Genomic DNA, 143,056 nt, shown 5'->3' with positions numbered 1-143,056 from the left:
ATATGTATGATTTTGCTATTGTGTTTTTCCATTATATACATCACAATGAAGATATTGGTTTTTTTTGTACATTGGATTGTGCAGCATGAATGCTTGTGTTGTACAGGTTTGGTGCTCAGTCTGGTTGGCTCTATTTCAGGTGCATGAATGGCCTTGCTGCTGCTTATGTTTGGGTGTAGTCGGAGAGTGTCTGGTATGTGTGTGTCATTCAGGCTTACGCAGTTGCGGAATGAAGCAGATTTAATAGGCGGGACTACAGCACCTTCCCAACAAACATAAAAATGAGAGCAGTATGAAGAAAACAAAGCTGAAAGCCAGGTTAGTCTGTCATTAATTAGCCTCCTGCAGTCAAGTCTTTTAACTTTTATTACCCAACACAATAGGAAATAATGATAGTTTATAATTTATACAATCGTTTACAGTCAACTGCCCTAGATTTGATGCCTCATTCAGAACAGGTTTAAAATAAAAAATCTTCTGATGGCATATCCCACTCAGTTGTGATTGCGTTATTGTGTTGTAAGTGAAAGCCAGCAGTAATTTCACGTATATAGAGTGGAGAGAATAGTTTATACGGCTATTAATGCATCTAACAGGTGTGTGAGTGTATTGTGTTTGGATTGGGTTGCTTCCATGTCCCCACTTCCTCCAGCCTGTTTTCTCTTCCACCTGAGCCTGGAAATTTGTGAACAGAACCATGAATGGAAACAAAATTAGAGGTTTTAGTGGTGAAGCACAGAGTCAAGGTTATTTTAAAGATGCATGTGAGGAAGTGCTCCTTTTAATCCAGTCACGACTGAATGCAATGGCACCCCTTTAAGTCCATACATTTAAATATTTTTAGAAATAAATGCAAAGGGGACCACAATGGAAATAACAGATAATTTTAACATTTGCCAGGCTACTGAAAAAATGTAACTTGCATGAAAGTGAAATAATACAAAACACAAAATATATCCTGGACACAGTTTTCTTTCATCAGAAGCTTCTTCACTTCGTTTGCTGGCAGATTGCGCTAATTATGTGTGCAAGGTCTTGTGTTCACAGGAATCAGATTTGCAATGTCAGATTTCAACTCAAGATTTGTGGCTGAGATGTGGCTTTAAGCTAGGTCTCAACGCTGGGCAGTTGAAAGCAGTCCATTTTAATTACCATTCTGTTTTGCAGCTGCGTGTGAGCTTTGTTCTGCAAAAAGACCCAATACCTTTGTCCCAAACATGACACATTTCAGAAGTAATTTGTTTGCTTTGGCAATCTGCCGCCACTCATTGCCTTTTATACAAGGGGCAGCCGAACTGCCCTAAACAATAAAACCTCCTTCAAGTTTTATCATGTTCTATTCCTTAAGGTCAATTTCATATGCAAAGATGTTCCAATAAAAGTAAAGATGTACCATTTCAAAGCAGAGAACTAATGTTTCAGATAGGCATCCTGGATATGCGGTCAATGAGTCAGCTGAGTGGATATAAAAAAGTGTTTGTCAGCATCCAGTCAAATGGCTGGCATTCGTGGTCAGTGTGTGATGATTATATTATTGGTCTCAAGGAACCACAGTGGTCTTCCTTGTTCTGGGTTTTTCTAGTGTTTTTATTTTTCCAGTCATGGTTTTGGCTGATGCAAACCATGAGTGTTTGTAAATTTCGTGGGTACGTGTCATTACTCATGCACATTGATTCTTGTATTTATAATGGAGATGATGTTACTACCTTAAGCCACTGTCTTCACTTTCTGCCAAGGCCAATGCTGTATGTTTGTGCATGCATGTGATGACGTCCCCTTATTATGGCTCAAGTTGCCAGATCAGCAATGCCGTTTTCCAGTAAGTTCATAATCATAGTTGTGCGTCTAGTAACTAAAGCCTCACTGAGTGCTCTGATAACCAAAGTATGCAGGATGTCTGTTGGACAAACAGTGTCATGGTGTCTTGGTTTATAAATAGCCTCCACTGCTTTTGATCTGTAGTATGTACTGGATTTTTTTTTTCCATCATCCAGGGCCAAGATGCTTTCAGTACTCCTATCAATGATAATCCAATTTTAGCCAGTGATACTGGAACTCTAACTAATCAGTGGAAATCTGTGTTTAATGAAAGCCGAGGAGGACTTTAAATGATGGATTTAATCTCTCAGTGAATTTGTTGTGTGTGTCTGTAAAATGTCCATAAAATGATGATGATGAAATGAAATTTCCCTGATATCAAGATGATGTTTTCAATTGGGTTGTTACAGGCTACCAGTTGGAGATGATCACTTTACTGTTATATACCCTTATTCAAAGAGATTATCGTTTCTTATATTTGTAATTATTAAGCGTTTTTCTTTTTTAAAAAATGAACTAAATTATTAATTAGTTATGAAGATAGCTGCCAATTGATTTACCATCTTTCTGGGTGCTTGTTTCAGCTCTAAAGCTATGGCTTGGGAGGCTTTTATTCAAAGTAATATTCTTTTCAACCATTTCATTATTATGATGAAGTCATTAATTTTATTGTTTGTTTATTTTTTGGTTTTTACCTTCATCCTCCTCATGTGCTGTTCTTGCCTTGGCCATTCTCAGAGGGGGCTAGATGACGTCCTCACCATACACAGAGAGGTCCAGACTTGGAGGCACCTCATGACCTCTTTTTCTGTGACATCGTACTGAGAAATGGGAGCCTGCCTATCTGTGCTCTAGAGGGATGCAGTATCTGTAGTGTTCCCTTATTTGACACTGACCACATCACTGTCTCTGTCGGGCCCATGTGTTGAAATGTCCACAAGCAGGTTTTTCACATTCTCGCAGCAGCTTTCACAGCAGAAAGTAGCAATAAAATATTTGTTGTGTCTTTGATTTTTGAGCGTTGCCTCAGCCAGCACTTCTGTCTTCTGTCACTCTGTAGACAACACATAATATCATAATGTCCACCCCCCCATCCCATATTGCATCTTCTGAGATTTTTTGAAGCATCTCCCAGTTGTCAGCAGAAGAGATGTATGACATGTTAATAAGATTAGTGGAAGAGGTCTTTGCAGTGTACAATTTCTAAGAGCTGGCTGATCAGGGTAGCAGTGGGAAGGGAGGGTGGAGGAAAGCAAACTTTCTCTTATCTAATCTAGTCTGTCTGTTCCTACTCATTCAATAGGAGCTTTGTCAAAGAATATACTTTTGTTAATGCTGTAAATAAATGAAAAATGTGTTTTCATGTAGCATCATTGTTATTATTGTCATTATTAGTATTTATCATGAGTCAAGCAGCTAGTTATTGCAAATCTGTGAACTTCTAAAGAGGACATTTCTATAAAATGAGCACAACGAAAAAGACTTTTTGAACGATGTGCAAAAGTGTCCAGGGAATGGCTCAGTGTCATGAGTCATTATCAGCCCTCTGCAGAGTCACAATCCACTGCACCAGCTTCACTCAGCGGTTCCTCTTTTCCAGCAGTTTTTGACAGGGCCTCTATATAATCTGACAATATAATCCAGTCAGTGATTATTAAATTGGGGGGTCAAGGGACAGTGACTCAGACTGTGGGATGAGTGATTGGAGCTGCATCCACCAACAACCTGCTATTTAAATGCACTGTGTCACATATGGGGTGGTTGAGAATGCAAGTGGAGAGTGACAACAAACCTCTGCTGCCAGACGCCGCTGCCGTAGCCAGCAGGTCAGCTGCAGATTAAATCATCTCCCTCCTCTCCATAAACAGCCAGCCCTGTTTCTGTTTGTCTCTGCCACACGTGCTGCCGAACAGAACATTTCCCTTCATTGATTTAAACCTGCGGCTAATTTTAGGGGGACTTAGCAGTAGCTTAGTTTAAATGTTTGTGAAAATATCTGACAGCGAGAGCTCCAAAACTGGGGGCAGCCTTTTCCCAGGCGGGGGGTGTTGAAATGGCTTGGAGAACTGCCCCATATTGTTTGGGAAAGCCCTATTTCCCTTTCCGGCTGCATGTTTTCCAAAACACATAATAGGAATGTTTTTTTGTTTTTCCCCCTTTCTTATTCCTGAATCGGTGTTTCCATATTGTAATGGATTCATTTGCATGGATGCATTTTCAAGTATGAGATTATTTGCCACTAAATTTTTTAAAGTAATTATGTGAAACTAAATTAGTTCAACTCTTGACCTCTTAACTTTCTTATAAAATTGTCCCTGTGTGAAAGCAGCTATTCCAAATTGACAATGGCATTATAAAATACAAGAAGACACATGTTGAATTATTCATAAATAATGTTCTCCAGTATTTCAAGCCAACCGATAAATATGATGATTGAGAAGATAGAATACTGAAAATGGCATTTTCTATTAATCCTTCACTACTTTTTTTTTTTTACTTTTAAATGCCAGCTACAAGTTACTTTCCCTCTCTGACTGACTTAGGTCTCTCCTGCAATGTCTGATCTTGTCTCCTTTTTTCCTTCACCAGGGAGTGGCCTGTGAATGCCAAAGTGAATGGTAAGTTTCAAAGATCTGAGCATCCCTAAAGAAAACTAACCAAATTCTAACTTTATTTTGGCATGCTTTCATCAGTGATGCCCTGGAATGTAACAGCCAAATAGAACGGTACTAAGTAGGACCTTGTCACCAGTTTGTCAAGGTTGATCAACGTAACTAAGCCCATAGCCAAACACACCGAGGCAGCCAGCTGTCTGTGGCAGACTGCCCGATTGGATCGCACAGACCATCGTAAGCACACACTCAGCCACATGCCAGTTAAAACCACATCAGTAGGCAGTGCTGCTATTTAGTAAGACTGTTTGGGCTTTGGGTTAGGGTTAGGGGTTATATAATTTGACTTTCTCTCAGGGTTAGGGTAACCCTAACCCTCTAAATAACACCAGGACTGGCCCCTGAGTAACATAATGTTCATTCAATGCTCCATTTGGAGAACTTAATTGCTTGTTGCAAGAACTGATAATGTGACTTATGACTGAACTTGAGAGAGTAAACAGAATGTTGATTGTTTGTGGATAATTTGTGTGTGTATGTGTATGGAGAGCTAAAACAATGATGTTTCAGTTATGTGTTTCCCTTCCTCTCTGTGTAATATGCGCATGTTAATGGATAAAAAACAATTAACAAACTAATTCTCACCCACAGACGCATTTGGACCCCTTAAGTTAACTGGGTGTTCTTTTGTTGAAAAGAAGTATGCATGACTGCACCAGAATATTTGCTGATTCATATAATTTGACTTTCTCTCAGAGCAACAGAAGCAGAAATGTTGCAGTCTGTTGCAGAACTCCTTGGTGTGTCCATACTGTTATCAGTGGCTGCAGCCCGACAACCACCGCATACGGCTGCGGCCCAAGCAGCGTCCACCAGCAAGGGTGCAGAGCATCTTGCGCAGAAAGGCCCAGGGCAAACGACTCAGTCTGGTGCAAAAACATCTGCTGCATCGCTTCCGAAAGTCCTCCTCAGTACTGGTGAGAAGTCAACACCTCAACCCCACTGACCTGCTTATGTATTGCCCTGCACTGCAGCATGTTAGCAGAAAAAAATCACAGGGCTATATGCCTCTATTATTGTGTGTTGAACTGAGGGGTGGTTTTGATGAAATGATGGTGTGGTGGTTTTAATAGCTTTGCTTTAGTTGAAATTTTGAGGTCAATGCTGATATTGGTATTTAAAAAAATGGATATGCCACACTTATTGTGTGATTGGTGTTGACCTCTGCCCTATGAAGGGAACAGTGTTTTTGAAGTGATCAAAAGTGTATCGCATTATCATTTATTATGACTTGCACTTTTTCCTGCCTCTTAATGTGCGATTTGAAGCAGGTGTTGCTCTTGAGATTGAAGTCGTTTGTTTTCATTTCATAGAAAGTGTCTGGTTTCATTATGACACTCCACTCACCATTACTGCATTTACTGTTGTCCCATTAAGCCTAACTGTAAGAGAACTAATGTTATCAGACAGAGATTTGTCAATATTCTCCCACAGCCCCCTAAAGAGTTATAATGGTCCTTTTTGTCCGTCCTTTTAATGGATAGCACCAGTCAGGGCCAAGATGGAAAGCTTATCGACCGCCGATTTTTAGATGAGGAAACTTGTGGTGGAGCTTCTGGCATTTTCCCCGTGTATCAGAAAGCACTGATAGGACAGAACCATAGAAGGCCCTGTGGTGATATGACATTAGCTTAGTGAAGAGAGGCTCCTCTGCAAATGCTGCTGCCTCAATAAAATTTATTTGGGTGCTTTTAGTATGCAGGAATTGCAGGTATTCACTGCACAAAGTATTAGGAACCCACTCTCCGGTATGCATTTGTTGACTATGAGGGCACGAGGTGGGTCGAGAGAAGAATAAAAAGGTAGAATGAGAATAACAGGAGACTGAAACAGAAAATAATGTAAAAACTGAAATAAAATTATATTAAATCTTACATAGTCTTTATGTAAGTGTTTACTAATGTCACAAAAATGTGACAAGGTCATAGCTAAAGGAATTAATCTAGCTAGGTTAGTTTAGTTTTGCGTAGCGCATTTGTTCCTCTTGCAGTTAATTACAAAAGTACTAGTCTTAAAGAAAAATTGCAAACTTGACATGGAACCACCTCTCTTCACTCGCCAACAGCTGTCTAAAGTGGTGGAGAGCCACACCAAGATTTACTCTGAAGTGGTCGTTTGGAATGAAGATTAACATTGCTTTCTGTGAGATTCAGAAATATCCAAATTTCTTCTAGTGTAACATAAAGCTCTGGAAGAAGCTGACGGCAACATTGATGCTACTCATTCTCAAATATCATCAATCCAGGTATTCCAGTCCATAAACTCACATGTGGCTCTCCTATGTAACTCTTAGCTGATATGTCACACTTAGCCAAACATAAATATGTCATGCGTTGTACACAGAGGCGCCTCTCTCTCAGCGTGAGTATGCACCTCTGCTCTAACTCAGTTGTCAACAGTGTTTTGGTCATCAAGAGGAATGGTGATTCTTTCTTGATCACGTGACTTCCTTGTAAACTAATACGCCCTGAGCATGTCCTCCAAGGTATTTTTACCCTCTGTTTTCATGGCCACTTGCCTCTCATGAAGTGGAGGGGCAGCAAGTCAAGCCATGTATGTGGAGCTTCATACACCTGTGCTCTGCAGGAAGGTGATAGTGAGATGATACCCTTTAAATGCAGCGTAGTGGCGTGGAGAGATAAGAGAGCGAATGCAGACTTCCTCTTTGCCTCCCCGGCTCCATGCTGATGAACAGACCACATCAAACCTGCCAGGCAGAGGGATTCAGCACAGCGTCTGAATAAGGTGATTAGCATTCACTCGTCTCCCCCAGAAGGTGTGGAAAAAATAGTAGTAAAAAGTAGTTTAAATGTTTTTAATCTTTGTACCAGTAGGCATCTATAAGGAGATATTGCTCTTATGTCTTTTTCTTTTTTTTTTCTCCCCCAAAATAAATAAATAAATAAAAATAAAAAAGTTAAATGTTGTCCACAGATCGGGCACAATTGCCCAACAGGGTTATTTGTCACAGTGACCACAAGCCATTTGTTTGTTAGTGGTTTATTATTTTTTAATTTCATTTCTGTGTTCCATAGTTGAGTGTTATTGCTGTGTGCACAATATTTTTCTCTCCTACCTGTCATTCACGTGACACCTACAGGAAGAAGTGGATGGTTTATTGGAGAAATAAGCAAAACACACAGTGACAGTTGTAGATTTAATAGCGCAGTTGTGAGTTTGTGTGTGTATAAAGTGAAATAGATGTTTATTTAAAATGAGGTGTGAGTATTTGCAGAGATAGATATCCATGTTTGCTTGAGTTCTCCATGTCAAAACACTTACGGGATCATGCTGTGGATGATAGGTGTTGTGGAACACTGAGAAGGGCTTGTTTATTTTTTGAATCTGGAATATTTTGTAGGTTTTCAAAGCCAAATTGTATTGAAATTTAAAACAAACTAGTACTACTTACAATGCATTCACTGTGTGTGTGTGTGTGTGTGTGTGTATATATATATATATATATATATATATATATTTATTTTGTAGTTCAAACTTAAGGAAGCATAGCTAAGAAATGCTTAGCTAAGCATTTCTTAGCTAAGTATAATAATAAAAACACCAAGCAGACAGAAACTCATGACAAACAGACACATATTCACAGTTACATCAGCAGTGTACAGTATTTATATTCCCAGGTGTAAATCCCCTTCATTTCACACCATATAGCTCTCCCTTTAGGATGTGCTTCCTCAGAATAGATGCCATGCATGATATGCTTCCTTCAGCCCTGTGAAGTTGTGCTTCAGAGGTACTATAAATCTGATGTGTTTGTGCATGCACACTAGGTTATCTAACAGTAGTTATGAATATAAATTGGATTATAGCCCAACAAGAGACACGGAGACCCTAAATGGAGCGAGGATGGTGCAGTGTCCTCCTCCTCCATTCTTCCATTCTCCTCCTTGTACCTTGATTTATACCTCCCAGCAGACATGATTGTTGCTACAAAAGATACATAGTTGCATCCTGTCCTTGTTCATATAAACCTATGCTGTTTTTGGGTATGGATTTATGCACAGTATCCGATTGAACAGTTATGTCTTGGGACAATAGAAAGTGATTCTTCCCGGTAGGTCATCAGGAGAGCAAATTCCCAAGACAAATGTTTACCGAATGTTAGTGACAATGCTGTTCTCTGAAAATGATTGAAGGTGACCAAGACCTGAAAAAACAAAGTAACACAACAGCGGTTGGAAAATCCCTCTCTTTTCCCAGAAGGGCCATTTATGTCTGACATTAGTTCAGCCTCTCTTTTATGTCAGCACTTCTTCTCAACCTCACTGACCACTTCTCATCCTTTCAACCCGTATTCCTCTGTTCTTCCTCACGCTTTCCAATCCCTGTCATCCTTTCTACCACAACTCATGAGTGCTCACTTCCCACTCATTTTATCTTCATCTTTTTCCTCTTTTCTTTCGATTCTTGGCCATCTTTCCACCGCATCTCTCTTTCATATTTATCTGTAGTAATGCTGCTGAGGAATGTGTGTCTTGAGGAGATGACAGGAAAGAGGAGACGGCAATGTCTGGATGGTGGTTTGGTTGTGGGCTGTCAGGGAAGAGTCAAAACCCCATAAGGGGATGCATGATGAAGGGGAGAGGGAGAAAGGGAGGGATGTGTTGGTATTAAGAAAGGTCAGGAAGTAATGTTGGAGAGCAAAAATCATGGACAAGCGAGCAGCTTTGAGGTTTTTGGGCTTTTTTTTTTTTAAATGCAAACATAGGAGGCTCGATGGACAGCCACTCATGTGTCACGTGTAAGATTTAAGTATTTTATGAAAAATACACAGCGTAATCCACAGCTATTGAGAATGTGTGCATACGTTTGTTTTCTTCAGAAACAATTATCTTAGACTAGGATCATTTCAGCTTCCCACTGTCATCACATTTGTAGCAAAGCCCACAATCAGGATAAAACCCATGAAGAGAATCTCATGCCACACAATAACAGCATGCCACCTCTCTACTACCCTCTGTGTCTCGCTACATTTCCTTTTCTCAGTATGACTAAATGCCTGCTCCAGAACTTGGCCATCCCTACTGTTGGTTTAATTGTTTATTGGTGCAAGTGCTAGGTTTGGAAGGTGCTGCCATTTTGGATGCTCACTCATCAGCATTTACAGCATGTTATCCCTTCACTGATAAGCACCTGAGCATAGCAATGGCAAACATCACAGATCTTTTATAAAACTATTAGCTATTTTCATCACTCCAAGCAGCTGCAGCTGAAAAAGGCTGTCCAGATGTGTCCATGAATCAAAGACATTTTGGAAATTTAAATTCAGTCATATATGTACTTTTAGGCATGAATCTATTCTACTGCTGCACATTTTTTCTGTTTCAAATGAATGCAATTTTAAAATCTTAGTTAAGCTTTATTTTATACATATAAATGCCATTTAGCAGAGTTAATTTCTTCTTTTATTTACTTTAACATGTTTTTATTGGCATTTGTAACAAACTGACACCAATGTCATATTGAAATGAATATAGAATAGGGTAATAAATAACCGTATAATACCGGAATATACAAATAAACAAAAAAAAATTATATATTACAGACATCATGATCTAGTCTTGCAGACAATGTTCCAGTGTCCCTTGGGCCCTCATTAAAATAGGCCCTATGTTCATTGTTTAAACAGCTCATCGTCCAGAGCAGGTCCACAATTACACCAACACTAATTTCTAACCTTTGACCCAACAAATGTTATGTTATTGGACATACAGTAAATTTAACTTGAAAAAACTTGAATATCATAGACATCCAAAGTGTTTAACTACCAGATATTCCCAGAGTAGTTGGAACAATTAACCTAGATTGGAATAATTGTGCAAACATAAAACTTGGTTGTTATGCAGCTTGGATAGTGTAACAACGAAATGTGGACTCTGTCATGAATCTTACTGAACCTTACACATTATGGGCCTCACTCTGACCTCCATACTGTGTTCCCCTGCTAATTAGTCAAGGATGTATTTAAATCATGCTCCCAAACCACCAGTATTCCTGCTTTACCCCATAGGGACAATGTTGAAACAGTCCAACTGTAAAGGGCATCCTTGATGTGCTGGAGAATCTGAAGGCCATCGAGACTGAAGTTTTTAGAGATAGCGGATATAAATTATTAATAACCAAATATTTCATACCATTTAATTTCCAGATAAAAGTAGGCCTGTTTCAATCAGATTTAAATGTGTGAGAGTTAAGAAAGGACTTGTCATTCTTGTTGGACTTGGTCTTGTAACCAGAAAAATGACCAAATTGATGAATGAACTATGAGCTTTGGCTCATAGGCTCCACATGAACTATTTTAGAAACATTTTTAGAGAGTCATTAAATATCTCATGTTATTTTGCAAAAGGAGCAAAGCATCATGGATAACATTATTCTTCAATCTAATCTGGATAACTGGAGAAATCCTTCAGCCTGCTCCCATTTGCACTGAGGCAAACGTGGTGTGATGCAGGATAAAATGACCTTTATCTCCACCACAGACACAAAGAGACGGAATGAAATAGATAGGACATCTTTTTTTAATGGCACTGTGTAACAGGTCTGCATTCAGATCAGGTATCTCTGTATATTTACTGGGCAGCCTGCCCCCTGACAGTGTGACTAAGTGGTTGCCAGCACCATCACAGTGCAAGGCCGCAGTAAGAGGAAAGTTTACACTGCTTGCCTCATATTGATGCCCCAACTGCTCTTTTGCTTTCAGCGTTATTGTGTTGTATTGATGTGTTCTCAAATGACTGGCACACACAGTGCATGCAGATTTTCATGCTTTTGAAGGCACGCGCATGCAAAGACAATTTGAAAACTCGTCAACAGTCAGCACACAACACCAACCCACTTATTTACTCAGGCTTGTTTTCTATTCGAAGGCTCATATAGGCACCTAATTCTGTCTCTCACTTTGTTACTCTTCTCATCTTCCTCCTCTTGGGTGGTATCGTGATGCCAAAGTCAAACTGATCAACCCATGCTGACCTCTGGCAGTGAAAAGAGAAAGGCAGGAAGAGACGTATTTATGGCACTGGAGCTATTAATAGATGGTTGGGTCCATCTGCAGAATTGATTTAGCCTGTGTTTGCATGCCTGTGGATGTGTCCCATTTTGACTACTTCACAATCCAATTTGACTTTTAATTTGTAGAAACAGTTATTTATAAAGAAAGTCCATGATATAGGTATGCACTGTATTGCATTGTTTTGTCACACAAATATTTTTTTCTGAAAGAAAGTCTATATTTATATATTTTTATATATATATATTTTATATATATTTATAGGATTCAAATCATAACTTTCCCTTCTTGACTGAGTACATTCTAGCTAGACTATATAAAGCTATACAATCCTCCTATCAGATAGTTGTAAAAATGATTATTCACAACATTTTGGTAAATCAAACTACATACTTTTATTTATTTGCGCACCATCCTTTGAGGTGCATCCGTCCAAAAGTGATGGATGCACCTCAAAGCCCATCAGTTAAAGGATGACCGTTAGTATTAGTAGTATTCTGACTTCCTAACACCATAAAAGAGCTTGAAATAGTATTATTGAGGTATAAAATTATTGCATGCTTCCTATTTTTCTGATTGAATAGGAGTTGATATCCTATGCACATACATGATTGCCAGAGCTATATGTATATGATACATATGTTCAGGGTAAAGATTAATTGTATCTGTGACAGCGTTTTCTTGTTTTGTGTTGAGCACAAACATGTAAATGTTGTAAAACAGACACCAGACTCCACTTATTGTTTGAGCAGGAGTAGTGGGAAAGTTCAAGGCTAATCCAGTGAGTTTGTATTCACAGATTACAGGCAGTGCGAGATCGGTACTTGCTATATTTGTTTTCCATCTAATATGGTAATCTCTAGTCATGTTTTCTTTCTCTGACCATATGGTGAACTTAAATTTTGCAAACAGAAAGTCAAGTTTCTATAAAGAGCACTCAATATTCCCCCGGCTACGTATAAGTGTTTATTCTCTGCATAACCTAAAGCTCCAACTTGTCACAGTCGCCATATGTTCGACTGGCCCCTGTGTAGGCCTGTCTGCTGCTGGGATCAGAAGTCCAAAATGAGGAAATGAAATCTCTCTGTGGCACTGCCTCACGTGTGCCCCTCCAAGTGCATACACTACATGTCAAAGGATTAGCATAAATTAAACGGGTACACGTGATGGCTGGGATTTCATTTTAGGTTATCATGATCGCTCATGACAAGCAACCATACCATGCATGTTGTTTTGTCAACTCTTTCTTATTTTTTGACTTGGATGACTCTTTCTCATGCTGTTTATCCTCTCGTCCTCTATTTCTCCAATGTCTTTTCATGCGTGCGCGCACACACACCTTCAGCGTTCAAAGATTTCCTCTCTTAGAGTGGGTCCTATCAGTGCCTCAGTGCAGGCTGGCTGATGATAGTAGGACCAGGAGTGGTAAATAGAGGACGAGAGGATAAACAGCATGAGGTCATTCTCTCTGTAAACATCCATCTTCAGCCAGCTGTCTGTCTCTGTTTGATCCATTTCACCATGAACCTCAACCTCTTGTTTTGCTAAGGTGTTTTTTTCTCCTTGGCCATCGTTGTTGGTTATACGAGTCCAAATCTGTACAATCTAGGCACCTAAATGTCCACAGCCCCCATCACTAATAATATGTGTAACAACTTAGATGATAGATGATGAACTAAGGAACAAACAGTTTTTGTTTGAGTATTTGGCACCACCACCCTGTTTTGATTTGATTAGATGAACCTTTAATGATCTACCGGAGGAAATTGGCTAGTTGTAGTAGGAAATGACAGGAGGCAATGATGGAAAGGTTCTCAATAATAATAAACCAAGTGTAGTGTGAAAAATAAAAACACTGCTCATCACATTATAAAACATACTGAGACAAATGAATAGGCATAAACAGAAATGTGGTAAAAATTCTAATGGTTCTGTTTGCCGTATGTGCTTCACTGGTTCTGCAGCAATACATTCATAGGATGGATGTCTGTTTTCACTGTTCATGTTATACCAAAACCAGAAGACTAAACACATCACATTTGCCTTAGACATTTGAAGATCTGCTGTAGATTTTAAATTTTAACATTTATGCGTTTTAACTTAAGGTATTTGCTTGTTTTTATTAAAACTACAGCTGTGCAACTACGTAAAATGACTTGTGTAACTTGAATGTAGTGGTTCCATGTCCCACTTTCAGTTTTCTGCTGACTTTGCTGGAAAATTGTTTGCAAGAGGCAGGTTGAAGTAAAATAATGTGCATTTTTAACTATTATCTACATTGACTATTTTCTTAATCCGTGTCAAAAATCTTCCAATGCATATATATTCAAATTTTGTGTTCAGGAAACACTGTTCCATCATGTTTCATTTAATATAGCTTTGATTTATTAAAAAAATATGTTCCAGGCATTTCACCATGAAGTTGCAAGCAATACATTTTACAATTTCCTTATGTTGATGCACACAGAAGGACTCACCATCAGTTTCCAACCATAAATCTCCTTAATGCAAGTTTTCCCCTGGCTGTTTGTGACTTGCAAATATTATACATGATAAATAAAATATCAGTTTTAAAAGTGCAGTAGTGTTACTGATACTTTATTCCTCGAAGGGGAGTGATGGAACCTCCTGGAATCATTAAGAATTCAGTGTTTTGACAGAGATGCCAGAGAACATGTCAGTAGGATAAATATTTCCTCCTATACACACAAACCTACATCCCCCAGTGGAGTCCCAGCCGATTCATCATAGATCACCCTTGTTTCTCTGAAATACCTCTTTATAGTCAGAAAGCGGTGCTGGTATAGCAATCCTTTGCCATGTTTTTGCAATACTAATGCATTTTTCTTGGCATAAGACACGAAGAAACACCCGCAGACTGTGTGAGCCCCCAATAACAAGCTTGAACAGCTCTATAGTCTCCAGCCAACTTCTGCCAAAGTTTGCTAAACACAGTCTCTTCCAGCTTTTTGATTTGTTATTTCATTTTATACAGCAGTTGTTTTTATCATATGTTTGAGCTTTGCTGAGATTAGAGGAGTGCTAGTTATTTCAAGTTCAGAAGAGGTAATGAGCTTGATGAAAAGGTATTTACTTCTCTCATGGTTCACGTTATCTTGGATAGGTTGAAAATTAAGACAGAATAATTGTATTAGAGCCATTCATACTTTTAGTATATTATGAAATTACTGAAGATAATCAGCAACAAAACTACCACAAAAAAACTGTAGTTTGCTATGAGTACCATGCGCTTCCCCAAGTTCCTCAATAATTTCATTTTAATTTCATTTTTCATTTGTCATTTAAAGTTCAAAACAAGAAACAGAGACACAAAAGAGATAAACTCACAAAGGTGTTTGTTTGTATATGTAAAGATGAAGTTCTTTTTTTTTTTTTTTTGTCCATGTTTTTTATTTTAATGCAAGAATGAGTTGATGAGTCACTGTTGAAAAGTAGCAGCAGAGTGCTACTCACAGACTAGTTGACCCTTTTTCTCAGTGCATTGGTCAGCCTTCCTTTGAGCCACGCCCCTATGCAAAGATGGGAGGGTCTGTTGCTGGGCTTGGTCTGCATAAAGCTCAACAGACGGGCTCATGTGGAAAACACTTCACACACGTTACATAGAAAGTAAGAGGAACTCAGTCCTCTGGTGCATCGAAACCCAACTCTCAAACACTCGCCAACAGACACCTGTCAGAATCTGAAATGGCTACCTTCGTGTCGGTGAGTTTCCCATCTCATCAGCATTCAGGACTGTCAACAGCTTAGCTCATGCGTGCTGACCTCTGAAATCTGAAGTCTGTTTAGACCAGTTTTAATTTTGTGCAACCGTGCAACTGGCTTATATCGCTGATGAATGTTGAAGAGGATTTCTAAACGCTTACAATGCTGTACTGCATTATGTACAGGGATGGAAATGTAACTTTCTTTTTGTTCAAGCTCCTCTTCTTTACTGGACCCAAAAACAAAAAACTAGTTAGTGTCAGCTCATTGCAGGAAGGATGTGTTTGATTGTGCTGTGTAAATACTGGACGATAATCAAATAAGAGCATCTGAAAGACACTGAGCAGGTATCTGTTAGGGAATGATTATGAAGAATTTGTGTTTTGTTTCATTCTTGTGGAATTGACAGTAATCAATCAATAACAGTCTATGTAAAAGGCACTTTCAGTTGTTTGTCCCTATGTTAGTTAAGTTACAAGCCCTATACTGTTTAATTGGACATAAGACAGTGGTTGGTCGACATATTGGATGGCAGTTGCATTGATTCACGAGAATCTCCTGAATTGACACTTAACTCACCTCATAAGTTTCACTTGTGTCTCCATACTTTGCATTACATAGTGTCTCATAACTATTGTTTCCATGTGAAAATGTAATCTGTGTCAGGAAACTGGTTTCCGTTGATCATGTGTCGTATGGGGCAGTGAACTCAACTGGAATGTCAAAGTAATTGCATTTAAACAACATACCTCAGCCTGATGACTCTTCCATGCCATTCATACCCAGAATAGGCAAACCTGCATGGTAACAGCCCCTCCTCGCCCTCTCATGGGCTAAATTCAAAGTCTCCCAACCTGCATGAACTTATCCAGTTATTTTCATATGTGTGCAAGCATTCAAATGTAAGATAATATTGGGAAGGTTTGGCAGGGCCAGCAAGAGGAGTCTCACCATTGTTAACTATTCTTCAGAGGTGAGATGGCAGTACATATGCCTGACACCTGTGAGGCTCTTGGCTTGTCTGTGTCACCAGGACAAAGAGGCAGTAGTCATTACAGTTACCTTGCTTGCCACAACCACAGCTAGTCCTGCTTTCTGTTTTCCAAGAGTCAGACTGGTGCTGCAATAACTGTCTGGACAAATTTGTAGCAAGTGTGTCAGAGTAAATCAGACAGCAGTGACAATGACAATGAAAAATAATAGCTTGAATGACAAAATTTTCACTGTCCTAGATTTTACAAAAAAATCCTTTTAAGGACTTTATTGAGAGTCTGCAAATATTTTTGATAAGTACCTCCATTTGGGATCTCTTGTATGTCCTGGCTCAAAACCTATAATATACATCGCCACTATCAGAGGAATATAGATGCAGGCCATGCAGTATCAATATATATGTTCCTTTTCTCTCCTTTTTTCCAGATGGCCACCTGCCACACTTGCAATAAGACATCCAGGCGTAAAGGAATGAACAGGGACTTTATAGCTACCCTTGCTAAGACCCACAGCGCCCCAGGGAGTACCAGCAAACACAAGACTCCACAGTCAAGCAGCAGATCCAACACAACTGCCCCCAAGACTCCTGGCAAAGATAAAACACCTGTTCATACACCTAGGTAAGTTATTTCAGATCGTAGAAAGATTGCAGATATCAGTATCTCCTGGGCTAAAGCATTCCTTTACTGAATTTGGGAGGTGTCACAGACGTCCAAGAGGATGATGTATTATTTGAACGATTAAGTTTCTATTTACTCAGCATTAACAGCACTGCTGCTAGTACATGGTGGTATCCATTGCCAGATCAGATACTTGTTGACAGTACACTTTCAAAAATTCCTTCCAAGCACCAAAATCTTAAGTTACGGAATCTTAATATTTCTTCCTGACCCTGTTTATATCACAATTTCTCCTCCCTCACCAAATCTCTCTTTGTCTCCCTCCAGATCCTCCACTTCATCGAACACCTCGGGGTCAGGGTCATCTTCCTCCAAGCCCCCCTCTAAATCTAAGAACTGGGTTGTCCAGCGTCTCAGCAAGATTCTCATGCGAGAGGGTGGCCAGGGCAGCAAAAAAGGAGGCTTGAAAGATTTTCTTTCTTCACTTTGAGTAATTTTCATAGGCTCTTAAAAAAAGTGCTTAGACCATGTTGTAACCTACTCACACCAAAGGTTAAGGGGAAACTAAAGAGAGTAACTTTGGTTTCCAAGCCATGAGGGAAGGGTTACAATTTGCTAATGAACACAACTATTACTGGGCTGTGTGGAATTACGCACCTGGAATCCTGATGTGCAGAAACTAGGAGCACTGGGTGGCTTTATTTCAGCTATTAATCAGGGTTATTGCATTCTCTGCTGAGCCTGTCAGAGGAAAATGCTTCTTTTGTCTGATGTAGCACATGCTGCTTGTAATCTCCTACACTGGGGGATATTAGGTTGAGTAGAAGGCTTGAGGATTTAATCAGTATTTATCAGATGGCTGACGAAGCACAGAAAACCTGTCTCTGTTTTGTGGTAAGGTCCGTGGCATGATGAGCTGGTTTTCGTGCCAATATCTTTTGCCATTTGCGATGTTTTTATAAGTTACTGATATACATTTATATGATGAATATGAAAATATTTGGTATTAATTCTACTAGATGTTGAAGCTTTTGTATTCAAATTAGCTTTTTTTGCTCCTCTAGAGAGGGCAGATTTGTGATGGTTCTGGCAAAACATGACTTAACACTGGTGCATTTTTGTACTTACATACTAATTATTTTGAAACTGTGCAAATTACCAATGAATATATTATCATCATTAATTATCATCTAAAATGGGAATCAATTGTTGTTGTTTACATCGACCAGGCACATTTGTCTAAAACCTGTACACAAAGACTGGTAATACATATTGTCAAGGCTTTCTTTGAGTTTTTTTATTTTTTATTTTTGGTTATGTATTTGTGAATGGTTACTCTTTTCATCTTTTGTTAAGAACAGGAATTTAAATAAATCGATGATTTATTGCATTTTATACCGCCATAGTACCTACCTGTTGTCTATTGAATGTTCAATGTTCATGATGTGTTTAAATCCTGAAATACCTCACATTTGTATTCCATACCCTGATTCTTTGAAATAAAAACCTTGTCAGTTCCAGTTCCTGTTAACATTTTAGCGCTTTATTTTAGAACTTTGAGTCACATTTTCTTTGAATGAAAAATTATAATATTTGAATTAGATTTTATATGCATGTTTCTACAGTGATGGATGGAAAGATATTATTAATGCAGCTGCATTTACTGGGTAGGTTTTAAGGTTGTTTTTTCAGGAATCTCACCTACCAACATAAAATCCAAGAAAATGTCTCTTGCTTTAAGTTTTTTTTTTACATACATCAATCGTCAGGCTCTTTAGTGTGTATAGGGAATGAAATATAGTCTGACTGGATGTTCAAATAAAAACAAGACAAATGGACTTATCTTCAGATCCTGATGTGTCCTGCAGGCGGCGCTGGACTTTAACTAACCATCCCGGCTGACAGGAAGTACAAACACCTTCTCCGCTGTTGGCTAGTTAGCATGTGGCTAGCGCGCCAGCCGCTCTTCCTGCTAACGAGTAAATAATTTGGCCCTGAAAGCTGCATTATTTATCAGTGAATAGTTTTTCAGGGCAACGGTCAATCGATTGAAGTACAATGTCGGACAAAAAGCGAAGGAGAGAGAGTGAGGACAGACGAGACCACAAGAGACACAAGACATCAAAACACGATATGGAGAAACTCAAGACACAGTCGAGAAAACTCAACCAAGAAGTCCAAAAACTGAAACACTTTGAGACTTTGTGAGTAATAGCAGTGAGTGCTTCTCAGTTTGAAGCTGTGAACTTGTGCATGAATTATATATATTATAATGCGACTTATTCGGGCCTTTATTTTCTTTGTCAATCGAAGTGACTGATTTTCCTGCTAATGTTGCCTCTAAAACTTAGACTCTGTGTTTCTCTTTGCCTGGTCTTTTTTTTATTAGGCTGTCAGATACGTTTTAAAATATTCCCTCTGTAGCAGCATGGATATTTAATACTCATATATTTCTTCCAGCTATGAGAAACCTCCTCCAGGACTCATAAAGGTAACTGTGACACAGACACTTAAGAGAGAGCTGGTGAATGTAAACAAACATGTCCAGCAGTGTTGATGGTGACAGTTTCTGTTGCAGGAGAATGAGGAGAAACCAGAGGATTGTATTCCTGCAGAACCAGGAAACGAGGAAGCCCGAAGCTTCCTGGCCCACGCCCCCACCAAGGGGCTGTGGATGCCCCTGGGGAAGGAAGTGAAGGTGATGCAGTGTGAGTACAGTTACATCATTTCAGCAGTGGACGCCGTGGTTTTGCACTGAGAAGGCAAAACATGCTGCTCCTAAACAACCAGCCCTTAACTTGAGACGCTGAACCCAATTGTAGACAAGCAGAATTGATGTCTGAGTTGGCGCTCTTCTTTATAAAAATATTCAAATAGCATTTAGCAATGTTACCTGCTCTGAATTCGACTCGCGTTGTGTGTAAATTGTTTTTGGGCTGGATGATGCAACACACTCATTTTTTTAATGCACTTATGTAACTGTTGTGCACTGGAAATAAAACATTAGACCTATATAAATTGTTGCTGAAACAGTTAACAGTTTGACCTGACAGGCTTGCAGTTCTAACGCTCACATTTTTGTAATTGGCACTGAAAGTCTTAAATTTATATGTCCCAGTATCACACTCATCACTTATGAACTGCAGGTAGGAGTAAAATCCCTTGTGGGCAGCGGTCTGGATAGAGGATAAACATAATCGCAAAAGCTTGACAATTACCCAGTGCAAACACAGTTTTTCTGAGGAACAGTATGGACTATAGATTAATAATGCTATTGCAGCATTTACTTACTGTTCTTTTGGCCAGACAAAGACTCAAAGATTGTGTTCAGTATCAATTCTTTCCTTTGTCCAATTTCTTTTCATGCTGCGTGGATACCCAGAGGCAAACTGAGGCACTTCTCTGTGAATGATATGGGCATGAAAGAACTTTCCATGCTACTTTTACAGTATAAGCAGAATTTGTATGGTCCGTGTTACAAAGTTATGCAATATAGCTACACTGGTACATAAAGTATTATTAGGATTAATAATAAATTTTTATACTTCCTCTATTCAGTAAGGAAGACGTAACTATTCATTTGAGAGGTTCTGTCTTTAAAAATGAGTCATGAATTTGTAAACTCATCTTGACATGAATATGACCTTATATCATTTGTTTACTCAAAATAATATGTTTCTATGGAGTTCAGAACTGAACTGAACTAAATGAAGGCCCTTTTGAATATATTTCCTACTTTGGCACAATAATCTCAACTCCTAGTTCACTTGCTTTCATTTCTTATTGCTTTTCAGTTTTCAGTTTGTTTGTGTACATTTGTACAGTGTGTCCATATAACAACAAATGTTGAGAATATATCTTCTCTATATTCACTGCTGAATGGACTATGATTCACTTGAGAAATTGTAGGAAAGTTAAGAATGTGTTGTCATGTCCTTTTTAAATTTCTTTCATCTTAAATCTATGAATTGTGTAAGAAATAAACATTTGTTTGTTTGTATTTTTCTCAGGCTGGAGATGTAAACGCTACGGGCACAGGACAGGCGACAGGGAGTGTCCATTCTTCATCAAAGGCAACCAGAAACTGGAGCAGTTCAGAGTGGTGAGTTTTTTAGGTCCTGACAAAATTGCCCCACCCTTAGATATTTCGAGAAGTAATGACAAAATGGTCAAACAGTGTAGGCTGGGCTTGGCAGGTGTGACTGTGTCTGAGTCCTGGGTGGAGGTTAACAACATGGTGGGAGCACATTTAGTCTACACTGAGGAACATGTGGGCAGCAGACTTCCTCACACAGCCTTTTCCAGTGTGCCTGTAGTGGAACAATGCCTGCTGCAAGAGCACACAGTCTCTGCAATGATTACCATAAATGCAACTGTTTCATATTTTCCAAGCTTCTATTGTCACAGGGAGGTTTTAAAAAGTGCTGACCTGACATTAAAGCAATACAATCGCTGGCATGTGTTGGGATAATTGGCTGGATCAAATATGAATAGTAGCGGCTGTCATTTTAAATAGATTTCTCTTTCTTTATGGTAGGTAATGACAGACTGTTTTATTCTTTCAGGCTCATGAAGACCCAATGTATGACATAATACGGGAAAACAAAAGGAATGAAAAGGAAACCAGGTATATATATTTATTTTTTTCTTTGACTCATTGTATCTGCTGAAGCATTTACATCCATTTTAGGATTTTCTTTTTGTATGTATGTGTGTGCGTGTGGTTATAGATTTATATTGACACCAAGAGGCTGCACTTAGACAATTAGTTCATCATAGTTTTTGCAGTTTTTCCCTCAGAGGAGTGGGACAATCTCAGATGACCTAGAAATGTCCTCATTGCGGCTGGTTCTCTGTGCCAGTTTCAAGCAAATATTGTTTGACACCAGGATGTTTGGTCATGATGGCTCACTGCTAGGTGTTGGAGCATGGACATTCAGACTGGCCACGCACACACATTGTGAGCATTTTTGAATGCATTAAAATGAGGTTATTCAGTGGCCAGTTTTGAAGTCCTAGTCTTTAAAGTCTCATTTGTGTGACTATGCTACATAAATTGTGACATCCCAATTTGTTTGGATTGTAGAAATTGAACAGACCTACTGATGGCAATTCTGATTGCATGGACAACATCATGTTTCAAGTTGTGGTTAGCTGCTGTCTCCTATCACAAAGTTATTTATATATATATATATAATTTTTAATTTGATCCCTAATCAAGCTACATGGCTAGGTTCCCCTTTAATAATAATATATATATTTATATAGTGCTTTTCAGTACACTCCAAGGTGCATTTTAAAAATCTATCAGAGCTTGAGTGTGCATTTAATTGACAGCGTGACCTCATTATCCAGATCTGTCCCAGTGCAATACCTGCAGTTTTAACAGGTGCCTGGGCACTGCGGGCAATAATTAGAATTGTAATACAAGTCGACACTTGGTAAACTCAACAGTCTTAAAATGTGGATACCGGGACAACACGCTAATTTGCACAAGGACACCCAGGCATCCAAGTCTGCATTAGTTGTGTTTTTTCCCCTGCACTCTAATCCTTCCTTCCCATTTCTAGAATTCAGCAGCTGCAGCAGCTGCTCCAGGACACCACCTCCTCTTCTTCCTCCTCTGACACAGATAGCTCTTCTTCTTCCTCCTCCTCCTCCTCTGACCATCATCGCAGTAGAAAGCGGAAAAAGAAAAAGGACAAAAAGAAGAAAGACAAGAAGAAAAGAAAGAGGAAGCGAAAACACAAGTCCTCTAAAACCAGTGCGCACTCAGATTCAAATTGAGTGTCTGGATCATGCCAATGTGTGTACCCATACATTATGTGCTCCAAGGCAAGGAAGAAAGTGGGAAGGAGCAGCAATAAAGCTAGAACTTAACACAGCAGTGACGTGTGTTGTGCAGAGGACACTAATATGAGCTGCACTCTGGAGATCTCCATATGCCTTTTCTCTGCAGGCTGAAACTCTAAAACTGTATATCCACTGCACATGACTTTCCCCAGCCTTGTTATTCGCCCCAGGGTGACAACCCACATTTGCATCCTCACTTTTAGATCAACAGCACAGGGTCATATGGAGTAACTGCTTAAGTGTGTGTATGTGTGCCTTGGTGCATGCATGGGTCAAAAACGTTAGCTGCATTGGCTATGAATGGGTTATAAATTAAGCCTGTTTGTGCAAGAGGTAATGTTCTTTTATGCAGACTAATAAGCACGTCAGCAAATAGTGTCATTAAGAGCTTCTATTTTCCACCATAGTCTTGCCACCATCTCGCTGGTATTGAATACTTTGATTGTAGAGTGTGTTAAATGCAGAGAGGTGGAAAAAATTCTAAATTAAACATTGGTGTACAGTTAGAATTTGTTTTCCACACCAGCCAAAATAATTGCGTGATTGTGACTATACATAAATATTTGGAATGACTTGAGGTAGGAAAATGCTTATTTGCTCCTTTTGTTGATTTCTTTACCCAAAAAGCCACATAGAGGGGGAAAGAATGTATGTGAATGTGTTCCCATATTCTGAGAATAAAGATGGCTCTTTTTCTCTGTTTATCCAACTCAAGGCTGGAAAAACAATTTATGATTTTTTACTTTATTTATTGCATATGACAGTTTTTCATGTCCGTAACAACTTGATCCTGGGAAGGTAAGTCAGCAGAGCACAGGAAGAAGTCAGATCATTATAAAGCACATGGCATAGAACTGTGGAGACCTTCCTAAGTGAAGAGTAACATCTTTCTTTTGATCTTGTCCCATTCACGGTCTGTGGATGGTTCAGAAAGTATTTCCACATTCACAGTCAAACTTTCAGAGTGCAGGGTGGTCCTCCGTATTTGGGCTTAGCCACCAGTAACAATTCAATCAAATCTCAAAATATATACGTGTTACATAAAAGATTAGCAGAGACCATAGTTGCCACTGCACACAACACTTGCCCCATTGGTTGAATCTGAGGGAGCCTGGTATTTTGTTCCTTCATGACCAGCGCATTTCAAGGAGAATCCCTGTGGAAATGAACTAGAAACATTCCCTCTTCCTAATGGCCCTGATCGTGAGACAATTGCAGGAGGCCTACAGGGAACAAGCAGACTAGATATCCATTTAGATTTTTGTGTCTTGGGCTTATGCAGAAGTTCAAACACCGTAAGGAGTGAATGTGTGTGTAAGAAAAACAATTGCACCATAGAGCAATGGTAACATTATAGAGCGAGCATCATTTTTATGGATTCTGTACATCTTTTCTCTGCTGCTGCTTTGACCAAAAACCACAGCTAAATCAGCTACATAGAATCAGTCTGTTCTATCTTGACTTTTTCTTCTCTTTCTTTGTCTCCCTGAGAAGGACAATGAATCTCTTAGATGAGATAGAATCACAGGAACAGCTCAGGGGGAGGTTGTGCCACGTAGAGAGAATTTGCTCAGTGGAGAGTCTTTATTGAAGCACTCTGTCTTCTTGGACAAGAAACAGGTCGGACTGGTGCTGGGCCAGACTGATCGTGCTGGTCATATTTGAGGCTCAACATATTTTCAGAAAAAAAAAAAGGGAGCTAAATCGAGAATCAGAGCACTGAATGAAACTTACTGACTATATGTTGGCTACATGAGAAAGACACTGTAACAAGGCTTTGGCCTCTAGTTTGGGTATTTGATATCATGTTCACACCAGATGTGCGAGCGGCTGGAGGTTCATTCAGAGGTTATGAAACAGGATGCATCCAAGTTAGTTACAGAAGCATTTAACCTAACAACTGAAGTGCAAACATAAAAGAGATACTTTGCGCAGTGCAAAAAAATTGTAATTGCATTTTCTTTATTTCACAAAGAGGTGTATTGTGAGTCTGCAGTTTACTGAATGCTACATGCAATTATTTTAAAGCACATGAGCTGTCACTGCACTGTCTCTTTGCTGTCGCACATAAAAGGATTACATCCTCTGTGAGTGCTCTAATGATGTCTCAATCTCTCTGAAGCTGAAGTCACAGATCAAAACCATACCATGACTCAATTATTGCAACAAAAGAGGAAGAAATGTGTGTTTGTTTTATGATCCTTTAATAAAATGGATGCCAATTATAAATTAACGCCCAAAAAAGTTCTTTCTGTCGATGTTCAAGAAAATAATCATGTGATATTAGTGTTTGGCCCAAATCTGTACACTTCCAAAATGTCAGCTTGGAAAGTAACCACTTGTCCTGCATCACTAAATTGAGTGAAATATTTGTTTGCTTTTTCCTGCTTACCTTCAGAGGTCCACAGCAAATTAACTATTTACTTCAGAACACAAACTGTCATTTAATTAGGCAAAGCTCTGTCGTGGTTTTTTTTTTCACAGAGAGAGCGATTTCGGTTGGATGTGTCGCTCCAGATTATTTATCGGGACAGACAGGGCTGGTGTATTAATCCCCCTCCTGCTGCTCCTGCTGAGTGGAGACAAGGATGAGCTGCAGGACTGTCTGCTTTGCACTATCCTCTCCCTGTCCTCCACTCACTAGCACACAGTCTGGCTTTAATATCGGAGGCAAACTGTAAAGACTGATAAAATTAAAGGGAAGTGGCCTCATGAGGCCGAGCTACTATCATCTGTGATCTAGTTTTACAGTCTGTCTTCTATCAATGAAATCTAATGAAACTACTCCACAATTTTTTTTGTTGTTGTTGCTTTGGGCCATTGCTGAGTCGTATCAAAATGGTTCCCAAACCCATAAGGTGACATTAGAGGGTCATTATCACACCCTCAGAGGATACACTGTATGTAGTCTCTGTGTGTGTGTGTGTGTGTGTGTGTTGCAGAGAGTTCAATAACTATGAATTATTGAAATCTTTGTTGCTGTTTGCCCACCTCTCCTGCAAGATGGGAGGCAGCCAGCCTTTGTTTCACCCATTAAGGAGAGAAGAAACACACCGTTGTAAACTTCTATATTCACTTATCTACTTATGCTGCGACTATTTAGATAAATGCTACTTGGAGAGCTTGTATCAGATATTAAGACTCACTAGTACAATTTTTATACATATTACCATTAAAAAAAATAGCATCATATTTTTTTTAATAAAAATGAACCATGCGTTAGCTTTGATAACGTTTCTTTGCTCAGTTGTGAGAAAATAAATGTGAAATGTATCATATCCAAAGTGGACAGTCATCCTGTAGACTTGGCACAGCAGACCACTGTTTGTTTCTCACTTTCTCCTGAATGATGTGTGTTTTTGAAAGACTTCTGATAACTGAGGTAAATACAGACGGAGGAGCCAAACTATCCTCAAAGAACAGCCTTAACCAACCAGCCAGTTCAGGAGGACCAGAAGGACTCAGCCAAACTGGGTCAGAGCATTTAGGATTGTAAGTATTAGTCTACACTCGCATCTTACAGCATACACCAAAATAGCCTTTGTGTCAAATGCTTTTGTCATGCTTAAATGAAAGTATCGGGTTAAGTGGTTTTTAAAACTGTATCGGAGCCAGTCTAAATGCCGGAGAGGCCGCAGTAAGAAGCAGCCTCCTTACTTTTAAACTAAAAGCTGATAAAATGTCACAGTTCCCTCATTAACCAGTGTGAGACACACACACACACACACACGGTGCGGCATCACCAAGCCAGCCAGCAGACGGCAGAAGAAAAGAGGAAGTGGAAACATCAGCGCTATCTCTACGGCAGAGAGAGAGAGAGAGAGAGAGAGAGAGAGAGAGAGAGAGAGAGAGAGAGAGAGAGAGAGAGAGAGAGAGAGAGAGAGAGAGAGACACACACACGCTCTCTCACTCACACACAAACACACACAAACTCCGGCGGTCCTTCGGCGGTCCAGAGGAAGAAGTGTCCCCGCTCCTCCAGGTCAGTCTGCCGGCTCCTCTCTGCTCTTTCCCTGGGGGGGTTAGCGCCGTGTGTCGGGGGCTCTCTGTGCTTTGCCTGATCAGACCCAGTCCGCCTCCTGCCCATCTCCCAGCCCGATAGCTGTTTCCTCTGACACACTGGACCTCGGTGGATTGTGTCTGTAAATCCTCTCCCTCCGCCGCTCGGCTCTCTGACTGGCGTTTGTTTAAGCTGCAAGTTGTTGTGTTTGCTGCGGATTTGCCGTGAAGGAGCCGGAGCCCGCTGCTTTGCCGGCTTGTTTGTCCAGCGCGTTGTGTTGGCTCGATGGAGAAGGGAAAAATAAAAAGTGCCGTGTTTACAGATGCCCTCTTGAAGTGCAGCTAATTAAAGAGGCGCTTTAATGGTGTGCGGCTGGAAGTCAGTGTGGCCTGAGCTCAGGGGAGAGAAAGCAAAAAGCCCTGCTGCAGATTCAGACTGTAAATCTCCTCCAGCAGATGAAAAACAGAGATATGAAGAAGCCTCATGAGCTAGCCTTTCACCCAGTCCTTCCCATTTCATTTCCTATGATACACATGCACAGAGAGGGGTTTCTGAAAGTTTCCCTGCAGCCGATAATTCAGATACAGTCGATGTGTTTCACCCCAAAGCTGACTTTGAGCACAGGCTGCAGGTGTGTTTGGGTCCGGACTAGTTAACCAAAGTTAACTGCTGCCACGCTACACCTTCTATCTATTGTGCAACCTACTTTTGCCCTGAGGTATAAAAGATCTGGATTACATCAGACAACATTAGACATCCCTTTTGCTTCAGGGAGCCTTTTCCGTACACACCTTGTTCCTCCTTAGATGTTTGTGTCTATTTAAATAAAATCTACATATGCGTGTGGTTTCTCCTGTGCAAATGCTGCCCAGAAGTGTTTGTACCCCAGGGGATGCTTCTGCAGCTACCAAGTTGTATTTGCAAAGATTGCAGTGAGGAGAAGCTTGACTGCTTTGAAAATCTCGTTTTATATTTGTTATCCAAATATACGTTTTGGATGACAGAAATATATCCCCATGTTAGTGTTCAGCGGTAGAATAAGCATGCATAAACATGAATGTTGTTGCATCAGTAAGCTACCAGCTCTGACAGGACCAAATGACTCAACGCTTCAAGCTGTGGTTGAGAGGGTTTGAAAAGTTATTAGCAAATCAGTAAAAAGTAAAAAATGAATGAATACATAAATCAATAAAAGTTTCCCAAAAAAAAAAGAAAGAAATTTAAACTCTGCCAAACTTTCATTTCTTAAAAAAGAGAAACAATTCTAAGATTGCCTTGTTTTACATGAACTTACACGTGACGCCATGTGTTTTCTTTTCAGTGAAACATTCGAACATCTGTTTTGTGATGTAATTCCGTTCATTCAAATTATTCCCTGGACCTCTCAGCTTTGGCTGTAGAAGGATGTTGGATCAACAAGGTTGGGAATGGCTGTTGTAGATGACAAACTGAAACTAACCAGACCTGCCATCAGTCCCACAGTATTCTGTAAAGGCCCCCTCTCTGAGATCCTCTGCTCCATGCGTCCTCACTGACGGAACAGCAGCATCCCTCAGCTCTCCTCAGCGCATGACTCATGGAGCAGGTCAGGTGCTGGGCTGTTTTCTCACCCCCCCCCTCCACCTCTCCATCTCCCTTTGGGCAGTCTCTGTTAGAGCATTTACATGCCCTGTTGGCCACCAGAGTTGTCTCCATTGTGATCGAGCCACATGCATGCCAGTGTCATCGTGTCAGCTCCACAGCAAACACAGACAAACATAACCTAGATAAAGAAACACAGCGACGCATATGGGCAGATCTCTGACTAGGAATAAATGGCTCTATAGTTTTGGTTTCAAAAGGCTCTCTCTCATCAAAGAGGAACGATAGAAGTTATTGTTTGGTTTTCCTTTGCCTTAGTTCTCCATGATGATAAAGATGTAAAATCTGAGTATCTATCATAGAGACAGCCTTAAGCTGAGAGATTTTGTCATGCATTGTGAGGAATTAGCCTCTGCGTCTCCTGCAGAACATTTCACTGTGAGAATGTGGTTAATAGTGGGTTTAGAGATTGATGTGTGGTTTAAATTCAGGTCTGGCAAAGTTTAAGCAGTCAGGGAATGACAATTTTCATCCCATACTTTGGAACAAACCACCAATTTCTGTACACTCTCCCATTAAACTGGTATGTGAGGTTGAGTGTGCATGTTCGGTTTTGGCTAGTAACTGTCCAGTTAAGAAGTGAAATGTGCCAGAAGGTTAATTTTTCAGTTTTACAGCCACCTGAGGGAACGATAAGTCAAAAAGAATGCCAACACATGCGAAAACTAGTTTTATCAGCAACAGGAAAACTCAGTTTCTTGTTAGCTGTCTTGGCCATTTTGTATTTCTGCTTCCCTGAAGGGCCTTAAAAGTCACTGTGAGAGATTAAGTGTTGCAACACAAGAGTAAATGTGAAAAGTGAGAGGGTAAAATATGACAGCTTTATTTTGCACTATCACTCATGAGAAAAAAAAAACCAATAGAATTAAATTTGAGCACTTTGGTCTTTTGTTTTAAATACTGAAACATAATCTGGGAAATCAGATTAATGGAAAGATGCAGTTTGAAGTACTTTTTTTTTTTTTTGGTAGCGGGTTGGAGCCTGACCTCACTTATTGAGTAGAATTACACAGAAGCTCCTGGCGTGCATCAGTTTCACACTACCTACTGTTTGGCATCCTCTCACTGACCCCTGAAGTGCACTCTCACCGTTTCTGAGTTGCACACCTCTCTCTCTCTTCGGCTGTCACCCCCCCCCACCTTCTACAGCTTGGTATCGTCCTTTTATTAGCTTACTCTCTTACGGTTTCTTTTTCCTGTTCCCCCCCCCCCCCCCTTTTTTTTTTTTTTAACTGTTTTTCTCATTTCCCTTCCTCACTCTCACGCCCCCCTCCCCATCAATCTATTTTTCTTGCTTTCTATTTTTGGGCCCTAGGGATACGGAGGTATTTAAATTGTTTTCCGCTTGATGTATGCCAGGCCTGCTATCTGTCCATCTTAATGAACCCATTTCTCTCTATTTTCTCCTAAGAGCTCAAGATTGCGGCATTAAAATGACACCAAACTCGACGGGACTGAAAAGTTGTTTTTTTTTTTTCTGTTTTCTTTTATTTTTTTTCCCCTCTCCATTGACAATTGCCATTTAAAGCACTGGTATACTTTCTTGCACTACACAATGGTATGCCTGTCCGTCTGAAAATTGAGGTTAGATTATTTTGCTGTTCCAAATGAGACGAATGTTGCCTTGAATAATTGCTCCCTGCGGTATGAAATTAATTAAAACAGCAGGCAGGTAGTGAAGGTGCGATGGGAAGGTGCCAGACAGCCAGACAGCCAGACAGACATAGGTGGGTGAGAAGAGATCTCATAGGCACGGCTGTCATGTTCTGCTCTTTAGCTTCTTGATTGTTGCCTCAGGTTAAATTCAGAGCCAAGCAGCTCTTTGAATCATAAAAAGGCAAAAAAATACAAAAAAATTGAATGGGAAAATATTATTGATGACTGTGATTGCATGAGAGAAACTACTCATGAATTCGTTGCAACCGTTCAGCCTGTGCTTCTATATGTGTATCAGACATAGAGTCCATCTGTTCTTAGCCTCAGAAGTTTAAGTTTAAGTGGCAAGCGTTCGGCGGACGTGTACTTCAGTCCAAATCTGTATGTGGAGTGAATCAGCCCGAGATGACCCAGAAACTGATATGGTTCCCACTGTGTGTGTTTTTTTTTTTGTTTTTTTTTCCCTGCTCGCTGCACTCCAGCTGTGGAGCTGCTGCAAAACTCTGTTAATATTGACTGAGAGCTTTCACTTCTGCTCCGAGTCCGTGTTTGTGGTATTTAGCATCTCTGAGCTAAGAGCCTGTCGGTCTCTGAGCCTACTGACCCAGTATGATAAATGGATAGATAGTCTGCCCAGTTTATCCTCTCCAGCTGTGTGAGTGACTTGAGCTGACTTTACATTTAGAGATGGGCACTTTGTACAGACTGTCCATTTGTGACTGAATGTTAGGCTGTGTTACACTGTACGCAGCTGATGTAGTAGAATTGTGTGCATGTCTCCAGAGTGTTAACATCACAGAGAGTATGATTTGAGTTTGTTGCTGTGTCAGATTTTATTTGCGCCCAAAGCGTGCCTGCCTCATTTTCACAGTAGCTGCATACCTGTGCATCAATGACCCAGGTGCTAAACACAGGTTTTCTTCAGCTGCAACCTAATTATAGCTTTTCCCTTCTGCATGTGTGTCTATGTGTATGTGTGCATGCCTTTTTGTCTCTCAACCCCTTCAAATCATGTGTAATTGTATGGGCCATTAGTTGATTGCTGTTGCTGTTCATATACAGATAACTGCTGTCATGCTGCCTTGCCGGTCCATCACTCCATCCATGTGTTGGTATTTTTATCTTCATTCCTGCTCATGAAAACATGGCGAGCCACCAATGATCAGTAATCACATACATGGGTTATTGTTAATTCCTTCCATGACCTACATGGATTGAACAGAATTAGAGATGTGAGTGTGAGTTTCTTTAGACTCTATGATGTACACTTACTCAGATTCACCTACTACAGTTTTTATATGAGTCAATGAATGTGCCCTAGTTTTCTGCACTGGTATCCCCAAAGTGTGCACTTAACTTTTGGTATCTAGAGAAATGTTGAACTACTGGTTCACAAGTTTTTGTCTGATGTGGTAATGAGCTTCCTGTTTGATGTTAGATGCACACAAGGAGTCAACAGGGATTTTTATAAATCTTCATGTGTGTTTGGAAACGTGTGTTATTTTTCATTTTCACTCTGTCACACAGAAAGTTTATGAAGTCTTAGCGAGCTGAGGATAGTACTATTAGTCAGATTTACTATCAACCTCGGTTTAAAACGTCATTATTATTCAACCATAGGGGCCAACTGAGGGGGAATAAAAAGCCATATGATGATGTTCACAGAAAAAGAGGGGCATTAATGGTAAATTACTTTTGAACAGCCTGCACTGCAGACCCTTCAGCCAGAAAAAAGTAAAACACCCTATGATACACAGTTTGGTTTTATTTTTTTGTTTATTAGTTTGTGTTTTTGGATGGCAGGTATAAAAGTTTGTCCACATGCTGGCTGAATTGCCAATGAAGCAAACGCTGCTAGAGGAACAATGGCAGATGAACCCGGCAATCTTTAGCCACTCAAAAAGCAGGCGAACTTGTTATTGTGGGAGTATTTTGGATAAAAAAAGATGATGATGAGGGGATTGTTCAGGTTGATGGCAACCCAATCTGCAAAACCTGCTGGAAGAAAATTGCAATACATTCAGTTGGATCACCATCCAGAAGCATAGTCACAATTAGGTACTGATCGGTTTAGCTACCCTAGAACACTGCGCTGTTCATGACTAGTGTGTGTGCGTGCATTAAATAGACCGTTAAAAACATTAGATAATCGTACCATCAAAATCCATAGTAATTTGGATTTTTGTGATTTTTTTTTTCTTCATCTCACTATAATCGTACCATCTGAATCCATAATTGCCATATCCCTGTTCTCAGCAAATAACTAACTAATGTTATCAGATAATACAGACAGACAGGACGTGTTAACCCTTTTATGTTGTGGTTTAAAATACTCTTTGGTTCAGAAAATATTTTTAATATTTACAGAACATTTCTCTGTCTTTTTTTAATTTTGCTGCGGACATTCTTCAGGATATATGGTTGGAAACCAAATTCAGAATTGAGATGATTTATTGCTTTACTTACATTAAAGTAACAAAATAGGTGGTGTGTAGCTAAAGGTCATGTGTTTATACAAACAGTTCAGATTTGGTTTGCCTTCATACTGTAGCTGATACATGGAGCTCATCAAAGATGAACCCAGTTGTGTGAGGCTTTGTGAGCAGTTGTAGAGGGTGAATTACAGATTGCTTTAATGAAGTGGGGGGGGGGGTCACTGGGGGGGGTCACTGAGGGCTCCTTGGCTGACTTTTGGAGCCCTTTACTTGCCCTTTCAGTAAAAATGCTGCAGACATTGCTTGGAGGAATTTCCACAACACATACTGTCCTTATTTTAGGGACTGGAACACAAACCAAAAAACCAAAGATTATGATTATGATTATTTTATGAAAACATGGTCACAATGATTTGTGATTATCTTATAAATCATGACTGATAATATTCTGCTATGATTCTCACGAGATGATGCCTAACATGCCTCTCTGCTAATTAAACAGTAATGTGTTTTCACACACACATTTTGCCTGAGAACATAGACTGTGTTCATTTAGTATGTAAAGTATAGAAAAGGTCTCACTGATGCTGTTAGTAAAGTTGTGTTTATGTGTGTATAAATATCCATATGTGTTGAGTCACATAGAACAATGATTGTGTCAGTGCTGTCTCTTGAATAGAGGGGACAGGACGTACGGATGAATGGCAGTTCAGTGAGGTGGACTGGAAATAAAAAAAAAAAAAAAAAAAAAACAACAAAACTGTGGTGTTCTGCAGTATGTGTGGGGGAAGGAGGACAAAAGTGTTTCTAAGAAAACTACATGGGCTTGCTTTTACCCTTTCGTCGTTACTTCTTTGTCAACGCGCTTTCTCCCTCTTTGTTTCCCTTTTGCTGTCGGTATTATTTCTCTGTTTTTAAACACTCAATTTAAGCAATGATTGTGGCGTTCCAATTTTCTTGGATTCCTATATCGGTGAGAAAATGACTCCATTTATTCCTAACTATGACTTGAAGGGACACAGAAATACAGTAGCTGCTGACACTGGCAAAACGTGTCATAGAATGTGTCGAATCATTCAATATTTTTGATGGTATAGTTGCCTCTCAAGCTTCAAAACAAAAACACAAACTCCTTTTATAGAAAGTTTTTCCCTTTGGTACTTTATAAACTTATCTGCTAATGGCTATAAACATTTTGGTTCATTTAAAGTTATTTCTGTTTGGAGGACTTGAGAGAGAGAGAGAGGTGAAATAGCACATTGCCAAATGCATTGCATAATTAAGGTTTGGGTTTAGATGAAGGATTTGATCCCATTCTGTCATGATGTTGGTCCCTGTGATGTCAAAATGGCACAACAATGTTTTCCATGGGAATAGTCAAGGCTTCCTCTGGAGAGGAGATTGAGGAGGAAGTGAAGGGCCTGAGCTTCCTCATTCACTTGCATGTTCCATGTGGCTACCTATAACTCTCAGAATAAATCGAAACAGTGAAGGACATTCAAAAAACTAGACGCCAAAAATGTTGATGTCCACGTCATCCATTATTTTTTTTTCTCCCGTTCTCATCCTTCTGTCACTGTTGCTTCCTTCTCTCCATCCCCCACCTCCTTATTTTCACCACAGTGGTCCATCTAAACACCTCTGCCTATACATATCAGTGGGTTTCTCCTCCTTGCTGTTGACACATTGACTAGCATTTACGACGTCAGGGCATCTGGAAAAGATCAACCTGCTCAAAGCTCCAGTGGTCGTCACTCCTGCTGTTGCTTTCAGGCTCAGTAGCAGCCTGAGGTGAGTTTCTTTTGGCTTCAACCAGCCAGTAAAAACAAACTATAATCACCCTCACGCCCTGATGTTGCCTTTCACCACTACAACAAGTAAATATGATCTGTGGCCTGACAAAGTGCCACTGCATGAAGAAGACTTCTTTTAGGCCTAATGAAGCTTCTGGGATTGTTGATGCTGTCAAAGGACATCAGTTCAACAGGTGAAGTGTTGTGAGAAACTTTAGCAAAGAGCTGTTGGATGGCTCTTATTATCCTCCTCCTGTGTACATATGGAGTGGTGTTTAAACTCTCCCTCACCCTGAGTCAAGTCCTTGTCTATTCTATTCTATTCTATTCGAAGTCCTGAAAATAGAGGTATAATTTTCTTCCTGTTTATTTCCCAGACTGTTGGGCTTATTAGGCGTGTCAGACATGTATTAATGATGGATAGAGCAGAAACACATACAGTCACATTCATATCAAACCTTTATTTTCCACCCGATGAGGTGAACTTTAATAATGACAACAAATTATAATGTTAGCGGCTCATACCAAAACAATATTAATAAACTCTATTCTGATACTGCATAAATTGCTTTAGAAGACACCCATAGGACAGCCAGTCTGGGTGTCCCACTTTTTGTCTTGTGCTTATCTGTGCTTTTGCTTGTCATTCTGCCAGTTGTGTTGTTGAGTCTATAGATACAGGTTTTCTCTCTCATCTGAGAAGAAATGGCAAAGGAGCATTTTGTTATCTCAGAATCAGTTGAGCCATTGTGTGTGTGGGGCTTTGGATTCTCTTACTGTTTGTAGCCTAAGCAGATTCCCCCCATCTGCAAACCACCTGCCTTACCCCGTGTCACCCTGGCTGGTCTGTGCTGGACACACATCAATGTTTTCCATTTCCTGTGGACGTTACACGTTGTCAGCGTGCCTAGTCCTTGTCTTACTCTTAGCTATGTAAAAACTGAAGAATAACATGGTACAGCTCAGCTCAGTTGGGCTCAGCATGGCTCTCTATTGGGAGAGGAGAGGTATTGTAGTAGCAGACTAGCAGGGTTTAATGTTGCCTTCAGGGCTTGTTGCTATGTCTGTTCTTTTGTTGTCTGGAGGGGAAGCTTAACACTCTGTGTTTCTGTGTTTGTATTTTTGTGTGCGTGCGTGCGTGCACACACGCACCCAACTCGTCTGGCTGCATTTTCCAGCCAAGACAGCAGTATGGAAGGAAGGCACAGGAAATACCAGGGGCATTTCTACAATAACGGAAGAGATACTGAGTGCAGAACAGCATTTTAAAAGTTTTTTATGTACCAACCCAAAGTTTCAGGTGTGAGTTAATACCAAGATGAGCAACCGGTTATGGAGCATGCATTTTCTAAACTGAAGTTAGAAGGTAAGCCACTTCCTGCTGATATCTGCCGACAAACCAGTCTGTTTCCTGTTTCCAGCGTGAAGAAAAAGGTCAAGAAGTGTAGACAGAACCCCAAGACTTTACAGAAATGTGGTCAGTTGTTAATGTTTTCAGTGTCAATAATAGGGCACATTGACAAGGGAAACATGTCGAGTCTATTTCCATGTACTCTGTGAATAGAAATATAGAGGGGGGGCTGTTATGCACTGATTACATCATTTCAATGACATCTTACCCACAGCAATGAAATCCTGCCCCGAGGAATGCCCTCCACTTGTGTTTTTCTTTTCCCCTTTGTTCCCCTTCTTTTCCTTCGTCTCTGTGTGTTTCACATAAATGTGGGTTACATGCAATTAACCCATATAAGGCAAAAATCTTTTGAATCCTATTCCCCAGTCCATAAATAGCTCAACTTTAGCATCATTTCAACTCTTGTCACTGGCTGTGGACCACAAAATGAAGCCCCGCCCTCAGTTGTACTATAACTTGACAATAATGAGGCACCCACGAGCAAAGCCACAATGAATAGGTTTGCTGGGCTTGGGCTGGGCACACAGCTGGGATGAAAGTGCTTAAGAAACAGCAGTCACCACACAGCTAGGGTGGAGTCCGAGCTGGCCTCGGTGTGGGCTTGTGACTGACCAGACAGGCTGTGGATAAACACAGGGAGGGGAGGGCATGGCTGTATTATATAGTTTAAAAAAAGTCTTGGGGGTGGTGGGTTGATAAATAAATAAATAGGAAGGAGAAGGACAGTGGAAGGCTGAGGACAAATCTAAGGGGTTAGCAAATTAAAGGGTAATGGGCATGGGGCATCTGTCAGGAACATTGTGGTGAAAGGGTGTGGCATGCGTGAAATGGAGGATGGGCAAAGGGTCAGGGAGAGTAAAGGCAACAAAGAACAATAACAATAACAAGAGTCTGTGAGATGATACTCTGAGGCAAAAAATAGACACACATGGAAAATATTTAAAAATCAGCTCCAGTGTATTATTTGCAGTGAGCATGAGTTTATGCATTGTAGCTGTGTGCAGTGGTGTGATACTGATGGGCCGCTGGTGAATTACAGAGTGCCTCCAATAGTGTAGTAAGTCAGCCAGCATGCTGGATAAGCAGAGAGTGTTTTGGTGAAGCCAGATCCTCAAGCCACCCAAATCATGTGTGCCAGTGGGTGTCTTTGCATGTGTTTGTGTGCGTGCGTAGAATTAAGTGTTGCTTGATGTATACCCACAGCTGGGGGGAGGCAGTGGGAGGGGACAGAGAGACAGCTGGCAGAGCAAAGGGTGAGTGTAATGAGGAGAGTGTGTGACAGCCACAGTGACTCCTTTGTTCCTACTCACTTGTGCCAGTCACAGCGAGTAGATAGCTTATCTGTGAAGAGACTGAATCCTTTCACAGCACCTAGACAAGATATACAGTTGAACTTTACACAAGTCCATCGCCTGTGTGTACGTGTTTGTGTGACCCTATATGATGGAGAGCTGGCACTGGGAGACTTCCACAGGAGAGCCCAGAACCATCTCCCATAATGTCAGGGCTCCTGTAGAGCACTTATTATGCTGGTGATGATAGTCATCAGTGCTAACATAATTGTAGCAGCAGCAACATTGAACATTAGCCGGTTTGCTATATGCTTTGATGTGTGTTGTTAAGGGCCTGTGCTCCCTCCTGAGTTAAGGTGGAGCGGAGTGCGTATGCAGTCCTGTGTGGCTTCAGGAAGAAATGGTGCTATTGTGTACGTTGAGTCTATGAAGGTTCAAGGTCATTTGAGACAGCTTGCACCAGCCTACTTTTGTTAAACCTGTCTGCTTTGTGCGTTCAGAAGGGTATTTATCTTTCCTCGCACATTAATCTTCCCCCATCAGAATGCCAGCACCATTTTAAATAATAGACCAATGGCTGGAGGATGTAGTCTATAGTGTATACCTCTCCTCTATTAAAAGGTGCCTTTTTTCCTCTGAAAGTGCTACACTGAAGTGTTCACTCTTCCACTGCCATTTAGGTTTCCAATGATTTTTTTTTTTTTTTTTTTTTAGGAGTTCAATAAGCCCTTTCAGCGCCTGACTTCTTCCTCTGAGTATCTGAACCATTTAGTTCAAGTAGGACAAGTAAAAATAGCCACAAATCAATCCCAAATGTTCTCAGGCTCTTTGCACATCTCGATCTAGGCTAGTGCAACCCAACAGGGGATAGAGTGACAGGGCATTCGAAATTGGGCAGAATGACTGGCAGACTGGCACTTCAGAGGAGGGCATGTTCATTAAAAAAATGTTACTGGTGGGTGCAAATTCAGGCCTCGACACACTTTGAAAGCCATTAAAGAGGCAGCGGTGGATTACGGTTTGTTGAATTATGATTATGATATGACCTTTTGGTTATTACATGCTCCAGTGAGGATGATAATCCTCTGAGCTATTGAATTTAGCAGAGACCATGTTTCCATTAGGAGATGTATATGGTGTGTAAAGTACTGCAGCAGCAGGTCGTGGCAGACCAAATTATTGATGGCACAGAAATGTCACACACTGTAAAATGTTGTGTGATTCCATAAAGGCGGACAGGGTTAAGAGGCAATGTGCACTCATCAGCAGGCTGGTAAACAGCAATCATAGGTCCTCATATTTTATGAAAGGTGCATTCAAGTTATTCTTTTTTTTCTTTTCACTAACCCTAACCCTTTAACTCAATGTGTTTGTACAAATTGTCCTTATACTGCTTCCCTTTGAAGTAGAGAAATCATATCCCATTGTTTTCTACTTAATGTTTACATTTTCACAAACATCCTTGAACATAACATCACATAGCTTGAACTTTAGCCTTGGAGCTGGCCAAGATACTGATGTCTCTGTTTCTGCAGGTCCTCTCTAAATGGTGTGTTTCTATTTCTTTTTGTGCCTTTTATGCAGATTCTTTATTACATGGAAATGGCTAGAGCAGGGACCTCCATGGCATCAAACCAAGTGATCATAAGTAAGAAGACAGGGGGCTTCAACGGTAGAATGGTAGAAAAAAAATGTGATAAGAGATGAAAGAAAAACATCAAAATAAATAAATAAAATCAGTCAGAATCAAAGAAACATTTATCCAGCTGTTCCTGACACTGAACAACATTGCACTTGTACTACAAAAAAAAAAAATCCTTAATAACTCTTTATGTGCAGCAAAGTTTAAAGAGATCATTTTGTAACATAACACTGGATTACTGGAATATATACTTTGTGTGTGTATGGTTGGAGGCATCTCCATTATAGAAAAATTTCTTTTTTTGTTTGTCTAAATGCTTACAGATCTGTTTCCTTGTCTTGTTGGGTTATCAATCATTTGCAATTAAATACTCTGACCCTGGACGCCCAATCTGTCAGATCCTATTTAGCTTGATGGAGGAAGAGACAAACTGGCCCGCCTTTTTTTTTTTTTTTTTTTTTTTTTAAAGCCCCATTAAGACTGTATTTATAAGTGTAATTCATCCATGTTGGACAGTCAGTGTATCATGTAACTTTTTGTTGAAAAGGTCATAATAGAGTATGGATCCATCAAAATGAGCAGAAACTCCATAGGTTTAATCCACTACTCATAATCAGAGGTAGCACAAACAAGGTACAGCTTTGAAGTTCAATTGTACCACAGCTCCAGATGAAATGATGTGCAAATGAGACTAATGTGACAATTACTACAGCTATTTAAAGCACTATCCAAAAATCAAAACATACAACAAATATGGTTAAGCACTGTGAAGATGTGTCATAAACATATGAGAGGGAGGTGAATCCAGCATTTTGGAGAGTTAGTTATTACACAAGATGTGCAGCCTAACATAGGAAGCCCAGCACTGAGAGTCATTAGCATATTTTTCCATATGGTCCATGCTCTGGCTCACAGAAAAGTTCTCCTTTCTCTCTGAAATGAGTGAAACTAAGCCTTTAGCTACAGTATTGTTCTTGCATAATCCCCACTGCTCTATTCTGGGATTTAGACATGACTCCTGCCTGGTCGGCAGAGTGCGTGGCCCTTTTTTTTTTTTTTTTTGTGGGTTTGTGTGTGTGGAAGTAACTTCCTATTGCACCTGCTGTTTATTGTGGGTTTCGATTAGCCGCACAGAGGCCGTACCGACATTATCTTTCTCATCAACGGTGATAATCCAGTTGAGGGATGGATGCGCCCTGAGGAGTTGTATTGGGTTAGTGCTTAAGTGATAAGCAATGTGTTTTATGAATGAGTAGCCACACAGAGGAGAGTATAAAAGGCAGGTTTATATCTGTTTTCTTTTGCTTGCGTATACGCTTGCCCATCTTTGTCTTAATAACCGTTTGTCTGGTTCTTTTTTACAGGCTGTCCTGGGTGTAATTTTAGCACTTTGAGGAAGTGGGATTTCACTGTATTTTACTGCCTACACTTTTGGTAAAACTGAAACACACTTCAGCCTGACCCAGCTGAATTAAATGGTAGGGGACAGTTCAAACATTTTGAATCAGCAACGAGCTTTGAGAAAGAATTTCTGTTTTTAAAACATTGAATAGAAAGCATTTTAGTTTTTTTTTTAACTGTTGCTTTTGTAAGGATTTTTTTTTTTTATTCATATTTTACAGTTTGTATGAGTTTAACTAGCTGGAAAACATGAATATCATGGCACTCTAAGGGATGAGTCATTGATTTGCTCTGCACTGACGTGGTTTGATCGGTGTTATAACTTAGTGTATTTTTTGCCAAAGGCTGCCCTTCCCTGTAACTGTGTCAGTGTTACAGACAAAAGCCAGTTTATGTTGATGTGGTTGTTTGCCTCCTCTGAAGAGCCCTGAGTTGGAATGAGAGGGGGTGTGAGAGAGCTGCTGAGACGTGCATTCGGTTCTGTTAGAATTGTCAAGGTCACTTGATGATGGAGGCGTTTTTCTGCCTGTGAATGAAGAACGCTGTGCTCATTCCTTCTGACGAAACACCTCCCGCCTCCAACGCACACACACGCACACATACATACAGGCTTGACAGTTAGACAATGGGACTATAGACCTGTTTCCATGACTTCCCCTGTCTGACCAACCAAAAAGCACGGTTCATCCCCGCCTCCCTCACGTGAACCAGCAGGGTTTTTGTCTCATGCCATCAACTCTTCACATGCTCAAACGCACACACACACACATACACAACCATGTGCGCACTTACACACACATTTGGGGTCTAGTGGTCTTTTTCAGGATGGCTTGTTCCTTGAAGCGTGGCCCTAGAGGCTCCAATCATTGTTGTGTGCAGTGATCAGTCATGGGGGGAAGATGTGGTCGGACCTTTCCCTGTCACTGCCCCCACTCTCTGCTGTTTTTGAAGAACTGCACTTTGATGTTCTCATGCATCATAAACTATTGTGTCTTTTGGAAACAAGGCACACATTTGTTGCACTGCTCTCTTAAGTTCAGTCATAGTATTGAAAAAACATAGCTTTTGATAAAAAAGAGGGGAAAGTACAAAATCCCACAGTGGAGAAAATGTTTCTCTCTCCTTTTTAACATTCCTCAGTATTTTTCTAATTTGCGCTATATTAAGAAAGAGTACTTTTGAAGCTCAGGTTTTAAGTTGAATTGCAGCAACATTTAAAAGCAATAAATTGTGGTTACGTGAGGTTATGAATCAGACTTTTGGCTGGTGCACAATGACCTCCTTGAGTTTCTGCTGGTTACCTGGCAACTTGCCTTTTTTGGTTAAAGACGGATATACTAACATGTTAATTTGTATACCAACATAGAATGGTGTTCCTCTTTTAACCAAACCAAATGAGTACATTACCCCAAAATACACAAACTATATGTCAGACTTTATATTGATATTGATAAGTATTGATTCTTTGTGTAATGAAATACACCACTGCAAAAAGTCAACATGAACCATCAATACATCTCAGGTTAGGGGACATGCACTTTTTCAAACCATTGTCTGCTTTCAATTTGGAAATTGATTTTTCTTTTGTTAGCTCATTCTCTAAAAGAAAGCGTCTTATAAGTGTTGTCTTTATAACACAACTCATCAGTGTCAGCCGAGAGTCGGTGCTTGTTTGAATCCCCCTCCATAGTCTGTGTGATTATTTTATTGATGCATTGCTGTTGACCTGAGTATTATTATCAGTATCCAGTCATTCATTCATTTATTCATTCATTCATCTTCTACCCCTTATCCCTTCCGGGTTGTGGGCGTGCTGGAGCTAAACCCAGCTCACACTGGTCGAGGGTGGGGTCACCCTGGACAGGTCGCCAGTCCATCACAGGGCCAACACACAGAGACAGACAGAAAGGAACAGCCAACCACACTCACCAGCACTAGCCGTGCTGCCTAGTATCCAGTCTGTTCCTTTAAATATCCAGACTCTTCTTTCCAGCTTCATCCTAATGGTCCAGCTATGTAAGTTGATTATGCCAAAGACCCCAGAGGCCTGCAGCCAGACCAGCCACTGTGGAGTCTGCGGGGGGATGCACATAGCATAGCGGACATGTCTATCCCCTTTACCCACATCTCTGGTCTGAGTTAAGATGAGGTAATTTAAAGTTTCAGAAGCCACTGTTATCAGCCCCAGAATTTAATCTGAAGTCCATAAAAGTCTTCTGGTGAAGATCAGAAAAAACCAGTGGGGGAGTGCGCAGAATTTCGGAGGAGATTGTGATGGTGTGGCATCTTTCATAAGAACACCAGCTGTATTTATGGTTCAGTGGGTCCTTATTTTCAGTGAATTTGGCTTGGTTATCACCAATTTTTATTGTCTGGCTGCTAATTGCACATGTAAGCACAACATGGTACAATCCAGCGATGTTATTATTTTCTGCTGCTGCGGGAATTTCTGGATTTTGATCGATTTTTGAAAGCACTATTTCCATAACTCAGTCTTCCTATATCTGTCAGTTGGAAGAAATACATAGTGGCGAGTGGGTGTTTGACCTGGATAGGCAGTTTCCAACAGGGCTATAAAGCCCAAGAGCAGAAGGTCACACTGCCAGTGACTCACAGAGCCTGTGGGCTCTCTCTCTCACTAACACAGACACACATGTACCCATGAACACACACACACACACACACACACACCCACCTAACTGGCAGTGAAAAGGCTTCCAGGGTAAACACCTAATTGTGCTTCTCTTTTCTGTTTTTAAGCTCTCACTGCCGACCTTGATGCTGACTGATATTGAGTTATGTAAGGGGGAGGGGGGTGGCGGCGTGTGGCGGCATGTTATTTTTAAATCTAAAGAGAAAAGCGATTGTGTGTGTTAACCGAGCACATAGCCTATTGTGTTTCTGTTAGTGAGGCAATGGAGGAAAAACAACATGTGTAATAGTCACCTTACATAATGCTCTTGAATACGCATGTTTGAAATTCACAGGACTGAAATATATATATACACAGGGGTATTTTAATGGTGCAGGTAAGATTACATAAGCACTTAAATATCCCAAAATACCACAATTTGAGTCAGATCAGGGATCAATGAGGACTATAAACAGGAATATTTTTCACTTTTTCACTTCCTTGCTGAGAGTTTGGTGAGAACATTTTCTCAACTTAGCTAAGTATAAAAAGTGGAAATATAAAAAAAAAAAAAAAAAAAAAATGCCATCATGGTTATACTAAAAGGAACCTAAACCAATATCTGAAAATCTTTAATGTGTACAAAATCTAAGGACTAAAGTGTCAAGAGAGATGTGAAATGTATGAGCTTTACAGGCAAGGAGATTTTTGGAAAGAGTCAGTTTGGCTATTTAGATATCTGCTATTTCGTCTCGCTGCATTCCAGATGTTGGGAAAGAAAAAAAGGAAAATGGCTTGTAGATCTGAGCTTGTGCCCTACAGTGCTTTGCTGACTGAAGCTGTGAACGGACAATGTAAGAATTTGAATAATTAGCACATTTGATAATGATGAACAAACCCAGAAAAGAATGATTCAAACTTGACTCACAAAGACTGCACTAAGCTAGGCATTTATTGCACCAGCATAGCCTCAGCTGCTTATCCACCCTGCCAGACATATAGGTTTAGTCGATTTTCTTTGTCCGGCTGTGTTGTGTTCAACTGCTGTCAGAGAAGTGCGGCGTCAGCAGCACATTAGCCTCTGTGACCAAGTCCCAATTATTGTGACTATAAACTAACAGAGAAGATAATGAGAGGATACTTGTAGAACCTGTGGGCAGTAAGACTCAACTTACAGTCAAACTCTGCTTGACATTTAATGCAGTGGGATACACCCATAAGTGTTTGGTCCAATTAAGTAGCTGCTGCTGCTGCTGCAAAAAATAAATAAATAAATAAAAAAATTACGATACATACTTCTATTTATGTAAATGAAATCAGGTTGTGATCATAGTTTTTTAACTCACACTGCTGTAATAAAATCAAGCATTAATGTTTATTTTGATGAGTTGCAGACCAGCATATGCATACAGAAAGTTGATAATGATGATCTGGTCTCAAAACTAATTCAATGGAGATCCTCTGTCCAATAAGATGGTCTGTTATTACATCCATGATAATTTCATTATAGGTTGCCCCCTGTAAGTCTGATCCTGTCAAGATTTCCTCCTCAGACTGAAGAACAGGGATTCATACTTTCTCCAAGTATCCCGTTCGGTGTGGCAATACTGGGTGTCAGTATTTCTGAATACTAATGGGTAGTGTTTAATCACTTGCATTTAAAAAAAATATGCATGGATTATAACTGCTTGAGTTGATGATTATAAGTAAAGCATGTGACTCCTCTACCATTGGAATATATTTGAATGTGGTTTTGATTAATAAATGATCCCCTGCAGTGTCATGGAATTATCTTTGCCTGACAACCTCCTCTGCAAGCTGGAATTGGGGATGTGCAATTTGGTTTTGTTTAGAAAAACTGCGAAAAAGGGGTTATGAAACAACATATGGTGGAATATTGTTGACATGACTGAATAATGCCAATATGTATGTGTATGATTCCAAATCATTTCCATTTGTGAATCCATTTAGCATTTTAGGGCTGACTGTAATCATTCAAAGTCCTGAATAACCAGCATTATTAGCCAACAGTAGTAGTGTGGACCAGGATAAGAGCCACAGCTGAGTCAAACTAAAATAATCAACAACTATTTTAATTATTAGTCAGGTTGTTACTTCATTGACTAATCGTGACATTAAGATGCTGGACTAAGCAATGACATGTTAAATTTTATTTTTGTGCCATTATTAGCAGTATTTTTAAGCTACAAAATGCCAATTTTTGATATCTATTTTGCTCTAGAATAAGACAACGCAGCTCTTCTGCTTCCACTGTGGCTGTCTTCATCTTTTTTGTGTCTGTTGTCTCAGCTAATACAGAACTTTGCTAACTGGTGTGTCAGTCAAAGAAAGCCCATTCTAGCAGTGAAGAACTTGAAGGCCTGGTGTGATGATATTATATTTTTTTGCCAGAAATAAATATGTCATTGCTTCAGCACAACCAGCGTAGCAACAAAGACTGAGTAGTTTCTGATTCGAACAGCAGTCAGTTTAGCACTTGGTCAAGTCAGCTGCTCCTGGACCTTATTCTTTCTTTCTCTCTTCAGATCTGCTCATAGCATCGATAAAGTATAGCAGGTCATTATAACATGTTTTAGCAGGTCTAGAGCAGCCATGTTTGTCTCAGCTTTAGTATCATCCAGTTATCATTTGTAAACTTTAAACTGGCTGTGAACAGCCCAGAGACAAAAACAGCTTTGGTCACCTTGAAGTTTTGTTCTTCGTGAAAATAGTTACCCGTATTTATTGGACAACATGAAACTTATCCATCTGCATGCAAAATATGTTCCAAACGTTTCACACTTCACACACAATATTTCTATAAACCAAAAATATGGTTGGACTCCACTTCGAAGGAGTGTCGGATTCAAATTCCTCAATAGTGCTGAACCCAAACACACAGGAAGCAGCGTGCGGAGGGACAGAGACTTGGGGCATTTTAAAAGGCTGATGACAGACATGGTGCAGTGTCCTGGATGGGCCAGTTGAAGTGAAGAACTGCACAGAGTCGGGGCATTCATGGGGGAGCTGACATATTTTGGATAGATTATTAAAACTTTGGGACGCAGCTGGGCAGAGTCCCCAATGAGCTCTCAGACTCAGCACTTATTTAGGCTTCCTTGACATGCAGTTATGTGTCAGTCATGCACACACTTTTCTTCCCTTTTTTATTTTTCTCTGCTTTCTGTGGTGTTTAGGTTTGGCTTCTATGAAATTAATAACCATATGATCACTCATATTTGATTTTTTTTTTTTCCCCCCCATTGTCTTCTAAAACAAAACCGTCACAAGGATGTGATATGTTTGTGTTGTTTACACTGGTGTTGCTGCCTTCAACTGTTTGGCTGCCTTGGATACTGGGTCTCTGTGGGAGTTTCACTCAGGACTGAGCGTCCTGAATGTTTGCATTTATAAGGCTCATAGGAACCAAAGTTGATCTCACTCTGGGTGGAGTAAACATCTGCTTTGGTGTGACACTTGCACAGATGCTCCATTAAGCTCTGAGTCTCATATGAAGATGTCACTCTGTTCAAACATTTGGGTTTATCACCTCTTAATTCAGGATCTTAGTTATGTGTGACAGCTCACACCATGTGACTCATCTCTTGGTTGTAGACTGTGATTGTGGGGAGCTAGAGGTGGAAGTGAAAGTTTGAGCTACAGCATTACTTATTTAACCAGCAGTAACCATTGACGTGGCTGTAGGAGTTATACAACTAGTTCAAAATCTTTCTTTTTTTTTTTTTTTAAGACTCTCTTCAGTCTACGGCTGTGACCCAGGCTCTGTGACCCTCTCCAGCTGTTCCAGTAGGTTAGCTATGTGGTTGACTGACATACATAGAATAAGGTTCAGGGTAAATGAAGCAGTATTACAAAATGACTGCAAAAGCACTTATTTGCTTTCTTTAAAAATTAGATGACAGAGTGGATACCTCTCTGTAAGGCTTCTGTAATCAGACAATTTGAAACACTACCACATGACGGTAAGGAAACCCCCCAAGGCTTCCTCATGCAGTGAAGTTTTACTTTTGTCCAACACTTGTAAGTTTGGATAAAAACATCTGCTAAATGATGAAATGTAAATCCTGCCCTTTTCAGTCTTTGGGCTAAGCTACCTGTTCCAAGAAGTTTTATCTCACTGTGATGCAATGCAGCAGGTGGCCAGGACACAAAGGAGATATTTTAGGTTTAACTGTCATTAATTAATCCATGTAGGTCGATAAAGTGTTTGTGAATGCACAGTGACAGTTCAACTGTGTGGTTTGTCTATTTTTACATGTGAATCTTAACTAAGGCCTTCCCCGCTTGCTTGTTGTCATCGTCACTTTGAATTTTGCCGCTTTTTTCACTAACAGACATGTTTCCTCTTTTCTTGACAAACGCCCACTTCCTCCTTCTGTCTGTCTCTCTCAGCACTCTTTTGCAGTCAGTTCTGAAGTCTCTGTCTACAGCTTATGATGCTGAATTCGCTCCACTTAGAGGCAGATACTTAGACTACACTTGTTGAGAAGATAGCTGCCTTGTCTATCTGCTTTCATCATCTTTTTGCACAAAGAGCAGGTTAATTAGGTGAGAAACTCCAGAGCAGCTTGTTTTCCGGGTGAGTCCTCACTTCTTCATTATGTTTCTTACTCTTTCTTCATGCTACACAGGATGCAGTAGGCCCCAGGGTGCGGCTCTGCGCCCTCCAGCTTCTCTTCCTCTCATGTGTGTCACTGGTGGGCATGAACAACGTATTCAGATGTCTCAGCTCTGAAGTAGTAAATGTCTTGGTATGTACTGTACATGCTTGTTGGTTTTCCACATCTAACCAGAAAGGGATGGAAATGTCAAAGAGTGGATGTGTTTTTAAGACAGTTAAGCACTGCGGCCTCATGGTTTGAGAGGGATGGAAATGTGGTGTCAGTAGTTGATGATCATGGAATGACTAAAAGGAGAGCACATTCACACAGCTGATAAAACTGCTGTGCTACAAAATAATTACTTGGCAGGACAATTGTTTTTTGACAATACATATTATGGATTAGTTGTGTGCCTGTAAGCATATTTTGCCTTGTTTTTTGGCAAGTGCCTATTCTTGTCTTGTTGGGTTTTTTTTCTCCCTCTCTCTCTCTCTCTCTCCGTTTCAAAACGTTCCAGTATTTTCATTATCTGGGTTAGCAGAATGCCATCCAAGTACCTCTAATTGTTTCTGACTCACTTGTTTACCTCAAGTTGCTGGCTTGCTCTGCTCACAACACATTATTTAGGCTGGGCTTGTACCTTGTTCAGCAATATACTGTAGTTTCATGCTTCACTTATTCTCTCATGTGTGCGGATTTAGATAAATCTAGAAGGACACAGATACAGTGGATTACTTGTGTGAGAGTTAGTTGGCTCGCACCTCCGCAGGAGGTTAGTTGGCTGTTGCAGAGTTGTTACGAGCTGATGGTACTAAAATTTGACAGGATATCCTGCTTGCAGAGCTCTAGTGAGAACGGAATTGGTTTGATTAAAGTTTCACTGCTTGTCACAGTTGGGAGATGTCCTGATTTCATTAAAAATCATCTGATTGTTATTATTATTATTATTATTTTTTTGTTGTCTTTGTATTTCTTTGGAATATAATCATGCTTTTTGAGTCACTTCCTTCCCTGATTGAATCTAGACAGCATATTTCTAAACCCTGACCACAGCCTTCCTCCTTTTCCTTTTGTCTTCCTTTATTTTGGAGCTGTTTTGTCAGCCCTTTGTCTTGGAGCCAGCAGCTAGGGCTTGTTGTTTTTTACGTGTTGTAGAAGAAGTAGGCATGAAAAAGTAGCAAACAAAGTATGCAAGGCTGCAGTTTCAGAGTTAAGAAGGATTTTAAAGTAGCTTAAGAAATTTTGAGAGATAACCAATATTTAGTTAGTTAGTATGTCTGAGAAAACGGGTTGCAGCAACAACCTTTGTGCTTGAATTGAAGAGTGTGAGTTAGGGTGGGTGTATTTCTTACAAGCACACACCTCCGCTTAAGGGTGTAACATGACAATTGTGTGGCTAGTGTGTGTGAGGGCACCATGCTAAGAGCAACAATTATTCTGGGTCCTTTGCACCATGTCAGTGGAATGTTGTCCCTGCTCTCACATCAGTGATGGTGCACTTTTTATTGTCCACACACACACAAACAGGCCCCTCTGGCAGAGAGGGCCCTTTGTACAGGCATCAAATGAAGAGCTAGAATAGGTCCTTTTGAAATCCATCCACCACACTGGTTATTACTCACAGACTTTTGTCCAGATAGGTGTATGCACTTAATTTTGGTTCTTCCATAGCCAAAATGCAAATGATAGTGTGAAACCTGACAATGTCTTCTATAAGCACATCACAGCTGGATGTGCTAGTTAAAGAGGACTCGTTTTTTTTACAATCTAAGAGCAGAGATTGTTTGGCATTCACTAATTGTTGATGTTTTTGAGAATAACAGATTAAAATTTTCTCCAAACAATACCCATTTTAGTGTAAAATACTCAGTATTGCTAAGAAGTGCTTGTTTGAAACAAGCAGTAAGACTGGTCCAAGAGGGTGAGATATGTGACCTAGAATGAGCAAGAATCAGCAACTTTTGCTAAGAGGATCAAAGTTGAACTTTAACTAAATGATGCACAAGATAAATGTTGTCTAATTTGACAATCCTGCAATGAATCTGGCATTAGTGAAGGTTATAATGTTCCATTCTTGTTGAAACTGAGTTAAAAGGTGTTGTGTGATCAGCTCCGATTTGTTATACACAACGCTTTGTGTGTTATTTAGTCCTCATTGATTTGACTGGAGGGAACAAAATAATAATCAGCTTTAACACAAACTGGCGATTGAAACTTCTGTGATAGTAAGACTCATTGCTGTGTTGTTTTGACCTGCATTAACTGAGTGTTCCCAACAAAGTGACTCTGTATATATCTACCAAACTACATAGGAATCACAAGTGCTCTGTCAAGCATGTTACAGACTCTGTGGCAATTATATGCACAAGTCTGAGGAGAACAAAAGTGCAATTTAGTAAAGTTTTTGTAAGTTTGAGTTCACCTGTGAGTGCCAGTTGGTGTGGTCAACTTGACATTGTCTGTTAAAACTGCTGCCCCTTTTCTTTCTGACAATAAAGGTTCATCCTTTAGAGATCCCAGGAAGAGCTCGGAGGTGAGGCTAAGCTTTATTGGATCGTGCTCCCCTTGATGTTCATGCCCATGTCTGTTTCTCTCTCCCTCCATTAGTGAGTCCTTGGAAAAAGCTTTAATTAAAATCACTTCAAAGTGCTAAAATCCTTCAAATCAAACAAAAGGGTATCTTTACCTCATTTTTCTTCTACATTCTGCCGAGATGGTTTGATTACAATTCTTAGAGAGCCGCTTTGTGTGAGTAGAAAGTGCTGTTGATGGATTCATTATAGCAGGGCGGGAAATTAAATGAGACAAATCTTATAAATTGTTCTGTTGTGAAATATGAATGGCGCTAGCAGAAGCAAGTTTATTTTCTGAAAACACGCATCACGTTACATGTATACAGCTTTTGGTATCTCCCGTTTGGATACGTTGTTCATTTCACTTCCCGTTAAGTCTTTTGTCCTCCTCTTCCTTTAGCTACTCTCTCTGGCTTTTTTCTCTCCCCTCTCTGCCTCTCCAGGTTTTAATTATCCTTCTGTTGATTTATCAATTGCACTTTTCTTTCATACTTCACCCCTTAGTTAGAGCAACTTTTTTTGCATTATAATTTTATGTTTTCTGTATGTCTATCTTTCACGATTCCTCCTCCTTTAGCTTCTCTTCTCTGTTGCTGTTCCGTATGTCCTTTGTCTTTGTGTCCCCTGTTGTCTCCTTTTCCCTCTATAGCTGATGTGACCTTCACATTACACATCATGAATTATTGAGGTGAAACTGAGCACCGTTCTGCTGCCCAACAAATCACAGGACTTCTGTCCTCTCTCTCTTTCTTCTCCTCTTACCCTCTCCTCCCTCTTTATTGATGTTTTGTTCTTTAATTTTGACCTTTGGCAGCAGACCAGCTCACAAGTTTCTGAGGGTAACATGAGATTTAGTTTTTCTCCTCTCCTCTCCTTTTGGAGTTAATCCTCAGGAATTATGGCCACTGTAACCCAGCGGCATATGCATCTCTGGTTACAGCAGAACGGCGAGTGTTTGAAGACAGACAAATGACATACACACACACACTTGGCACTTTGCGATACGCTGGCCTAGAATCAGACTAGTGTTTGGTTTTGGCAGCATTTCATTACTACAAAGTGCGGTTAAAACAAGGTAAGGATTATAAATATGTGTCAAACTACTGAAGGGAATCGGTGTAGAGTATTTTTAATCTCTTTTTTTTTTGCCAAGTTTATGAACTTTTTAATCAGATTCTGGGGAAAAATATCTGTTCTGAGATGCAAGAAACTTGGCAACAGATTTATGAGAGATTTATGGAAGAATAAAACAACATATGCAGGGTGCAAAATGAATGAATAAATAGAGGAGAAGATTAGAAAAAGTGAGATCCAGAAAAACTAAAAAGAATGTTATTCTGCGAGTAAAAAAAGATGCAGTGCAAGCTCTATGTCCCATTAGCCTGTTTAACCTGCTGGCAGAGTAAAAATAAACACACACTCACTCACAAGCAACTGAACCAGGTTGCAGCAAACCACCTGCTCTTGCATGATGAGATCTGACAGCAGCTAGCTCGATAACAAGGCTCCATTTACTGTGTAAAGAGGCTGCAATGAGATGACAGAACGACAGGTTGGAAATTGATACGCACCCTGCCAGACTATAGTAAACAATCATGGTGACATGTAGAGAATATATGCAGACAAACACATCTGAGAAGACCCGAGTGTGTAAAACTCGTGTCTCAGAAGTCATACCCTGGAGCGGTGTGTGCAGGGAGGATCACAGGAAAACATGTTGATCAAATGACTGCTGGACTATTTGTAGCCCTGCTCATTGTGAACTGGTGTGTTGACCCGCTGTGTCTCTCAATTACATTTGAGCTCATTTTCAAGGGATTCACTCTCCTTCTCACTCGTGTGTTTTTGTGTGTTTTTTCATGTATGTGTCTTTGTGTGTGTCCAATCAATGCACCTCAAGGCATCCATGTCTGAGTCATCTGTAGTTCTCAGAGGATGATGTCAAGGTGCTGGATGTACACACAAAGGAACAAATAGACATGAACATAACCTTTCCTGGAAAACCAAATAAATCCTCAGTCGTAGGGCTTTAACTTTAGACACAATTACACAATTAAACTTTGCAATCGCCATTGTTAAGGATAATTTCTCTGTGTTGTGATTTGTGAGTGAAATGTCTGTTGTGATAGTATTTTCTTTGTCAAATGAAACCACATTATTTCGAGAATAAAAAGTTGTTTGAAATAATTCTCCAGAGCAGGATAGTGTATATGTTTGTTTTGAACAAGCACATGAACATGGGGTCAAAGTTCAACCACTCAGAAATTTTGCTGTCAATGCTGATGGATGTAGACAATAATACATGATTTTTCTAGGGAGTTTTATGAATTCAATAATGGAAGGAAAGTCTACAAACATATCAGCATCTGTGAGAACAAGGGTTCCTTATACTTGCATGCAACCCATGCTCACCATTTTAGGTTTGTATGTTAGTGTGCTAAAATGCATTAATAAGGACACAGAAACAAAATGTAGTTGAGGCTGACGGGGATGCCAGTAGTTTAGCAGGCCATCCTGAGAATTACCATGAACATGTCCTGAACACAGCTGTAAGCCTGACTGTGGAGCTAAACGGTGAAGTCAGGGGGACAATCTGAGTTTCAGGCAGTGAGTTCAGTAAAGTGCTGGAGCATTGACAGGACTGACATTAGAATACCTTGAGGCCATGCTGCTGTAATGTGGCTAAAATGTTTTTGACAGTCTGTCTGAAGATTGGCCTTTTTCTGTCTTTCAATGGCAGCTGCTCTGTAGCTTTAGTCACTGCTGGTAGCGGTGTTAATGCAATATGACTGATGTGCTATCGTTCAGTAAGTCAGTAAGGTAAGTAATCAATTAATAAGTAATTCAGTAAGGCACTCTGTGCATAGGTACAGTAATAGTAATTTAATGATTACCATGTTCATTCAACAGAGATAAAAACGAAACAAAACGTAAAAATAGAAGAGAACAGTACAGTACAATAATAGTATAAACACACAGATTAAACAACCAATACTACCAAGTTAAAGCACCCAATAAAGCTTAAATGAAGGCAGTAGAGAAAAGAGGAGTTTTTAACTTCTTTTTAAAGCCAGTTCCACTTCGGGAAGTTTTCACATCCATTGGGAGCTGACGCCAGCATTGGGCACATTGGTGACTGTCATCCTGTTTAGTGTGAGCTCCAGGCACTGCTAACTGACCAATTACTGCAGATCACAGAGGCCTATTAGGCCAAACCTCAAACTTCAAATGTAATTCTGTATTGGATTTGAAAGCAAGTGAAGATTAGAAAATCAGACGAATATACCTTTTGCATAGTTTTACTTTGAACCCTACCAGCAGCATCTGAACAAACTATGGCTGTCTAATGTTCTTATTTGGTGCAGCAGTGAGGACAGCTTTGGAATTATTGCCTGCGGAGGATGTGAAGCCGCAAATAAAGTCTTCGTTAGACACCAAGTATGCATTTACTGAACACCTCTGAAGTGTCTAAGGAACTATTTTACATACGTTACAGAATCACTCTAATCTTCAATGAACATTCATATTTCAGTGTTGAAATTCAAAGCAGAAGGGTGTGGATGAGTCAATTTTGTGAAGTTGTGACAAACGTGACTTGAGTATGACATGTGCTTTGGAAAGATAGATGCATCCACATCTTGAGCTATTGATGCAGGGGCTGCCATGGAAACAGGCCCCTTGAATAAAGGCTATTTGGATTATTATGAGGTGAGTCACACACAATGCCAGGCCAGTCTCATTAGTTATACTGTCTTTAAATTAATATGCGGTCATCAAAAACACACATGCTTACGGTCACCTGAGCACTGTGGTCGTAGACACATTGCTGGCATGCACACAGAAGCTGTTTTGGTCAGGGGGTGTGCACACATTTCAGCACTCCGTTCTGCCTGTGTTCATGCAGACATACCGTGTATATCAACACAAGCTTTTCTGCTCAGCAATAGCTGTCCCCCAGGAATTAGCCTGAGCCAGTTTTAATGCATTATGGATTCAAATTAAATATGTAAACAGGATTCTCCACCAGGAAGTAGGATGATACAAGCTTTCTAGACAGGCTGCAAAAATAAATAATTGATGCCGTCTTCAGTCAGTTTTTGGGGGTATCTATGGTTCATTTTTTTTCCTTGATAACTTTGGAGTGGTGGGTTTCATTAGAGCCCCTGAAAGCCTATACAGCCTCCTCTGTTGTCGTGTCTGTGATTAGTTTTTTGGACCTCCAGCTGCCTTCTCTTAAAAAGCCATGGCGTTGCAGGTTTGTCAGAGGGTCTGGTCCTCAGCCAGGTATTGTGTTTTTTCCTGTGCCCTCTCAGAAGGCCTCTGCACAAGAACAGAAAACAGGGTGGAGCAAAGCATGTTTACAGGCTTGATGTCGGAGTGACTGTGGTGGTGACCTTGCTGTGATAAATATATAGCAGAGTGAACATGGTGACAGTCTCTTTTGAGTACTTAAGTTGTGGATTCTTAATTGTTTCAGTTTCTTGTGGATTGGCAACCTTCGCCCAATGTGAACTGAGATCAGCTCCAGCAGCCCCCCCGACCCAGAAATGGATAAGCCGTAGAAGATGAATGCATGAATGTTAACAGATGCTCTTTCTCACTCTTCACTCTATCTGCTTCAGTGAATGATACTAGGGCGTCTTTGTCTAACACACCGAAGGAACTCTTGCGCCAGACTTAAAGTTAGGCCCAGAAATATTTGGACAGTGACACAAGTTTTGCTGTTTTAGCTGGTTACCAAAACATATTCAAGAGACAGTTATATAATCAATAAGTCTCAAGTGCACACTCTTAAACTTAATCTGAGGGTATTCACATCCAAATTGAATGAAGGGTTTAGGAATTAAAGCTCTTCAGTATGTAGCCACCTCTTTTTCAAGGGACCAAAAGTAATTGGACGATTGACTCAAAAGCTGTTTCATGGACGGGTGTGAGTTATTACTTCATTATGCCATCATTAGTTAAGCAGGTAAGACCTGGAGTTGATTCCAGGTGTAGCATTTGAATTTGGAAGCTGTTGCTGCAGACCTGGAAACATACGGTCAAAGGAGCTCTCAATGGAAGGGAGAAAAGAAGAAATCCATCAGAGAGATAGCAGAAGTGCCAAATCAACAGTTTGGTACATGAGAAAAAGTTTCTGAGGGGGAAAAAAAGTGATGATGGATGATCACAGGATCCTTTCCATGGTAAAGAAAAACCCCTTCACAACATCCACCCAAGTGAAGAACACGCCCCAGGATGTAGCTGTATCAGTATCTAAGTCTACCATAAAGAAAGACGTCATGAGAGCACATATAGAGGGTTCACCACAAGGAGCTAACCATTAACCTCAAAAATAGAAAGGCCAGATTAGACTTTGCCAAAAAACACCTGAAGAAACCAGCCCAGCTGGAACAGCATTCTTTGGACAGATGAAACTAAGAGCGTCCTGTACCAGAAATATGGGAAGAAGAAAGTATGGAGAAGGCTTGGAACGGCTCATGATCCAAAGCACACCACATCTTCTGTAAAACATGGCGGGAGGCAGTGTGATGGCATGGGCATGCATGGCTTCAGGTGTCACTGGGTCACTAGTGTTTATTGATGATGTGACAGAAGACAGAAGCAGTCAGATGAATTCTAGGTGTCTAGGGATACACTTTCTGCTCAGGTTCTGCCAAATGCAGCAAAGTTGGTTGGCGGGCACAGTACAGATGGACGACCCAGGAGGTTTTTTTTTTTTTTAAGACAAAGAAATGGAAAATATTCTACCATAGCTGAGCCGAGGCAGTCATTGCCTACAGAGGATTCTCAACAAAGTATTAAAAATGAACATTTATGATAATGTTAATTTGTCTAATTGATTTTGGGCCCCGGAAATGAGGAGACTGTATAAAAATGGTGCAGATTGCTAAATGTTTCTTCGGATATTTTTGTTCAACCCCTTGAATTAAACCTGAAAGTCTGCACTTCAATTGCATCTCAGTTGTTTAATTTCAAATCCAATGTAGTGGCTTGCAGAGCCCAAATCATGAAAATTGTGTCATTGTCCAAATCTTTCCGGGCCTATCTGTAGTAGCATGGTGCTCTGAGGTTTGTCTGCTTCCTCTGTGTTTAAATGACTGAACTGAGGCCAGCTCCCAGTGAAACACAATGGCTCTTTAAAAACATTGTGACTTCTCACTTCTCTTACCTGCTGTGACCTCATTAACAGTTACAACTTTGATTTGCATTAACTCTTCACCGTAGCTGCTCCATGGGTACATCTGTGCTCTGTCAACAACTGCAAATTAAATAGGGTTACTGCTGGAAAAATGATCTCAGTTGACAAACAAAAAATCTATTTGTGTGCTTCACTTTTTAGAAGTAGGCGTTAGTAACTGAACAGTGTATTGGAATATGATTTTCAATACCACAGAAATTTCATGAAGAGGTTAGTCTTTAAGGTCAACTATTTCACGACCAGGACATTGTGTTCTAGTATCTCCTGTGGTTTCTATATTGGCAGTGATGAGATGCGTGTGCAAGATGAGTGGCATGATTTCAGATGATTGTGGAATATGATTATAGGCTAGAGTTTATGCCGTGTGTATATTTGTAAAATAAAAGTGAGTTTCCTCTTTAAATAATAATAATCATAAGCAATATAATAATACAATTATATGCTGTAAATAGGGTATGAAAGTGTATTGTTACTGTGCAACAGAGATGTGAAGTTGCCAGTTATTTGAGCTATCCCCAGAGTTCACAAATATAGTTGTTCACACCTTTTCCCTCTTATCAGTTTTTTGTTTTTTGTTTTTGGTTTTAGAGGCAAACAACCATCTGGGGGGAGGAAACAGACTCTGTTCTATATTAATATTTTGTCTTTTTCCTCTCTTTTTCCTTCCACCTTCCTCTGTTTTCTTCCCTTGCTTCTCTGCTACTCCATCTTTTCTTTCCAGTCCTGCAGGTTTGGATGACCTTGCCTCACTGGTTGTGAAATAGGTGTGAGGCAGCGAGACTCACACCAAACACCCCCTGGTAGCCATGCCGCCACCGGCAGACATCGTCAAGGTGGCCATTGAGTGGCCGGGGGCTTTCCCCAAGCTCATGGAGATAGACCAGGTAGGTGTCTTAGGACAGACCCTAATCTAAACACCATTCACAAGTCACACATTTGGCCTGAGCTCCGTTATGTAAATTATATATAATCTATTGTTGTGTGTTTATGTGAAGTGGCTCAAACATCTGTGGGTTGTGTCTGGAGGAGTTGTGGATGTAATCAGAGCAAAATATATTTATTAAGTGTTGTTAACAACTATATTAACTATCTTTAAGGAAGTACCTTATTAAACATTTATAACAGGCAACATGACTTTAAAGACATTTCACAGATTGTGATTAGTGTCGATGTTGTAACTTAATTGTAGCTGATATCAAACAGGCGGCATTATCTCAGTGTTGTCCCAATTTCGGTTTGCTTTAAATGTTCTGATTTAAACATTTCTTCTGGTTGTTATAACGTAGGCAGGAGATTTTTTATCAGATATAGACTATCAATCTGAGCTGAATATTTGAGGTCAACTAATTTATGAATTCACTTTCTTGGTAATGTTGACTGTTAGGCAGAATTTGATTAGAAAACGAACCGGTGCTAGATTTACATTCCCGATTGCTGAAACGAATGCTGAAAATGCTGGACTATCCTGTCAGTATGGTTTTTGATGCCACTCTCTGCTCTTATTTCTGCGTATGGTTGATGATGGTCTGATCAGCTATAGGCCATGCTGTGTGTCAGCTCAGATCGGAAAACACTGTAACATGCTATTAAAATAATTAACCCAAATAATAACCAACTCGTGTTTTCGGGGGTCACATGTTTACTTTTATATTGTTTGATCACACGTACAGATTGTAAAATTATTCCCGGTGTATGTATCTGACTCACAGATGGGTCTATGAGTCACCGTGGCAACTGGAGCCATGATTGCCCTTCTCAGTGGATGATCCACTGAATGAAACATTGAACTACAGAGTACATGTGCTTCAGGGTTTGCTGCAAGGTGCTTTATGTACTTAAGTGACGATTTAGGGATATAGTTTTTGTATTTAATGACCCCCTATCAGCAGTGCTCCTCCAGTGTGAATTATAAAATTGTCTTTCTTTCGTCTTAAGCCCCCCTCTCTTTATCCCCTTCCTCCGCCTTCCCTTAGTCTCTTATCTCTCCCTGTCATCTCTCTTGTTCCTCCTATCTGCTGCCTCCTCCTCCTTTTTTCTTTGTATTCTCTCTCGTTCGCCCCCCTCCCACCCAGCTCCTCCTGTCTTTCTTTTGTTGTAACAGTGAAACTTGTGCTGTGCCTCCTCTTCTGTTGTCCTCCACCATCAACCCCCACCTCTTCCTCCACCCTCTGCATCTCCTCTGTACAATAGGCCCTGCAGCAGCATATGGCTGTCTGACTCATGCGATGGGGAGTGGGTTTCAGCTCTTGAGCTGTCTTGAGACCCAGAAAAAGCATGAGTTTGTGTGTACATGAATGTGAATTTGTGTGTTTTGTTTAGTTTTGTTTTTTTTTTTTGTTTGTTTGTTTGTTTGTTTACGTGGGTACAACTTTGGATGAGTGAAATTATGTGTGGGTGTGTTTGTGTGGCAATGTGCATTCTTGTTACTATTCATGCTTGTGTGTGTGCTTAATGTGCTAACAGCGCTCTCTCTCTCTCTCTTTACTTGTACCCATTTGTATGGGGATTCATTTGGTGTGTGTATCTTTCACATGCACTTCTCACACTGTTAGTTTGAGTGTATGTCGGTTTCAATCAGTGTTTATGTATTACTGCAGAAATCACACAAAATTTTCAACACCTTATAGCCACAAAAGTCCAAGATTTGTGTAGGGGCACATTGGTTATTGCTTGTCACAACCGCCATTGTGACAAAAGGGGAAGACAAGGTAATGAGGTTTCTGATGACAAATGACAAGGGAGCTGTTTGATGATGGAAACAAATATTTTAAAGAGAGAATTTCAGCAGCAAACTGAAGGGAAATGAAAAATGTATGCCTGTTGTGAGGAAGCAGCAGTTCTCAATGGAGTCATACACATCTTAGCAGATGTTGATATTGTTGATACGTAACAATATGGATAACATAAAATAAGGAGTAGCATCATCATTCATTGGGAATCACATGCCTGGCTGCCTGATATTAGTCCAAGATTCACCCAACATTTAATTGTTCTTTGCTGCATTCTGATGGTGGTCTCTGTCCGTTTGGTCATTAAATGTGCCACTACTTTCTATGTGTGTTTTTGTCAGCAGTGGTAGTAACTGTAGTACTGTACAGTGGGTTTATCCATGCTCTTTCACTGAAAGTAGCTGCCTGTTGCAGCCAGAGAAATGGGAAACGCAAACTAAGTGACTCGGAGGATCCTGAAATGCTGCGCAGAGCTGAGAAACTGCAGGGTTAGATGCTGATTATTTGGTTTCAGCAATTTCCTTCAGGATTAATGAAGTATGTATGTATCTCTCTAATATGGTTTATGCTTTTCCTACTTGTCACTCAAATTTAGTAAACATATAGGACATTACCATGTTGTATTTTAAGTTTGTAATATACTAAAGCCAGTACTTCTACTACTTCTTTATAGGTTAGATTAGCAATTTGTTATATTTCAATTCAGTGCTGTGGGTGGTCACCTGTTATAAATGAGTCATAGATATGTTTCACTCCTGAAGTTGAGCGCAATCGCTGCTGTAAACCAGAAAGAAATAAAATAAACTTGACAATAAGAATGCAACATGAGACTGAATGTATCTATTTTTATTGTGTCAAAGGGATGCTCTTATATTCCAGCTGACTTCATAAGAGCAATAAAATTTAGTGTTAAAAAGTTAAAATTGCTCAAATAAAATGCACCTTGTGCATAATAAAATGTATGAGGTGAATGTGCAGACAGGGCTGCTCTCAGATATGGACCATAGCTCTTGAAGTCTGCTTGTTGTGTAATCAGATAACCTTGGAAAGTAACAGGGGAAGTGTGCCTCCCAGTTAAAAAGGAGACAGTTCAGTTCAAATGCTGACAGATGGTACACAAAACCTTAATGCCATTGCAGAGAGGTGAGCGCCTCTCACCCTGTACATATTTTTTTTATTTAAATGTAACATTTTTTTCAATTGCCAAAGGAAAAAAAACACTTACATTTTCGAGCATAGGACATACTAATGTAAGTGAAATAAAAGAGAAGAGATCACAGAAAAAGATCCAATGCACTCCTTTTTATATATATATATATATGAAAGACTAAATAACACTGTAAGGCAGTGTGAAGTGTTTTGAACAATAGAGTGTACCAATAATATATGTCATCATTGTAAAAATATTTGGTTGATCAGCTGCTATTTCTTTGACTGTGTATACATCGTTTTTTTTCTTTTTTCTTTCTTTTTAACTTTGTCATAAAATAGCTTTTTAAAAGTTGCACAGACACTGTTGTAATTCATACACGTAGGTCTGAAAGTGTGTGTGTTCACCGTGGTCTGACATACTCTGTCTTGAAGATGATAGCATCAGTGGCGAGCTGGCAGATATTATCTCTGTTTAGCAGCCACTCCGCTGTATGTTAGCTGTTGTTTTTCCTTCATCTTATCAAATGAGCTTTTTTCCACGTTTTTATTCTCTGTTCCCTCTTCTGTTCATATAACTGCTCACCCTCTTCTTCTGTCATGCCATGCTGTCATGCTTTTCTGTCTCTGTCATAAATCCACAACATCCTGCCACCATTATCTTCTCCCTGTAAATCTTAATCACTACAGCTTGTGCTCCATGAAAAGCCTCTTCCTCTGCAAAGAAGCAGCGATACAATCACATTCCCCCAATGCTCTGTGCATTGTATATAGATGATTGCAGAGTTGCCACACGTAGTGTGCATGTTTGCATGTTGCCTGGGTGCTTTGAAAAGACTTGGATCAAACATTGACTGCTGCTTAAGACTCCTTTAAATCAGGAAACATTTTTAACATTGTAATAATATTACCTTTACATTAAACTCTGAGATGTATCATATTTATTGGTTAATGAAAATTTGTGAAATGGCTGTTCTATTGGTGTATTGTGTTGATCTAAGTAACAACACTACTTTGGAGCAGTATGGATGAACAGTTTCACGTACAATAGCACACAGACACAGTTCCCACATCAGATATTGGACAGTCAGATAAGTACAGGTTCTTAAAGAACAGGCCTTCTTTGTACCAGTCCTGTAATATAAAATAATTGTAGCCCACTCTGAGTTGACTGTTGTTTTAGGAACTCAAGCTTTGGCTGTAGACTAAATGTAGTTTTGCCTCTCTCCACAGAAAAAGCCTCTCTCAGCCATCATTAAAGAAGTGTGTGAGGGGTAAGTCAGCCTAAATGCATGCCTTTGGATTTGAAGATAATTCTCCTGCAGCTGCAAAAGCCTTTTCCCTCTCTCCATGCTTGTATCACATTGAATGTGTTTTAGAGGATGTTTCCATGTTTAATATCAGTTCTGAAAAGATTTTTTTCTCCAACCAATGGCTTCTAGCTGGTCCTTGGGGAACCATGAAAACTTTGCTCTGCAGATTGCTGATGCAACAAATTTTTACATCACAGAAAAGGTTTGGCTATCTATAATTAACTCAAGGAAAATGTATCTGAGTTTAAAAAGAACAAAAAAATTAAAACCTCAAGCTGGCTAACTTCTGCTTTTATTTCTCCAATCCTCCACAGAATCGCAATGATATTAAGAACGGTTCAATACTTCGCTTGACCACCTCTCCTGTAAGTTTATTTTTTTGTTCAGTTTAGTCTTTTTGTATATAAGAGTATATTTTTGAATTAGTGTTAATGCACTGGGAGATTTTTTTTTTTTCTGAGTCCAGCTACATATTTGTCTTCCTGTCCAGTACCAGACAGCTGTCCAGCTTCATGAGCGTATCCAGTCATCCAGCATGGATGCCAAGCTGGAAGCTCTGAAGGACCTGGCCAGTGCTTCCCGGGACATCACCTTTGCCCAGGAATTTATCAACCTGGATGGTATCTCCTTGCTCACTCAGATGGTGGAGAGTGGGACTGAGTAAGTCAATTCTCTCCTCACCTCTTTTCCTCCATTTCTGCAGTGTTTTCTTCCCCTCAGACAATGTCTTGCCTGACGCAACAAACCAGGGATTTGTTACAGGCATCTGCCTTAACCTGACTTAAGTCCATTGTGGATTTAAGTTATCAAGGTGAGCTTTAAACACGTTCCATTGACATGGACCTGGAGACATTGAGGTTTCAGGGGACTTTGGAGCTGCACTGTGCATTTTGACTTCTTACATTTAAAGTAACTGAGTGATCCTCTCATGCAGTAACACTCTGCAAGTGAAATTGTTGGTTATTGCTTGATTTATGCTTTTGCATCAGACTTTGAGACTGGGCATTTGTAATGTATATGCTGTTGTTGTGGAAATATATTTGTCGTTCAACATACTGAATTTAATGGCAGCACTGCAAAAACTAGACAGATGTGTTCACTGTTTATTATGCATAGTGTCTTCAGTAATTTGTTTTTTATTTTTCCCATTCATCTTGTTATTTGGTGTCATAGTGAAGCATATGTTCGGTGTTGCTACTGAAATAGTAATACGGCCCCGTTGTCATTGATTGGAATTAAGTTAATCTGATATCAGTAATTTGATAAAGTGTAACAAGATGGAGTTCAGCAGGTTTGTTAGATATCAAAATATGTCTTATCAGGAGAAATCTGCCTGTTGTCATCTTCCCCATGAAATAGCAGAAATATGTAGAACGAAACACAAGCACTCTGGCTATAGGAAAGAACATGTCCACATTAGCTCTGGTGGCAACTGTAACCCCTCTAACACACTCTAAAGGTGTCAGGTGTGGTGCTGCTGAAAAGAGGACTCACTTTTACGATGTATGTAGTACATGTCCAGAGGCTCCTTGTTGACCATGAGAGTGATATTACCCTGAAAAGAGAAGAACACTCTGCACTAGCTTTTGTCTGTTCAGTACATCCAAAAAGTGAGTGTTAAAGGTTAAAGCGACGACATTTTCGCTGAAGCACAATTTCTTTTCCCTGATACCAGGGTAGATGTGTGTGTATGTATGTGTATGCTCACTGTGTAATATCATGCGAGCACAAGGTGCCAGCCAGCCAGAATCAAAACACAGGCGAGAGTTACTGCTGGAGTAAAGGCATACACAAACACACATCTGCACACAACATTTACATACGACACAAACTCTGGATTAGGGCCGCAGAAGCCAGTCATCCGAGACGCTCTCGTTTTCTACCTCATACAACTCTCATTATTCGCCTTTTCCCAGTGAGAGAAAGGATAGATTGAAGAGTTGTTTGCTTGCACGAAAAGTTTGCTCCAAAGACACACTCACTCACACACACACACACACACACGCTGTCACAATAGTGCAGCAAAAAGCCAAAAACTTGTGTTAAAAATACAACCGTGCACTGCTAGACATTAATCTATTTGTGAAATCAGTAGCTTAAAGCAAAGGGTCCCTCCTTTCCTGCACCTGATTGTTTTACCCAAAGGTTCACATCCAGGTCAGGAATTAAATCTCTTCCTCAGAAGAAACCATTTAATGATCTCCTGTTTCTGCTGCTTCTCCTTCCAGCATTACGCTCACTTCCACAATTTGACAGAAAATCACTGAAGTAATGTTCCAATTATCAAATGTTTGACCCTGTTTAATCTCACTGCAAGGAGCTATCGCAGCACAGACTCCACTCTGCTCACTGAATTACTGAGTATATTTTTATGTAAATTACCATTGTATCGCTTATACAGGACTTGAGAGTTTAAAGGTGGCCTGTGTATGTGTGTGTGTGTGTGTGCGTGTGTGAGAGAGAGTGAGTTTGAAAGGTAGAAAGAGCAAGTGGCTCTGCTGCATTTTCATCTCGACAGAAGGACCTTATGAAACATATGCAGATAGGTATCAGTGTCTGACACACACACACACACACAAATGTGCCTGACAATATACTTGTAATTTTTCAAGAGGCTAGCTGCAGGCCACTCTGGAGGGTAGAGCAGTGCTGTGATTTAATGCCTCTGCCAGGGATGTTGCACCATGTTCATGCAGAAATTAGCTAGCCGCTGCTGCTTCTGCCCAAACAAGCTCCACAAATCGAAGGCAGACATCGCTCTCTGCTGTCTGAAATGTGGAGTAACGGTCTTCATGTGCTCCGACTTAGCTGTTGTCCAGAATGTACAGTGCAGCTTCAACTAGGTTAGTAAAAGGTGTTCTTATTTTTTAAACAGGGGGGAAAGGGATTTAATTTCTTGTATAGTTATTGTAAATTCACCCCAATTACAACAATTAAAAGCAAATGTTTTCACTGACCCAGTGAAATCAAACTATCCGATCATTTTGATTGTATTTGGTTGTAAGTTTTTAAGATATCTACTTCTGTATGCTGTCACCTAAAATACAAAGGAAGTGGACATTTGGAAAAATCACCCAAAAAAAAAAAAGAAATAATCACACATTTACTCAGTCACAGTTGTTTTCCCCTGCACTTCTGAAGAAATAGTCCTTGTGAAAATGGTTCGCCATGTGTTGTGTTTGACATTTAGTTTTTTGGTCATTCACACAGTGTCTTGATTTAACAGCTTCAGCCTTTCATTCATAATATATACAATCGTAATAAGATGCACAGAAAGCAGCAGAGATCTGACTGAGTTTAGAGTAAATGCAAGAAAACACTACATGTGGCATTCAAGATATTCAACGTGTGTTAACTGTTTTTCTTAAGCTGGTTTGTTAAATCAACACGTTTGACTTTTTCTGTGCATTGACACTTCTACCTAAGCCTGCTATTCCTGAGTAATGTGTGTACCAAGCTGCTTTAACTGTCTCTGCTATGCATGCTTTCAGTGTTCAAGTAGACTGACTAGTCAGCTGTGTTTGTTAAAGGTCAGTGTTCCAGAGTCTGTGATGAAAAGGCAAATCCTGACACCAGCGTATAATTTGACTTTACTTGTGTCTGATGTATGCATTAAGAAATGTGTTTTTATGATTTATGATTTATGATTTATGATTGCATGAAGACTGGACCTTCTTAACATTTTTGTTGCATTGATTTGTTACCGGGTTGTTGTGTTATTCCCTGTTCTGTGCAGGTTGATACTCAAAGGTTTGGTTGTTTGTTTCCTGCTTGTGACACCAAAGTTTCTCAAATCTTTGCAGGCGCTATCAGAAACTACAGAAGATTATGAAGCCCTGGTAAGCCCTTCCCCTCCCCTGGCGGGATACCGTCATTGGCTCTGTGCTGTTCCTAACCTGCTGGCCGAGTCTGCATGATTAAGACTGTGGCCCCAGTGCCTTATGGGAAATATTGATAATTTTTTTTTTATGTGTTAACATACCCATTCACAGGCACCTATATCAAAATCATGTTTCTTGCATGTGTTTTTTGGGCAACACAATCAAACAACTTCCTAACTATACATCGCAAACTGAAAGAAGACCAAGATTTATTTTTTAAAAATCCACTAAATTGAGAGGTCTACAAATTTCTGTTTTTGCAATCAAAAGTTTAGCACAGCTGTGTGTATCATTACTTCCAACAAAGTTCATACTTGGCCAGAAATAAATCTTGGGATTTTTTTTTTTTTTTTTCCTTGCAAATCTGTGCTGCCCAGGGTGAGGGGATTTTCCATGGGCTCACTTTACTGTCATCAACATTATGAACTGATAGCTTCTTTCACCCCTCGGAACATCATCCATCTATCAGTGAGCTTTACTTTACTCTGTCCTCCTCAAATCATCTACCCACCAATGCCACTATTCTGCCGTTCCGAATAGCATCAAGTAGCTGCCCAGAGTATGTCACATAAAATTCCCAGTGCCACCTGCAGAAGCCTCTTTGTTCTTCAGCTGTGACCTACTAATCATCCATTTCATTGTTCACTAATCACTTATCAGGCAGCAACACTAACCCATAAGGTGTTGGTCCACTGTATATGATGGAATAACTCAGTCCTGTTTCAAACTGGGCTTTTCACTCCTGCAGGAGGTTAACAGAAAACTAATTAGTTTGTTTTTTTTTAAAGATGCATAGGTTTTGTTGTTAACTTTTTTTCCTTGTAGCTTAATAGTTGAGATTTGTCAGAGCGGTTTAAAATATGGTCAGAGGTTGAGTACAATAGTTTTGGTGCAGGAAATTGCTGCAGTGCCTTTTTTAAGCATCAGAGGGCAGTATTATTTAATGCATTTGTTAAAACACTGAAAGACATACAGTCATTGAACAGTTTTAAACAAAAGTCAGCAAAAATAAGTTTGCTTTAACTTGTTTAACCTTATCAGGAGATGTGTGCTAGTGATTTAGGAGAGTGACTTCCAGCTCTAATGTGTCTTGGATATAACAGGCATTTTGTGTCTTCTTTGCTTTGGCCTCCTGTGACTCTTGCAGAGTGATTTATTTCTCTTGTTATTTGTGTAACTGCATGACTTCATTCTATTCTGTAGCTTTCTGGTCCTGACTGAATGCCACGATGCAATGCCCGGCTCCTGCTGGCCTTCTGACGGCCCCTGCTGTGTGTTGAAGGCCGCTCTGTCTGCGCTGCATCACCAACCTCTTTCCCATTTCTTCCTCTGTCCCTGTCTGTTTTTTCTTCAGCAAGCCTGGTTGCAGCATTGAACTTATGTTCTTCTGCCCCCTCTCCTCCACTCCACCATCTCCCTCTTTGTCTCTGCTGACCGCTCTGCATTCCTCGTTCTGTTCCAAGCCATCTGGGCTTTGCAGCTTTACACCGCTCCAAGCCATCTGCTAGAGAGAAGTTTCCTATGGTTTGTGTGTGTCTGTGTGTGTGTTGTTTTTTAGTTTTGGCGACCTGCTGTCCTTCACTCTGACAGCCTTCGTCGAGCTGATGGACCATGGCATTGTCTCCTGGGACACTTTCTCTGTGGCCTTCATCAAGAAGGTTAGCCAAGAAAATGAATTCATTAAGATGACTTAAAGTCATGATACTGCTCTCCCCAGAACACACCGGCTGGAGAGGTTTTGATTTAACACTCACATAATGGCTACCATGTCCTTTTTGATAAATACAAGGTTAGCTTTCTGTGCACAGTGCTTTAAGACTTATAAATGTTGCTGCAATATCAGATTGCCAGCTATGTGAACAAGTCGGCAATGGATACAGCTGTGCTGCAGCGCTCCCTGGCCATCCTGGAGTCCATGGTGCTCAACAGTCAGGATCTGTACCACAAGGTGGCTCAAGAGATCACCATTGGACAGCTCATCCCACATCTTCAAGGGTAAGTGGGTGAATCCGTAGACTGTCAGTGAACATGAATTACTTTTGATTCATTCTTAAAAACAAAATTTCACACAGTGATGAATCCAATTCAAACCTTGTGTGCGGAAATTATCGGATTCCGAACTGAACGTTCTTGTTCGGCCTGTTTTCTAATGACAGGACTGATCAGGACATTCAGACCTACACTATCGCTGTCATCAACGCTCTCTTCCTCAAAGCTCCAGAGGAGAAGAGACAGGTGAGGCTGCGGTGTGCACAGACTGTACCTTCACCCTGAATGTACTGTGGATCATTTCATGATGCAGTGATCATTGCATGATACAATCATGTTACCATCAGTGTGTTTTATATTGAAACTGTGTCTGCGTGTATCAGTGCTTGTTTTGGTGTCCAAAAAGCACCTGCGTAAAGAACACATTTGCTGTGTCTAAGCCCGACTCATCTCTCTTTCCTTTCCTCTCTGCAGAAGTGACACAGAAGTGACACACTCAAACGTGTTCTCATTTTATCTCTCTCTCTCTCTCTCTCTCTCTTTCATTCTCCCACACCAATGTCACAGTTTGCCCTGTTGCTAATCACATGATCCCTTGCATCAGCACAATAGGGTCCAGGGCTGCGCTTTGACATCAATAATGAATGATGCTAACCTACAGCATTTCCCCTATGCAGCATACAAAATTGAAGATGTGCTGTGCAGAAAAACGCTTCTCAGCACTACTGCATACTAATTTAAGCACACTCAGACCTTGCAGTGCTTCATTTTACTCTGACTAAATGAGCCACATGTTTACAACTTGACAATAGCCATGTTCAGTTCAAATTCATGAGGCTAGTTGGCTGAAATTTCAGCATCTTTCCTGAACAATGTTTTACTTTGGTCAGGTGCAGGTTTGTGTGGTAATATAAATTTAGAGCAGCCCATTTTATCCCTGCAGACACTTTTATAAAGCGATGCTGTGGGACAGAGCCCATTCGTCATGTCAGGTTCCTTTTATCTGCGGTTAGGTTACTGACATAGTCCCAAACCATTTTAAAATGTGTTGGGAACTAATGACAAAAATTTTGTCCTCACATAGATTACAGTGTGGGTTTTGTGCATCTCACCCTTCTGCTGACTTTTTCAACATCCCTCTCTCCTTCCTCAAGCTGCACCACTGACAGAAAATTATTTTTTTCCTTAACTCCTCTCAGGCTCTTTTTCCACATTCACTCACTCGCCTTCTCTCTGTCTCTGACTTTGTTTCCTCACTGCACACGACATGGTAGTTTGATGAGCACATTGTGGACATCCTAAATTGTCCCTTGACAGTAAGTGCACCCTTGATTAGCACACTTTGTAGTTTGCACTGTAGAAGACACTAGTTAGTGCCTTTAGTACCCCTTTTTAAGATTAAGTTCTTCCTTGGTATGGCTTCCTTATTTTTTTACAGCCTGTCACTGCATACTTTGTGGTGTGCTGCAGCAACTTTATTTTGTTTTTTGCCATGACACTTTTTCCTTTCAACGTAGAGAACCCCCCAAAACATATTTAATGTTGATATATTGTGTTTTCTCATTTTTGTCCTTCTTACTCTCGCCTCCCGCTTTGCTCTTTCTCCTTTTCTTTCTTTCTCTTTAGGAGATGGCCCATATTCTTGCCCAGAAACAGCTGCGCTCCATCATTCTCGGTGTAAGTAACTGTGCCCCCCTCCCCTTTTACCTCTCCAGTGCATCCCTCTCTCTCCCTCTCCTCCTATCCGTCTCCCTCACTCTATCTCCATTCATGTTTGTGCCTCTGCACCAGGGTGATATCTGAGGAGAAAATTACACCTGCCACTTCTGCCTCTGTGTCACCTCCCTGTTTATTATCTACTGTACTCGCTTTCTCACCCTTGTTCTCTCTCTTTCATCTTCTCCCTTGTGTTAAATCTCATTTCTCCCCTCTGCTGTTCCTTCATCTGACTTTTGCTTTTTAATCCTCGTCATTCACTCCTAAATCCTCTCATTCTACTTTATCGCTCACTTTCCAAAATCCACGTTTTGCCTCTCTGACCTTATCATCTCTCTTTCACCCTTGCAAATGCAGCGCCTCCATCTTACACTCTCTTGCATATTCCTTCCTCCCCTTCTCTCTTTGTCCTTCCCCTATGTAGAACGTGATCCGAAGCACCACACCCATCAATGATGAGATGGCCCACCAGCTGTACGTGCTGCAGGTGCTCACCTTCAATCTGCTGGAGGATCGTATGATGACCAAGATGGATCCTCAAGACCAGGTGGGGGCTGTGAACAATGGGCATAGATTTCATATCCATCAGCTCTGTTTGACCAGCGTTTTGAAACTGTGGCCAGTCTAAGCATGTACAAGATATTGAATAGAATAGTTTCATAACTTGTAGAAATAAACCAAGTATTGTTTTAATAGCTGTGAGATGTAAATTCAGCTCTGTTTATTACTGCGTGGCCACTGAGTGCACACATTCGGACACTCTTTCCTATCCATTTGAAGTGGGGGCCAACACAATATCAGGCTGATAGGGTGTAGCACTGAGGCTACATAGAAAATTCATGATGAGTATGAATACGACAAGTTTTGGTCTTCTCATTAGATTTATTAACAATTCTAAAATATTACCAGACCTTTAAAGCAAGAAGGCAGAATTCAGTATTCAGGATGCGTCTGCGACTAAAACCTATATTGTGCAAAAAACCTTGAACTCTGTAGGCATACAAATTCCCCCTCCCCCCAAAAAAAATGTTATTTTATTTATTTATATTTATTTATTTATTTATTTTTTTTTTTAATCCAAGTACAGGGCAGGTAGAGGGATCCCTACCAGGATGGCCACGCATACTAAGCTGCCTGGAGTAAATCATTAATCTTTTATTCAACAGCTTGTGGGCAGTTTGTGCCTTATCCGGCCAGATTTCACAGAGAAGAAACTGTTATTGTAGATTTGGCAAAGTAATAAAAACAGTAGAAAGACATGGCTGCTGGCCAGACTGCCTTGGGCTCTGCAAGACCCCAGACAGTGGAGATGAGGCTGAAGCATTCTTAAATTATAAAATGGTGAATGGAAGAAAAGACAGATGGATTTATGAAAAGCACTTTAATATTCCTCTCTGCGTGCGCAGGCTCAGAGGGACATCATTTTTGAGCTGCGGAGAATTGCCTTCGATGTGGAATGTGAGCCAAATAACAGCGGCAGCATTGAGAAGCGCAAGTCCATGTACACCCGTGACTACAAGAAGCTTGGCTTTATTGTAAGTTTTTTTTTTTTTTTTGTCTGTACTTCAGAGGACTCATGAATCTGTTTGTTCTGTGGCTCAGACTTCCAAGCAGTGAACACAGTCAGGACTCAAGACAGAGATCAAAAAAAGAAAAGAAAAGCACATTTGTCCACAGGGGACTGCTGCTAATTGGATATGATTGTCTTTCACTTCAGAATGTGCGGATTAAAGCATGTGGGTATCTGCTGAGGCATCCCAGGAACGATGAGGCTGTTTGTCTATGTACTGGCTGTCGCTTTATTTCACCCATCTTATTACATACTGTGTTTCTTCCTCAGGGATTTTAAACCTATATCACTTGTAATGTCCTAATATTCTGTGTGTGTGTGTGAATGCAGCTGTCTAACTATAGCATAAGAATGAACTAAACCCGCTGTGGTTTGCTTTAAGCCCAGAGCTTATTTTGGGGGCTCTTCCCATCCACATTTTTGCTGCACTATGTACTGTAAAGATAAGGCCAATTGGACTACCTTGTCTCTGTGTAGAAAACCCACTCTGTTTTCTATCCTAGACAGCTTTCAGGCACACAAACACGCTGTGTACTCTCTCACACACACACACACACACACACACACACACACACACACACACATGTCCACAAGCCACAATTCTCCAGATCGATCTTATCAATGCTGAGATTATTTGTAATGCCCTCAAGTTGTTTAAGAAGGGATTGTTGCACACTAGGGAATATTTTTCTTGAGTCCATATGACAGTCAGCCACTTTTTTCAGATACACATGCCTGAGTTTCAGTTTTAAGCCTTAAAGTCTGCTTCTTGTCGGGCAGAATTACAAAGCTGATGAGCCAGATCTCAGTGTCTTCCATCACTCTTTTATCCTCTGTTTTCCTTCCTCCTCTTCCTGCTTCCTTCCTCGTCAACATCTTATATTACCTTTAAAAGCTAAATGACTTTCAGAAGTGTGTGTTTGCACGTGTATCCAGTGCAATCAAATCCTGCTTTTTTAGTTACTGTTAAATGTGGTCATGGACTGTGACAGCACAAGTAGTTTTGCATGATGAATGTAATATTTAGGTATTATGGATGATGTTTAAGGTTATTTTAACACTGTGACGTCCAGGCAGTCACCAAATTCTCCTCCTTTCTATCTTTTGAAAATCAAATTGCAGAGGCTTGAAACCTGCTTAAAGACACTGTCTCAGTGTCCAAAATACCCAAAATGTCCACTTTTCAAGATTCAAAATGTTTATTGTCATATGTACAGTAAAGAAACATGTTTCCCTGTACAATGAAATTATTTTTTGCTGCCCACAGTGAATACCAGACATGTATAGAAAATAGATTAATAGAATAAAATAAAATATTGAGCAAGACAAGCTAACTTGATGATTCTGCATTTATCGATCATTCAATGATTATTCAGTGATTTTGGATATAATGTTCAAAGTTTTTTAGAAGACATTTTAATTGTCTGCACCTACAGATGAGTATTTTATCCTTCAATCTATCTGAAAACCAGAAAACCTCTGATCAAGTAGTTTGTTTGATTAGAAAAAAAAAAATTAAAATGGCTCAGTTATGAACATTATGAACTGACATACCACAATGTGAATTGGGTAGTTTGCTCCTTTAGGCATTTTATGTGTTTACCCCCCTTGTTTGAAGTATATTAGACTACTTTTGGAAAAAGCTAAAGATGATTAAAGATTAAAAGTAATTTCACCAAAACACAAGTGTAACTGTGATCAGGGAAAAGCAGAGATCACATAGATCATATTTGGTAGTATGTGTTGAGGTAAATATCTCACCCTGCTCCTACTCCTCTGTCTCTCAGAACCATGTGAATCCAGCCGTGGATTTCACCCAGATTCCTCCTGGCATGCTGGCTCTGGATAACATGTTGTACTTTGCCAGACATCACCAGGATGCCTACATCAGGGTAAGCACGCACAGATACTTTCCCATGCAGTCGAAACACTGAAGCATCAGCTCAGACGGTTCAGTTGTTTCTCCTCCCTACCCAACTGTGTGTGGTTTGTGGCTCCCACCCAAATTTTCTTTTCAGCAAAAATTAGACGAGATTCAAAGAGATTCAATTCCTCTCAGTGTCAGTTCCTGAGCAACAGTGAGATAACCTAAAGCAGTTATCTTTACGTGACACTCAACATTGTTTTCAGGTACATCAGTTACTCAACTTATCACACACTAGTTAAACTGGTGCGTTTCCAAGAAGATGGTTTTTCATGAGCTTTGTGATTCGTGTGTTTGAGCATGTACTTGCTTAGTCACGTTATTAAGAACAGTTTTGTGGCTGCTATCCAGCTTTTGTTTTGTGATACAATTGGTGTGTGTATTAGTTAAGACTATGCACATGTTGAGGTGTAACTTTGCTTTTGACTTGAAAATAAGAAAATAGTTATCTTGGTAAAGCAATGCAAGGCAAGTTTATTTATATACACAAAGGCAATGCACTGTGCTTTATATACATAAAGAAAACATACAGAGAAACGTAAGAACAGTGCCGAAGAGTGGTGCCGACTCAGCCCTTATCAGTGGACGAGAGGCAGAGAGCAGAGCCTCCAATTTCCCAAATTAAACTGTCAGCCGCTAAAATGATTGGGACTCATTTATGGCATGCTGCCACCATCCACATAATTAGTGTTTTTTGTTTTTGTTTTTTTTATCGCTCGACATATTTCATTTATTCCTTTGTCTTCCAAAGGGTAGTCTTGAGGGTAAAATTGTGTCAATAATGACTGATATTTTCAACCATAGTGTAAATTATGGTGTGTGCCATTGTGAATTAATGCATATATAAAAGCACAGTGCGCTCTGAGCGTGCATACCTCTGCCAAGTAAACAAAATTGTTTGTTTTGATATAAAATGACAAAGATGGAAGATATAAACATCTTTGTCTTTGGCTACAGTTGCACTGTCAGAAAAATATTGCTCCAGAGTGCACTGCATACTCCCAGAATAAATGGGATGAAAGACACCAAATTCAACATATCACATATATTTCTTTTCACTGATGCCATTTTTTGCTGCTGTGAATTTCCCCACTGTGGGACAAATAAAGGAATATCTTATCTTTAATTTCTCACATAGAAGCTTTACTGTAAAAATGAGTTGGCTTAATATGAAGCCAATTTTTTTTTTTTTTCCAACACTGGTATGTACAACTGTTATTGTCCTTAAAATGTATATTTCCCTAAAACATCACATTCTTGTCTGGCTTATTTGACTGTCTTTCTAGATTGTCCTTGAAAACAGCAGTCGAGAAGACAAGCATGAGTGTCCCTTTGGCCGCAGCAGCATTGAGCTGACCAAGATGCTCTGTGAGATCCTCAAAGTGGGCGAACTGCGTAAGTCTCCATCAACACACGCACACCTTCTACCTTGTTTATTATATCTCCAGAGTGAGATATCACGTATATTTGCACAAAAATACAAACATTTGGACACACATTTTCATAATTACAGTTCCTTCCCTCTTAAGATGAAAGCAACCATTATGCTCAGTAATTGTGCTGCCAGGTGTTCATTATTTAGTGATGCATCTCACCCCATTGGGTCCCTTTCAGCTTGATATACCACCTCATGGAGGCACACTGTTCAGCAAAAGAGATGCTGTGCCCACATCCAGTCCACATTGATGTGCCCTTTTCATTTGTCTTTACTTGTTTAGATGTGTGAGTTGGTTCCAGTTCCTCTCCCAGCTGACCCCTGCTGTTCCCTGCAGGAAGGGGGACATGCATTTTTAGCTCAGTTTTAAATTGATGTGCCCTTTTCCTCTGCCTCTTTTTTCACTGAGGGAAAAAAGAGTTTATGGAAAGAATAGTTTTCATAGTTTCTGCCTTTAAAATAATCAGAGGAAGTAAACGTGAATTCTCTAATCTGCTCCCAATGTTACTGATAAAGGTAGCAGGCTGGGTTTCAACACAAGTAGTTCCCCTTAGCATCTCTAAACATATTGTAATTTTTATGTCTTTTTTTTTTTTTCAATATGCTCTTATCACTGCCAGACTGTGCTCTAATGCACACCATCTTTCTTGGCCTCATCAAATGCTCAACACACAGTCAGCAATGGCAAATGGATCTAGATATTTTATTTTAGCCATAAAGAAGCTGTCTGCAGCCTTTTATTGTACTAATGTGGTTGCCCTGACCTGGAGAGACCTAGGATGGCTGAGTTGTGGATTCTAGTCTCGGATAAGAGAGAGATTTTGTCTAGTGTGGTGCTGTGCGGTGTGTCAATGTACACAATGAGCTTAACTTTTTATTTGAGATGGTGGGTTTTTGTATCTTAAGTCTCTGTTTGTGTTTACCTACTTACACCTTTTCCATTGCTCTTAGTGAATTAAAAAAGCTTCTTTTTAGTTTATTTTACCACTTTAACCTTGTTCATATCACAATGCAGATTAGGCAATCGGACTTGAGAGCTTATGCAATAGGCCTAAATCCCTAGGATGAATTCCAGACCATCATTTTGAATAAGACTTTGTTTCTGAGAGATTTACTTGTTCTAATAAGTAGAGCAGGAGCAATTTCACATTTCACGTCATTTACTCACTGGCTATGATGAGAGTGCAACCAAGCTTTCAAATTCTTCCCAATATTTTTAATCCCTTTGCTATGAATGAAAATGTTTTTCTTTACACTTTTTCAAATACTGTTTTCTACTATTTTCATGACGATAAAGACACTGTTATGTTATGTTATGACACAGAAATTTACCTGCAGGACCCAATGTCAGTGTTAAATAATGGCTGTGACCTTGACTTGTAGTTGTAAACCTTTCTGTTCTAAGTGGCTATATAATGCTCTCCTTGCTGAGACTGTTAGCCCAGGAGATTGAACCTACGTCTAATATTTATGATGTGGCACGTTGTTTATGTGCATATATATATAAAATGTGGGGACACACAAGAATTGGTGAGGTGAACCCATAACTGAAGAATTTGTCTATGGATGCTGTGAAAGACACAACAACAGTCCTGTATGCACAAATAGGTCATATATGGGCACATAGTAAAAGCCAATATTTGTAAGGGGAATAAAATAAAACAAATCCCCTGCAGGAAAACACAGTGTGCAGGAGAGGAGCAACAGCATTTTTATACATTTATATTCATATTTACTTCGTCCCCAAACTTAATGTTCTCATCCATCTCTGTCACAGCTTCAGTAAATATTTGCTCAGACTCACATTCACAGAGTATTGCATGCATCTTCTTCTTATGGGGGGAAGCGTCCTAGTCAGAGTCTGCATTTCTCTTTTAGTAGACCCAATACATGTTCATACACAGCCAATTAGCCCGTTTTATATTAATGCAGACTAATCAATGTATGAGCAAGATGAATGTAATGTAGGCTGGGCAGGCGTTATAAATGCTTTGTGAATAACTGTTGGTCATTAGGAGTGCTACGTGTATAATATAAGGCCATGACTGTACATTTTCCGGTTGGAAGCTAGGAGAGAAATGAGCCTTGACCCTGCACTGACTGTCATTATCAGCTGACCTCTCAACTGAGAAATGATGAAATACCTGACGCTAATGAGGATGTTAGTTGGAGTCTCTGTGTCTCTGTATCAGTTTCAATGTTGTGATATTTGAATCAGAGTAGTATTACAAACCAGAGTGCATTATTTCCTTCATAACCTGAAGCATAGCAAAAGAATTTCAAGATGATTATTTTTCTTTGCTGTGGAGGTTCACACACTGTGGGGAAACGTTTAATGCATTGACCACTCACTGGATGTAGAATACTTACATCAGTTTTAGGTACCAGTGTGGTTCTAAGGATGGTAAAGTTAATCGAGTGAGTGAGTCCACTGCTTGGGATTGTAAGTAACTGTGGGCTGGAGATGTGCAACAGTTAGTCATCTACACTGAGTAAACGATGATCTTTCTAGCTATATACGTCAATCTATAGATATAATTAGATATAATTAGATTGGTTTGTCTGCAGCCAGTGGTGCAATGACAGCTGCAAAACACTGATCAAGAGAAAGGGCAACCACAATGAAGTGTCAGGTCTCAAAATAAATTGCAATACAATAAGAAATATTGTAATCAGTCATAAGTGAGAAAGTTGGGCTTAAGTAGATGGATGAGGATTCACATTCAAAATTCATCATGCAGAGCCACAGTGTACCTGTGTACCTAATGAAAGAACAGCACCCTCTGTGTGCTTTCTGTTATCCTAAAGGCAGTATAGATTGGTGTCCTTATGTCTACTTGGCATGAAGCTGCTTTAGTTGTGACGTATAGCACAAACGAATGCACTTACCTTAGGTGAGATAGAATGAAGGATAAAACTGAAAATGAAAGGTGTGAGGTGAAACCCTGAAAGCCTTCCCTGTGAGCAACTAAGTCTCAGTGAGCTACAGTGCATGTGAGATATAGCCATCAGCGCAGCTGTAACCTGTAAATCTTTCATTGTGCAGAGCCCACTGCTGCCAAAACTTCATTTAAAGACGAAATTAATACAAACTCTTTTAAAACCTTTCAAACCTGGCACTAAGGCTCCAACTTCATAAAAAAAAAATAAAAACCTGTTGATTTCAGTTTTTGTTTTTAAATGGCCCACTCTCCATGCTCCATGAAGGCAGAAGAAATAGAACACAGATTAATTATGACGGCGACAGCATCTGAGTGGCTCGTTTACTCTCCAGGTCTATGTGAAATGCCAGTGTGGCTGTGGCACAGGCCAGACACTCTTCTTGTTTTCTCAAAAGGATAAAACACCAAAGGATTCTCAATTTCCCTGAAGCTATTGATGGTGTTTTTCTTCCCTGCTCTGCTCCTCAAGCTCTCTTTCCAACATAATGGTTCATAGAATTCTCACTTTTCTTTCTTTCTTTGAGACTTTTTTTATCCCCGTGGGTCTGTCCCTCACAAACTTGTAATCCTTTGTCATGCTTCAGTACTCTGGCTGTATTTCTCCATCCCGAGACTTTGAGGAAAAGTACACTGCAACCTAAATAGCATCCTACATTCATAAACCACTGAGACCCCAGTCAAAATGGGCTCTTACAGTAGTGATAATGCTCTTTCAGGCCAGATTTTCTTCCATTCCCTTTACACATTTAATGCCATCCTTATTTTGATCTGACATTTTCCCTTTTCATAGCATAGATATTGCTATGCAGATTTGGCCTGGAGTTAGAAGGCAAGGGAGCTTGTTTGGTTGAAGTAGCTGTCAGGTGCTTGATCCTACATAATTCATAACACTATCCAGGTGTCACTCTTGCTGTCCTGTCTTCTGAGAGTGTCTCTCTCTCTCTCACCCACAGCCATTAATTCATGACCTTTCTGCTTCCATCTCCCACTCTTGTATTTGTTGTTACCCTGCTTCAGATCTTAAAAGATTAATTGTTCCACCATGTTTCTGCTGGAACACGCAGCTTAATGGAATCTGCATCAGTAAGACGGCAAACCATGACTTTTGCGACTCTGCTGTTTAAGTCAGGCCATGGAATATTTATGAAGTTATTTAGAAAGGGCTAGGCATGGGGAGTAATGGCCCTACTTGGTGATTCATAGCCTGGCGTCTCATTTCTGAGATGGAGAACAGGGTGGCGAGCTATGTCAGGCCTGGGCATGGCCACACGCACGCACACAGACACACACACACACACACACACACACACACACACACATGCCAGCAGCTTCACAAATGAAACTGGAAAAGGAATTAAATAGCCAAAACACAAACGCATAGAGGCAGGTCTGGACAGATTCTGACTGATGGTCTCATGGCACGTTCTTATATTTCCTAGCTGTCTCTTCCATCACTGAGAGCTTGTCCAAGGTCGGAACAAAAGGCCATATTCAGCACCGCGGACAGTTCCTGACGAGCATCACAATGCGTTACTGGAATGCTTGGAGGGATTTCGTTGTTGTTTTAAAGGAGTATCGCCCCCTTTTGAGCACAAGTAAATGATCTCAAGCCTAGCAGAGTTTCTCTAGTAAGAATAATTTGGTGGATACTTAAGTGGCTTTTATTGATAGTGGGCTGTGCGGAGATGAGACATGACTTGCGGTGAAAAATTGTATGAACAACAATCTCCTGCTGGAAACGGGTATTTTGATTCCTGATTTTTGGTGCCTTAGCTGTAGGATTGTTTTTTAGTTTTCCTAAAAAAGGGGAATTAGTGACTGTTAGTTATACATTTCATATTGCCTAAAGAGCCCTGGTTTCTCAATCATTACCACTCTCATTGCAAGAATATCTAAAGGAAGGACAGGAACAGCCCTTACCAAAGTGAGTCTTCATGCTGTTTTGCGTCACAGGTAACACAAGTCAAATATCAGTGCCTAGTCACTCTACAGGTTTATATGTGTGTCTTTGGGTGCGTGTCACTTCAGTACACAGTAAGTCCAAATGCAGCGGGTGATTCAGAGTCATCCACAGTGATTACCTGGACAACTCCCACTGTAATGACACTCCAGAGTAACCTGCTGTGCCGCTGTAAAAACAATAGTGTATCAACTCATACACCCACATACACCTTTAACCCCTGAGAAAAATCACAATGTGAGTTTGAAATGCTGTGATGAGCTTGGACTGGCACACAGTGTCAGAGTTTGGGAAACAGTTTTAGCATACGCACTGAAACATCCTCTATACACAGCCATGGTCAAAATGAAAGTCTAAGGAGTAAAATGGAGATAACAGATAAAATGAAAATAAATCAGATAGGATTAAACTGACTGACTGTACAATACTGTTTTATATAATACTACATTATATTACATTGTATATTTTCAGTGTAAATTGGTAAGAATTGAAATCAAATGCTGAAAGACTTTGATCTCTTTCTATATTATATGGGATCAGTATTTATTCCTTATCAATTTAAGATTTAAGATTTTTCTTTATTTATGTCATTTCTTTACATTTAGATCATTTTCATACTGTCATAAGGTGTGACCAGTATGAATTCAAGCATTTCTCTTGTATTTCCGCATATTCAGTTTGCATCCCCCTCTCAGGCCTCCACGGGTTAGTGTTTGAAACCCAAAAGATTCGGAGGATATTATCCCTTCAGTTGGAATAATTACATTTCTGACCCACTGAGACATATTTTCCTCACATGCTGGCAAGTCATTACATCATCTAGTAATTAAAATGATACATTAGCAGCGGTCGGAGGCAAGAATATGACTTTCCAAGGAGTCACTTGTTAAATTTTGTCTCAATTTTCCACATTTGTTTGTATATTACAAGAGGATTGTGTAGGTTTTATGAAACATGAAGGAATGGTGGTCAATTATAGTGCACTAAATACATATTTCTTATGTTGGTATCCTGTGTTAGTTATAGTTTTCAGGAGACGCTTCTGTCCGCCACCAGCGAGGTATCAGCAGAATGAGAATTTATTTTGAAGCATTAGTATGCTGCCATCCGTGTTCCTGGCCATTAGTTTGGAAAGCCTGACCCCGTTGGAAATGACTTGTTAAGTCTCAAGGTTGTATTTGATAATCCCTCCCATAAGTCTCCCTCTATGAATCATGAGCAGAGTGAATGATGGTAAGTGGAGCAAAGGCCAGGCGTGGAATCCCAAGCATCTCTCAAGTTGTGACATGAGCGTCTATTTGGCAGTCGACAGCCACTTAACACTTCCGTTGTCAGTTTTGGCCTTGTGTTAAAGGAAGAGAGTGTTCTTGAGGATTTTTCACACCAAAGCCTCAGGCAACCAACAGAAAAAGGTTTTCTAGATGGCACAAATTCCAAGAAACCTGACAGATTGGCTTTATAGTTTTCTAGTTTTTCCTGTCCCGTCACATCTCTGCAACCTTTGGTGGGCTGAAGTGGTGCAGTTAATCAAACCCACCCACTTTGTGACAACATTAATTTTTACCATAAACTTCTCACCAACATGTTACCACCATTTACACCGTAAGACATTTTCTGTGCATGTTTCTTCTTTCAAAGAACCAAAACATCGTTCTCTCTCACCAACAAGCTGTGACAAGAGAGATATCAGACAAGCAAGAACCTTCCCACAGTCAATAAGGGGGAGTACCTGCTTTATTTTACACTTCCCATTCTCAAAATGATCATGACACTTACATTTCCACTTTTTTAGTACATAGATTTGCCCATTGTGAAACTGTAAAATTGTCCAGAAGTTCTGGAAGTATAATTAGGATTTATTCATTGTGCCTGTGCTTCCGTGTGTGCATGGGCACATATGTGCGTTGAAATTGGAGAGCTTTTTATGTTGTTTTGTCATGATTAAACAGTTCTGTTTCAGCATTTGGGAAAAGTCAGACAGCTTGTGTGTGTGTGTGTGTCTGTCTGTGTCTGTGTGAGTGTGTTTCCGTGAGCATGAATCACCACGTCTGATCTGAGATTTCCACGCACAAGAATCCGGCAGAATGTCTGCTATAGTTTAAGATACAAGTTGTTTTTTATATATGTTATAAATGCATTCCTGACTAAATATGGATGAACAAGCCTTGTTGCATTTGTGAGGATATGAGGTGTCTGGGAAAGCAGATGTATTGCTAATTTTGTTGGATGTCTGTTTGCATCCAGAGCACTGATGGGTTTGCTGCATGTCTCCCCCCGTCTCCTTGTCTCCTCTCCCCATCTGCTGTCCTGCTGTGCCTCGCTTTCCTTCTGTCCTCTAATGTGTCTTGACCATTGTTGGGGACTCTGCATACTAAAATGGTTTAGTTATGTAATTAGAAATCACAAGAAGTAAGCTTTGACATTTCATACTTATCCAGCCAAGGTTCTTCATATGTTTCTCTTCTTCCCTTTTACTTGAAGTAAATAAAAAATCTAATCCAGCTCTGTGGACAAATATAATGTACAGTGTTTTACAGTTTTCCCTATGCTTATTATTTTCCCCTCACATTTCTAAGAAGAGACTTGGACCATTGAATTGACCTATTTTTCTCTGCATCTTTATTTCATGATAAATGCAACCAGACAGCCCTGTTGGTGTGGCCTAAACTTTATATAACCCCATTCATTATGTGGCAGACTCCAAATTCAATAACCATTATTTAAAAAAAAAAAAAAAAACATTTTCAAGGGTTAACTTGGGTTGAGCTTTGAAGCTAAATAGTTTCCCTGCTGAACTAAGCTTTTAACTATCACTCAGGGTTATAATTGAGTCAATTACATTAGAGCTACATGAAGTATTCCAAGATGGTGCCTCATTTCATGACAACCTGCTCACCAGGTGTGTACACATGAAGAAATTCTGTAGAAATCTGTTTTTGACGCCACAGCAAAGCCATGTTGGACTTTTATATAATTTTGTCATAAATATCTGAGAATTTTTGAATTCGACCCAATCCTTATAATTGTTACAACACAAAGTCTTTTTGTTAGCATATGGCTAACACATGAAGGCCGCAGTATTCACATGTGTGTTTTCTTCCCAATTAGAGCAGTTCAGTCAGTAAAATGACCAGAAATAGTTTGATTTGATTTGCCAACTGGCATTTCGGCATTGTTATTTTAATCATGAGAAGTAAACAACCTGCTTTGTCACCCAGCCAGCCCCACTTTGCATCTCATCATATCTGTGTACCTGCTGTCTTGGCATCCTGCAAATACACAAACACTGCCCGGACTTGCAAAGTTGGTGCTGACTCTGCTTGCTGGACACACACACACACTCTCCCCTTGTCACAGCTGGGCATCAGGGCATGCTGGTATTGTAATTAGAATGAGGATGACACTTTTTTTTTGCTGTGTCTGTTCATCATGTGGCATCACTGCAAGGTGACTCTGAGGGTTGTTTTGTTTACTTTGTGTGCACACACATTCAAACAAATACACACTGGATCTTAACCGATGTCCAAGTGGCATTCAGCCCACACATCTCTCTCACTCACGCATTCACAAACTCACATCTGCACAGACAGACACTTTTAGCGCACTGTGTCTGTGTGGTGCCCACTTGAGCAATTAGCTCTTATTTGACGTCATTGAGCCCTCAAAGTCTTCACATTGAATGGTCTCAGATAAGATCATGACAGGCAACGGCTGTCCCACACTCACACGTGTGTTCACATATACACAAATGCACATAAACAGTCACACTTTCACCTTGGGCGGCTAAGTGACATATGACCTCAGCTCAGCGACTCACATCGCTGTAGATGGATCGAGGAAAACTTAGAGAACACTGAGAGGAGAGAACTGTCTGCACTCTGTGAGGTGTCTTGCCTTCATGATGACATTGTGTGATGTTGTGGAACATCACTGTACCAGTGTCTAATTTGTCGGAAACCAATGACCTGGAACTTCACCCTGCCTACAGAGCTTATGATGCATTCACTTCATAAACTCACAGCTCTGATCATAATCATGAGCTACTGAAGCAAAAAAAACAACCTTTCACTTCTTCTTTTTCAATCCTGGATATTAATATGGGAACTATGTGTCATGAACCAGTTCGCAAGATTGCTGCAAAGTTGCCTCAAAATGAAACACAATAGTAATGCCCTTAGAACTGATGATGGTCTAAGAGCACTCATTCTGCTGACATGCCAATTTACAGAACATTGACATTGTTCTTACTTTTCTTTACTGGAGACATATCAGTATAAAATGCTACAACAGAAATGTTAAGTATTGGATTTTTTATTTTTATTTTTTTCCTTTCATGTGAGCGAATGGTACAGCATTTCCTCAAACGGTTATTGCAGTGTCTGGTTACCTAGTTCATGGGTGGTACATGGAAGGCACATCTGGCTGTGCAGATGGCTGAAAAGCATGCAGGACAAAGAAAAGCCATAACAGCCCACTTTCCATGCATCTAGACCATCTGCTGTGGACCCATATAAAGAGAGTATAAAATTCATGCCTACTCTGCTACTTCATAGCATTTGATCCAACTACAGACAGTTCACTGGACAAATGTGTGCATGTGAGGTCATGTGCATTTGTGTGTGTGTGTGTGTGTGCGTGTGTGCGTGTGAATGCCCCCAGCTGTGTGACTCTTTCACAGTGTGTCACACTCCTCAGGCGTTTGATGTGCCCGGCAGTCCACCCATTTCTGTGACCATGTTAGCCTGTCTTTGGCAGAGAATGCTGTGTCTCAGTGAGAGGAAGGGAGTTAAAGTGGTTTTCCATGTCCGGTTTTGACCAATTATGACCCCCATTTCATAGCAATTTTAGCAGCCTAAGAAGCACAAGTCATGGCAGGTGTAGCTTCTAATATCCACAAACATCTGCTATTTTCACAAGGTAAGAGCAACAATAGAAACAGACAAGATGACTTCATAAAACAGACCACCCGAGGAAGAAACTGTAGTGATGCCCTCAACATCAGTTTGTACCGACATTATTAGTCAGAAAGTACAGTACATATCATGGACACAAATTTTTCAGTGTCATTGTCAAAGTTCTTTATCGTGCCATGTAGTTGATGTAGATTTCAGACACTCAATTAACATGCAGACAGTAAATATGATGATTTCAAGCACAGTTTTTGTTCAACACTAATAATACCAGTAATTGTAATTAATAGAAATGAAATATTTCTCATGTATATATTCTTTCTATTCACGAGTCATATGGCATGTTTCATCTCTTTTGCCCTTTATATGGAGACCTCAGATTTAGGTCGGGTATACCCGAACAATTTGGGGCAAATGTGCTGGGTTTGTATTTTCTCTCTGTCTTGCTGCAAAGCCTCATTAGTCAGTGTGTTGTTTGACTGAGTATTTTATCGTGTAGCACACGTTTAGCCTCAGGACTAGTCACTATAACGCTGCATTGCACTGGTTTAAAAAAAAAAAAAAAAATGGCCAGTTTGTGGAAAGCCAGTCTTAAAGTAATAGTTACCTAATCACAGGAACATGACTTTGCACTCAGTCAGTGCCATCTCTGTTAAGGCAGATAATGTTTTAAGTGCATTTGTTCAGTGTTGAGAATGATTCAGCTGTGACATTTCAGCTAGCTGGAAAGCAACTGCAACTCCAAAAAAGGAAGTACCACATTGTTGATTTGTGTCCCTGTTTGTGGACTTTTCATTTGAGAGATCCAGACAATATATTCAAACAATTGGTAATGCCTGAAGGCTCAGTCAAATATAGTGCCGGTCCATTAAGTGAGACTTATTTTTTGCTCAGTATTTGATTGCATTCAATTTAAAATAGATAGTGGTTAACTACTTACTTGAAGAGTGTATACATCCCCATTTAATGAACCAAAATAAAACTTGGGGCTCTTTGTATATGTACCCTTGAGAGTAAAATTCTAACATCTGGGTGGTATGAAATCTAGTGTGGTGGAGTGGAATTAAAGATGGAAAACACCATCCACATACTCACTACTCAGTGTTTTCTTCTTTGGAGCCTGCAAAAAGGCTGAGCAGCTGCGTCCAGATTGCCTCTGTTAAATTATTTCCTCAGCGTGGGTGAAATTGTTTGATTTGTTTGATGAAATATTCAATGATCCACACTTTGTAGCCATTTGGGTTAGGTTGCAATACGGGTATTCTAATGCAGAAAATGGTTTGCAAACTATTTTGAGCATCAATGCACCATAATGTGTGTTTGCCTCATTGTTGTGCTGTTGTAGGTCCTGCTGAGCCCTGCAAGACGTAATAAAACTGCCTGCAACTCAGCAGGCCTCGCAAAATCTCTGGATGGAGAAATCTCTGCAGAGCCACGAGACTGCTCATTGTCTATATCTCCCAAATAAGTCTTGACATGTAATTCTACTCACCTTGCCACCTCAGGGCTCTGTTGAGCCTATCAATAAACATTTCATTTAGCTCAGAGGTCACTCGAAACCTCAACCCTAATAAGAGGTTTTGCTAGCCAGCTGAACAAGGTATTTGATTGAGGAAGTGTGTTGTTTGTTTGTTTTGTTTTTTGTTTTTTTTCCCCTCTTGAATTTACCCATTTTCATTTCTTCCCATTTTTCTTTTCTGTCCCTGAGGGTTAGTGTAGTGTTGACTTAGCAGCCAGTCAGAATTTTGTTTTGGCTCACTTCCATTAGTTTCTTGATTGACTATCCACACCAGTGGCACCTCCCTTTGGATTTCTTCTCCTCGCTCTTCCTTCAATCTCCCATCCATCGCTCCAAATCAAGGCTCAGGTCGCTGTACCCGTGGCTGTGAAGTTTCAATTGCTGCCTGACCTCTTTCATCCAATTTCATGGCTGCTCATGGTAGGCGGGTGCCCCTGCTGCTTTGCTCAGAAAGTCTTTAAATGAACCAACCTTTGGCACAAGGCACAGCATTCATCTCAGCAAGACAATAGGATGACAAATTTACTTTAAATTAATGTCAAGCCTTCTTATTGTACCTCTTGGTTAATATGGTCAGTACACTCAAGAGCACTGGCTTCCCTTTTTCTCTTATTTTGGTTTCTAACACACCCTCAAAGAAATAGTGGGGATTGAAATGCCATTGTAGATGGCCAATAAAGAAAGAAAATGAAAAATCGCACTTTAATTCAGCTGGAACAGTGTACGACACAATCTGTCTCAGAGGGTTATTTTGTGTTAGAAGTTGATGAGGGCCTAAACTTTCATTACCACGCAGTCTTGCTTTATTGTAGCAGGTTTCATCCAATAACAAACACATCAACCCTTTGCCATGTGTCTAATGAAGCCTCGGAAAATCCCTCGCAGGCCAGTTATATTATCTCCCATGACAGGTCTGTCATCTCATATTACTCTGCAGTCCTTATCTTCTTGAGACTGACATATTTAGAATATGAATTTAGTATCCACGCACCTGATTGATTATTCTTTAAAGCTTAAGGGTCAAATGATCTTGTTTGATTATCAAGCACATTTGCCAATATAAATGTAATTCACAACCTTTTAGCAGCAGTTATATAATGACTTCATCTGTGGCCTTTGTGGTATTTGCTTGTGTGTGTATGTGGGGTGAGGTGAGGTGAGGGGCTGGTTTCTTATTAATGTGTAGGTATATGTACAGGTGCACTGTTCAGGAGTCAAGGTCGATCTTTGGGATTTTTTTTTTTTTTTTAAAATTCTGCTTAAAGGTGGACAAGTGCAAGAATGGCAAATGCATGCAGCCAAAAATCCACTTCACATGTATATTTGCTACATCTCACTTTCCCTAAAAGTCACTTTGCTGTTTTTCTGTAGTATCTAAAACTCCTCCACCATTCACTGTTATAGTTACAACCAGCATGTCTAACGTGATCGCAACTCCTTAGCTTGTTCATGGACTCATTCCTTATGTCCTGCAGTGAATTAAACCCAACAGAATTGATTTATTCTTTTAATTTCCCAAGAATTAAACTGTTTAGTCATTATTAATGGTACTGACTGCAAGTAATTACACTTAGATATGAATCATTTACAAATACAATAGCAAGCATGCAGTGGTCTCCATCAGAGGTATCAGCTTTCTGCTGTAGTTGACAGTCGTTCTGTCTTGTGCCCGCAGCCAGTGAAAACTGCCATGACTTCCACCCCATGTTCTTCACCCACGATCGCTCCTTTGAGGAATTCTTCTGTATCTCCATCCAGCTGCTCAACAAGACCTGGAAGGAGATGAGAGCCACAAGTGAAGACTTCAACAAAGTATGTGGGAGGTTTAGCTGAATAAAAACACTTTGTCCCTGTTCCCTCCACACACCAACTTTCACCCAGTTTTGGGTTTCATGTGCATTCAAACTGTGAAAGTGACAAATGTAGGATGATGCCTTTATGCACACAATCCTTTAAACACTTGCAAACTTAATATGATGTGATGTTGATGGACCCAGCTGAGACATACCCAGGAACATTTTACAAAATTGCAGCAAGTTTTTTTTTAATTGATGCTGTTTTGCACCAGATATTCTAACCCACTACCAAGCAGTAACGCCGTGTAGAGCAGTTGTTTTTCCATCGCACAGCAAAATGTAATAGGTGATGAAAGTGAGGATAAAAATAATAAATCTTTTTAGATGGAGTTTCTGTTATTTTAAGTGAGGTCCCACGTCACTGACTTTCTGTTGTGTAGCCACAGTCTCACAGCTCACTCTCAGTTACAACTGTGATGATAATTTTTTCATCTTCTGTCACCTACTCGGATGACACCTACATGCAAATGTCAGTCCTGGTCACATTTAAGGGTTTCATTTACAAGAGTGCAAATTGAAATAGGGACCTGTGTACATCTTGAGGGCTTTTTAGATTTTGAATTGTTTCTCTCTCTCACACACACTCTGAAATCCAACTGCCTCCATTGGCTGAGTCACTGATTAGGCATGTACATCTTTATTTGGAGCTCATTGGAGTCTGGATGAGGATGAAAAACATCCTGTAAGCTGGCTAATGTTAAGTCAGCTCACACAGGAAATATATTTGTGTGCCTGGCCAGACCGTGATAGTAGTGAGGTGTTTTATAACAGATACTGTTTGTTGTGTATTCAGTTGGGCATCAGTTTATGCAGTCAACAGATGCTGGCTGCCTTTTTCCTCCTTTGTCAAACAAATAATAATTATCTTATGGTGTCAAACACAAATAGACCAACACAAGCTACAAGCCAACCCATGTCCAAGTCGCTGCTTACACAGTGATAATTTGTTCTCCCCGCTGCTCGTGGCTTTGACCAGCATTGGAAAGGTGTGGTATGTGTAAGTGAGTCAGTCCTTGATTCCTAATTTTTTCTGCAGGTACTCTCCTTTCAGTCCAGTATGTTACGCAACATTAAACTGACCCTCTAACTGCTAGATCAGATTTCAGAAATACTTCTTTCATAGTTTTCACTTTTCTTTTCTTTTCATTGTAAATGGAGTGATGGTGAGGTGACGCTGCAGTTGCATCATCCTTTGTTACTTCACTGTTAAGTTAATTGGAGAAAAACAGCAGGGTGAGTTTCCTAAGCCAGTCTGATTAACAGAAGTTAGAATTCTGTCAAGCTGCAAGCTTTCACAAAGGAAATAACTCAGCAAATGAAAATGTATTGTTGAAGTGATAGCCTTGATTCGATGAAAGAATCTGTGAAGGACCATGCTATACTCTTTTAGCAGTTGATGGGTAAGCAGTAAAAGCACCTAGGCTCCAGAGATGTCCTCACCACGACTGTATGTGCATTTATCAACTCACTAAAAGCTTTCCTGTGAAATAACTTGAGTACAAGTACACTTTTCATCACATGAACTCAGAAATGACTTTGTGATGTGATCATGTGATTTTTCAGTCTGTTTACCTGATGCTCCGAATTGCTGTAATAATGAGTTTCCTAGATGATAAATATAGCAGATGGAATGACTACCTAATCTCATGTACACTTCCACTTCTAGTTCATCTTGCAGCAAGGACGCCACACACACATTCTGTGCACACACACCTCCCCGGGCAAGGAATCCTTCTACCCAACCCCATCCTTCAAACCCCTCCCGCAAAGGCCAGAGTCATTTTCGATTGAGTTGGGATAGATGATGCTTCCCTTCCTTCTCCCCCCTGCCTCCAACTAACCTCATCTTTCATCACACGCTACCTTGGGAGTTTGAAATCCAACAGCAGCTTGTCGATAGTCAGGCTGTTTGGTCTCCAGGGCTTCCTATCAGTTAAATGGTGCGTGTGGAGCTCTGCGCTTCCAGGCCCAAACACAAAGGCTCAGTTTGTAACTGCTATGAACTTGGAAACGCTCCGGAGACATCAGCCCCTCTGATGATGTCTGAAAGTTGTCATTTTCTCTCAAGTTCTGTCGCCAAGAAACCAAGTTGTTTTCAAATTTAATGTCTCTGTGACAATAGAGAGGAACACATCCCAAAGATGCACACAGTGAAAGCTGGATTTAGATCCCAATAAATCCTGAGCCTAAGCATGACCACATAAGCAGAAGAGCATAAATTTTAAGTGCTTTACAAAGCCAACAAATCAAGTATTAAAATGAGGGGATGAAGAAAATACAAATCACAAAAAGAAACATTTAAAGTCAAGTCAAATGGGTATTGGGGGGTCTTAAACTTTCGCTGTGGTGTGAAGCAGAATATATGGGGGTTGTAATTAGTGTTGAGATTTGTTCAAATGAAGTTTCTCAGAAGTGAGTATGATTCAGTGAATGCAGAGTGAGGGGGAATTGAATAATTTAGACCACATTCGGTCGACTGGGATGCACGCACTTCTCTGACTCATGATTTAGCCATGCACCTTCAGATCAAACTGACATAGGTCACAATAATAGCTATGGCAGGACTTTGGAGTCAGTAACACATACAGAAACGGTTACACGACAGAGCTTCAAGCATCAATTTTAATTACAGGGATCGTCCAATTAAATGCCACCATTTGCTCATTTTAACTGGACCATTGAATTTTATATTGGTCCTGGCCTGTCTGAGGCGATCAGTCAGGTAATTGGTTATTGGTGTCTCAGCCGACTATGAAATTTATAGTCTGTTTTTTGTGGCTCCTTCCTAAAAAATTGCCGCTCAGTGGGAAATGGTAGTTACACTGTGCACAAATATGTTTTCTGTTTTGATAACCAGAGGATTTTTTTTATATTTCTCTGTGACCCAGCAGTACAAAGGGTCGGAGCTGTACAAAGGGACTGATCAATAGGCCTATCAAAGAAATCCTCTCTATTTCATTAAAATGCTCTCTGAGTCCTGCCTCACATTCGAAAACCACCTTGGCTCTGTTGTAAAAGGACTTGTATGTTCCTGTAATGTGTGAATGTATAAATGTCACCATTCAACTCCTAAAATGCTCCCTGTAAATAGGTAGATATCCTCTTTAGGCTGTGAAGGACGATGATAAGCTGTTTCAAGGATAGTTCTGAGGGCGTCCACTTCAAAACAGCAGCTATTGTACGGATGGATTTCCTTGCAGCTCTGACAGTCATTGCCTGATATGGACAGCCCTGAGCTTTCTGAGTTCTTGAATCCAAAAAACAAACAAATAAATAAATAAATGAAACGTCTCAGGTGGAGCACTACGCTTCCAGTGTGTCTAAACTGGGTGTGTAAAGCGCTCAGGCCTACAAGTGTGTTAGCATGCCCTGATGACTCTCTCAGCTTCTGGTTCTTAACGGATGACCAGGTTTCTGTCCTGTCCACACACAGACATTAACAGACACTGGGTCTTAGAGGAATGCATGGTTATTTAAGGCAGAGACAGAGGCTGAAATTTCTCTGACTATCTCACACACACACACACACACACACACACACACAGTTTATGAAAAAACCCACTCAGTATTCTGTCTTTTTTGCTTTCTAAATATGTTTAGTAAACGATATACTTACAGAGAACAAGATGTGTGCGTGTGTGTTTATGCTGTGTGTGCATGATCTCTGTATGTGTGTGTGTTTAATGGAGGCAGGTCTGATGCTCCCAGGCCACAGCTCTGCCCATCAGCAACCGTTTCCCCTGTTTCCATAGCAACCCCTGTCCAATTACCACTGCTGCGTTGCACTGGTCTCGCTCTGGTTCTGTGTGATGGAGCCACTTCTCTACTGCATGTAGGCAGGCTTGTGTATTTGAGCATCAGTCTATCAGAGACTCTGTTTTGTACGGTTGCTTGTCGTCTCTTCATCCAAACATCTGTGCCGAGAGCTTCTCCTCCTTCTCTTCTTCCCCACAGGAGAAAAACAAAAGCCTCTGACTCTGTCTGCTCAGGAGCTTGAGGGGGAAAGAAAATCTCTCACCGATGTAGTGGCTTGCAGCCACTCAAAATACCCCTCCTCCTTCTTCTCCTCCTCTCTCATCCCTCCCTCCCTTCCCCTCTAAACCTCTCTTTCTCTCTCTCTCTCGGTACACATACACGTACACACTTATCATGTGATCCACTTGCTGCACCACTATTGGCGTCTCTCATCATGGCGTGTGTCCAATCAGGACATAAGCCCAGAGATCAACATAAGCGAAGCAGAGCACCCTGGCTGATGCTCTTAGAGTCACAGAGGGAGGGAGGAAGGCAGATAGTGAGGCATCGAAAAATATAGTAGTAGAGGGGGAGATAGGTAGAATTTGTCAGAGGGGAAGCAGGAAATCTTCTTGTTTAAAGATAATATGCTAATAAAGAGTCAAGCAGGAAAACTGGAGGAACAAATAGCCAAGACAGGAAAGCAGAGGAGGTAAAAGGAGGCGGCACACGAGCTGTGCCGACAGACTAGTCTTCCTTTATTGTGGTTAACGCTGAAGCTAACTGTCCACAATCAGCGTGACTGCTCTTCCAAGGAGCCATCTGCTCCCCGTCCAAGCCTGTCTCCCATCGAGCACTCAAAACTCCTTTTCTGGCAGAAGCACAAGGATTCCTCTGTCACTGTGGAGAGTGTCACACCATACTTGGAAACATGGAGGTGACATGTAAGTATTAAGAATGGAAGTGAGGATGAGAAAGAGAGGGTGGTGTTCAGTTAGCATGTATGGATGGAGTGAGGGGTGGTGTTAGTAAGGGAGGAAGTGTTTGTGTTGTTGCCTGTCTGCGGAGGAGGAGGAGAAGGGGAGGGAGAAGGATGGAGTGAGGTAGAAGAGAGGAAAAGGCACGATGTGATGAAGAAGATGGGACCGAGCAGAAGAGGAAGAGAAAGAGCTCTGTAGACTCAGTGAGGCGTAAACTGGTTAGACAAGGACCCAGATCGCAGTCTTTTCATTAACACACACATTTGTATAATCTGTTAGATTACAATTTCACCCAGTCTCAGAAACGCACACCCACGGCTACATGCATGCACACACACATCCCCTCATTATATCCCAGGCATCATCTGTATTCCAGTGTACAGTGAGAGTGTGTGCGCGTGTGTGTGTGTGTGTGTGTGTGTGTGTGTGTGTGTGTGTGTGTTTGTGCATGCAAAGTGGGGGGGGGGGGTTGGGCTTTGTTGTTGTGAATGGGATTACTCCACCAACACCCAACATTTGTTGCCAGAGGAATTCAATGCCACTATTGCTCCTGTCCTCTCCTCACTGTGTCTCTCAGCCTTGGATAAGCTTCAACCGGTGTTTTGCCAGAGGGGTTGGACACAGGATTAGAGTGAGGTCAGTCCCAAGCTGTAGAACAGGAGTTTATGAAATACTGCCACGGCCGGATTTTTAGATCAGATTAGAGTCAATATGTATTGCTATTGTACACAGGGGAAGTACTGAAACAACAGAATGGAGTTCAGCTTCTAATCAGAAATGCAAAAAGCAGTCAAATGCAGAGTGATGTGCATATATGTTGGGACATGTAAATAGCATTGAGGTTTGTATGTGAATGCATGAAGATGCATCCAATATGAACAGCAGCTCTCGTGTGTGTGCACAGGTATAAATATAAATAGGTTGTGCCGGTGTAATATAAGTATTGTTAGTAAATACTATATTTAGAATAAAAAAAAGCTGGATATAGACATGTCTATACACCACAGGTCACAATGTCATGGACAGTGTTGTTGATGTGTGTTGGTGTGTGGGACTGTAAACAGTCAGGTAAATGTATGTGCAGTCTGGCAGTAGTAAGTGTGTGGGTGACTGAGAATCCTATAGCGCCTCCCAAAGAAGAGGAGGGCAAACCATCTGTGATGGGGTGAAAAGTGCTTTTGACAAATCTGCACTGATACATTGCCTACAGTAGTTTTGGCCACCAGTGAGGTCTTCTGGCCAGGGTTCCAAGAGAGATTTAGAGATTTGGACATCCAGAAACTTCTGGACACTGAGAATGGGGACGAGAGTGTGTACAGTTGTTGTTAGTGTTCAGGGACAGATTGATGCGGACACGCAATGTGACCATTTGCTGGATTTCCTGCCTGTGGGCCGTCACATCGATCTTGCTAATAAGGATTGTACAAGTGTCCTGGTGTAGATGAAGGGGGGCTGGAAATGAGGGCTCAGGAAACAGCCCAGTGGAAGGTTAGTGGTCATTTTGAGGGTTGTGAAGGACTTGGTACTTTTAGTTAGAAGGTCCTGTATCCAACTATAGAGGAAGGTATTGATGCCCACATGCCCATTGAGTCTTGTGATAAGTTTGGGGGAGAAGATGGTGGTGAATGCAGAACAGAAGTCCACAATGGCATTCTCACACTGGTGTTACTGCAGTCCAGGTGGGAGAGGGCGGGGTCTAGAGCAAAATAGATGCTATCGCTGCATACTGTTACGACAGTTGTCGAATTGAAAGGGGTCTAGTATATCCACATGGAGTCTTCTGCATCCATTGTATGGAGTGTAGTTCTTTGCAGAAAGTTGAGTGATAAATTTATTCCCTCTTCCATATCTATTCATTCAGTATAAGCTGGCATCCTGAGACAGTTTAGTACAGGAAACCAGCATCTCCAAAGCGCTCTGAATAAAGTGGGGAATAAAGCTTCCCCTCTTCTTTTTGTCATTTTTTTAGTCATACAAAAGAAAAAAAGCTAACAATTACTAGTGTGCTTTTACCAGACTATTTGACAGCTAGGCTAGCCTCAGTTTTTGCTAAACGATTCTAGTTAGCTGTCAGATGGATTGAGCCACACATCTTTTCTCATTTCACAAAATGTCAAACTATACCTAATCATAAAAGAAAGAGTAAAATGTTGAAGGCTCTTTCCTAAACGGTCAAATGCTCAAAGTGCCTCTGAGCAGAAACCTTGGCCGTAATAGGTCTCTCTGAGTGAGTACTTAAATGAAGTGACCCAGATGTAAAGCAAAGCCCCATTTGTTATTGGTATTCAACATTTCTGCTGTGGCCTGGGGTGACACAGAGGAGAGAGGATAATCTGCTTTGTTCAGCCACGTTGAAGACTGACCTGTCCCATGTGAGATTATTCACACAGAAATCCTCAAAAGCCCCAGACTCTGTAGCTGAGCAACCCTCTCATCAATGCTCAACGGAAGAATAATGTCATGTAGTATTAGTCTTTATGTGCCTGCAAATCAATTAAGCCCCATACATATTGATACAAATGGTTTCTAGCACTGCTATTTAGCAATACAACAGTTCCTCTACATTGCCAGAAGGTTAACATGAATGCATACATAATGAAATGGGTGCTAGTGCATCCAGTCAGAAGTGGTGTGACAGTAAAGAAGCCAGTCCCGGCGCCAAAGGTTTTGTTGTGGATGTGTTTGGATTTCGAGGAAGCAGCTTGGGACAGTTGGCAGAAGCATCGCACATGCTGCCATATGTTAGCAACCATGACTGCTGCTGTCGTGCCTTGCATGAACCGGTGCATGGCTTACCGATGTATGGCTTGTATGAGGACTCACTAGATCAGCCCCTCCCCCATTCCTCTCCTCTCCTGCTTCGACCTGCTGTTTTCTAATACTGGTTTCATTCACCCCTCGATCTTTCCATACCCCTCTTTTTTCCTCCCAATCTATTAAATCTCTTTCTTTTTGTCTTCCCTTTGCTCTCTTTCTTTTCCTCCTTTTTATTCTTGTCCCTCAACCCTCCTCCACCTCTATTGTTGAATTCAGACAGGCTATTTATATCTTTCTGCCTGGCTGCCTTACCTCCCACTCCCTGAACAAGGTTTGCTTTATTGTTTTTGCACGTGTATGCGCACTTGGGCAGTGCACAAATTTATTCCTCTATATGCGCCATAACAAATCTGTGTATGTGTGGTGTTTTCTCCTCTCTTATCCTCTGTGTGTGTGTGTAGCAGGAGTAGTGGGTGACTGCCAAGCTTTGTGTCTATGCAGGGACCTTTTTTCACTGGTGTTTGTGCGTGTGCCTAGAGGAACATCTCTAATCTCAGGCAGCGTTAGTCCACTCACGCTGAGAATACAAAAGCTAAGATCACTAATCAGACCAAGTAGATCGTGATTCATTAACATCAAACTGTCAAAGTTGCATGGGCAGAGATGCCGAGCTAACATTTTTGCTTTGTTGTGTATTGAGATAAGGATGTCATGTTGTCTCCTGTCCACCACAACTAACTGGAAATCAGTTAGAAACAAATTTTGTAGTCTTCTAATATCGTTCTTTATCCATGTATTCATTTATCTATGTCTGTTTCTTTATAAATAAGTGAGCATTGCTAGGAAGATGTGTGCACATTTTTATATGTGGTCCACAGTGTGTAACTGACAGATTGCGTAGAAGGAAAAGACCCCACAAAGGTGTTTTGTGGGTGCAACTTACTGTGGATACATGATGGGATATTGCATGCATCCACAATAGTGAGCCTTATCATTGGTATCGTTTGATTTATCTTTGAAACTGGCTTTAAGTTGAAGCATTTTATCTGTTGGGGTGTGGGGGTGCTGATGCAAGTGAGGAAGGGCGACATACACGAAAGGTTCTCTGTCTTCAGTCATGGTGATTTCTTGATGGTCCACCGTCTTCCATCAGCAACAAAAAGACGAGCAAGTAAGGGTCAAATCCACACCTCTGTTGGTTAAAGTAGCTGATGCTTAAGACCAAACTTGCGAGAGTAGCACTTCGCAACAGCTAATATTATAGAATGCTATGTGGGTTACACTGGACTGTGCCAAGCTTGCATTTTTTATTTATTCATTTATTATTATTATTATTATTCATTTATTTTTTTACTAAAATCCTGGTAGGATCAGAGAGCTGGGCCACACAAAATGCATTTTAACAACGTTCTTAATTGCAATGAACCGGCCAACATAACCTCCTCTTCCCTTCAGTCCCTGAATCCTGTTATACGCTGTCAAAATCAGCTCTCTGACAGCCAAAGTGGCTGCACACTGTTGAATGTTAAAATTTTCGGTCTGAAAATGTGCTAAGTGTACTAAATGGATGATTTGTGCATTTTTAATGGGCAGCTTGAATGACTTTATTCCACCAGTTCAGCTCCAAAAATGTGTGAGAAAGAGATTTTTCAGATGGTCTTCCTATCCAGAAATTATGCATTATCTCTTGACTCCATGATGGAAGTTGTCCCTGATGAGGCAAATCTCATATAATGAAACTCCTGTTTTGATTTCCTTCAGTCCATGTTCAATCACAGACAATTTGCTCATCCCTCTGGTGCAATTAATGCTCATATTTTTTGCAACAACTCTGTCATAATAAAACACTAATTAATTTAATGCAGTGCACAAACCAAGGTCAGCGCTTGGCTTTCATCAGTGTTTCTTGATGGACGAACCGTAAGTAGCTGTTTCCAGGAAGCTTTTTCTCTCCAGTCATCCATATGGACTGTGCTGCAGTTCACATGGAGCTGGTTGTTGAAAAAGAGCTCCTCTGACATTTTGTCTAGGCGTGCAGTACTGGGCCTCTAAACATGGCAACAACAGCTGGCAGCAACAGCCTGCGTTGACCTGCACCACTCATGCAGAAGGAGGAACGGGACTGATGGAGGGAGGTGGCCAACTGGGTTTAGTGTGTGTATGTGTGTATATATATATTCTCTGCATTGGTGCCTGTTCATACTGTATGATCCAAGTACAAGAGAGAATGAATTAACGTTTCTGCAATAGTTGTATGTGCGTAGAAAATCTGTCAATCTTGGCTTCAGTAGAGTGCGTGATGTTCCCTGGTGTTCTTCAGTGCTGTCAAACAGGACTCGTAGGTATTCACTACCAGAGGAAAGGTGTACCTTTCTCTGCATTTCTAACTTAAATGTATCTTCTTCAGCTCTGTCTTATTTTTTTTTTAATTATCCAGACAGTGAGTCCTTACATCAGAGCCATGGAGGGTAGATACATAATTGAAATTTTAATGGATGAAAATGGTGCCTTTCCACTTAGATGCTGTCAGCAGTCTTAACCCAGAACCATGACAGGGCTGTCAAGAAAATCTAACAAGAAAAGCTGAAAATACTAAATGGAATCTGGGAGTTTGGCTGCTCTTGGCAGCATTAAGTGCTCTTCATCCTGTCTGTAATGGCAGCCCGACAGCCTCCTTCTTGCTATTCCATACTATTTAATGTGGTCATCATTAACAAGTCCCATCAACAATCTTAAAAGTGCTTCAGGTGGAATTGCAAACATGTGGAATAATGCTGTGAAACTTTGAAAGATCAAAGCTGCAGCTAACAGCTTTTGTATCATATATACAGATTATTTTCTTGACGAATGAATTAATGATCAAAACAAAATGGTAAATCTGAACAAATGAAAATTGCTGAGCATATTCTTTCCCAGTTCCCAGGATAATGCTTTTACATTGCTTAATTCAGTCTGAAAATTAGTTTTCCAATTAATTTGCTGTTGGTAGACTGAGACATATCTTGTAATTAATAAACTAATTATTTCATTTAAACTGGTGAGATGGAAACATAGCTATTTCACTGCTCTTCATGATACCCATGTTGATTCTGTCACATTTAACAGTCCTTACTAAGGTGAAAGCAGTTCCACCACCAAAAACAAATAATTGTGTAGCCCATGTCATCACCTCTTTTGTGTTACTTACAAATGTCATCTCTGTTTCCATCATGTCTGTCACACCCTTGACACCTGACCCGCACAGCTGACGCACACAGCATCATGCACTGTTGTTTCAGCTGAAGCCTTTTCACGTTAAATCCAGAGGGAATCATTTGATCACACTGGATTGTGACCAAAGCGAAGCCATATGTGTTTGTGTGTTTGCTGTCAGATGGAGATCTGTGTTTTGTTGTGCCTCCACCAAACGTCCCGTCGCACAGACCATGGGGGTGATGGATAGCAAAAACCGGCACAGTTGGCATTGTTGGCATAGATTAATGTCACTACTGTTTCATAAAAAGAAACCAGAGGGAAGCTGTGTCTGTGTGTCTGCATAGTGTGTGCACAAGCAAGAGTCATGTTGTTAATGCTTGATTTGATCCAGTGTAGACTGCACTCTATTAGTGTCACCGTTGTTTAGTGTTTGGGGCCATTTGATCATTTAACAACTTTAATACTGATAACAGAAGCTTTGTCTATAGTTTGACCATTCATCTTCAACCACAAATTTGTCCTTTTTTCTGTCAGCTTCCAAAACACATCTTAGAATTTTTATTCAGCACATTTTTATCAGCTTCTAAATTTAATACAAACCAGACCAGACTCCCCTCATTCTGTACAACATGATAAGGAACAATCCTTTCACATCCTTTCATATCCATCTGTGTGGCATTGTTTCATTTTCAGTGACATCATGGTTAACTTTGAAAGAGATAATTATTAACTGAGCATGTGGCATAGGAGGTAAAATGGAATTACCATTTCAGTAACGGGAAAATTGAGTCTCTGTATTCTTTGTCTTCTCTGTGTTTTGAAAGCAGACTCCATTACAGAAGTTAACGTTCATGTGCTCCTGTGTGAATTCGCTTTTTTATATGTTTGCATGTTTTGTCTGCTTCAAAGCCTCAAATGCACAGATGCCCTTCTACGATGATTCTCTTAGCTTCATGTGAAATTGACTTTTTGATTGCCTTCATAGAGTCTCCACAAAGTCATTATTCTGTGATTACCACCTTATTATTTGCCCACAAAAGAGCCTCTTCAGCACATTCTCCAGATTTCTTTCACCCAGGTTTGAGTGGCAGTTGAGCATTTGACTGACAGCTGGTAAATGATGTCATTAGCATCTTCTTAGGTAAATGGAGCAGGAGCAACAGTTGATTGGTCCCCAAGAAGGGGGCGGTAATTTGTTACGGCTGACACGTTGTCAATGATGGATGGTGTTGCGACTCTGGGAAAGAAGTGCTGCCCAACTGTCCTGTTTGAGCAGAAACTGAAAGGAACTGATGAGGAGCTCGAGGATAAAGGAGTGCTGCGAATGAGTTAGGGCAGCCATCTCATTATTACATGTACTAGATGGCTCATGGGACGGTGTTTAATTGCTTTTGCTGACACTTGCTCTGGTATTTAACATCCCTGCAATGGAGCTACAAGAAGAACGATGGCCTGCTGTCTGGTCGAGATTACTGAGTGTTAGAGGGAATGTAGCAAAAGACAGAAATAAAGGTGAACAAGATAGATACAGTAAAACTTGGATCAACCAGAATAGAAGCAGAAAGACGAATAGTCATGCACTTAGACCATCCAGCTATGTGGCTAAGGTGAGGTCAGTGCAAAACTAAACCTAAATTTAACCTGAGAGAGAGTTTGTTTCAGCACTGACATCACCTCACCTCCACCAAGGTGCTCTCTGCGCATTAAAGAGGAGGATGGAGATAAAATATTCATAATGCCCCCACCCACCCCCACCCCCGCCCTGTTGTGAAAGGACCATGTGTTCACTTTAAATGTGATGAATATTCGCAGTGTTAATTAGCGCGAGTGAAGCCACATGGGCCAACAGAATTGTTTTCCTGCCAGGGACATGACTGCAAACAAGGCATATTAATGAACATTCCCCAGGGACGGCTCGGCTGAAACACCAGGGCTGTGTGGCAGCTGGTCTCTGGAGATCAGGGTAAGATTGGAAAGTATGCTGTGGCTGTCAGTGAGCAATCATAATTTTAAGGAACAATAAAAGAATTTGTTTTTGTTTACAATCTGCAATCTTTACTGAAACTAATGTCATCCAAACTCCGTCTGTCTTTCTCCTCTCATATTATTTCTTCCATTTCTAAATGGCTTCTGAAGAGACGACTGTTTCTTCTAGACACACTGACAGGCAATTTGTAATCTTAATGGGAAAATAAATTCATTTGAGTCTTTATTATCAGCATTGTAAGCGTGTATGCGTGTGAAAATTTATTACAGGCACCTCAGTGAGCTGTGATTAAAAGTGGTGGACAGCAGTGATGAATCTCTCGTGGCATGATTGCAAGATGTGGCCTCTTCCACCCGTCTGGACATTTTTCAGCTCAAAGGGGAGACGGAGGAGGAGGTGACGCTGCGGCTGAGAGGCCAGTCCTGGGGGTTGTAAATAAGCTGTTGGCAGGGCCCCAATTTCTCCTCATGAAAAAATGACTTGCAGTTCACAGGGAAGCACATACAAAGGCAGAATACAGAATGGTGTTGCACGGATTTGACATTCATGAGTGAGAGGATACTAAAATATGTTTCCGGTTGATGTAGCTGAGAAAGGAATGGACAGGGATGTATTTATGGATGGAGGGCCCAAAAGAAAGATGGAAAAGACCAGACAGAGCTGTGAACGAACGGTCTTTTAATGCTCACCTAGACCAGGTCCTGACAGGTGAGCAGTGAAATTGTTGACCTTCGCCCTCTAGTGGTAGTGTCTGACATATATTTGTAATTTTGTTTCTCTGTCATGTTGCACCTTCAAGAGTGTAGGAACAACATGAAGTCGACCATCATCTGAAAAATGATCCTGCTTTTTTAATGACTGTGGTTGAAGTACGCAGAAAAAGAGTAACTTTTGAAACTGTCCAGCAGACAGTTCCTCTTTTGGGTGACATTTCACACATACAGCTTGTACCAAAGAAAACAGCACATAAAATGTACCTTTATAGACTGTGATGGCATCAGTTTGTGGCGCGTTGTGACATTGCACAGTTCTCTCTGATTTTTTTTATCCCACGACCAGAACGGTGTTTGCTTCCTTCCTGTCATCTTCTGTCAAAGGGGATTTGAAGAAGATGCTTCTGCTGAGTCACTGATGTCCTGAATCAGACTCAGTGCCAGTTAACCTTAAATCACACTAAAATGGAACTTGTGCGTTTCTGTGGAACTGTGTATGAGCTTTAGCAAATAAATCAGGGAGGCAAATCAGACTCATTAAAACTAGTTTAGAAACCCAACTGTAGCATTGCTGAACTTCTCAAAAGCATTTACTTTAATTCTAAATAAATCCATGCAACTCTTGCCACCTTTTTGCACGTGTTTATTGTGTAAGGTCAGTTTGTTGCCCTTTTGTTAAAAAAATACGCTGATTACCGCCTCTGAACATATTTGCTTTCCAAAGGCTAATCCCTGGATTACATTGTATAATCATTTATGAAATGATTTTATATTTCTTTTGGTCTTATTATGGTGGGATCTGAGTATTATCTTCAGGGTTTATCGGAGCTACAATTAGAATTTGGCTCATTCTTCTTTTTGGCGCTCTGACTGTACAAAATCCCAGAAGGGCACTTTGAGTCCAGACCAGTCCTCTATGCATTTTAACACAGCAAATGCAATTCTGATTCAAGAGGATTATCCTCGATGTCCTGTGCCATCTTTAGTTTTTCTGTTTTTTGCTATTACTGTTTTCTATATTTAATGTTCTCACCCCTGGCTTAGTCTGACTAGTGAGAGTCCAGAGGTTAGCTAGTTGATGAGTAATCACCCTGCAGTAAGTGCAAACAGCAAGAACAAAATTACATAAGACTATATTTGGGATCTTGGCTTCCTGAGTTTTTGGCATGGGTGTGAAGATTGAGGAGCCCAGATGAGGCTGTATACTACAGAAATCTGGGCCAAACCAATTTTAATCCAACCATTTTAAGTCCATGAATTCTTTCAGTACTTTTAAGTGCAATCATACACTGAAAACATCATCCATAATACTATCAATACCCCAGAATCAATCACATTGTGAGGAAGTGCATTTGCAGAGGCTTAAAATACTCGTGTGTTCTTGAATATTTGATCAAGAAGGCGAACAGCGAACAGAGGAAAATACGGTATAATAATATAGCAAAATCAAAGCAAACAGTAGGGAAGACTGTTTCTTTCTTTCACCTCAGTGTTATCTGATCTAGTGAATCAGCTTCTGCAGGCCAAGAGGCAGCTGCTAACAAAGATGATCCATAATCAGGGCTGCGTGTCATGTCTACAATCATGCTGCCTGCAGAAGCTGCAACAGCGCTGATCAGCTCGGCCCAAGAAATGTTTAGGAGCCAAGTCAAGCTTGTTTTTATTGCAAATATCACATGTAGAGTCACAAGGATTTAAAGCCCCACTTCAGTCCTGGCTCTCTTAGCTGCTGTGTAAATCACTATGAGAGGAAACTACTGCTTTGTGTTAGAATCACTTCAGCACGTTAACAGTTACCTTTGCAACAAGGCAGTTCTCTTGTGTTTAAGCTGAATTCCTTTACAAATCAAATCGACCTTTGAGTTATATTAATGTTTAACTCCTAATAATGCAAAATGCTAATCACTTGTCAGAGTGCAGCCCTAAATGAAAGCAGCTGTCACTGAAAATTTAAGCTTAGGACTCATTTTCTGAGGGGTGACATTTTATGCTTTGGAGAGAATTGGCCGTTTATTAGCTGTATTTAAAATGCAGTGTGGTGCCACCATAAGTGGCTCAAAGAAGGCATTGACTCAATTTCACATCTTAATGAAGTCGAGCAACACTGTGTTCAGGGCTCTTGGTCTGTTTAGTTTCATCCAGTCCTCAGGCTCAAAAATATCAAGTCACCTGAAAGCAATATGAGTTCTCCTGAGTTGGAGTAGAAAGTATCAGAATCAGAAATACTTTATTAATCCACATAGTGAATTTCTGCTGTTTGGTAGCTTATCTTCTAATAATTAATTAAAAAGACACAATTCATTATTGAGTCAGTTAGTTGATACCAAATGTTCTCTTCTAATCAAGAACCCAAATGACAGATGTGTGAGCTCTTAGTTTTCCTCAGGACATGTTGCCATGTCATCCTTATTCTTTATTTAGATCTGATTTTATAAGAGACTATCACAGACATCCTCTTTGCTTCTGTTTGCATCCCCTGTTTTCCATTGCAACTATTCATTTATCTGCACGAATGTGGAGTGATGCCTTTTTTTCTGCATTTGTAGCCCATGTTGGTTGAGGGGATTATCAATGTTTACTCGTGCTCACTTTTCATTATTTATATTGTTTAAGTTTAATGTTTCCGATTGATTTTCAGTGCATGTTAATTGTCAATGAATTTTTCATAGACTTTGTCTGTTCGTTCCAAAAGAGGACAGTGTGAGTGGACTTAATTTTTTTCCTGACAGTAGTAGACATTCATACAGATATGCATGAAGTCTGTTACATGCTGTGTTGGAACACTTTCTGACTGCATTGTTGCCATCATTGATCACAAAGCCTCCTCATGTGGGATTGAGGACTTGGAACACCACTCATGTTTTGCCTCTGCAGCCAGACTAATGCTATAAGCTTGCAAGGATATTATGGGAAAACTTCTTTCATGCATTTTACTGATGTATGATACTGACGCTAACAGTTGAGTAGCCACAGTTAAATTATTCAGCTTTGCGTTTCCCCCTTAGGATCAGTGCACCAGACCAGATTATGGGCTGGCGTTCTGGAAAAAAAAATCACATCATTAATCCTTTTGGAAACTAGTTTCTATCATCCCCTGACTCAAAGGAAGTAGACAGCAGCTTTCCTATGACTTCATGACTGTACCGACACTGTCTTTGGAAGACATGCTCTTCCTACATGGCACCTCCATGACATTCCCATTGACACTGGACTTCCTTTGCCTCTGTTCTTCTCTGCAGGTAATGCAGGTGGTGAGGGAGCAGATCATGCGAGCACTGACTCTCAAGCCTAATTCTCTGGACCAGTTCAAAAGTCGCCTGCAGAATCTGAGCTACACAGAGATCCTGAAGATACGCCAGTCAGAGAGAATGAATCAGGAAGATTTCCAGTCCCGTCCCATCCTGTGAGTTGGCCAGTCAGTGGCTAGTATTATGAAATGGTGAAAATGGAAATGCACAAATTTTTCAAAGGTTTACACTGGGAGCCTGAATTGTTTTAAAGTAGATTGTCAGCAGCGTAGGTGGAGACAATATGTTTACTGTACAAAACTTATGGTGGAAAAGTCACCCTGTTCATCCACCTGATCAAGTCTAAGATCAACATTAGGATATGAGTGACACCTACAGAAGGAGCCACAGTCATTAAAACGCTGTAGTACTTTTTTCGCTAAACCAAAAGGGTTACATCTGTGCCTTTTTCCTCCTGATTAAAAAAAAAAAATGCATTAAATTCAAATTGTGTGCAAATGGCATTCCTAGTGAATGCTCCATTAATGACCGTCCTTCTCATTAGGCAAGGGGAGCTTGTCTGTAATACATCATTCATGGATGCAGTCTCTGTATCGGAGAACATTGTTTTGTCCTGCCTGCATTTAATGGAGTAGCAGGCACTATTGAAAAATCGTTTTACAGAGAGAGCTTGCCCCTTCGAATTGTAATCAATGCTGAGGCAAGGTCTTATTAAGTCAATATTGGGAACTTTTGAAGCCAATTTATCCTACTGGACAAAGCTGAAGGTGAGGGAACTAATGAAAAACTACCTAATGTCAATATAATAATAATAAGGACTGTATATCTGATCACAGCATGTTTTCTTCCCTTTCAAAGGCAGCTGTCAAACCGTATTCACTAATAATCAGTAATAAGATATGGACATTGAAGCAGATACTGAAATGGAAAAAGCACTTTATAAATTTTTACCACAACATAAATGTTGCAAAGCAGTGAGTGCCAAAGGCCGATCAGTCTCCCAGCAGCAGGAGGAGACACATGGGTAGAATTTTCCTCCAATCAATACAGCACAGTCATGACTTGGAAACATGATGAGCAGAGCATGTCAGACAACAGGTTTAAAGGAGCTCTGTATTACCTGCGACAATTGCTGCCAGTTTTTCTTCCATGAATTATTGTAGGAAATGAATTCAGAGGTATAAATTAAAGGTGAATAGGAGGGGATTAGAGCTTCAGATCACAGATGTGTCTCACGCAAAATCTCTGAGTTGAAGAATGGTCTATTATTATAATGTGGATTAGGCTCGTGTTGCTGTTTAATTTGGAGGTGTTGTGACATTGGTTTTCCATTTATCAAAAGTTGTTTATATAAGGAATAAAATCCTCATCACATTAAAAATGAATACAGCAGGTTAGCTCAGAACGACAGAAGAAACACTAATGAGGAAATGTTAATGCACAGCTTAATTTTAATGCAACCACTAGAAAATTAGAGGGAAAAGTGGTTTAACTCAATTCATTATTGATTCTGTTTCCCACTTGTGCTGCGCAAAATTTTACTAATGCACTGTGAAGTTATTGCACATTTACTGAGGGTTTGAAAGAGAGTTTTGGTGCCTCATTTCTTTAATCATTTCAAGGCCTGATCCCACCCAGAGTATATCTTTTATAGAGGTGTGATGATGCGAGACCTCAGCTCATTATATCAGTCGCCTGTGACTTTCTCCACATTTTGGAAAGAGCAAGTTTAGAATGAAACAGGGGCTACTTCCCATAAAGACAGAGTAGTCAGACCATGTAAACTCCTCAACCAAAAACAGTCTCTTATGTCTCCAGCTCCATCAAAAGGAAGGCATGAGAGGTAATACAGTTGAGCTATTACCTTCCATCCTTTTCATGACGAGCCAAGCCTTCCCAGCTACAGTAGCTGTTTCTTTAAAGATGTCAGCGTGAATGTCTGACTACAGATCAATGTCTGACTGGAGTCACTGATGAGGCAAACACATAGACAGGGAGGGCGAGTAGGGAGACGGATGAAGGGAGACAAGTGCTGATGGGGCTGACAGAGCACGGAAACGAAAGGATAAAAATGTTATCATGACCATCAGAGAGAGGAAATAAAAGAAATGTATATCTCCTATTAGAAATGCAAATTTTTCTTCTGCCTAGAACCCCTGAAATCATATCAAAAGCTACATATTTCTAGAATAGGAGAGGGATGAAAAGTAAATTGGAACAGAAAAGACTAAAGTACAAAGACAAGAAAAGATAGGGAGCAGTGCTGCTCAGACAGATAGTATACATAATTCATGCTGACTAGTGTTGTGTGCTCCGCATTCATATGCAGCGCGCACACACATGTAGATGCATGAATAAATGACAGTGAACAGAGTAGGAGCTGGAGCGGCACTGATTTCCACAGATCAACCTGCTGGGACTCTATGTGATATGTTTCTGAGTGTACGTGTAAACACGTGTGGAATTGAGCTTCTTTCTCTCTGTTTCCCGTTGACAGATAAAGATTTCACACTGCCAGAAGCCCATGCTAACTGCTGCAGGTCGTAGGCTATCCTGCCGCTCACCGTCGCCTGTTTGCCACGCTGGACAGGTGCAGCTGGCGCGATTTAGATAATTCAGTTCAACCAATTATGTGTGTTTGCTGCATCTGCAGGGAGCTGAGGGAGAAGATCCAGCCTGAGATCATGGAGCTGATCAAACAGCAGAGGCTCAACCGGTTGTGTGAAGGAACCTGCTTCAGGAAGATCAGCAGTCGCAGGAGGCAAGGTGAGAAGCACACTGTTCACAAGAGCGCGCGCACACACACACACACACACACGTATGAACACATATACAATCCACAGGTCATCGCCACATAGACACTCAGCTGTCAGCTCTATTCCCTCACTCATCTCCCCTGGTGTTTGTTCTTTTTTACATCCCCTCTGCTTCCCAAATTCTTCACCTCATTCCCTTTGCTTTATGGAAGCCGCAGCGTAGATATTTTATCAGAGGAGATCTCCAAAGCTGTGGACTGCCATGATTCTGCTCTCACAACTGCTCACACAACTTTTCTTGCTATTTCAGCTTTTGAAACATGATGCCTCTGTTGTTCAAGTGCACACATAAATACATTTATTGGTGTCTTGAGACACACAATCACAGTCTTACATGGACTTACACGGAGACGTGACATTGCAAAAAAAGAGACATAAAACCAAGAGTAGCATAAACACACACTTACTTTGGACTTATTGCGATATATTTTAAAGAAAGCTTTAAGAGAAGGAATTGAAGAATTCATACACCCTCCATGCTCAAAGTGCAGCGTGGCAGGTGTGTTAATTCTTCCATTTCCATGGTGAATATGATATAGCAGCATGTGGTTCAATGGGACATAACACAAGTAAGAGAATTTGTGCCATGACAGTTTTTAAGAACTGCAGCTTTCAGAGGATCTGTAACGTATATATATGTAACTTTATTCTTTTAGGTGTCTGTCCCCATCTATGCCAAGATATTTTGGGGAAGAAACGTGTCATAATTTATTAGATACAGCGCTGATGCGTCCCTATGTAGAGATACATGGAGGAGAGAGGTAGAGAGATACAAAGAGAAAATCCCAGCAAGTAGTTCACACAGGAGCCTTTTTGAATCATTCAGCCTAATATCACGTTTCACACTCACTACCTCAAGAGAGAAAGCGAGCGAGGAGGAGTGAAAGGGGGATAGGGAGGAGCAGCAGTGATAGCGTTTAGCCTGCGTGATATACTGCACTTCACTCAAATAGGGTTTAATCTGCTTGAAACCCGATCCTTTCATTTCTCTGTCCTCCCATTTGGACTTTTTCTCACCTCTCTCTGTCACTTCTCTGTTTACATGCAAAAGAATAGAGGCAATAAAAAAAGGCAGTGCTGATCTCACATTGTTTTTATTGTATTATTATCATAGGCTGCCCTGCAGGAATTGTGCTATCCAATAAGTAAGAGCAAAACTCATGTTTTTTCTTTCTTACATCATTGTATCCTGACATTTTAAAGCCTGCTCATGATTTCTCTACGCAGCTGTCATCCAAATCTTTTCAAGAAAGTGAGGGAGGGTCACATAAATGAATGAAACTCAAAAGATGTTGCAGGACAGGTGGTTCAGCATGGACCAGCATGGTCCAGATTTGGGATCAAAAATTTTTTGCTGCTTGTGGTTGTCTTACTTTTTCAGCAGTGACACACTGTGAGCAGCCTCATATTACCATATCGCTGGTTAGCTTGTCAAAGGAATCAAAGACACATGCACGTATAAACACGCAGCCACATGCATACTAAATACCAAACAAAGTTGTTATCCATTCAGCGGAGTAGACCTATGCACATAGTATGTAAAGCAGTTCCTGAGCCTCACTGGAGTGAATTTAGCTCAACAGCCTGTAGGGTTACACAGGCTTTAATGTGCGGCAGCAGTCCGCTGACTGTGGGGAGCTGTCTCTTTTCTGCAAGCTAGCTGTAGCTGTTTGTGCCTCAGAGGACACTCAAGTCAAGGACATGCTGTTTCTCTACATCACTTTTGCAGCCTCTTTCCTATCTGAACTCTCCTGCCTGCACCCTGATGCTGCTCCCCTCGCCCTGATCTCTCCTCCTCCTGTACATGTTGTATCTTCACCTCCTACCTCCTCTGATCTATTGCTCTTTTCCTGGCTTTTAACAGTCCTGCATTTGCAGACAAACTAGTCTATTTTCTTGGAGACTTAAGGCAGACTGAGTGAGAATAAAATGAGCCTTAGAGCAATTTTTATTGGCATTTGTGTTCAAATGAGAAGGGATGATAAATCAAGACGAGGGTGTTGCTCGCGTTTGGTTATTACTCAATTAATCCTCAAACAAACTATCACAATTTTTTGTACTTAATATAGTTAATATACTATCCCACCTTTTTTCCCCCTTTTTTTTTTTTTTTTCTTACATGAAATTGCATCCTTCCTCCGTCCCTCCTTCTCAACTCTTCCCTCAGCATCTTTCACAACTATTTCAAAGTCCTCCAGCCTGCAGGGACTCAAGTGCCGCAATTAAATATTAATTTAGCTGACTTCAGTGCATATGACTCTTCTCTCTCCCTCGCTGCTTTGTGTGAGTTGTTGAAATAAAGCAAAAGTAGACTTTGAAAGTAGGCTTGTTTGTGTAGAATACTGTCATTTTGGAGTTGAAATTAAGACAGTGATATTCTGAAATTATACAAGAATTAAATCAAATTCAAGCATTTTGTCATCCAGACAGAGGAATGTGCTCATACAAAGACACACATCAGTTAATAATTTGTCCTTCCCGTCACATTCAGCACACACATTTTTAACTGCTCCCCGTGGGATGGTGCCATGCTGCACCAGCCTGGCACTGCCAACTGTCTATTTTCAGCAATTAGAATTTGGACTGTGCCATCCATGCACAGGCCAGCCAGACCTCCCCAGTCTGGGCCTGCTCACTGTCGGCTCAGCTCGGTGCCCACCTTGGCGGGGACTCTCTTGAAGAACACCAGGCTGGCCGCAGAGGCTGCTGGTGGAGGCATCAACCAACACTTATATAGAATACAAACACAGCTGTCAGACACAGGCCCCTGCTGGACTGAATATTCCTGATACCAGCCAAGAGAAAAGTCCGCTCAACTGATTTATGTCCTCTTAATGTAGCAACAGTCATTTCTATTTACCTTAAATGAAATAGTTATGGAGATAATGAAGTAACACTCAACCTGAGTGAAGCTGCCTCAGCAACAAGAAGTACTGTATTTACTTACTAAAATCTTGATGTACTTGTGGCACAAAACTTTAGATTTTTACACTCATAGCTACCTATTGTATGTATAATGCTTGCTTGACTGTAGGAAGTATTTAAAATGTTGGGGCAGCTTCTCCCCCCAAAAAGTTGTTAACAGAAAAAAAAAAAAAATCCTGAATTCTTGTGCCTTTTAACAGCTGCTTTGACATTTCGTTCTTACTTTATAATTCTGGATATATTTATGCTATATTATGCTAGGTTTGAGATCACTTATTTGAAGATATTAAAAGGCTAAACGTAAAGAAATTGATTCGATGACTAATTAAGTAGCAACATGTAGCAACATTAGCACATTTCATTCACAAGCAACAGAGCTTCTTCATCAAACCTCATCAAGCCACTTTGATTTTCAGTAGGTTAAACATGCCGTAAACATTTTGTTTTTCGACATTGTTTGATAAAATTTGATTCAGCTACCAATTGAGTAACTGTCCATTAGCAACAAAAATCAGCAGCGCCATGGCTGCGAGAAGCTACCTGTAGCAGTGAAAACTGGACTTTAATTGATTTGGGTTTCACTCAAAAAACAAGTGGAGCAGATTTAACAATGAAGCATTAACTAAGTTCACAGACTGAAGTGCTCATTATTGACATGTTACAACCAGAGAGCGGGATCCAAATTAATCATTTCAAAAGTTGTCCCACCCTTGTGTAATGGTAGCTATGCCCATGTTTGTTGGAAGTGTGTGGTGCAATTAAATTTCCATCAAATTTATTTGTCAGAAGGATCAGAAGGAAATCTGAACAAATAAGATGGGAGGGTTAAGTTTCATTATTTGAATTTAAGAACATTAAAGTATCTGCTGTAACACTAGAAAGATTTATCAGTTTTTCCTGAAATTATCTGGGGCATAGCTGATGCTTTCCAAGAGAAGAGTAGGGATTCTACTGGGGACCTGCTGCATAACTGAATTTAGTCTTTCTCTTTAAAATAAAATGAATCAAGTACAAATTCAGGTTTAAACTTTGCTAGAAAAGCCCAGCATGTCCTCTCTTGATCTTGACTTGAGTGTATATGTTATTGTTGAATCTCTGTTAAAACAATGAAGGCCAGCTGTCTGTTTTGTTGCCCATCGCGACCCCTCCCCCACAACCAGCATCACACTCCATCTGCGGATTTTCCTCAAGGCTGTTTTCTTTTTTCTTTTGAATCTGTGTGTGTGTGTGTGTGTGTGTGTGTAACAGAATTTTTGGCACACTAATTTCCTCTCCTGTTGATGACTCATGCAATCCCATATGATGTCTTATAAGAGCACGTTATTTTATAACTTATCTAAAATGGTCTCATTCTCCCATTTGTTTTTCTTTCTCCGGATTTCTTCTCCCAGATAAGTTTTGGTATTGTCGTCTGTCTCCGAACCATAAAGTCCTGCACTATGGAGATCTGGAGGAGAGCCCCCAGGGCGAGGTGCCCCACGACTCTTTACAGGACAAACGTGAGTCCTTACCCACTATCGTGATGCAATATGTATTTTCATAGCACGTATAAAGGAATTCTCAATGTGTGAGTACGGTCTCTGCTCCTATTTGAGGCAAACATCGACCCCAAACACAGCAATACATGAGACCAGGGAAGGATTTAAGTTTTAATCACTCGAAAAAACCAGGTGCTCATCTGGGATGGAACAGTTGTCACAGGGATGTTTGTTGCTGTTGTTGTGAACTCACTTCTGTCCTCTCTGCAGTGCCTGTGGCTGATATCAAAGCTGTTATCACTGGCAAAGACTGTCCTCACATGAAAGAGAAGGGAGCCCTGAAGCAAAACAAGGTGCGTGTGCGTGTTAGTCTGTGAGTGACTGCATGCGTGCGTGTGCATATGAGCACGGGCACATAGGCACATGTGCACATTTGTGGGTGGGTGGGTGTGTAACCACGCAAGAGATTGTGCTTCTATGAGCATGAGAGTTGCGTAACATGACATCCATTACATAATTTTGCCTTGGGAAATAACACAGCAAGTTGTGCCTTGGTGCTTGGAATGGTACAGATATAAATCACAGAATAGTCCTTTAACAGCATAAATTACACAAGAGCTGCCAAAAACATACTGAAATCTTCTCTTTGCTGTTTGACTTTGAGAATGACACCCCAACCAGTGGTACCCAAACCAGGGTGAACGAGTCATCTTGGGTCTGTGTACACATCAGCCCTTCCTTTCCTCCACTTTGTCTCTGCAAACCTTCAATAACCCCGACACACCCACGAGACTCTGATATATTGGCTCTTAGATAAATAGCCCTGAAGACAAAGGAGCGCACCCCCCTTCTTGCTGTGTCCCCTTTATTACATTGTCGATAAGCAGAGGTTGAGGAGAATGACCTGAGGGGGTCTATGGGCTGTCTGGCATGTCTGTCCCAGCCTTCTGAGAAACACAACATATTTCATTACCCAGTCTTACAAGGCCAGCCAAAGTCACCTTTGCAGACTTTAAAGCAGATTTTGCCTGTTTGTGGCACCCTGAAACAAGCAGTGTTTCCACATTTGAATATATTCTACAGTGTCCTCCAAGCCTAGCATTTTGCACACATTTTAACTACTTTTATTATGATTCCTTTAATAAATATACCATATACCATATATACCATATGTGCTCAGAGTCACATTTACCTCCCTTCAGTCACCCACCGAGCCTCAAGACATGCATGTAATCAAGAAACAGGTGCACTGGCCTGGAAGGGTAGTTTGCCTTTCATGTGCACTGCACTTTGCATCTCATTACTGAAGTAAGCCTGCTTTATGTGCATTTTAAGAGGAGAAGCTCACAAAGGAGTGGTAGATATATGATAACTGTGGATAATTACATGATCTGCTGCGTTTAGGAATGCTCACTTAATTTGTGATTGCTCTGGGTTGTGTGGAAAATCCTCTGGATCTAAAGAGTAGGTGCAGATTTGTGCAGCTATTACACTGAAATAAGGCTGTTTGTGGAAGGGAAGAGAAATTTAATTAACCAGTGTTTCATCTGTACAAAAGAATTGCACAAAGCATCACCAAAAAGAATGTAAATTGGTCATTAAAAATGAATAGAGTATCCATTTCATTAGGTCAGGTCGAAAGCTAAAAATCTGTGGAGAACAGGCTTATTTGATTTGTAAAAGTCCACCATCTTTTTTCTTCTCTGAAATATCTCAGCAAATGTCTTGCAATTAAATTGTGCACATTCACAGCACCATCATTATATTAATTCAGTTTCTAAGATCGGAGACAAACCCCACCAGAACAGAATTGTACCTCTTAATCGCTGCCTCCCAAAATGTGCTGAGGTCGCTGATCCAGATTGTATAATTACCTGCTACCTCCATAAATCAGACATTAATTTCACGCAGATTGCAAGCATACATTTAATTAATTATTTTAACATGTACAACTCTAGACCTCTGTGTCCCTATCAGGTCCCACTCTGAATATCTGAATATCACACTGATCCCAATTACGTCACAGTAGATTTTGAGGGAATATAAGTGGAATCATGATTTTCTTCTCTCTCTGTGATACCTGATGAGCTGATGTAAGAAAGGTGAGAGGACGTGTGGTGGAGAGGTTATGGAAGCATTGAGGTGTAAATCTCACCTGTTATTCTTTCTTTTTTTTTTCCCCTCACACACTTTTTTCTCTTATCTCTCTATCCCACACAATCTGCAATCTCCTACTGTGTCTTTGGACAACTTTTCTCTCTCACCCCTCCTTCTGCCTTCCACTCTTTCCTCTGTTCAGGAAGTGTTAGAGCTGGCTTTCTCTGTCCTCTATGAGTCCGACGAGTATTTAAACTTTATTGCTCCTGACAAGCATGAGGTAAGCCAACAATGTTCATCCCTTTGTACGTTGACTGATTGCACAAATAGAAAGGTTTTTGTTTTGGGAATAAATACAGTCTATACAGAGTGCAGTGTATTCACTGTATTAAATGTGTGTAATATCCTTGTTTTATGTTTCATGAAACTTTCTCTGGCAGTTCAAGTCAGCTTATCAATGAATAACTGTGAGCAAACATTAGTACTAAATAAAGCTAAATGAATAAAGAACTTGATTTGGAGTAGGTCTTGATGACTGGGTGATATCTATTTCCTGGTTCACTTTGCAAACTTGCAAGAAAGAAATTTCCTGTGTTTCATTGATTGGATCCCACTTTGTCTATTGAATTATTATAGACCTAACACAAAGGTCTTAATTTGCAAGAATTTTTCTCTCTGAGTAACACAAAAATTATCCATATGATTAATTCCAGAAACTTTTTTGTTATGTTTTGTTTTGTTTTTTGTTTTTTTTGTTTCAAAGATAGGCATTTTTAAATAGGACGAGAGAGAAGAAGGTGTCCCTGATCTATTTCTCCTGAGTCACGGTGTACACAGACGTTCCTCTCTCAATACAAAGTTTCTTTTATGCCTGCAGGTCTCTGAAGTACTGTAGGCAGCGTCTGTATACTGTCAGTTGTTTTCTTGAGTTCATTCTTAATTACTGTTGCTGAGAAATCTGTTTATTTCTGCTGGTAAATCTTTGTTGTAATTTTGAATCCACCTCTGTCCATGTCTCTGCAGTACTGTGTGTGGACAGATGGTCTCAATGCTCTCCTCGGGAAGGAGATGACCAGTGATTACACCAAATCTGACATGGACACCCTGCTCTCCATGGAGATGAAACTCCGCCTCTTGGATCTAGAGAATATCCAGATACCTGAGGCCCCACCCCCAATTCCCAAAGAACCAAGCAACTATGACTTTGTTTATGACTGTAACTAGACAAACAACCGTACAAGATCGAACCCAGACCCACAAACCACCTACTGTACTCACTGGACCAATCCCCTTTTCTTATAAACTGGAACAAAAACGAATTAAACAGTATGATATAGAAAATGAACTGTGATTGAAAGAAAAAGGAATTATTGAACTATTTTCTTCTTGCTTCTCACTAGACCTCTATAAGAGAGAAAATGGTTCACCTTAATAGGCACTTCTGGGGTTCATTGCAGAGTCATCAGTTTGCCATGGAGATGAGAAACAAGGAAGTATTTGATTGGCCTGTTGTTGGTCATCCCGTGTCTTCTTCTTCACTCTCCTCCTATGTCTGATGTTTCCAAACATTTGCTTCTTCTTCTTGACTGAGGTCTCAGCCATCATCTTGCTTGAAGGTCATTGTTGACAAATGCTTAGAAATTCTATTTGATTCAGCTTCCTTGTTGTCCCTTCTTAAGTTTATTTTATTATTTTTCCTCAGGGCCTTTGTGTGGGGAGGAATGTTGCCTGTGTAGATCAGGAGCAGGGAGCGACGGGGGTTTTGTGTTTTGTTGTTAACGTCCCAGCAGTATTTCCTGTCACATTCTCACATACAGTATTTGTGGCAGCTAAATGTTTCTGAGAGGCTGAGCAGGGGGTTTAAGTACATTTTAAGATTAAACTAAACTACTTCAAAATATTTCTGACCTTTGTGTAGTTTGGCCCTGCTGCACGTATACTGAAGACTGTTAAAATGAGTCAATCATCAACATCCAGACTCTTTACTACATTAAAAGAAGCCTCTTTTGAATATTTTAATGTTAATGTTACTATCCCACCACTGCTTGTTGCATATTATACAAAACTACACCTATGAAAGCACCCCCATTGTGAAACACACAAATACACACTCGTCTCTCCCTTATTTGAATCTTTCTCGTTGTAATGACTGCTGTACACAACATTCCTAAGCAATATTTGAGCTTTTTTTGTTGCTGTTGTTAATCATGTGTAAGATGGTCATAATTTAGTCATTTTTAAAATTGTGAAACTGCCAAGTAGTTGGTATTACAAAGAAGGTGTTCGTATTTGGTCAAGGGAAGTTGTCTTTTTTGTGTGTTGAGGACTATATGGCCACAAAATTGAAAGTTTATGTATTTTTTTAATTTAAAAACAGATCATGGTTGTTATTTCTAATATGATTTATATATTTTCCCCTTCCTATTTAATACCTTCAGATGTTTTTCTTTAGGATTTTTCAAAGCCCCTCAAAACTGCTGTTTACATTAAAGGTTTAAGAACTGTAACCCCTTTTTCCATCTCCTGTCCTCATTTGTGAAACACACAAACCTAAAGGCTCATAGCTGTGAGTTGGACAGTTTCCACTACTTAGACTAAAGAGTGACTCATCCCGCCAATAGACTTGGGTGGACAAACTGTACTTTAAACAACTGAGTAACAGATGGTTATAGATTACCACTTTATTCTTCCCAGAGGTCATTTGATTTTTAAAAGAAAAGCTCTTAAAATATTAAAATAGTTAACTTAAAAAGAAACATCTGACCTATTCGCATAGTAACACTGCATTCACAAGAGACAAATTGAAGTACAAATTATCTTCCCACAAATGCATTTTAAGCCTGATGATCATTTGCACCAAGTGTCTTTAGCTGGTTCACACATGATAAGTTACAAGAACTCTTAACCAAAGTCAGATTGAAAAAAAAAAAATAGGTTGAATCCCCGGCAAAAAAAACTTTTTCCATAATCTTTACAAAAATATTTCTACAATATAAGGTCTCATCCATATCCAAATTAAATTTCACTCCCTGTGAACAGCATATAACAGCCCATTTCCAGCACCTCTATAGTTCTGCAGTAAATTTCCATTTCAATACCAAATTTTTCTTAGATCAACTACTGCAAAGCCTGTCATCATCCTGTTAAAAATAAATAAATGAATGCATTATCTGTCAAACTTAAACTAATGATCAAGAATGAGCATGGATCCCACTTTGTCTATTTTATCTCAGATTTCCTATTTGTGTGTGTTTCTCTTTGGTTTTGGTACCTCAGTTTTTCCATTATATGCCTGGCTGTGCCACAGGATGTTTATTTCCCTCCACAGAAGTCACAGCAGCGTGTAGGGAAATAAATATATATGCATTAGTACGTCCTTCAACCAGAAGAATTTATAAACCAAATTAGATTATATCTGGAACCAGGGCCGATTTAAGGATCAAAGATTTAGGGGTGCAATGAGCTCACAAAAAAAAAACATCAACAACAAAACAAACAGGTATTAATGTAATTTTGGACTATTAGTCCCACATTTGTTAAAGAAGAGCATCAGACATTCACGGCAAGGGAAACATAGTGTGACTGAAATAACACCAACAAATCTAAAAAAAAAAAAAAAAACTAACCGACTATTTCAGAGAGAAAAAGTCATCACTTTATAAAGTGTAACAAATGTAATTTTAAAAATAATGAGGTTCCACGCTGTAGGCTAAACTGATTCTGAAAGTAGTGAGACTGCTGTAACTGTTGAGTCTTCAGACGTGGTGGTGGCCTGTATGCTGCTCTCTCTCTCTCTTTCTCATCATTCCCTTCTCTGGTCTGTTCTCTCTCATCTCCCACAGACTTTTCCTGTTCCTCTTCACTATATTTATGGAAATATTTAATATACATATATGTCACAAAATGTTTTTCTTCCTTTGCTTAGAAATCACTGTTTTGCTGGTCACTGTTCACTGTATGTCCATATAGTATTTCCTGCTCTTGAACTCTCTCCGCCTGCATATTTCTCACCCCGCCTTTGTACTGACAATCATACTCCAGAAATATTAGTATAATATAATTTATAAGTTGCATAAAGAAATACTAATAAATACTGCAAACTCACAGAATACTACTCAGGTAAATAAATGCAAGAGGAAGTTGGTTAGAATGCAAATTTGATAGCAGTTTATCACAGTTTGGTCATATGAAATCACTGTGCAATGAACACGGCGAAACAGAAGCTGCCATTTAGATTTTCCTGTGTGGAGCTGGTTGTATGGGCACATTTTCCTCAACAGCATAATGTGGCATTGGCCTGGCATCTCGAGTCCACCTACTGCTGCGTTCACTACAGCGATGTCTGGAAACAGAAGTAACATATAACAGGTAAGAAAACAGACATTTGGATTATTACTGTGCAAAAAGAATATTTATTTTAGAACCAGAGTTGATACAGATGTGTTTTGTGGTCAGGCGTGTCGGTTTTTTGCCGACCAGAGAGGATGATAGTACACTGAAATAAAATGTGCTCTTATTATTATATTAAATGCAAACTGGCCAATATTTCTGTTTGCCCCTTTTTAAGCTGTTAGGCTCCAGCTGTATGTTTTAAATACATCAAAGTGAGTTAATTTTTATTTTAGTCATGTTACATAAATATTGGGAGGACTGAAATAGGCCTGTATAGCTCTGTGTCTCATTTATTAAGTCTGCATATCCACAAGATTCCTTTTTTCACCTTTCTTAGTAAGAATTTGGTGTTTCCCTTCCAAAGTTAAAACTGGTAAAACAAAGAAAGCACAATATTTTCTTTATTGCAGTTCTGTATTTTGATAAATGCAACAAACTATAGCGCAGTGTAACTATATATAAAACTTAACCGTCAGTGTTTTGCAGCTCCTTAATAATTTCTTTTGGTTAAAAAGAGTCAATGGCTTTTTTCATAGTAAAGTTTGAAGACATGGTGCTGTTTGGTTTTTCAGTCGTAATAAAGCTGTAATTTTGTCAACTTATTTGCAGAGTTGCAACAACTCTGCTAATAAAACCAAATCTTCAGCTCAAAAAAAATTAAATTATATAAGGAGTGAACAACTCATCAACTTTGTCAAAGATGTCTTAATTTTGCATCTATGGAAGCATGTGATTTTAGGTTAGGAAGTTTTTGAAAGGCTTTATATTGTATTTTCAGACTCTTCAAAGCAGGAATGGACTGCAGATTAAACCAGCGCAAACAAAAAAACATATACTTGCCCCTTTCTGTAATCTATTATTGAATGCGCTGCCACAGCCCTGCCGTTCCCTAAGGATATTATTGATAAAATGTCTTGCTGCTCAAGCAAATCTGAGATCTAATGTCACCCAAATAGCATCTTAAGGGGCAGAGAGAGAAAAAAAAATATGCAGGATTTATTCTAAGTTTTCGTGCCTGTCATTTGTATTGACTTGTTTTCTCAGCTTATTCTCTGTGAGTCTCATTACTGGAGACATTTCTCCAATGTGACACAACAGAGCCCAAAGAGAGAGGCTCTGCTACACTGTTGGTATTGATGACTGGAGGACGGATCTCTAGCCCTTGTAAATTATTATTCAGCTGACCTGCCGGCCGCAACTTAAGTCAGTAAGGGATAGATTGCCCATCGCTGGGAGCAGCTATTCCCACCTTCACATGCTCTGAGTCTGAACAGATCAGAAATTAATGATTAGCGCTGCTTAAAATCTATGAAGAAACTACAGATATGCAAATATCTTGCTGTTAATTAATGTATGAAATACAGAATACTTTTCATGATGACTGGCTTGATTTACTTTGTATTCACCACGGAAATTTAATATCTCAAATAGGTTTGATGTACTTGTATAATGAATTAATGTAGAATGTATCAAGGGAATTTATTCTGTATATTTTAAAGCTAATTACGTGAGTGAGGTCTTTGAACTAATTAAGCAACAGCAGATCTCAGGCTACATTGTGGGACTTAATGCTAAGATCGATAGGCTAACATACTCATTGTCAATCATGGCATTTCAGATTTTTAGTGGGTATAATGGTGGGAACTGGATAAAAAGTAAGGGCATTGCTTAATTTAGTACAATTAATTCTTTGGGGACCATAAATATATTTTTAAAGTTTAAAGGAAAAGCATCCAAACAATAATTCTGAGCAAAATTGTTCAAAAACTGACCAATAGACTGACAGTCGTCTCTTGCATGACAGTAGCTTACTTGCAATAAGAATAAAGCAACTTGACCTTCATAGTAAATCTACAACTGGAGGGTAAATCTCCACTCTAAAGGAGAGGTGACTGCTCCTCCAGAGGCCCTAAGCAAGATTAGCAGGTCAAAATGACTCCATTAGCCCAGAAAAAAATCATCCTTGCACAGTGAAAAACTTTGGCGTATATAAACAATTAAAATAATTACTATACTAATAATAAAAACTAAAATGGAGTTTAACGTTCAACCCAACAGTTCAATAATCTCAGATATTTCAGCAATGAATTTGAAAGTAGTATCCTCATCCACTGGTGGCAATTGTTTTGCCAAATTGATGTAAGAGCCTTTCACAAACTGCAGCAGTCAGTCAAGATTCACATTCAGTCAGTAAAACTGAAAAACTTGTAGATCAAAGAAGACAAATCATTATTTTATTTTTTTGTATCAAAAACTATCATATAGACATGTTCTAACAAAAAACAGGTGCAAATTAAATTGTTGGCCTTGGAAACTGTTTTTAAATACTTTAATGTCATTTTGACCTTTGAAGCCAAGTTTCTTAACAAATTCTAAAACAATTTGAGTCTTTCCTCATCAGAGTTTGAATAATATGTCAAAAAGACACATCAAATTGGAAATTCTTCACCTCGAGTTCATGGTATACTTATTTCCCCCAAGTATTTTTAATTTTTTTTTTTTTTTTTGCCTTTTGCCTTTTGTTGTATTCCTACACTCCAGGAAATGTACCTGTCAAGACGAAACAATGCCCAACAGAGCAAAAATGGCCTCACAGCCAGCTGGCATCTCTGCCTCACTTAATTCTTTAATATGTAGATTTCATTGAAACCCCACAGAGGCATTTTCTTTTTTGATGTTGTCGTTATACCCCTAAACCTCTTATCTCCCTTCTGTTACTTTCACTCCCACACAAACATGTTTTTTGTTTTTTGTTTTTTTTGTTTTTGGTCTATTTTGGTGTAACACTCTCTCAGCAAGTGAACCTGTCATTTTCAGGTCTTTTGTTCTCCTCTGTGTCACACAGGATCTAATTTTGGTGAAGGCTGACACAGCTTGATGTTGTGAAATGGATGGGTACTTTGTTGTTAACCAGAAACCATGAATCATTTGGGATGACTTTGAAGAGTTACAGCACCACTACGGAAGGGGAGTTCCTTAATAAGAGACTGTTTTGATGTGAGAGCAAATGAACTTAGCTTTTGCCTCAGGTGTCTCTTTTTGGTCAGTGAGGTTTGCTCCTGTAATTACTCCTGCGTTTTCAAAATTCCCCATATTGTATGTTAAGCACTGTCAGGCTTTGATAAAGAAGGTTTGTGTTGGGGGGTAAAGATCACAGGCTATTTCTGCCTGACACACCGAAAGCTTTTGGGATTTCTGTAGTGCCAACACTGCCCAGGGCTGAACTGCAATGAGATAGAATAGATGCTTATTGGCAGAAAGTTACTGTCCATGAGGGAGGTAATGGGTTCAAGACCAAGTGGAGAAACCTTCTCTCACTGCAAACTCTTTTCCATAGTGATCAATAAGCAAAATCAATATCATTTTGTTCAGATTTACTTACAGATGGACACCAGACAGTCCCATGAGATGGGAATGCTTCCCATCATGTCATTTTTGTTTGTCTTTTAAAAGCTTTTCCTTGAGTAACAATTCCCCATTTCTTGTTCTTTTTCTGCACAGGTGCATGAGAGAAAGTGCGAAGGAGTAATCGATAAAGGAGAGAGAAAAGCCTCCCACTGCGCTTTTTTTTTTTTTTTTTTTCTCAAGATGCATTGTGTGGGATTGACACAAGACTAAGGCAAGCCAAATCCAGCCCTGTGCGTCTATATTTACCACTGCAGAACCTGCCAGTGCCAGCGTGTAGGATGACAGCTGGCGTACCACTTCAATAGAAAAATATTGTCACAATGGCATGCTGCCACAGCCAAGGAACTACTGCTGCAATCTCAGGTAAGACTGTTATAACAGTTTTAACTGACACCTTAGGACCCTTCAGTCAAAAGCATCAAGCGTTATTGAGGTGCAGAACCTGCAAAACGTCATGTGTGCATGCATGTTTATTTGTATTTGAATTGAGGCCTTCTGTGTTTAAGATGTCGTGTAGTATATTAGTAATACAGCAAAGCTTTGTTTTTACACAGCAATCACTCAGTGAGATCCTCAAGAAATGAACATTGTGTTTAAAGACCCAAAGATGGTTTTTAGGTAAATGAAAATGAGACTTAAGAACCTTAGAGACACAGTCAACAGTCAGAGAAGGGAAATGGCAAATTTCAACTCAGGGATGCTCTGCTGGTTTTGCCATTTTGCTTGCTGACAAATGAATAAGATGAGTACTGGACTCAAACAGCTGACAAATGCTGCTATTTGGCATTCAGCCTTGTGTGCCATTTCTGTATGGCTCCTTTTGTAAAGTGATCGTCTCTTCCAGTCATTTATGTTAGTTGTTGGATTAATCCTTGATTTAAAAAAAGTTCAGGCAAGTTATGTGTCCAGTTATTGCTTTTAACAGTTACAGTTGATGGTTTTAATGTTTTAATATACTAATGTTAGAGATCTAATGTTAAATGCTTTCTTTAGTATGACAGTCTGATTAAATCTTCATTATTTCTAGTAAATCTTGAGTAATGCATTATTTTTATTATCCCAGGCAGTGAATTAACATGCAGGGTAAGCCATGGCAGCCCAGACAGGTGTTAAATTGATCTCAACACTTTGTAGGGAGGATAGACTACACATTGGACATGTCCCTGACTCTCCTGTGATGTTGGGACTGTTTAGGGAATGTTAGATTAAATCATTCTCAATATTCACTGCAGATTGGCGACTTTGTATATTACCAGGAATAGATTAAACTATAACCTGAGCAGAGGGTTAAGAATACGATATTCTGTGCTAACCCTGACAAAGAGTTGGTTGAAAACTTGTTTTAAGGTGCACTATTATTGAGAGAATTGACTGTCTCCATCCAGTGGCTGTAAACAGAAAACAATAAAAGCAGTTCATTGGTTCATGAAATAAGACAACAAATTCTGAAATTACAGTTTTAATTATAACAATTTTTCCAGGTTATAATCCAACATATTTACAGTAAATGCATTTTAATAGATCAATGTTTTATTTAAAATCACATAGAAAACTTTATTAAAATATATATATTAATCACATTAATTAACATTATCATAATTCTACAGTTAAATGCCACTGTTGGATAATTAATCACCACTTTTATTCATATATAGCATACTAGTGAATTAGGTGAAGCAGACTTATGTGTTGGTTCAGGCTAAAGTTACACGTTGTCCAGGTTTCATTGTGAGAGAATGAAGAGATTTGCCACCTCCTGACCTGTAAAAATCTTCATAGCTTAAAAAAAAAAAAAAAGAAGAGAGAGAGAGGAAAGGGATTAACTGAAATTGTGTGTGCATTACAGTTAACATTATGTACAAACAACTAGATTTGATTGATATTATTTTATTTATTTTATTTATATTATTAGTTTATTAATTCATCTTACAAAGGACATGAGTTGAACAATATAGGATTGTTGACTGTGCAATTCCTCTGCTCCAGTTCTTCTTTACTTCTTTACAGTGACATCTTAAAATGTACAATGTAATTTGATTTAATAGAAAATGCTTAAATTTATGAGGGCAAATATTTCACTGATCAAATCCCTCCTGTTCCTACGAACCAACGGTCCTGAAACATTACTTTATTGAATTTTTCTTGTTTCCTTCAGTAGGTTAGACTTCAAATGCTCAAAATTCATAGCCTACTGAACTGAAGGCACATTTAAGAAAATCTGAAAAACTTTCTTTTTACTTCCTGTTAACTGTTTTTCTTTCACTAATTTAATCTGTTAATAGCAGCATGACTTTTTTGGTGAGTGCTGTTGTGCAGTAATCACTGTCCTTTCTGGTGTCCTCATACTCACAGTTTTTTGTATCTGTGCCAGTCAGATTTGCTAAGAGACGGTCTGGTTGCTGCGAGGGCAGAGTTCAGATGAGACTGACAAAGCAATAGTCCCTGTTGGCTGGAGGATGAATGGACTGGGGCACACTCCTCCTGAAGACACATACATGTAATCATACACACAGTAGCATAAATAAGCTGTTGAACTAGCTGTACACTACTAGTACACTACAGCAATACAAGTAAAACAGACTAGTAATAAAATAATATAGAAGTCAAATAATAAAGAAATGTAATACAGAACCTAGAGTACTAAACAGTACAGTTTTGAGTGGAGCTGTTGGAGCCAGTATAATAAAAATCAGCATCATGTAGTATCTTATTTTCCAGGACTGTCACTTACGTTGGCTCTCCTGTAGTTGTTTTTGATGTCATTAACATTTTGTTGTAGGCGCTCCAACTGCTCTGGGCTCAGCTCCTCATACCCGTTCTGGAGGGAGGACATGTAGGCAGGAGGGAAAGAGCCACCGGTGTCACGAAATGATGCCCCTGTGCAGTCTTGGGTCATAGAGTTGGCTGCAGAGATGCACTGGGAGTTCAGTAAAGAAAGATAGGCAAGAGGAAACAAGAGACAAAAACAAAAACGGTTGAGGATAGGAATGCAGCTGCACTTTAGTATTTTTAAATGCTCTTTAGATTTGTAAAACAGATAACTTATATTATAGTCATGTTTAGTTAACTCAACATTTACCAACGAGAATCTGCTGCAAACTAGAAATAAGATAATTTATGAGATTATTTTATCTTCAGTTTGCAGGAGACAGAGCCAGACAATCTGTTTCTCACTGATTCCAGTCTTTGTGCTGAGCTAAACATCCACACACCAGCTCCATACAAGTGATATGGCCCTTCTCATCTTAATCTCAAAAAGAGAGTTAAAATGCATTTTGAAATATTGTTTTTTTTGTGATTGACTAATGAATGTGAATTAATAAATTATACCCAAAATGTGAATAAAATACTAGGGAAGAAAAAAAACTTTGTAGTATCTTGACAGTATTACTTACCAGTCCTGGAACTGGTGAATTCCCTAACTCTGACTCATAAGAGCTTCCAAAGTAGAGTCTCCAGACGTTGCTCCGATGTCGTTCGTCCTCTACTTGAAACTCATCAGGCTCCAGAAAAATCATGGACTGTTCCAAATGCATGCCTGGATCCCCCTCCCCAACTGAATCATCTGAGCCACTGCTGTTGTTTGGGAAGATCATGGAGGAGAGGCTCATGTCGCTGTCTGATCCAGAGGTCAGCTCCTGATTTCACACAATAGAAGGACTTACTCTATATATGGACAGACAGAGTACTACAGCAGCCAAATAAAACATGGACAAGCAAAGTAATTTGACTGTTTCTGTAGTTTAAGACAGCTTAATTGAAGGTCATTTTCCCCCTGGTAGTCCTCACTGCCTAAGATATTCAGCCATATCCTTGTGATGGGAACATTCTGAATTAGCCCAGTATGAGTTTACAATCCAACTACAGCAACTCATACTCAAACCTCTAATCAACCTTCAGGGGAGCTGCTTGCCACTTAAAAATGAATCATAAATAATTGAACTGAACTGGCCCTGAACTGGAAGTTCCCTTCCTTGCCCATTTATTGAGGCAACCAAATGCAATAGATTCATCAGTGGTGCCATTAGGAAAATACAAAACCTGGGGCGTGCTTGTGCCCAAGCTGTTGTGGATGGCTTCCAGCTGTGCATTGTAGAGCAGGGCCCTCAGATCAGCCCCCGTGAACTGCTCTGTTGCTGCTGCTAGCTGTTCCAGGTCCACATCAGGAGCCAGGGGGACACCAATACTAAGAGCCTTGAGGATCTCCGCACGAGACTCCTGAGGACGTGATACAATGGGAGACAAGTCATCAGCAGCCAAATTAATGATACTTGGATAATCCTGCACATAAACTGGGTTTGAATGTATTGTGCTGTTAATACAATTAATGGCTGAATTTGACACACCAGGTCAGGAGGGGGGCAGTAAAGGGACTTGTCCAGTCGTCCAGGTCTCAGGAGGGCTGGGTCAATCAGATCTGGGCGGCTGGTGGCTGCAAGCACATATACACCTACAAAAACAATCATAAAGGCTTTTCAATTATTTAAATGAAAAACAGGCTCTATTCAAAGGTTAAGAAAATGTATCTAACATATCTATAGCTCATCAACTCATATCTAACCCTAACCCTATGGGCAGAATGCACTCCTCTTTAAGGCATTATGAGGGTGCTTGCCAACCTTTAGCAGTCATCTCATACAAAAATCTACATTTTGATAACCGACATTTTGGAAAAACAAATTACAGTGGTAATTAATACAAACAGTTAAATGTGCCAATATAATCCATTAGCTATTTTAACAGTTGTCATTGTGCAGAATATGTAATAATGCAGATGGTATGCAGATGGTATGCCTCTGTGTGGCCTACCTTGCAGTCCCTCCACCCCATCCAGCTGCGTGAGGAGCTGGTTGACCACACGGTCAGTTACACCTGTACTGTCATGGCCCCTTCTGGGGGCCAAAGAGTCAAACTCATCGAAGAACAAGATACATGGTTTTGCTGCCTGCGCCCTGGAAACGACAGATACAGATGTTGTGAGACAAGTGGAAAATAAATTATATGATTAATATAATAGGACTTGAAACTACTGTAAATATTTGATGTTACTTGTTATATGCCATAACAGAGTGATAGGGTGGAGTGTGGAGACGCGTAAATGTTACCAACCTCTGAAAAACATCACGAACTCCTTGCTCACTTGCTCCAATGTACTTACTCAGAAGTTCAGGTCCCTTGGAAAAGGTAAATATTCCATGTCAAAGAAGATAGACATTTCTCTCTTAAAATGAAACAGATTCTTTTGTTTGACTATATGAGCTTGAGTCCAGACTACCTTGATGCTGATGAAGTTCATACCACTGTCTTTGGCCACAGCCCTGGCCAACAGGGTCTTCCCTGTGCCAGGAGCACCATACAACAATATTCCTGAGCGATGGCGGATAGGAAGATTGGAAAACAGGATGGGATACTGCAACAGACCAAAGACCCAATTACTGTGCAATCAATAGTTTAAAGATTCTGTTGATTTGCTTTTAAACATCATTGCATTTGTTGTGATTTAATGGGAAATTAGAGAACTAATACTAAACACATTATTAAGCCAATATCATTTCTATTAGGATTAAACTTCCTCCAACATCTAACAAAACCAGCACTGTACATAACAGTGCTGTTATGTTCAGAATTTTTGGTCAAGGGTACTAACTACTACAATAACTTGCTCAAGGGTAATGATTAAATTGACAAAGAAGAGATATTAAACTATTATTAAATATGGAAATTAATGTAATTAAGAAAAGGAAACTGTATTGGAACAGCATTATAATTTAAGTGATTTGTGGAAACTGTAGACAAAGGTTAATCTGTTAAACAACAAAGGCACGATGAGAATTCATCACCCATTTATATATTTCTCTAAATGCAGCAAAGTGATTAACATGATTCATTCATGAGATAAACATGATAAATGCAGTGGGACCAGAAAATTATCTTAAAATCAATTTGTGTTAATGTGTTAACATTCCATCTGCTGTTTTCACTTCTCTGCTATAACTCGCTTTTGTTGCGCTTTTTAATTTCTTCTATTTACAATCAATAATGCAATTAATGGTGATAAATGATTCCTCCTGTTTGTAACTCTGGTGCTTCAAACTGACTGATACTGACCTTAGCAGGGAGCAGTATGGTGTCCATTAGCTGCTGTTGGACCTCTTTAAGCCCACCCACCATCTCCAGCCCAGTTCCACTCGGGGTGTGGAGATCTACTCCCCACAGTGAGGGAGGTGTGAAGCCCTTAAGAGCCTGTTCAAAGTCCCTCCATGAAAGACATACACCTGACAAAATGCAGAGCACAGACAAATATGACAGTGGCACAATAAACAAGTATTATCATAATTATGGATTTGAAGAACTTTTTTTTATAAACCACTGGTTGCAGTGTCTTTGTTACCCTGGTCATCGTGTCCTCTTTGTACACTATTAGCGTGGACAGCACGCTCTAACAACAGTGCCAAATCTTGAGGTGTGTAACCCTCTGTTTGCTTGGCAACAGCTTGAACATCAAGATTCTGTAAAGTCTCTTCAGAGAAGCTAGACCTTCTGAGGATCAGACGGCGCAGGATCTCTGCTCTCTGGGCCTACAAACAATGACACACAAGCTGTTGGTTTTGTGTGTTTATATTTTCCAGTGGGTCTGTCTGTGCATTTGTATTTGTGCGATTACCTGGTCTGGTGGCTGGAGGTTTACAAAACCCTGAATGAAGTGGGACCCCTGCACTTCAGTCAGCACTGGGTGGAGAGAGTGTTCACTCTGGCTGGTGATGATCAGACAGACCAGACTGGAGTGAACCACCACCTCATTTACCACATCCTTTAGACCTACAGCCATGAAGAGACAAGAGGATTTCAAAGCCAACAAATTTTTAAATCCTGCCTGAGACAATATATTATAATAATAATAATTTAAAAAATCTCCCATACACATGTATGACTTACTTTGTGCAATGTGCTGTGTCAGCATTGCCTCAGGGCCCTGCTCATGTTCGGGTGAGGTTGGTGCTCCCGTCACATAATCTAGGTCATCAAGAAGAACAACTGAAGGCTGCCTCCACTCCGCCTGTTCGAAAATATCCTGCAGCATCTGTCTCACAGTTTCAGCCCTCTTGCCTAAAAACACATTGTTCATTCATTATGTTTTCTGATAAATAAACCCAGTTTAGTTTTTTGTGTTTTTATGAATCTGCCTTTTGTTAAATGTGAATAAGTTCACCTTTTAGTTTTCTGCAGTCCACCACCTCCACATGTGCATCCAAATCTTCTCTAGCTTTCTTGCAGAGGGCTCGGGACAGAGTGCTCTTTCCACACCCCTGAGAGGAAAAGGACAGGATGAGTTATTTTGCTGACTGAAGACAAACACTGGAAATCTGGAAACACTGTACACTTCAATGTTTTAAGTAGCATAAATATGTTCATTATAATGAAATACCTTAGCACCAGTGATGAGTAGAGCTCCTCCTTGGAGTCCCTGTCCTGTCTTACAGAGCTCATGTGAGAGGGGACTACCCAGAAGGCAATGGGAGATGAACTCAAATCCAGTCCTGCTGAACTCCTCAATCCCCCTGAAAAAGATGAAGGAGTGGTAGATAGGCAGAGAACTTCTTTAAAATTATATAAAGACTCTACAGCTACAAACTTACCCAAGAATGCAGAGGGAGGGAAGTTCTGGGTTGGGTGTTTGAGCTACAGATTTTACTGCTGGTGTGTTACTTGACTCTCTGCCCACCTGAAAGTGACACAAATTGACTATTAACAACAACACAATTATTATCGTGCAGCGTGGAGTAATCAATTTTTGTGGCAATTGCATTGGCATGTTGATGAACAGACAATTTTATGTGCATGTTCACACCTGTATGTTTTCTTTCCGAATGAGAGTGTGTGCTAGTAGAAACAGCTGGTCTGGAGGATCACTTGCTGGTTCTGGTTTGAGCACTGTTAAAGCAAACTCTAATTTTGCTTTAAAAGAAAGAAAGATGGAGAGTAGTGATAATTTATTGCAGCTGAAGGTTGTTTTTTTTGGTTGTTTGTTTTTCTTTTTTTTTTTCTTTTTTTTCTTTTAATGGTGCAATATTTTTTACGGTCCTTGAAGAACCATTTTCAGAAAGAACGTGTTCAAAAGAATCACCATCAGTTCCATGTAAGAGGATGGTGCCAGACCGTGGAGTGAGACAGGCTAAAGGTTCGTGACACTGACTGTGCAGCCAACCAAGGAAAGCTGTCTGGATCTCCTCATCACTCTCCTCAGGCTGAGGAGAAAGTGCCAGACAACACACAGGGATAAAGAAAATGGGTGAATTGAATCTTATGCAGCTTTCAACAAACGAAATGTGTTGAGACTTGACAATGTTCCCCGCACTATAGTTGCAGCACTCACCAGTGGTGTAAGAGGCTGTAGATGAATAGTCAGGGCCACCTTGATAGCCGATTTCACTGGCTTAATTCTAACTGTTGAATGTGGGATGATATTCAACTTGACAGCCAGGGGGTGTGGAATCTAGAATAAAACAAATAAAAAAATAAAACAAATAAAAACCTAGCATATATAGGCCATATATATACATATATATATATATATATATATATATATATATACACATACATATATATATGGGCCATTGAGTACTCAGTTAGGAAATGTTCTTACCCACACTCTCCCACAGTGGATTTCTCCCTTGCTGCAATTCCTTTGTTTGCATGTTAGCTTCTCAGTACAATGGCACACCACCCTGACCATCATTACCTCCTCTTCTTTCATTTCTTCATCCACAGAAGCAGCAACTTTGGTAACTCCTGTGTTCTTCTTTCTCTCTATAGTCTGCTTTTCTCTGTCCTTAGTTTCCTTTGGGGAAGGAACTTTGGAGAGCAAGCCATAAGTCACGGCAGACTGACCTCCTATTATTCCAGCATGACTCCCAGGAAATAAATGAATAGCAGCAGTTGCAACATGGCCTACGTTGGAGAGAGAGTCAGGAGGTACACCACACACTCTGTAGATAGAATCATTGAGCAGGGCAGGGATGCCAGGTATTTCTGGTAGGTCTTTAACATGGTCATTACTCCCTTTTATCATGTAGTGCAAGAGCCTCCTAAGATCAGCTATACCACCCCAGGGGCGCACTTGAGGGACTTGATCAGTACTTTCTGATGGCCGTACCGAGGAGGAGGAAAGATCTGAGTTTTGCTGCTTCTCGCTGCTCGTCAAAGGAGAACTACTGAAGTTACTAATTCCAGCACGGCTCTTTGGAGAGACAATTAGTTCTGTAAACTGTTCCAGGCGACCATAGGACACAGATGGCGAAAGTGATGCTGCAACAGAGTAAACCATAGATCTGTTTTCAATAATATTGTTCATGAATATGACTAGCATATATTTTTTCAAAAGCAGCTGATAGAAATTTGATTCCCCGAAAGCAAAGAGTTGCTATACTGTAGCATTATGACAGTTAAATGTTATACTTTGGTTACTAAAGTTATCAAAGACTACATTTCATCTCATATCTGAATTTCCTTGCTTTGGATAGGGTTTGGGGTCATTTAACTGACTGTTTGCGAAAGACAAAAGACCTGAATTACTGTATTTACTCTGACCTATTCGGATGTAGATGACTGTGTGACTGTCCACCCATACAGGAAACACTGCATCTTGGAACACCACTCTGATCTGATCTAACAGCTGCTTCTCCAGTGCAGCACTGTGAATTTCCTGGAGGTGTAAATCAGAAAACAGTGATAAATGAATGCTTCACTTGAAAGTGCCTTGGGTCACAACCCAGCCACTAATAAGTCCTCTTATAATAATCAGAGAATATACTTAAATCAATGGGAAACCTAAAGTCCAGGATACATTATATTCTGGTCACTATGTAACCTACCAGGATCTCCCAGTCATCAGATGACAGAGGCTCCACAAACACTTGATGCACTGATGACACTTGATGACATGGTCTAAGAAAGCCCTGCAGGAAACCACACTACCAGTCAGTAACAATAACAATAACATTACAATGTCATGTAGAAATGACAAACTACAGTGTGGAAAAACATTCCTCACTGTAGAGGCCTACCTGCACTCCATCTTTCAGTCCCAGCTTTTCTGCAAGTTGTCGACAAAGCTCCACTTTATGACTGTCAAAGCTAGATGTGGTTCTGTTTGGTGTCCAGCTGAGGAACAGTGGAGAACCATGACCCAAGGACAACTCCAAAGGTTGATTCTGAAACACAGACAAAGCACATTTTTTGTAGTAGGGAGATTAAATAACTGAAACATGGTGATGCTACTTCTTCTGACAAACAAGTCCTCTTTATTGAACACAATTTACACAGCTTAGACAAACGATAAATTACATTTAATGGAACTTTGATTTCTGTGTAAAGATGTCAAAAGTAAAAGGGAAAGAGGGCTGAGCCAATAATTCCTCTGACCAACTGGCCCAACAGATAATGAAAAAGCTTGTACAGTAGTCAACTATCGCATTCTCTCATGAAATATCACCCAATTGTCGTCTGAAAGATCAGGTTCTTTATAAGTCAATAAAGATGATTATGTGCACAGCAAAATGGTGACAACTTACAAGAATGTATTAGCATTCAACCAATCTCCTTCTCTAATGTAATGCTTTGTCACTACCAAGTGAAACCACAAGCGAACTACAAAAAACTGTTTTGATGGAATGGAAAACAGTGATGATATCTGTTATTCAATACTGACACGCCTGGAAAGTTATCAGATCCGAACATGAAGCACATTGATCCAGTCTGTCCTTGCTACTGCTGGCAACAAAACAAGAAATATACCTCCCACATCTGCTATGTTAGCAAAGGCGTCACCTTTACGGACACAATGGTCACTGGATATCAAATCACCGGCAGGGTATGTACTGGAGCCCCTCGTTTCACAATAAAAACACTGCAACTTCATACTTATATTTAGTAATGCTCATGGTCACATAATGACTCTGGACTAATGTTTAAATGCAGACTGCGACTCAACTACTTATATGTTTTGGTTGCACGTTATTTCGCCAAACCGAACCAAGAAAAATGTTAATAATTGGCACCAGGTAGGAAAAACTGTGTCACTGGTATTACGCTAACTTACCTCGCTTAGGGAAAGATGCGATATTAGCTTCAAGGGAAGGTGAAGGAAGCAGTTTTTTGTGTTGCTAAAAACAACAGTTACGGGTTGAATGCCCTGATTGCCAAACATAATTCCCAAACTGCCTGAGTAGCTACTTCATTAACAGGCAGGTTGCTCAGCTAACTCTACATCGATGTGCTCTGACTGAGTCCAGCTAGGCCAAAGCAGCTGATGTGAGCTGCGCTACTTTTCAAAATAAAACATCATAAGCGGATGCGCGACAGCTGCAAGTCTATGGGAGAGACATCGTGCTCTTACTTTGAAGTTTACGAAATAGAACATATTTCCGGAAATATGGCGGCACCCGTCGGCAACACATCGGGATGTTGGAAAGTCCCAGACGTCTATAAACACCATGAACAGCGGAAAGTGTGCATTTCCAGGCCAAAGTACAGGGAGGGAAGGACCGCGAGAGCGGTTAAGGTAAAAAAAAAAAAAAAAAAAAAAAGCGGTTAGAGTAAAAAAGGTCTCAGCCAAGTGATATAAGATCATAACACAAATACTGACAGAAGCGTCATCATAGGTGTTTTGTGCATTATCATCAGGTGTACACCATCAACTTAGAGTCCCGTTACCTGATGGTCCAAGGAGTCCCTGCTGTTGGAGTCATGACAGAGCTGGTCCAGCTGTGTGCTCTGTACGGTGTTGTAGAGGAGTACAGGCCCCTGGATGAGTATCCAGCTGAGGAATTCACAGAGGTCTACCTTGTGAAGTTCCAGAAACTCACCAGTGCCAGGTTTAAGTTGTGGTTCACCTTCAACATTATGTTGCACTGGCAGTGTTGAAAAGACTTGCTAAAACATTGTGCTTAAACATGTATGTTTCAGAGCAGCCAAGCGACACATGGATGAAAAGAGTTTCTATGGGGGTGTCCTGCATGTGTGCTACGTCCCAGAATATGAGACTGTGGAAGACACCAGGCTGAAACTGCAGGACCGCAGGCGATACATAGTCAGGGCTGCTCAAAATAAAGGTACACTTTTAACATCTGATGTATATTCACAAATATTTTTTGCATCCAAGTGTTGAAGCACAGCGTATCTTTTCAACTGGTCATTTGGTTAACGCTATGTTTGTTTTTTTGTTTTTTGTTTGTTTTGTTGTGACAAAGTAAGAGGAAAGCAACAGGAGGAGGCAGTAAATGAAGAAACCACAACATCAAACACAGCCACCAAATCAGAGAAGACCATCTCTCCAAGCAATCAAAGGCCTAAGCATGATAATATAGGAGAGACTTCAAACAGCTGTTTAGATTTTCCTCCACTGCCATTACCTCCCCAGGAACATCATCACTACAGATTTGAAAACAAACATAGAAATACACCGACAGAAGACAAAATGGGGACATTGTATACTTCCACAACCAACACCAACCAGCCAACAAAAACGTTAAGCTTGAGTCAAACCTCTTCAGAGAGAGAAAGAGGGACAGAGCAAAGAGTGACTCCAAATCAGGCCACTGCAGTCAGATTTGTTCCAAGGACCACACACTTAGAAAACAGGAAACGCAAAATGGAAGAGGCAACAGATAACTCACTAACTGATGTTGCTGTAAAAAATGAGCCTTTGATTGGGCCACAGTTGCCTGATCCACCTAAACTGGACATGGATGATGACTCACTGAACACAACTGTCAACCTTATCAGGAACACAATGAAACAGGTAACAGCGATACAATTTTTGTTGCAGCAATTCAGAACAAAATTCATTCTTAATTGTTGCATAGATTTTATTTTTGTAATTTGAGCCAGTAATAATCCCTCTTGTCGTCTCTTTCAGGTGGCATCTGTTCCTGATGTCAAACCATTGGAAAAAAAGATGAAACCACGTCGACGGATTTGATCACACCAGTTGGGTTTTTCATGGAAACTTGTTTTTATTTACACATTTTGTATTACAACAGATGTAAAATTATGTATTAAAAAAGGCACAGCTGAATATGCACACATGATTTCTTCATTGTTCCAGTTGTTCTTGAAATACATGCTGCTCAAATAAATCAGTACTCTGGAAAGGAAATAAAATTGAATGTATGATTAAAAACTTCTGACTTAAAAAAGTAAGTTGCCAAAATTCTCTTAATTTGTGATTACCGTGGTGTCTGGAAGGCAGGTTCCAAAAGCTTCAAGTAGCAGGTTCTCCTCTTTCACTGCCTTTTCAAAGTCAAGAAAAGACAGCCTGCCATCATGGTCATGGTCCTGCAAATAAAAACACTACCAATTGTCAACCTTTTTTTACAATTACAGCAAAAAATAAAAAAATAAAATAGATTTCATCATGGGGAGTTTGGAATTCAAATAGTCACTACACTGAGACACTAGCCGGCTATTTTCTGAGGTTTGAAGTTACACAGAGTGCAATGAGGAAGTAACTCAACAGGTTCCATCAATAAACCATGACTGGACAAATACCATCTTTTTGAGTGTTATCTCCACCAGGTCTTTGATTCCTTCATCTGGGTCCTCCTCTGTGGGCTGTCTGATGAGGCTGTTCTTCAGCATGTGAAACATCTCCTCCTTTGAGATGTAATTGTCACCATTCAAGTCATACACATGAAAGCAGTCTGATGTGTAAAAGGGGAAGTTTTGTTATCTGCTTGTAATTCTAATTCTAATTCTGTATTTATGTCCAGGAAAGTAAGAGTAAGAGCTTACATTTTATTTTTTCATCCAACGTTCCTCGAAGGAAAACAGATAGTCCTTCAATCCACTCTTTCATACTCACAAGACCATCATTGTCTTTGTCAAATGTCCTGAAGACTGTAGGACGGGTAATGAGTGATCAAATGTCCAGTTATAGTACTCATTAAACTGCTACAGGCTATTTATAGTACGGAAGTAAAAGAGAGAAAGTCCACGTGTACAGCTGTTGCCTCTAAATGCCAATCCGGGACAAGATGTGACTTTTGATTTAATGGTAGACGCTAAAATTAACATGCAAAATGTAAAATTGTCTAAAAAAAATTCCAATAGTAAATTTAAGAGATTTAACCTTATGCGAACCTTTAACCTTTAACCTTTAACTAAATCTGTGATTGAAACGTATCCATGAATCAATATTAAACTCAACACATTTAATCGAACTGTTGAACTGTTGAAAAAACGACCTGCAAAATTGCGTTTCAAAATACGAATCTTACATATGTATCCAAAGTCTTATTTGCTTTTTTACATTTAGAATATAATTATCTAAATATAGATAGATTACCTCCGTCCATGATCATGTCATCGGTCATCCCAAAGAAGTTATGCAGGATGCTCCTGAACTTTCCTCTGTCCAAGCCGGTGACTGCCCGCCCCGGGGCAGCAGGCTCCCCCAGGAGACCAGTGAACTTTCGGATAAGGCACTCGATCTCTGTTTTGTTGACTGGGATTACGTTGATAAAGGCTCACTTGTCACGCTTCACATGGCATTTTGCGTTTTTCATTGGTTGATTGGTTCATTCAAGCAAATGCGGTTAGAACTTAGTTAGCAGCTTAGTCTAGCACAGCACGCTTTGGCAAGTTGGAGGTGAGTACTTACAGTGCTCCACGTGTTTAGAGATTGTTTCAGCGACAGTCTGCTTCAACTTTCTGTTCATCGCAGACAACTGGGACATCTTTGGAGACAGGACACCGGACAGGATGAGCGCTAGTCCTCCGAGAGGTGCGATGTTGACAAGCCGTTGGCATGGCAACCGCCCAGCATTCAGGCTGGCGGCGCCGCAAGTTTATTCTGGAGACTGGAAATCAAACTGCGCTGACACAAAAGTCAGAAACACTCTGGATTTGATGGTTAAAGGTTGAGCTGTTTATGTTAAAAAAAATAAATAAATCTGATACAGTACCGATTTCTAAAGCAATGAGCTTTGCTTTATGTCCGTTTATCCCTCTAGGCTGATTACATGCTGAAAATACGTTTTTTCCATTAATATCTGTAAAGTCTGCGGTCAAAATTAAGACAAGGAACACTCATTTCATTTAAGCCTCACCCGACTTTATCCAATTTATTTCATTTCTTTCCATAATGGCTTATTCAAAATGGATTTGACTCTTCCATTGTAATTTCCTCTTTTCACTGTGACCTTTCAAACCTTAAGAGTATGTTCTTCCAAGATGTCTACTTGACTGAGCTACTCATTTGTGAGTGAGAATATGGCAGCTTCAGCAATGCTTGTGTACCCGTACAGTAAGAATTTTTTAACAATAACTGATTGGTCACAAGAACAAGGCACTTGGGTCAACTAATGTATAGATATTTCTTTATAGATAAAGAAATATGTTCAAACAAAGGTTGTGGTTGTACAAACGGAAAATACTATCCCATGATAAAACAAATAACTGACCTATTATTGAAATGAATCATTACTTTTAACTACAAGTCATGTGCTTTTAATATTAGTCTGTAACCATTTTATCTGGATGAGCCCCCTGGTTTACAAAATATATATGGTCACTAAGTCAGGCCAATATAACCTCTTGACACACTCCTTATGGCTGACCTTATTTCACCTGTGTGTAGACATGTGTTTAGTCATCAAATTATTGCGACTGAACTTTTTACCGCACACTTTGCAGCTGTATGGTTTTTCACCTGTATGGATTCTCATATGTACATTCAAATTTCCCACATACCGGAACTCTTTCCAGCAAATCCTGCAACAGTATGGCTTCTCCTGTGTGTGTATCCTCATGTGTACATTCACACTGTTGGCATGTCGAAGCTTTTTACCACACACTTCACAGCTGAACAGTTTCTCCCTGGTATGAGTTAAATTGTGTGTGGCTAGATGTGAACTGTGGCTGAATTCTTTGCCGCAGAAATTACAGCAGTGGGATTTAGGTCTTTTCTTTCCTTTCTTTGGGCAATGTGTTTCAGAACTTTCAGTCAGCTGGGATTCAGTTGTTTGGCTCTGCATGTGGACGTCAGTGTCTTTACTGACACTGCGGCCTGTCAGTGCTTGTAAAGTCAGCTCTGGCCCCATGTGATTTAGAGTAACAGAACAGTGAGGTAAAAAAGTCCATTCACCATTTGACAGAGAGTTTTCCTCAACTTTTCTGTGGTCCACTGAGGAGCTGAGTGTAGGAATTCTGTCTTCCTTCCCAGTTTCATCAGTTTGCAACTCACTCACATCTGAATAAATGCTACTCTTCTGGCAGGTGGAAGTCACTTTCAACTTGCTTGTTTCAGAATCCTCCATATCCCACAGCTGTTGTCTCCCTGGACTGATCCATGGCTGTTGTTCCTGTTTGATTCCTGTAGGCTCCGGGACCAGCAGGCTACAGTCCTTGTACTCAAGATTAGGGCTGTTGTGGCAGCCCTCAGGACTCCACTCCCCAGAGTGCTTTTTTGCATGTGTACAGACAAAGACCTGTGGTGGGTCTGAAAAAGAGAGGGGGGGGGGGGGGGGGGGGGAGAGATAAATTCCCATACCAAACACTTATACATACATTACAGTTAATCATAAATTAAAATGAGATTGTATTTAACTAGTTAGTTCTTGGTAGGAATACAGGTAGACCGTAGTCACTGGAAACACACCGTGGGAAACAGATCTTTGGAGGATATCACTACAGACTAGCTCTAGATTCATATTTGAAGGTGAGAAATTTGTCTCCTAAAAGAAATTGAAGAACAATGAAGTGCAAACATGATCTGAAATAAGAGGAACGTGTAACCTAATAATGCATTTCAGTAATGACGGCTGATTGATAAACAATGCTGTACTGTTAGCGGGGTCTCTTAATTTCACCCAGTTTTGCTTATTAAATAGACTTTTCAGATGTAGCCACACTCACACTGCTTTACACACATTGGTATGAGCAACTTTAAACACAGATTAAGCATCTGCAATCTAGATAACATAGTCCAGATAACATACATTGAATAAAAACTATAAATGTACTATCAAAATATTCTAAATTTTTAATGAAGCTTACTGTTTATGTTGGCTAAAAGATGGCAGATTTCTCTGATAAGTGCTTTAAGTCAACACTTATGAGCATTGCTGTGATTCATCCCATTACCAACTGTTTAATAAAACATTCAATGGATTTAGCCTGATCGATGTGGATAATCGTATCGAAGAAATATGATAATCATTAAAAGGCAGAACTGAGTGACTTTTTTTTTTTTTTTTTTGATGGTTCCGCTTGAAAACATGCTGCCAACATTACCCACAATGCACCTCGCTGATGGCTGAACAACGAACTTCAGCCAAAAAGAGGAAATGAGCGGTTTCCCCTCCATCTGCCTCAGCTCTGATGCTTTTCATTTATTTATAGTCTGTGAACAAACGAAAACACGTGTTGTGAAGCTCGGTGAGGCCGCCAGCATGAAACAAACCTTCGCTGTGTAGGGGCACTTCTTGTTTAAGTCCATGTCGGCGGTCCGTTTCGGCAGGAGCGGCTTCCTGCTCGTACTCGCTGATGGTCCTCTGCACCGCCGAGAAGATCTCCTCTGCTGCCGCACTCAGCCGCTCACTGATGAACAGCTTCAGCAGCTGCAGCCCGGACATTTTATACAACACACAACCTGCAGTGCAACACAAGGTAAGCACATCCGGCTGCAGACTTCAAAATAAAAACACACACCTGGACACAGCACAGATATGGAATTGGATCTCCAGTATTTGTTTGTATCGGCAAAAGAAAAAAAGAAACATCAACTGATGTGCCCTTATTTGTAATTAAATTCATAAACAACAAAGACTAAAAATTCTGTATAAATCGCGGTTTGAGTATTGAATCTTCATTCTGAAAGCCAAATAGACCTACTTCCGGTGAAGTTTCATCATGGAGCAGGATTGTTGAGTCTGCCATCATCTGTTCAGGAGGTTTGGCTCATAACAAAAATCTCATGTATTGTTTCGATGAACAAAATTAGGTCACGTTATATGACATTGTAATCTATTGTTGTGTGTCTGATCTCGTCCTTCAATGAGCCCTCCGGAATTTGAAAATATAAAAAAAAAAAATCCACGAAATGGCGAAGTCAGACCACAAGGTGGCAGTCAGCTATTTCACTTCAGAGGAAAGAAAAACAGCAATGTTTTTCAATCCAATCCAAAGTAATGCCACCTATAAACCCCAACAGAATCTGAATTGGATTGAGACAAAATGACTGGTCTATTCATCTTACATCCTTAAAAGGATTAAAAGGACTAATAATGCATAATTTGAAATGGGTGTGAAACAATTAGTTTATGCTTTTTAAATCCAAAAAATCATGTCTCTATAATTGGGATGTAAATGCAACATCAGTAAGCACTGCATCTGTTTAGATTTGGTATTTAATTAATAAACTATAAGGGATTACAAATGCACTTTTGTCAAATAAGACAGAGACTGAAGCCAAAACATACAAATGAAACATTTTAAAATCAGATAGATTTGGTTTAAGTAAATATTTCTGATCCATTCCATTTTTTTACAGTACTGCACCACTACTGACTCCCTCAGAAATAACCAGTGTATCATTGACAGAGAGGCTAAATGTGCTCATGTGCTGAGTGCTTTTTTCAGTCAAGCCATTATTTGAACATGTGCATAGGTGTGAGTCTGTGAATAAAGTGTGTTTGAGTCACTGAGACCGGGGGGCAAGGTTAGTTCTGATTGGTAATGTTATGTCAATCCAGTGGTTTGGATTTTCAATCATGGAGGTCCAGACAGCAACTTCCTCCTCTGTGGAGTCCATCCAGCTGACAGCTTCCCCATAACTCTGACCTGCCATTAAAAAACAAAAACAACACTCACTCATTTAAGACATTCTTATAGGAATCCTTGCTGCAACCTAAACAGAAAATTTACTTCCTCAATATAACCCACTATGACACTTTAAATGAGGCCGCTGCTCGATCAGTGGTTAACCTTCTGTGTCGCGTACTTCTTATCAGCTGCAGCAAAACCCGCTATGAGCACGACACTGTCAATTTTGAGATAAATAACTTCACAACTAAATTAATTGAAATGATACATTTTCCTTATTGCTCTAATTCCCTGGGAACACTGGTGACCCCATCTTGCAATGTAGATGGAAGTTTTCAATACCCAACAATCCCTAAAGTAGTACTCAGCAGTGCGCCAAATTTAACCCAGAAATGACCCTCACTCTGATAGCACATCTATTTGAAATGCCTGAAATGCCAACAGAATGAAATAGAGAAGAAAGGGAAGTGCTGGACTAAAGCAATGTCATCACACCCCTGCTAAACACTACTGTAGCTACCTCATTACCATAGTTTGCAAAGAAGTATTAGTTCCCTTCTTATGATATGTATAAGTTAATTTCACTGTTGAATCTCAATGATTATAGTGTCAAAACCACAAAGACAGGCACGTTATTAATAAAAGCTAATGATTTGGTGTAGTTCAAGTACCTTTACTGACTTACAATGTTATGAAAGTGGAGTTCCTTTGTCTCAGTTCAGCAAGATCGTCTACACAGCTGTGGGCTCTGAAGTAAACTACGATGCTGTATGTGATGTGAAGTATTTTATATTTATGGAAGAAACTCATGCAACTGTACGAACACAAACAAGATTCATCTGTGCATTAGTTCCTCTTTACATGCAAGAATAACTACGAACCAGAAACAGGCTACTCTTTTTGGAGGAAATAAAATGATTACTGTTAATACACACAGTGAAGAGGCTCTCACCAGTTCCACAGCTCAGACGAATCCCTCCTAAGACGTGTGTCTTTAACCCTTCCCGTCGCCACACAGTCAGCTCTGCACACGCCTCTTTCAAGTCACTTGTGTGGAACCCATCATACACCATGGTATGGTTGTAGGTTGGGCTGATGGAGTGTTTCACCACCCGTGTCTTCTGGCCACTCTGTCTGCTGGCATCTGGGAGGATGTAACTTGTGGGGTTTAAAGTATGATGATTATTAATGATTATGAGCAAATTTAGAGAAAAAAAAAAGATTTATATTGTGGGTGTTCATAAGGTTGTTTTTTTTTTTGTTGCCGTTGTTTTGTTTTTGTCATTCAGAACATATGGATGTGCACTAACTTCAGTGTGTTTTAAAGCTGGATTCAGGGGGAGGGCTTCCTCTGCCTACAGGGATGACTCAAAATATCAGAACACATGATGCAGAGCTGACACACCTTCTAACAAATGAGTCTATAGCGCCTCCTTTGTTGGACAGGAGACCTTGAGCCTCCCGAAGCCAGATGTGAAGCTCTCCTGTCAGTGGCAGACCACCACCTACGTGTGCGCACACACACACGCACACACACACACAGAAAAGACATGGGAATGTGATACTGAGATAGGACATTATGCAAATCCAAGATGTCTGTATGTATTATGCTCACCCTGATAACCATCTGGGATAAACTTGATAGAGAGCACAATGGTCCCACGACTGCTGATGGAATCTGGATCCAAATAAACCTGTGATGTGGGTTGAAGGGTAGAAAATAGAAAAAGAGGCAAAAACAAAAGAAGATAAAGCAGAGAGGTGGGAAGTGGAAGTTGGGAAGCAGAAAAAGATTAAGGCTACATAAACCCTTAGTTGATATTCACAGCATGTCTTCCTCTCCCTTCAGCTCTCCCAAACACAAGAGACACTCCTCTTTGTTTTTGTGTCTTCAACAAAGCTGCCGAAACTGTGTCTGCTGTTACACAGAGACTCAGATACTAAACAAATGCAGGCATCATAGTCTTTTGGTAAATATTAGTCTGCGAATATTCAAAACACAAACTCTAATTTTGTGACAACACAGAAAAGTATTTGCATGCAAGTCATTTATTCTCTCTTCCCCACCCGTGGCTGCAGGTCCTGCCACAGTGGCTGAGTGCAGGTCCAGTCCCAGACGTCTAGAGACACCTCCACCTCACCAAGGAACACGTTCCTCCCAAGGGGCTCGGCATGCCACACTGACAGGTTCAAGGTTCGACTACGCAGCTCCCCAATCCTCACAATATACTAAAAGCATTTAATCAGAATTAGACAGATGAAAAGCATCAAGATGAAGTGCAAAACATTATGGAAACATAGATTTGTGGCAATATTTGGTCAATGTAGAAATAAAATACAAGAAATTTTAAAAACTAGAGAAATGAGCGACTGCAGTTCATCACTTAGGATACAAGGAGCAAGGCTGAAGGACAAGTGGCAGATGGGAGATTTCTGTGAAAGCTGCCACTTTATGTAATATGTAAATGAGAGTGTCTCACTCGGAGAGTCTGATCATAGACGGGGTTGAGTGTCCTCTTTTTCACTGAGGTTTTCTTCTTACTTTTGCTTGACTTGTCTGGTAAAAGATAACTTTTAACATATCTGTGAAACACACACACATACCAACATTATAGGACTAGTTTTGTATGTAACAATGTTGCTATGATATTTACATTCAGATCCACACTATTACTTACGGGTCAGAGCGGTTTTTGCGTGCTGAAGCAATGTCCTCACAACGATACACCTTCACTTGCAGCTCCTGCTTGTGGGTTTCATAAACCAATGAGAACTGAATACGGCCCCTCACGTCCACCAGACCAAAATCTCCCGAGCTGAACAGGCTCATCATGCTTCCACTGAGCTACAACACACACACATACACACAAAGCAAAGCTCAGCTCCTACATCACTGTTCCAAGCAGAGTCATCTTGCGCAGCTAGATAGCCAACAAAAGAAATGTGTGTATTTGTGTGCATGCACATATGTGAGTGTGTACCGTGTAGCCTGAATGAAGGCTGCTGTTGGAGCTGCTGGTTTTTAAAGAAGCAGGGTCTGCCTCTGTCAGGCTGCTGTTCATAGAGTCAGTGTCCCCATTGTGACTGTAATAATCATTCTGGCACACACACACACACACACATGCGATTCTCATTAGTGATTATCTATGGCTTTGTACTCTAACACCCTTTATCATGGCCCTAAGGGGTTAATTCATATGTTTAGATCATCCAAAGCGTCGACTCTCTGGATAGAAAGAAAGCTGTTATTTGAAACAATAAGTCTTTATAATATGAGAATGTGGGTGTTCTTATAATCACCTCAGGTTCCTCTGAGTGGCCATTACTTCTCCTGTCACACTCTATGAGCAGAATAGTGAGTTAATATTAGTACAAAGATGCAGCTAGATAGGTACAGAAGACTGAGATAGAAACCTTCATACCTTTGGATGACGCAGAGCTAGTTTTATGCTGGAGACCCTGGAATAGAAGATGGCTTATTAACATGTAGACGATTATTTAAAGGAAACTGAAAACATATAAAGAAACATGCATGTACATACAAACCTGTGCTACTGGACTTTTTGTTCTAGGTGTGGGTGTATGTTTCAAAGCTCCC

At 40.1% G+C, this 143,056-nt stretch overlaps 7 protein-coding genes across 11 annotated transcripts in view; 4 read left to right on the top strand and 3 right to left on the bottom strand.

Moving 5' to 3' along the window:
* rmp24 (ribonuclease MRP subunit p24) overlaps positions 1 to 18,370 on the top strand; it is a 19,495-nt gene extending 1,125 nt beyond the window's left edge. Inside the window, exons 2-5 of the mRNA XM_029514394.1 lie at positions 4,408 to 4,436; positions 5,187 to 5,407; positions 16,663 to 16,856; positions 17,184 to 18,370. Of these exons, the coding sequence (XP_029370254.1) occupies positions 4,408 to 4,436; positions 5,187 to 5,407; positions 16,663 to 16,856; positions 17,184 to 17,346 (607 nt within the window). The 3' untranslated portion in view covers positions 17,347 to 18,370. The remainder of the gene's footprint in view (positions 1 to 4,407; positions 4,437 to 5,186; positions 5,408 to 16,662; positions 16,857 to 17,183) is intronic.
* A 399-nt stretch (positions 18,371 to 18,769) lies between these two features.
* On the top strand, positions 18,770 to 23,418 carry rp9 (RP9 pre-mRNA splicing factor). The gene is made up of 6 exons (XM_029514277.1): positions 18,770 to 19,060; positions 19,317 to 19,347; positions 19,435 to 19,564; positions 20,867 to 20,958; positions 21,422 to 21,483; positions 22,427 to 23,418. Exons 1-6 carry the CDS (start codon positions 18,915 to 18,917, stop codon positions 22,641 to 22,643), a joined length of 678 nt encoding a protein of 225 aa, XP_029370137.1. The 5' UTR covers positions 18,770 to 18,914; the 3' UTR covers positions 22,644 to 23,418.
* A 23,604-nt stretch (positions 23,419 to 47,022) lies between these two features.
* elmo1 (engulfment and cell motility 1 (ced-12 homolog, C. elegans)) lies at positions 47,023 to 116,492 on the top strand. Of its 3 annotated transcripts, XM_029513692.1 has the most exons (24): positions 47,023 to 47,184; positions 47,268 to 47,387; positions 56,734 to 56,896; positions 61,124 to 61,164; positions 61,333 to 61,405; positions 61,518 to 61,568; positions 61,694 to 61,863; positions 65,007 to 65,042; positions 66,643 to 66,742; positions 66,928 to 67,079; positions 67,241 to 67,319; positions 68,348 to 68,389; positions 68,700 to 68,750; positions 69,214 to 69,336; positions 70,196 to 70,324; positions 72,147 to 72,251; positions 73,570 to 73,678; positions 86,725 to 86,861; positions 103,512 to 103,675; positions 106,174 to 106,286; positions 110,653 to 110,760; positions 111,010 to 111,092; positions 113,039 to 113,116; positions 113,860 to 116,492. In XM_029513692.1, exons 3-24 carry the CDS (start codon positions 56,819 to 56,821, stop codon positions 114,058 to 114,060), a joined length of 2,223 nt encoding a protein of 740 aa, XP_029369552.1. In that variant the 5' UTR covers positions 47,023 to 47,184; positions 47,268 to 47,387; positions 56,734 to 56,818; the 3' UTR covers positions 114,061 to 116,492. The 3 variants fall into 3 exon arrangements, with proteins under 3 accessions (XP_029369552.1, XP_029369553.1, XP_029369554.1); XM_029513693.1 differs by lacking the exons at positions 47,268 to 47,387; positions 68,348 to 68,389 and having other exon boundaries at positions 47,023 to 47,215; positions 113,860 to 115,343; XM_029513694.1 differs by lacking the exons at positions 47,268 to 47,387; positions 65,007 to 65,042; positions 68,348 to 68,389 and having other exon boundaries at positions 47,023 to 47,215; positions 113,860 to 115,343.
* Positions 116,493 to 122,088: 5,596 nt separating this feature from the next.
* Positions 122,089 to 135,543, bottom strand: pex1 (peroxisomal biogenesis factor 1). Of its 2 annotated transcripts, XM_029513695.1 has the most exons (28): positions 135,296 to 135,543; positions 134,981 to 135,139; positions 134,428 to 134,532; positions 134,185 to 134,336; positions 133,867 to 133,971; positions 130,701 to 130,847; positions 130,509 to 130,592; positions 130,225 to 130,339; positions 129,281 to 129,942; positions 129,011 to 129,130; positions 128,762 to 128,882; positions 128,486 to 128,592; positions 128,274 to 128,359; positions 128,063 to 128,195; positions 127,847 to 127,943; positions 127,573 to 127,743; positions 127,301 to 127,455; positions 127,028 to 127,214; positions 126,745 to 126,911; positions 125,912 to 126,046; positions 125,746 to 125,810; positions 125,446 to 125,588; positions 124,983 to 125,086; positions 124,678 to 124,854; positions 124,036 to 124,274; positions 123,368 to 123,566; positions 122,987 to 123,117; positions 122,089 to 122,415 (listed from the first exon to the last, which is right to left on the bottom strand). In XM_029513695.1, the coding sequence occupies exons 1-28, from the start codon at positions 135,369 to 135,371 to the stop codon at positions 122,331 to 122,333; spliced, it is 4,227 nt and encodes a 1,408-aa protein (XP_029369555.1). In that variant the 5' UTR covers positions 135,372 to 135,543; the 3' UTR covers positions 122,089 to 122,330. The 2 variants fall into 2 exon arrangements, with proteins under 2 accessions (XP_029369555.1, XP_029369556.1); XM_029513696.1 differs by lacking the exons at positions 133,867 to 133,971; positions 134,185 to 134,336; positions 134,428 to 134,532; positions 134,981 to 135,139; positions 135,296 to 135,543 and adding an exon at positions 131,735 to 131,916 and having other exon boundaries at positions 123,368 to 123,553; positions 124,032 to 124,274.
* rbm48 (RNA binding motif protein 48) lies at positions 132,068 to 133,939 on the top strand. The gene is made up of 5 exons (XM_029513699.1): positions 132,068 to 132,196; positions 132,319 to 132,509; positions 132,601 to 132,746; positions 132,885 to 133,435; positions 133,553 to 133,939. Exons 1-5 carry the CDS (start codon positions 132,068 to 132,070, stop codon positions 133,613 to 133,615), a joined length of 1,080 nt encoding a protein of 359 aa, XP_029369559.1. The 3' UTR covers positions 133,616 to 133,939.
* A 179-nt stretch (positions 135,544 to 135,722) lies between the features above and the next one.
* On the bottom strand, positions 135,723 to 138,510 carry LOC115050707 (zinc finger protein 184-like). Its single transcript, XM_029513701.1, has 2 exons — positions 138,098 to 138,510; positions 135,723 to 137,134 (listed from the first exon to the last, which is right to left on the bottom strand). The coding sequence occupies exons 1-2, from the start codon at positions 138,267 to 138,269 to the stop codon at positions 136,260 to 136,262; spliced, it is 1,047 nt and encodes a 348-aa protein (XP_029369561.1). The 5' UTR covers positions 138,270 to 138,510; the 3' UTR covers positions 135,723 to 136,259.
* Positions 138,511 to 138,766: 256 nt separating this feature from the next.
* Positions 138,767 to 143,056, bottom strand: part of sytl1 (synaptotagmin-like 1) — a 6,876-nt gene continuing 2,586 nt past the window's right edge. For both annotated transcript variants that reach the window (XM_029513697.1, XM_029513698.1), the window contains exons 5-15: positions 143,005 to 143,056; positions 142,881 to 142,917; positions 142,759 to 142,799; positions 142,440 to 142,556; positions 142,137 to 142,303; positions 141,939 to 142,041; positions 141,526 to 141,687; positions 141,074 to 141,152; positions 140,864 to 140,963; positions 140,411 to 140,616; positions 138,767 to 139,476 (exon numbers count right to left, since the gene is read on the bottom strand). The exon at positions 143,005 to 143,056 is cut by the window's right edge and continues 6 nt beyond it. In XM_029513697.1, the coding sequence (XP_029369557.1) occupies positions 139,334 to 139,476; positions 140,411 to 140,616; positions 140,864 to 140,963; positions 141,074 to 141,152; positions 141,526 to 141,687; positions 141,939 to 142,041; positions 142,137 to 142,303; positions 142,440 to 142,556; positions 142,759 to 142,799; positions 142,881 to 142,917; positions 143,005 to 143,056 (1,207 nt within the window). In that variant the 3' untranslated portion in view covers positions 138,767 to 139,333. The remainder of the gene's footprint in view (positions 139,477 to 140,410; positions 140,617 to 140,863; positions 140,964 to 141,073; positions 141,153 to 141,525; positions 141,688 to 141,938; positions 142,042 to 142,136; positions 142,304 to 142,439; positions 142,557 to 142,758; positions 142,800 to 142,880; positions 142,918 to 143,004) is intronic.

This window comes from Echeneis naucrates, chromosome 11, assembly GCF_900963305.1.
Source record: "Echeneis naucrates chromosome 11, fEcheNa1.1, whole genome shotgun sequence".
Lineage (NCBI taxonomy): Eukaryota > Metazoa > Chordata > Actinopteri > Carangiformes > Echeneidae > Echeneis > Echeneis naucrates.
This window is presented reverse-complemented; position numbering and strand designations above follow the sequence as displayed.

What these genes read in the sequence shown, in the direction of transcription:
- elmo1 (XM_029513692.1), top strand. Translation starts at nt 56,819, where the DNA reads ATGCCGCCACCGGCAGACATCGTCAAGGTGGCCATTGAGTGGCCGGGG. An exon ending in TTCGCTTGACCACCTCTCCT is followed by an intron (nt 61,569 to 61,693) that starts GTAAGTTTATTT and finishes CTTCCTGTCCAG; the next exon opens with TACCAGACAGCTGTCCAGCT. An exon ending in ACAAGAAGCTTGGCTTTATT is followed by an intron (nt 70,325 to 72,146) that starts GTAAGTTTTTTT and finishes TCTGTCTCTCAG; the next exon opens with AACCATGTGAATCCAGCCGT.
- LOC115050707 (XM_029513701.1), bottom strand. Translation starts at nt 138,269, where the DNA reads ATGTCCGGGCTGCAGCTGCTGAAGCTGTTCATCAGTGAGCGGCTGAGT. An exon ending in AGTGCCCCTACACAGCGAAG is followed by an intron (nt 137,135 to 138,097) that starts GTTTGTTTCATG and finishes TCTCTTTTTCAG; the next exon opens with ACCCACCACAGGTCTTTGTC.
- rbm48 (XM_029513699.1), top strand. Translation starts at nt 132,068, where the DNA reads ATGGCGGCACCCGTCGGCAACACATCGGGATGTTGGAAAGTCCCAGAC. An exon ending in CAGAAACTCACCAGTGCCAG is followed by an intron (nt 132,510 to 132,600) that starts GTTTAAGTTGTG and finishes TGTATGTTTCAG; the next exon opens with AGCAGCCAAGCGACACATGG. An exon ending in CAGGGCTGCTCAAAATAAAG is followed by an intron (nt 132,747 to 132,884) that starts GTACACTTTTAA and finishes GTTGTGACAAAG; the next exon opens with TAAGAGGAAAGCAACAGGAG.
- rp9 (XM_029514277.1), top strand. Translation starts at nt 18,915, where the DNA reads ATGTCGGACAAAAAGCGAAGGAGAGAGAGTGAGGACAGACGAGACCAC. An exon ending in CTGAAACACTTTGAGACTTT is followed by an intron (nt 19,061 to 19,316) that starts GTGAGTAATAGC and finishes TATTTCTTCCAG; the next exon opens with CTATGAGAAACCTCCTCCAG. An exon ending in GGAAGTGAAGGTGATGCAGT is followed by an intron (nt 19,565 to 20,866) that starts GTGAGTACAGTT and finishes TATTTTTCTCAG; the next exon opens with GCTGGAGATGTAAACGCTAC.
- pex1 (XM_029513695.1), bottom strand. Translation starts at nt 135,371, where the DNA reads ATGTCCCAGTTGTCTGCGATGAACAGAAAGTTGAAGCAGACTGTCGCT. An exon ending in CCTCTTACATGGAACTGATG is followed by an intron (nt 128,593 to 128,761) that starts GTGATTCTTTTG and finishes TTTCTTTTAAAG; the next exon opens with CAAAATTAGAGTTTGCTTTA. An exon ending in GGACTGCAGAAAACTAAAAG is followed by an intron (nt 127,744 to 127,846) that starts GTGAACTTATTC and finishes ATGTGTTTTTAG; the next exon opens with GCAAGAGGGCTGAAACTGTG.